Source organism: Solanum dulcamara, chromosome 11 (genome assembly GCF_947179165.1).
Source record: "Solanum dulcamara chromosome 11, daSolDulc1.2, whole genome shotgun sequence".
Lineage (NCBI taxonomy): Eukaryota > Viridiplantae > Streptophyta > Magnoliopsida > Solanales > Solanaceae > Solanum > Solanum dulcamara.
In genome coordinates, this window is record NC_077247.1 from 46,394,481 (window position 1) to 46,538,659 (window position 144,179).

Consider the following 144,179-nt stretch of genomic DNA (forward strand, 5'->3'; position numbering starts at 1 on the left):
CGGCCTTTTATCAACAGAAGAAATGAAAAAATAAAATATTCATCAAAACTGTACTCACAATCTCACATTCGTTGTAATTTGTATGGGCATTTTTTCGTATTGCTCTGTTACCTTTTTCTTATTACTATCTTCTTAAGAGAATGTTATATTTAAAAACAATTTAAATTTATTTTATTTTTAATTAAAAAAATTGTAACACAAATGTTACAGATATTTAAGGAAATAATTTTAGATTTTTTATAAAAAATAATAATTTATTCAATATAATTTTATAAGTGAAGTTTCAAGAGGATAGAGTGTACAGATACATTATCCCTATCTTTGTAAGATAGAAAAATTGTTTTTGATAGATCCTTGACACAAGAAAAGTATTTTCGAAACATGGTTGGAAAGAAATGCAAAAATAAAAACAATGATGAAAGAAAGAAAAGTACTTAAAGAGTGAAAATATCAGATATACCCAACTAGAAGAAACAACCATAGTAATAAAATCGAAGAACAAGACAATGCTAATATAATAACAATAATATGGGCAAGGGAATAGATAGGTGCTCCAAACTAGAAACCTATTCTACCAGTTGAAAGAGAAGTGGTCACCTACTTATTAACTGTCTATCCTAATTCTTGAACTCCATACTCTCCTATCTAGGATCTAGAGTCATGTCCTCGGTGAGTTGAAAATTTATCATGTTATGCATAATCAGCTCTCCTCAATTCTTCCTCTACCTATCCCCAAACCTATTACTATCAACCTCTCGCACCTCCTTATTAGGCCATATGTGTTCCTCCTCTTCACGTGCCCGAACCTGTGAAATGTGTATTCATTAGCTATCTGACATGACAAAATGCTTTGATCCCGTTACAAAGAAAGCCGAAAAGGTTTGAGGGAGGAGAATGAAACAACAACGTCATTTTTCAGAACTAGCATTGCAGTTGATTTAACAATCTGCAAGCACTATGGAATTTGCCACTATTCAGTATTTAACTAAGGCAAAAAGATCTCACTTCATTCATGAATGATAGTATCCGGGACTCATCCTTTTGGATGCCGTCCGGTCCACATATGCCACTACTGACATCCACTCCATTTGGTTTAAGAGCAGAAAGAGCTTTACAAACATTCTCCGGGTTAATTCCTCCAGCCAAAAGCCATCCATGTTTGCTTCTAATTGATGGCAGCTTAAACTGAGCCCAATTGAACCCTTTGCCACTGCAGAAGTATGTCAGTATTGTTAGTGGTTTGATTCCAATCTCATTAAATTCAGTTGCTCGGTCGTGCTGAAGTTACAAAAAACAAGTTTGTTTTTGTACGAATGAATCCAAAAAAGGAATTTAATCATACCAACCAAATGAAATTACATCTTTGTTAATTAGCTCCATAGGGGGTGGGATTAAGCTTTTAGTCTAAAAGAGAGTGCATGATTGCATACACAGCCATGCCAATGGCAGGTTTATACATGAGGAAGAACTGTACCTTCCACCTTTGGCACTATCCACTAGAATCCAATCAACCAGAGAAGACTCCTCATCTGAAACAGAGTTCAAAAGGCCTCCCTCTTCATTTGCATGAAGAACATATACTAAACATTTCTCCCTGACTAAAACTGGAAAAGCAGCTCGAGAACCATTTCCATGAAGCTGCTCAATTTGAACATGTTGTGAATTTGAGTATTGAAAACAAGAAATTCAAAATGGAGAAAGATGACAGTTCCTCACCTGCACCAATTCAAGGTCTGCAGCATCAGAGGCTCTTAGTATTGTGTCAGCATTATCATCTACAAACACTCCAACTGGCTGAGCTCCATATTCCCGTGCAACATTCGAGATTTCCTTAGCAGTAGAAAGTGAAACGGAACGTTTTGAGTTAGGCCATATGATCATACCGATAAAATTGGCTCCAGCTTCTGCTGCAAGAGCAGCATCTCTAGCTGATGTAATTCCACACATTTTGACTAAAGTCCTACTTTCTGTTTGCTCTGCTTTAGCCGAGACCCATGCCGACTGATTTAAGGAGCACATGAATCTGTTCATGGAGGAAGTCCTCAGTCGTGCTCTATTTGTAGAGTATACTTTTGCATCGAACGGACCTGTAAAAAGAAGCTTTGGCAAATGAATGCTGCATCATTTCTATCATAGTATACTTCAGCCAGAACTCTGTACCAATTTCAAAAGAATCTTAAGGAAAAACCATACTAAGTTACTTTCAAAACACCTATCAATTGCAAATTTGCACTTTCCACATATTGGTAATAAGAAATAGAATAAGAGAAGGTCAAAAAGGAAAACTTTTCTCTGTAAGATAAGAAAAAATCAAGAAAAATGAAATAGTGGAAAAGCAAGCAATCAAAAACCAAAGCTTAACTCGAGAATAAATGTTAGGTGTAAGCTTCCTATCCAAGTCCTGGTTGGTTTCTCTCTTTTGCTTGTGTGAAAAAAGTTAAAAGGACAAATAGAATAAGTAATAGTTTTTGATGAAAATAGAATAAGTAATAGTTATGGTGATTGCTCATTCAAATCACATGTTTTCTTAAGAGAATCCAAGGTCTCACAATTTCCAACTTATTATCTTCTGAAATTACAGATTATTTCTTAAAAAGGATTACTCTTTTTCTTCTTGTTTTCTTTTTCTATTTCCGGGGGGGGGTACTCTAAGTGCAAAGAATGCCCATATAATCCAAACTTTCACTTACCTTGATTTCTGGGAATGCCTATTACTCTTGGTTGAAGCTGAGTTCCCATGTTGAGCACTGCAAAACACAGAACTATGGCTAAGACTAAGTAAATAGAAACATTAACTGACACAATGTTATGTGCTCTTATGCCACTCAAACAAATTATTAAATAGGAACACCCTTGGAAATTGAAAAAAGTAGATTTTTGAGAACATTAAACAAATTTTAGCTGCTAAATAACAACAACACCATACCCAGTGTCATCCCGTAAGTGGGATCTGGGAAGATAGTGTGTACGCAAACCTTGCCCCTACCTTGGGAGGTAGAGAGGTTGTTTCCAATAGATCTTTGGCTCAAGTAAAAGTATTACAAAGCAGTTCGAAAAAAGAAAACAATGGGAGTGAAAAAACCAAGACAAAATATTAAGGAAAGCATGACAGAGCATACTAAAAAGGAACGGTAACTACGACAAAATAATACGATAATCGAAGTACAAGAAAAATTAAATAGTAGTAGCAGAAATGGAATAACAAGAAACTACAAGAGTAATACTACGATTACTAGTATAGAAGGATAGCGAGACAACACTCCAATACCTATCTAACCCTCTACCCTCCGTAACCTCCTATCTAAGATCATATTCTCGGTAAGTTGAAGTTGTGTCATGTACTATTCCACTGGGCTAACACTTGTTTCTTTGATGGTATATAAAAAAAATCGGAAGAACTTTCAGGGTGATAATATGCATTTTGATAGAGATCCAAAGCACTTCTGCAAACTGTTTCTATGGTGCAGAGTGCACTGAGGAACGCTCCACATCTCTTAAATTAAACATTGTATACTAATATGTAAATATCAAATTAAACATCATAATCCCAGTATTATGCAATCCTCGGATTACTACTCCCTAGTTTACTAATCTAGGCATAACTTGTTTCTAAACCAAAGAACGGTTTAAATGAATAGAATGGAAGATTAAATGTATGAGGCCATTAATAAGCCAAGATGCGTTTCCTCTCTTAGAGTAATTTAAAGGCAAATCAAGTGGACGAGTTTGGTCATATTTGGATGTTTGTAGAGTTCAGTCCCTCTAGAAGTAAACCTATCGACCTCGAGCAATAGTGGCGGGTCATAGTACTTGTGGAAGAAATGGATTCCAATTGTGGTAGGACTGGTTGATGGAGTGATACTACTACTTGCTTTAGAAGGGATTGGATACTATGTAATGCGAAAGAGAAGAAAGTTGTGCGCAGATACTGGTCACAACAATTGACATTGTATAGCTGAGAAATTTCTTTTCAAGATAACATATTCTTCATGGAGATACTAATTAAATTATGTTGCAGTTATGTCCCAAGCAGATGTAGCCATTGCCAAAACCTGCTGCAGGAGATAAATTATCTTTCAGATAAACAAAATACCAGAGTCTACAATATCAATCAAAAGGAAACAAGAAACAATCAGCAAGATACATTTTTGGGCTCAGAAACAATCTCAACTTCTCACAAATTAACAGAATACACATAAGCTAAAGAAAAAACACAAAAACCCAAGAAAACTTCAAATTAAATACCCCACTCACTTTTTGCCCTCGAGGAGTTGCCTTTAACCCAGTTTTTGGCTCTTTTTCAAAAAAAAAAAAAAAAATACACCCAGATGTTTCTTTAGCATAAAAAATTAAGCTACAATAGCGTGCACACCAGTTTTGCATGCTCAAAATCAAGACTTGAAATAAAAATTCAATCTTTCTCCACAAATTTTCAGCATAACATAAAAAGATGCAATTTTTATAGTAATACCTTTCAGTTATGGCTCAACCAAAATCAGCAAAAATTCTTGGCAAATTGATAGGGGAAAAGGGAAGAGAGACATAAATTTCAACGGTGGGAGGTGTAAGACCAGTGATAGTGCTTGGGCTTTTGGACAAAAAAAACCTAGTAATGAGATATTCCTTTTTTTTACTTTAATTATTTAATCTAAGAATAATTAACTAATTAAATTATATATTATTATCATTAGCTTTTGGGCTTATTTAGCTTTGTAATTGAGAGATGTAGATAACAGATTCGACTTAGGTAGCTTGGTAAAATTAGATGATTGTTGAATGGACTACTATTTTATTATGTCAAATTCTATAGTTTTTTTTTTATTAAGATACTTTTTCTCTTTTTCTTTGTGGAAAATATTACTCTATATGATATGTAAAGGGGGAAAGAACAATTAAGTTTTGTTTCTTAATTCATAATTGTGATGAGGATTAGTTAATCATGTGATATTTCATCGATATATTAATATCATATAGAATTGAGCTTTACAGTCTGTTTTGATAAGTTTTTTTAAAAGTTGTTTATAAGCTGAAAACTACTTATTTTAAGCTAATAAAAAAAATTGGGGTAACCCAACTTATTTTCTTGACTTATAAGTTGTTTGTTAAGTCAAACAAACCCAATTATTTTTTGGGACTTATTTTAAGCAAAAAATGACTTGAAGTTGGCTCTTAATCCTCTGTGATACTCTATTGGTAATACTAATACTCTATCAGTATCATATATGATTGAGCTATTTTCTTAAGAAATAGATACAATTAAGAAAAAATATGAAAGCTACAATCTTATTTAGTAAACTCTAAATTAGTAGAAAAAATATTTTTATAATTTTTTTCTCTTTTTGCAAATTTTTAAAAAATTATATCTAAATTGTGACTCTTTTTTTAACTGTTTTTAAATTATTTGAAGAATTGAAACATAAATCAATGATATCATGACAGTATGTAGATATACTATAATGGTATCATGGATGATTGAGTGATTTCATCGAAGGACTGAAGCAAACCTCAATGAAAACACTATTCAGTTACTCTTAGAAGCAGTTCTTCAATGAATACAATTCTCAATTACTATATGCATATACTGTAATATAATGTGATGGCATCGGAAAGAAAAAAATAATGGATGCTGACATCAGCATCATATCAGCGTGCAAATTTAAAATAAAAAAGAGGTACGAAAGTAATGGGACATTTAAGGAAAAATATTTGCCTATTTTTTGAACACATGTATTCTTTTCCTTATATTTAAACTTTTTTCAAATAGTTCAAATATATTTTTAACCTTTTCCCGTTAGTTTAGTGATTGAAATAAAAAAATTATTATTATTTTACCCCCCCCCCCCCTCCCCCAACCACCTTTTCTCCGCTGAAAGAATAAAATAGCCGTATATTTTTTGCCCATCTCGTCAGGATCTCTCACCTTTGCTTCCTTCGAAAAAAATAAAATAATAATTTAAATCAGATGTTCGAATTGTTTTTATAATAGAAAATTTCAATAATTGATTTTGTGATTCTATTGTGTTCAAAATTAATTAGAACTTGTGAATTATTATTTAAGTAAAAAATATATACTCAAATGTCTATAGATTTTGATTTGAACACGAAAAGATAATAGAATTTTTTCTAACCTAAAAAATATACAATATTTTTCAATAATATTTATCCATTGAAGCAGAACTTAGCTAAAAGAAGCTATCATCCCTACCCTCATATTCACATTCAGAACAAAAAACACATGATAAGGGAGTACTTAGTCGAGCGAAGGTATTGACAACATAGTTCAACTATAGAAATCATGGCATAAAATCACAAAATTAGAGTCCATTCTATTGAGAAATGTTTATTTATGCTTCAAAAAATATTAGTCGACTTATATTTTGAAATAGTAAGGTTATTTTTCAAGACTCTACGTCAATTCATAGAAAGAACGGGAAATGGTTAAAAATATTCTTAAACTATGTGAAATTGAATAAAAATGTCTTCAATTAATAGTTGATCCAAAAATGTTCTTGAAGTTGTAATCAACAGTTTGATGCAAAATGTTCTTATTGTTACGGTAAAAAATGTCATTTCCCTTATAAATAATTAATATATTTTTCTCTTTTTAACATATTTTATTTCTAATAAAAATATTACTATTATCGAACCATTTTTTTATTTTTTTCTTTTAAAATCACTTTAACTAATAAATAATTAGATTTTTTTTCTTCTATATCTCATTTCAACAATTAAAATAAAATAACTTAGTGTACTTTTTAAACTGTTAATATAAGTAATATATATATATATTAGATCATAGTAATCTCACCATTAATTTTATTTAGATAATAATACAAAAGTAATAAAATAAAAATTAGTTTTATTTTTTAATTTTTAACTAATTGAAGTAGAACAGTCATTTTTAATTAAATAAATCATCATTAGAAAGAAAATATTTAAAAAGAAAAAATACATTTTATTTGGAAAAAAGTATTTTAGACCTATTAAGTCGCCATTTTGGATCAATTCCTGATGACATGAACATTTTTAACCAAACAATTAATCGAAAATATTTTTATTTAATTTCATATAATTTAAAAATATTTTTATCCTTTCTCCGTAAAAATATAAAGGAGCAGAAATGCCTATAATTTACCATGCAGCGATCATCGTATAGTTTTCTAACACGATAGATATCCGTCTTACACTCATGAAGTCAAATTGTGTCACGATAGATATCCGTCTTAGACACGATAGTTTTCTTTGCTTTGAACACACTAACATATGTCATCACATGTTGACTTCTTGGAAGTAAAATGTCATAAAATTGTCTCCTATGTGAGAAACATTGTGAATTTATGCATAAACATTATCTCATTACTGCTTCTCATGACAATTAATTTAATTCTTTAGTGCAAGAAAACTAGAGTAACTTCATGTCATGAATTAAGGAGTTCAAGGAAGAAGAAGAGAATATCCTTTATTTTAGTCCAATACTGATATTGTTATTTCTTGATAACCACAATAGCTCACCCTCAATTAATTTTATAGGATATCTACTAATTTATCATTTTTATCAAAAAAGAAATTATTGTATAATTTTGACAAATTACAGCAACAACAACAAGCCCAGTATAATTCCACTATGTGGGGTCTGAGGAGGGTAGAGTGTACGTAGACCTAACCCTCACATTGAAAGGTAGGACGACTGTTTCAGAAAGACCCTCGGCTCAAGAGAGGAGAACAAGAAAGGAAAACAAGAAAAACAAGACAAAGGTCAGATAGCACAAAGCATATCAAAAACAATATGAAAATAAGGAATGATGAGAGCGAGAAAGTCATGGTAGGACAGTCCGGAAAGAAAGGAGCATTAACTACTATAGATAAATAAGCTAACCAAAGTATATCGGCCCAACAAATATAAACAGCAATCAAATGTAGAAATCAAATGGTAATAGACAAATGAGCAAAACTACGACTACTATGGTGAAAAGATAAGCCACCTAGCCTTCTATCTTAATCTGGGTCCTCCACAAACTCCTATCTAAGGTCATGTCCTCGGCGAGCTGCAACTGTGTCATATCCTGTCTAATCACCTCTCCCCAATACTTCTTCGGCCTCCCTTTGCCCCTCCTGAAATCGTCCATAACTAACCTCTCGCACCTCCGCACTGGAGCATCTGTGTCTCTCCTCTTTACATGCCCAAACCATCTCAGTCTCGCTTCCCGCATCTTGTCCTCTACTGATGCCACTCCCACCTTGTCTCGGATATCTTCATTCTTAATTCTATCCATCATAGTGTGCCCACATATCCACCGCAACATTCGCATTTCCGCGATTTTCATCTTATGAACATGAAATTTCTTGACTGGCCAACACTCCGCCCCGTACAATAAAGTCAATCTAACCACCACTTTGTAGAACTTGCCTTTGAGTTTTGGTGGCACTTTCTTATCACACAGCACTCCGGAGGTGAGCCTCCATGTCATCCACCCTGCACCAATACGATGTAAAACATTGTCGTCGATATCCCCATCTTTCTATATAATAGACCCAAGATACTTGAAGCTTTTTTTCTTTTGAATGTCCTAGGTACCAAGCCTCACTTCCCCGTCAGCCTCACGCGGCAGGCCACTGAACCTGCACTCCAAGTATTCTGTCTTGGTCCTACTCAATTTAAATCCTTTAGACTCCAACGTCTGTCTCCAGCCCTCCAGCTTATCGTTAACTCCGCTGCGAGTCTCGTCAATCAGGACTATGTCATTCGCGAACAACATACACCAAGGCACCCCACCTTGTATTTGTCTCGTCAATTCATCCATCACCAAGGCGAATAGAAACGGGCTAAGAGCTGATCCCTGGTGCAATCCCATCATAATAGGGAAGTGTTCCGAGTCTTCTCCTACCGTCCTTACCCTGGTCTTAGCTCCATCATACATGTCCTTAATCGCTCTAAGTACGCCACAGGTACACCTTTAATCTTCAAGCATCTCCATAGGACCTCTCTTGGCACTTTGTCGTAGGCCTTTTCTGGGTCAATAAATATCATGTGTAAGTCCCTCTTCCGCTCCTTATACTGCTCCACCAATCTCCTTACAATATGAATGGCTTCTATAGTCGAGCGCCCAGCATGAATCCAAACTGATTCTCTAAAATAGACACACCTCTCCTCACCCTCATTTCCACCACCCTTTCCCACACTTTCATAGTGTGACTTAGCAGCTTGATACCTCTATAATTATTGCAGCTTTGAATGTCTCCCATGTTCTTGTACACAGAAATCATAGTACTCTACCTTCATTCTTCCGGCATCTTTGCTGTCTTGAAAATGACATTAAATAACACAGTCAGCCACTCCAATTCTACCCTGTCTGCATTCTTCCAAAATTCTCTAGGAATCTCGTTAGGTTCGGTCGATCTTCCCCTGCGCATCCTACGAACAACACCCTTAACCTCTTAAACCTATATACTCCTACAATATCCAAAGTCGCGACGCCTATCTAAGTGCTCCAAGTCTCCCAACACAATGTCTATATCCCCTCCTTCGTTCAAGAGTTCATGAAAGTATGACTGCCATCTCTGTCTAATGCGGGATTCCTGTACTAACACTTGACCATCCTCGTCCTTGATGCACTTCACCTGATCCAAGTCACGTGTCTTCCTCTCTCTCGCCTTGGAGAGCTTAAATAACTTCTTTTCCCCACCTCTACCCTCTAGTTCTGCATAAAGGCATTCAAAGGTTGCCGTTTTAGCCGCCGAAACTGCCATCTTGGCCTCCTTTCTCGCCATCTTATATTTTTCCCTGTTCGTCCGCTTCTCTTCATCATCTTTGCTATTTACCAACTTTACATATGCCCGTTTCTTTGCTTTTACCTTTCCTTGGACTTTTCTATTCCACCACCAATCCCTTCGGTGCCCACCATTGCTGCCTTGTGAGACCCCCAATACCTCTCTAGTTGCTTCCCTAATGTAGCTGGCCGTTCTATCCCATATACTGCTCACATCCCCCTACTATCCCATGCCCCTATAGCCATCATCTTCTCCCCCATCTCTAGGGCACTAGACGGAGTCAAACTACCCCATCTAATCCTCGGTCGGTCATTCACGACCCTCTTCTTCTTCTTCCTTCTTATCTCCAAATCCATCACCAATAACTTATGTTGTGTTGTAAGATTCTTACTTGGTATGACCTTGCAGTTTTTACAGATGCCTTTATCATCTTTTCTAATGAGCAAAAAGTCTATTTGCGTTGCAACCCTCGAGCTACGGAAGGTTACCAAGTGTTCCTCCTTCTCTAGGAAACTCGAGTTGGCTACCATTAATCCAAAAGCTTTTGCGAAATCCAAGAGTGAGAATCCTCCACCATTCTCGTTCCCGAAGCTAAATCCTCCATGCACCTCGTCATAGCCCGTCGAAACAGACCCAATGTGCCCATTGAAATCTCCTCCTATGAATAACTTCTCAGTAGGCGGTATACTTACCACTATTTCGTCCAAGTCCACCCAAAAATGCCTTTTTATCTTCTCATCCAACCCCACTTGTGGCGCATAGGCACTAATAATGTTCAAGGTGAGCCCTCCAACGACTAACTTAATCGCCATCATCCTATCATTGATCCTCCTAACCTCTACCACCTGATCTCTAAGCTCACTATCTACAAAGATCCCTACCCTATTCCTATACCTTGACTTGCCCGAGAACCAAAGTTTGTACCCGTCCACCTCCTTAGCTTTAGGTCCTACCTATTTAGTCTCTTGGACACAAGCTATATTAATCCTCCTCTTCTTAAGAATCTTAACTCTATGGAGTTTCCCGATAAAGTCTCAATATTTCAAGACCCTACTCTCAATCTAGAAGCTCCCTCCGCCCCCTTAGCCCCCCAACCCTGGCCCCCGATTCCAACCGAGAACATAACCTTAGTCTACCATCTCTCACCAAAGCCATAAACGCAAATATACGCTAGTGAAAGGATAATCTAAGATAAACAAAGGATCAATAGTAAAACACAAGTTAGCAATAGTCTAGTAGCAGTGCAATAGGTATTAAATTAGGCGGAGCAAGCAAAATTTATAAGGCTAAGATATAGGAAATGGGCTATTGAAGGTACCAACTCCAAGTAAATAAAACTTGTTCACCAATGAGAAATCTTTGTTTGCCGTCGGAAACGCTGTTCTCTGTCGGAAAATATTGTTCACTGGCCGGAAAATACTGTTCACCGATCGGGAATACTGTTCACCGCCAGGAATTGCCAAAAATACCTGTACTGAAACTACCCGAAAACCTACTGGTGGGGGATTTTCAATCGCAGGTAAAGAGGAAAAAAACAAACAAAGAAAAAAAGAAAGAAGAGAGAGAACAGAGGGGAGAGAGAGATCTGACTAAAAATACTGTTCGCTGGAAATACTGGTCGTCAGTGACCGTCTGGGTGGGGGAGGGAAAAAACAAACAAGCAAAATTTTATAAAATATCTACTAATTTATTATTTTTATCAAGAATAAATTATCATGTAATTTTGTTTCTCAAAATTAGGATGGATGACGTTAGATGATATTTAACACCACTAATAAATTACTCCCTCCTTTCTATATTAAGTGAATTTGTAAGGCAATGCACACATATTAAGAAAAATATTCAAGGACATAATTTGAACTATACTTTTCACTATTGTCCTTTGTAAAATTATAGATATAACTTTGCAAGTAGTGCGGTTTATCTCTTAGAAAATATAAAACATCAATAAATGAAAGGGCACATATGGAAAAAGCTTCAAACATCTATTTTGAACTTTGAACAATTTAATTATTTTGAACAATGAAAAATTTCTCAAAAATTCACTTAATATGGAATGGAGGGAGTATGATGTAATTCTGTCCGTTCAAATTCGGAGAGATTGAAAGTAATACTGATATTCATTGTGTGGATAATAACTTATAGTCTAATACATCAATATTCAATAAAAGGTAGGAAGATCATTAAAAAGAAAACTAGCATGTAATTTCAGTTTTGTTCAAGTTCAAGGAAGAAACTTGAGTACTAGTATCCATATTTTCAGCAACCCAAGCTAAAGATCTAAGGTTCCATCTCATGATATTATCAGTCACCTCACACGTATCCTCTCTACAACTGACATCAGGAATATCCACAACATATGACTCAATAGCTATTGTTTTATTGCCAATCGTACCTTCTTCTTCTTCTTCTTGTTTATCGTCATGCAAAGTGATAATAGATTTGAAGTTCAAGAAACTATGGTCCGCATCAACAACACTAAACACACTTACATGCATGTCATCATCAAGAAAATCCAACCTTTCTATGCTTTTTTTACCAGGAAATCCAGAAACTAAATTGACTTCTCTTACACTACCAACACCACCTTCACCAGAGATTAGTGTGCAGCTGCTGATAAAATTCTTGTAACATTGTGGCTTGTCAAATTTTCTCACAAAAGACCATACTAAGGGAAGTGGTGCATCGATAATTTGGACTAAAAGTGAAGAACATTGATTTGGTGAAAGTTCATGTGTGTGGTGAAGTTTGGTCATTTCTTCTGAAACTTTGGAGTTTTTTGGTGGATTTGTGAATAACATGATTGGATCCATGCATGTGGATTACTTTGAGTAAATGTTTCTTTGCTTCATATGGTTCAAGTGCTTTTTATTATTTTTCTTATATAAAAAGAGTGTGAGTGCGTCTTGTGGGGGTGAGAGAAATTTTATTCAATGTGCATCATTGATTTTTAGAGGGTTCTAAAAAAGAAGTTTGTTGACTACCAACTTTTCAAAATCTTATTTTAGAAAAAGTAATGTAATTTATATTATTTTTCTTATATAGAGAGAGTGTGGGTGTCTGTGGTGGGGTGAAAGAAATTTTATTCGGTGTGCATTTAAAGAATAGCGATCATTGATTTTTAGAGGGTTCGAAAAAAAAGCATCTAAATGCGAATATTCTAGAAAGAGGCAATTTTAGTTCTGTGATCGATGAGCATCTAGGCCAACAAGAAAAAATAGGAGTAACATATTTTATGAATGTCTTAGGTCATATATAGTGTCGACTTGCTAGTTTCCAAGTTGCCTATTTTATTGCATAAATTCTGCTCAAAATTTACAACCATCGTTGGAAGCTTCTTAGAGATTACTTATTGCATTTTTTATCGATTAAAATACACTCTTATCGTTATCTTACTTATTTCTAGTAAGTATTTAATAAGAATATTTTTTTTATAATAAAATCGGGTATTTTATACGTGTACTCTTCAAGATCTACCACATACTCAACTGAAGTTTGTTGACTACCAACTTGTCAAAATCTTATTTCAAAAAAAGTATTGTAATTTATATTATTTTTCTTATATAGAAAGAGTGTGGATGTCTGTGGTGGGGGTGAGAGAAATTCATTCGGTGTGCATTCAAAGAATAACGATCGTTGATTTTAAAGGGTTATAAAAAAAAAAGCATCTAAATGTGAATGCTCGAGAAAGAGGCAGTTTTAATTCTGTGATGAGCATCTATGCCAACAAGAAAAAGTAGGCGTAACATATTTTATGAGTGTCTTAGATCACATATAGAGTTGATTTGCTAGTTTTCAAGTTGCCTATTTTATTGCATAAATTCTGGGCAAAATTTACAACCATCGTTGGAAGCTTCTTAGAGCTTACTTGTTGCAATTTTTATCGATTAAAATACACTCTTATCGTTATTTCACTTTTTTCTAGTAATTATTTAATAAGAATATTTTTTATAATAAAACTGGGTATTTTATATGTGTAATCTTCAAGATCTACCACGTACACAATTGAAGTTTGTTTACTACCAACTTTTCAAAATCTTATTTGAGAAAAAGTACTGTAATTTATATCATTTTTAACGGGATAATAATTGAGCTATATTTTTAAAATAGGGTCAAACTGGCACTGAATTGGAATCCAGATTTAAGAAAATAGATTGTGATGTCAATATCTTTTATTTACATATTTTGAAACTTTAATCATCGAGTAAGATAAAAAGAAAATGAAGACTTCAGTCCTTTAATTAAAGTAATTTTTTCAATTTTGATTTATGTATTATTAATTAAACTAAATATCTTTAACCTTAATTAAATTAAACATATGAAATTTGGTAAAATACTAATAGGGAAGTTAAATGATTATTATAAGTAAACTGAAAGGGAAAAGAATATCAAAGACAAAAGAGTGGAGCCAAGATTTTCCAAAATTCACAAATGGTTTTCTGAATCAAATGCAGCTGTTGTTTCTTCATAATAAAAACTAATAATTTCAAGAAAGAATTGGGTGTCCTTTAAGTAGATGACGCAGGAACAAATAGCTTATTACAAATGAATATCACTAATTTATTATTTTTTTAAAAAAAGTTAAGGACAGCAAAAAGAAAATTGCATGATCGACTAACTAAATTACTAAGATTATCTTCAAATTTATTTATATTGCTGCTAAGTTATACTTTTTGAAATAAAAAACGCTGCGCGACCACTTTGTAACCCCAGGCATTAGACTGCCTAATAAATATAGCAAGCTGCTAGACAAATTTGAAAGGAAAAACAAATAAAAATGGATATTAAATAGGTAGATTGAGTTGAATTTAAGTGGATTCAAATAATTTAAGCTAATAAATCTATTTAAAAATTATTTAAGTTGAAATGAATGAGCTAAAAAGTGACTTATAACTCAACTGTTTACTTCTTATTAAGTTCTAATTTTTTAATTTGTTTTTTTATACGTAATTGTTTTAGTATCAACTAAAAGTATTTTTTAAATATAATTATATATAATGTGACATGATTTTTTTAATAAAAAAAGCATGATTTGAGAAAACAATTCATGAATCAATCTCAACTGCGTGTAATGGCTCAATTATTAATGAACTAAATTAAATTAGCAAATAAAAAAAAATCAAAATTCAAGATAAATCAGATGAATTGTATTTTATGATCTAACATTCCTGTGTATAAATATGGGTAGGTTACGTACGTCATTTGAAAATTTTGAATTGTTATGCCTCTAATTTTTGAGACACATAAAGTTAAAACGATGCATTATTAAATTTTAAATACATCTTATTCTTTATAGGTAATGAATATATGGTTGGATTTAATAATATATGTCATTTATTTAGTGAATATGGTAATTTGGATCAAGACAAGCCGACAATTTTGTACAATTATTACCACCTTGATGTTCTTCCTAGAAACTTTTTATTTTGTTATTAGATTCAAATTTATTTGATCTGTAAATTCTTTTATGATGTTAGTTTTGCACATTTTAACGATTTCTATATTTATTTTGCTAATTGTTAGAGTTATATATATATATATATATATATATATATATATATATATATATATATATATATATATAGAATCAAATTTTGACATATCGAATGTGGTCAAAAGTTGCTGCTAGGAGAATAGTCAAAAAAGCAACTTTTGACAAAATCAAAGTTGCTGCTAGGAGGAAGAATTGTCAAAGTTGCCAAAAGCAACTTTTGACAGAAAAACTGGCAACACGTTTACAAAGCGCGTAAAAATTTCTTTTACGCGTTTTGTTCCTCTTATAAATAGAGGGCATTCTGCCCTCATTTAAATCATCCCAGAAAGAGAGAGTAAGAATACAAAGAGAGTTTTACACCAAGATAAATATTATAGTCTTGAGTGTCCTCTTTAGTAGTTGTTCCTTTTACAAGAGAGAAGTGTTAATTGTTGTTTTCTCCTTGTATTTGAGAGTTGTGTACTCCACAAAATATAGTGAGATCCTTCTACCCCGTGGTTTTTTTAGAGGGGTTTCCACGTAAAATTCTCGTGTCCAATTTATTTTCAATATTTTCATCATATCAAACTTTAGTTATAGTGCTTCCTCACCCCAACAGTGGTATCAGAGCCCTCGGTTATTCTGTCTATTTTATGCGAAGATACTACCTGTGAATAGTAACTTTTCATGAATAGTAAAATTCGGTGAATAGTACTATTCACGTGAATAGTAAATTTCGGTGACAGTACAGTTTGTCACGATTGTTCGCAAAAATATTTAGAAACGATCTAAAAGGGTGTGAAGCAAATAACAATGTCGAGTACAACAAAGTTTGATGTTGAAAAATTCAATGGGACTAATTTCTCATTGTGGAAAATGAAAATAAAAGCGATATTGCGAAAAGACAATTGCTTAGCTGCAATTGAAGGCAGGCCCGCAGACTTTGCTGATGACAGCAAGTGGAATGACATAGACAGCAATGCAGTTGCTGATCTACACTTGGCACTGGCTGATCAAGTGTTGTCTAGTGTAGCGGAAAAGCGGACGGCGAAGGAAATATGGGATACTCTTACAGGATTGTATGAGGCCAAGTCTTTGCATAATAAAATCTTCTTAAAAAGAAGATTGTATACTCTTCGAATGGCAGAGTCCATGTCAGTTACTGAACATATCAATACTTTGAATACTCTGTTTTCGCAACTTACAACAATGGGTTGCAAAATAGAGGGGACTGAACGTGCGGAGCTTCTACTTCAAAGTCTGCCTGACTCGTATGATCAACTTATCATCAACCTGACGAACAATACAGACAGTCTAGTTTTCGATGAAATTGCAGCTGCTGTCTTGGAAGAAGAAAATCGGCGCAAAAATAAGGAAGACACACAAGCAAGTTCGCAACAAGCTGAAGCTTTGATGATGGTGAGAGGAAGACCAACGGAACGTGGCCCCAGTGGGAGTCACAATCATGGCAGATCTCAATCAAGGAGTAAGAAGAATATCAAGTGCTACAACTATGGCAAGAAAGGGCATTTCAAGAAAGATTGTCGGTTCAAGAAGAAGAGTGAACACCCTGAGCCATCAAATGCTCAAGGGAATGTTGCATGTACCTCGGATGATGGCGATATTTTATGCAGTGAGGCAATATCAAATAATGAAGGCAGAAAACGTTTTGCTGATGTCTGGATCATGGACACAGAAGCAACATGGCACATGACTTACAGGAGAGAATGGTTCCATCAATATAATCCTATCTCAGGAGGATCTGTGTTCATGGGAAACGATCATGCTTTGGATGTTATTGGTATTGGGTCCATCAAAATAAAGATGTATGATGGCACGATTCGCACCATCCAGGAGGTACGACATGTAAAATACTTGAAGAAGAATCTATTGTCTTTAGGACAACTAGATGATAATGGATGTTCATATAAGACTCATAGTGGAGTCATGAGAATATCCAAAGGAGCGCTTGTAGTGATGAAAGCAGAAAAACTTGCTGCAAATCTATATGTGCTTAAAGGTGAAACACACCAAGAAGGAGAAGCATCAACCGCGTCAGCAAGTTCACTTGAAGAATCAACGATGATGTGGCATCGTAAACTTGGCCATATGTCGGAACGAGGTTTGAAGATTCTTGCTGAGCAAAAACTTCTTCCAGGGCTCAAAAAGGTTTCACTACCCTTTTGTGAGCATTGTGTTACCAGTAAGCAAAATAGACTGAAGTTTAGCAGTTCCTCTGCTAAAAGCAAGGAAATACTAGATCTGGTTCACTCTGATGTCTGGCAAGCACCGGTGGAGTCTCTAGGAGGAGCGAAATATTTTGTGTCATTTATCGACAATTACTCCAGGAGAAGTTGGGTGTATCCAATCAAGAGGAAGGCAGATGTTTTTTCAGTTTTCAAAGAATTCAAAGCGCGGGTGGAACTTGAATCTGAGAAAAAGATCAAGTGTTTGAGGACAGATAATGGAGGAGAATACACTGGTGATGAATTTAATAACTTCTGTAAACAAGAAGGTATTAAACGGCAGTTCACGGTGGCATATACTCCACAACAAAATGGAGTAGCAGAGCGGATGAACAGAACCTTGTTGGAACGGATAAGAGCTATGTTGGCAACTGCAGGGTTGGAAAAACCATTCTGGGCAGAAGCAGTCAAAACCGCCTGTTATGTGATCAATCGCTCACCATCAACCACAATTGATCTGAAAACGCCAATGGAGATGTGGACAGGAAAACCAGCTGATTATTCTCGCTTACATATATTCGGAAGTCCTGCTTATGTTATGTACAACACCCAAGAAAAATCAAAATTGGATCCAAAATCCAGGAAATGCATTTTCTTAGGGTATGCTGATGGAGTCAAGGGGTATCGTTTGTGGGATCCCACAGCCCGCAAGGTGGTAATCAGCAGGGATGTTGTATTTGTTGAAAACAAGATACAAGCAAAAGAAGGTAGCACTTCAAAAGAAAAATCAGAGACTACTACAGTTGAAGTTGAAGAAATAGAAGAAGTTTCAGTTTCTTCTGAAGCAGCACCAGAGCACGAAGAACAAGAGCAAGCTGAGATCGAAACTCCAGAAGTTCGACGGTCAACTAGGGAGAGAAGAGAACCAGCTTGGCACTCAGATTATTCTATGGAGAGTAATATTGCATACTGTCTATTAACAGAAGATGGAGAGCCTTCAACCTTTCAAGAAGCTATGAAAGGCCAAGAATCATCTCTGTGGGTGGCAGCAATGCAAGAAGAAATTGAAGCTCTTCATAAAAATAAAACATGGGATCTTGTTCAATTACCACAAGGAAGGAAGGCCATTGGAAACAAATGGGTCTACAAGATCAAACGCAATGGTAATGATCAAATGGAGAAATATCGTGCAAGATTGGTGGTAAAAGGATTCGCTCAGAAAGAAGGTATCGATTTCAATGAGATATTTTCTCCAGTGGTTCGACTCACAACAATTCGAGTGGTCCTAGCGATGTGTGCTACATTTGACTTGTACTTGGAGCAGTTAGATGTCAAAACTGCATTTCTTCATGGAGAACTTGAAGAAGAAATTTATATGCTCCAACCAGAAGGTTTTGAAGAACAGGGAAAAAAGAACTTGGTTTGCAGGTTGAACAAATCTCTATACGGTCTCAAACAGGCGCCGAGATGTTGGTATAAGAGATTTGATTCCTTCATTATAAGCCTTGGATACAACAGACATAGTTCAGATCCTTGTGTTTATTACAAGAGATTTGGTGATGAAGACTTTGTTATTTTGTTGTTGTATGTTGACGACATGTTGGTAGCAGGCCCCAACAAAGATCGTCTCACAAATTTAAAGGCACAGTTGGCTAGGGAGTTTGAAATGAAGGACTTGGGACCAGCAAACAAGATTCTAGGGATGCAAATTCACCGAGACAGAAATAATAGGAAGATTTGGCTTTCTCAAAAGAACTACTTGAAGAAAATCTTGAGACGCTTCAAGATGCAAGACTGTAAGTCAATTTCTACCCCACTTCCTATTAATTTCAAGTTATCCTCAAGTATGAGTCCTAGCAATGAAGCAGAGAGGATGGAGATGTCTCGAGTACCGTATGCATCAGCAGTGGGAAGTTTAATGTTCGCCATGGTATGTACAAGACCTAACATTGCACAAGCAGTGGGAGTGGTTAGTCGATACATGTCTAATCCTGGAAGAGAGCATTGGAATACTGTTAAGAGGATCCTAAGATACATCAAGGGTACCTCAGATGTTACAATGTGTTATGGAGGATCTGACTTTACTGTTAAAGGTTATGTTGATTCAGATTATGCAGGTGATCTTGATAAAAGCAAGTCCACCACAGGTTATGTGTTTACTCTTGCTGGAGGAGCTGTAAGCTGGGTTTCAAAACTGCAGTCTATCGTGGCTACATCTACGACGGAAGCAGAATATGTAGCAGCTACACAAGCTAACAAAGAGGCAATATGGATGCAGATGTTATTGGAGGAGCTCGGGCACAAACAAGAGAAGATTGCTCTATTTTGTGACAGTCAGAGCGCTTTGCATCTTGCAAAGAATCCGGCATTTCATTCAAGGACAAAGCACATACGAGTTCAGTATCACTTTGTTCGTGAGAAGGTGGAAGAAGGCAGTGTGGATATTCAGAAAATTCACACTAATGACAACCTAGCAGATATGTTTACGAAGCCGATCAACAGTAATAAGTTCATATGGTGTCGATCTTCTATTGGCCTAGCAGAAACGTAACATTGCAGTAATTGGGTAGAAAGGATGGTGTGAAGACTTAATTGATTCTCAATTAAATCTTGACATATCGAATGTGGTCAAAAGTTGTTGCTGGGAGAATAGTCAAAAAAGCAACTTTTGACAAAATCAAAAGTTGCTGCTAGGAGGAAGAATTGTCAAAGTTGCCAAAAGCAACTTTTGACAGAAAAACTGGCAACACGTTTACAAAGCGCGTAAAAATTTCTTTTACGCGTTTTGTTCCTCTTATAAATAGAGGGCATTCTGCCCTCATTTAAATCATCCCAGAAAGAGAGAGTAAGAATACAAAGAGAGTTTTACACCAAGATAAATATTGTAGTCTTGAGTGTCCTCTTTAGTAGTTGTTCCTTTTACAAGAGAGAAGTGTTAATTGTTGTTTTCTCCTTGTATTTGAGAGTTGTGTACTCCACAAAATATAGTGAGATCCTTCTACCCCGTGGTTTTTCCCTTCTATCATTTAGAGGGGTTTCCACGTAAAATTCTCGTGTCCAATTTATTTTCAATATTTTCATCATATCAAACTTTAGTTGTAGTGCTTCCTCACCCCAACATCGAATACATAGGTAAAGTATAAAATTTATGTTATAGAGAGTAAACTTAATTTTAGAACTTATTAAACTCTTCGTGTTTACAAAAATAAGTCATAATTAAAAATGCTTTGACCCATAATTTTTTATTAAATGAAAAGCGTACCAAAAGCATAAATAAAGTATAAAATTTATGTTATGGAGGGTAAACTTAATTTTAGAACTTACTAAACTCTTCGTATTTACAAAAATAAGTCATAATTAAGAATACTTTGACCCATAATTTTATATTAAATGAAAAATATATGCAAATATTGAAAAACAATAGAGACAATATGTGCAAAATTTTACTAAAATTTTGTTTCTTATATCATAGAATTAGGAATGGCAATTCGGGTAGGACGGGAAGGGGTGGGACAGAGAAGAGCTTTAACGGGGTAGGGTAGGGCGAAGCCTTAACGGGGCAGGACAGAGCGGGGCGGGATATAGCTCATTTTATGAAAATAATTAGCGGAGCAAAGCAAGGCATGTTGCAACTTGATTGAGAGTCGTGAGTTTAATTGAATTTTCATTATTGTCGGAATTTAAGATGCTAAGCTCCTAAATTATATTTCACTCATCTAATCATATCTAGAACTGGCTTTTTCCCTGTATGCAAAGGCTAGATTTATTGCATCTTAGCATTAATAAAGGTTGACGTTGAAGGCTCAAACATCTTCTACAACAACTTTTATATATATATATATATATATATATATATCATGGTTCACATCTATAACCAAATGTAAAACAATATCTCGCCAAATGATATATGTCTTTTAACACATTATCTATAGTTTTCTTTTACATTAATTATGATAATTACCTGGAAGAAAAATTTACATTCTCATATATATATTTGATTATGGATTTTTTAGTTAATTAATGATATATATATGTAAATGAGGGGGTTAGATAGGGCAAGACGGAGCTAAACGGGACAGAGTAGGGTGAAACTGAAATAGAACAGTGACTTGAACGAAGCAAGGTAGGGCGGGGCAAAAATTAAGTTAGGGAAGATTTAATGTCTGTTTGACTTAACTTATTTTAAGTAACTTATAAGCTGAAAATAACTTATAAGCTAAAAAAAATTGGGTTAGCCTAACTTATTTTTTTGGCTTATGAGTTGTTTTCAGCTTATAAGTTAATTTAGATAAGATAAGTCAAATAGACCAAATTATTTTTTAGACTTATTTTAAACACAATAATTTTAAGTTGATCAGGTAAACACTCAAAAAAACCAAAAACAATTTATAAGCAAGCCAATCCAAATAGGCTATTAACCCGCCCTACTGGCATCCCCCATAGAATATGACTTGCATATTTAAGTCTTAATCAATTAAAATATACTTTAATTAATCTGTTTAATATAGTAGAAAACAGGGACAATGCATTAATTAGAAATAATGAGATTGAATCGGTGACAGTTATAACGAGATCCGAAAAGGGGAAGAAGTGAAGTAGAAGAAGAAGAATGGCCGGAAATTGCCATATGCCATTGACAAACTAACCCTTTTATCAATCCCGACAAACCCCTTCTCTCAAACCACATATGCTATTTTATAATCATACAGATTCAGATTCAGAATCATAAATAAACGAAACGAATACAAAAGCAAAGTCAGCTCCACTTAGATTCAGATGGTATGATTTCAAGAACCATTCAACACTTTTCGTCCTTCAATAGTAGGTAATGAAAATCTTAGCAGTAGTTTCATATTTTGTACTTACCGTTCTTTACTATTGTTTAGATTTTATAGCTTTCGGATTGGTGAAATTGAGTATAATGCTATATGGGGTTTTTGGTTATGAGAGAGAAGTAATATGAATATTTTTCTTACTTGGGCCATTATCAAATTTGCAGCATTGGAATTTTATGTGATCAAGTTTCTACTTTTTGGTGAGATTACTGCAATCTAATCACTAACCCTTTTGTTGGGGTTATAGTCCTGTGTCAGAGGAGTATTTGCTTTTTTGTGATAGGATATATTGCATAAGTTATTCTATGTTGCCAATCTTTGGATGGAGTAATTTTGAGTATCTCGTATGACACCTCAACTTAGGATAAGAGTCCCTTGGCAAAACACATAAGAGATGTTGCGTATATAAGTAAGCAGGCGGTACACCCTGGTGACGCATTTTAAAATTGTGAGGGTCTAGGCCTAGAGCAGACAATATCACTAGTGGGCTGGGTGTTACACCTTGATGGGCATTCTGTTTGGGATAATTTTTCTAGTTAGGGAATGTTATATTAGAGTCAAAGATTTTACTATATTGCTCGAGTTATTCTTGCAGATAATTAATCTATGGCTGTTTTTGCTATAGTTAGTATTGGAATGAGATGAAGGACATGTTGTCTTAGCTCGAGACAGTTGCACCTTTAAAGTTCAGAGATTTACTGCATTAGGACGATGGAATCACTCATTAAAGGCAGTGGAATTGCTCAGGCTGATTTAGGGCTGAAAAGATTGGCAGATGTTTTATGGGGTTCTGCTGTGTTGTTACTATAAAAGGTGAAACTTAATGGTCAAATAAAATTAGAGGCGCGGTTAACATGGTGATATAAAAGTAAATTTTGATATTTCATATTGGGATACTGGAAGCCAGAATTTTGAGTAGTCAACTGATGGAAAGAATAAAGTAGGGGGACATAATTAATCTTTTTTCTCTCCTAAGTCCTATCCTTCTTGTTAGAATAGGAATAGGTGTACACAATCCTACTTAGAATTGGAATAGAAATAGGAATAATTTATAGTATCCTAATTGGAAAATGATTAGTTTATAGTGTCTATAAATAGGGTCTTTATGTAATATTGTTCTTACACAATTCAATAATATTTTTCTCCTATATTTCTCACACAGTATCAGAGCGTTGGTGAGAACCTTCAAGTCACCGTGTGTCAATTATTTTTCCGGCGACTTTTGGGGGCTGAATTTTGTCTGTTTTTTGTTCAGTGGGTGTTGTGAGAAAACCAACACCATTACAAAGCTCGGAAAGCTCAGGTGACCAAACCCCAGCCAGCACCACCGGAAAACAACACCTCACGCGCTGTCACGCGCCGTTCGAAGGTGAAATTATCCGGCGAGATTTAATTTACGTGCCGACGCGTGAGGCTTCTTCGATCAGTTATTTTGAGGTTTTTTTTTCTCGGTTGGGGTCGTCCAGTCATTCCGACCAAACCCCAGCAAGTTTTGTCCAAATCCGAGCCAGGGTTTCCAGACCAGATTTCGGCAATCAAATTTGTCTTTTCAGTTTCCGGCAACTGAAATTTCTCCTAATTTTTTTTCCAGATTCCTATATATATTTTTCATAATTTCTTTTGGGATTGATATTTTTGACTCCAAAAAAATATAGGAACTTCAAGCCCTATGATTACTTCGGAACCATTAATGGGAAGCTCAAACTATTTAGCTTGGGCTTCCTCGGTTGAGCTGTGGTGTAAGGGTCAAGGTGTCCAAAATCACTTAACCAATAATGTTTGTGTGGTAGATGAAAAGGCCAAGGCTAGTGAGGAAGATGCAAAAGTCAAAGCACAATAGGTGAAGGTTGATGCTCAATTATATAGTCTCTTATGACGATCTATCGATTCCAAGTTGATGCCCTTGTTTCGCCCATCCCAGACATGTTATTTAGTTTGGGAAAAGGCTCGTGCTTTATACACTAATGACATATCTCGATTCTATGATGTGATATCTCGAATGACCAACTTAAAGAAACAAGATTCCGATATGTCTACTTATTTGGGACAGGTACAAGCAGTCATTGAGGAATTTGAAATGTTGATGCCAGTTACTACGAATGTGGAAAAACAACAAGAGCACAAACAAACGTTATTTCTAGTTCTTACACTTGTTGGACTTCCTACTGACCATGATTCAGTGCGTGATTAGATTCCAGCTAGTCCTGTAGTTCCTAAAATTGATGAATTATTCTCTCGTCTACTTCATCTTGGCGGGCCTCCCAATCACAAAGTAGCCTCATCACCCACCATTGACTCTGTTCTTGCATCTCAAACCATAGAAAAACGGACATATCAATCTACGGAGAATCGACGAGGAGGAGGGCGTTTTGGAAAACCTCGATCCAAGTGTGATCATTGTCATAAACTTGGGCACACTCTTGACATATGTTATATTTTGCATGGTTCACCACCCAGTTATAATCCTATTGCTCTAAAGGAATATAATGAGTTCCTTCGAAATCGTGCAAGTAAGCAGACATCTCCACAAGTAGCATCTGTGGCTCAGCCTAATCAATCATCCAATAATGCTCATATTGCTCATACAGAATATGATGAGTTCCTCCAGTATCGAGCAAGTAAGCAAATGCCACCACAAATAGCTTCGGTTGCACAACTTGATGTTTCTGGTATGGGTAATTCTTTCGCTTGTGTTTCACAATCTAGTACTCTTGGTTCATGTCATGGACTCAAGAGCTTCCAATCATATCTCTGGTAATAAATCACTTTTATCTGATATTGTTTATTCACAATCTCTTCCAGCTATTACTTTAGGTAATGGGATCCAAACAAAACCAAAAGGGGTTGGCAAAGCCAAACCCTTTATCTTTTGTCACTCTAGACTCTGTTCTTTATGTCCCTGGCTCTCCTTTTAATCTGGCATCCGTTAGTCGTTTGACGCGTGCCTTACATTGTGGCATATTTTTTTTGATGATTTTTTTCTCATGCAGGACCGCAGTACGGGACAGACGATTGTCACAGGGCATGAATCACAAGGCTTTTACTATCTTACCTCTTCAAACTCCTTTACAGCATGCTCCGTTACAGATCCTCCAGACCTAATTCACAAACGTTTGGGACATCCGTCTATCCAAGCTGCAAAATATAGTGCCTAGTTTGTCTAGTTTAGACTGTGAGTCGTGTCAACTTGGGAAACACACTCGTGCTACATTTTCACGTAGTACTGAGGGTCATTCTGAGTCTATTTTTTTATTAGTTCATTCTTATATTTGGCGTCCTAGTAGAGTTAGCTCACCCTTAGAATTTCGTTATTTTGTTAGTTTCATTGATGATTATTCAAGATGCACTTGAGTTTTCTTAATGAAAGATTATTCTGAGTTATTTTCTATATTCAAAAGTTTCATTGCTGAAATACAAAATCAATTTGGAGTTTCTATTCGTACTTTTCGTAGTGATAATGCCTTAGAATATTTATCCTCCCAATTTCAGGAGTTTATGACTCACCATGGAATTATTCACCAAACATCTTATCCGTACACCCCTCAACAAAATGGTGTAGCGGAAAGGAAGAATAGGCATCTCATTGTGACCGCTCACACTCTTCTCATTGAATCTCATGTTCCGTTGCACTTTTAGGGAGATGCAGTCCTTGCGTCTTATTATTTAATTAATAGAATGCCCTCATCCTCTATTTAGAATCAGGTTCCACATTTCATACTGTTTCCTCAGTCACATCTTTACTCTATCCCCCCTCGTGTCTTTGGAAGCACATGCTTTGTTAATAACTTAGCCTTAGGGAAAGATAAATTAGCACCTTATGCCCTCAAATGTGTCTTCCTTGGTTACTCCCGAGTTCAAAAAGGGTATTGTTGTTATTCACTTGAACTTTATCGATACCTTATGTCCGCTGATGTCACATTCTTTGAGACTCAACCTTACTATACATCTTCTGATCATCCTGATGTATCTGAGGTCTTACCCATACCTCAGGTCTTACCTGTACCAACTTTTGAGGAATCTACGGCCTCTCCTACATCTCTAGTTGTAGTGCCACCACTCTTGACTTATTATCGTCGTCCGCGTCTAGTTGTAGTCCCAGATGATTCATGTCATGTGCCAGACCCTGCTCCTACTGCGGACTTGCCTCCTCCTAGACAACTGATTGTACTTCAAAAAGGTATACGATCCACTCGAAATGCTAACCCACATTATACTTTCTTGAGTTATCATCGTCTATCCTTAGGGCTGGGTATAAAATATCAAAAACTGAATTATTGAACCGAACCGGCTATTTTGGTATTTCGGTATTCGGTAATTCGATTCGGTATTCAGTACTGAAATATAAAATTCGGTATTTCGGTTTCGGTATTTGGAAAATACCGAATATCGATTTTTTTATTTTTTATTTTTTTTACAACAAAAAAACTGGGAAAAAAGAAGAAAAATTACCAAAAAGAGAAGAGTTTAGTAAGAGGAAACTATCTCATTTTTTCATTTTCCTTACCATTTTCATTTCAACTTTCCCACGTTTACAACATACTATATGCACACTTTCAAACACGTACATTATGGATAACTGCTAAAATTTAAATTCATGTACATGTAAAAATTATAAATTCTAATTTCAAATTTATGCAATTGGTTAAGAATTCTAATTTCACTTTGCATGATTCACCACATCAGTTATATACATAAACTGTTTGGTAGTTACATTGAAAACGAAAGATTCTAACTCTTTCATATCTTTGCAGGAATTAATTAATAATTAGTGCAGTGATGTAGAGTTTTTGGATAATTCAAAGAAAAACATATGTATAAAAATTATGTGTGATATATTAGAGATTTTTGTTTTCACTCTTTTTCATCATTTTTATTACATGGTAATATTTTTTTTATTCTGTATCTATTCATAAATTATTTTATCTTTGTTTACGATGTATCATTTCTCCTTCGTAGAATGTAGCTTCATAGCAATTTCGGTTTCGGTATTCGGTAAGTTAAAATGCATATATTACTTAATTATGGTGTAGTAATAAAAATATAAGTTAAGATATGTATCTTTTAGGTTAATGTAAATATTAAATGTGGATAAATTTTTATTGTACATTAACTATTAAAAAAATATGGTATTACCGAATACCGTACCGAACCGAAGTTTGATTTACCAATTACCGAACCGAAGTTTGAAAGTTCGATATTTGGTATATACTTTAAATTACCGATTACTAAATTACCGAACCCGAACTTTGAAAATACCGAACCGAATACCGAACGCTCAGCCCTATCTATCCTCACCACATTATGCCTTTGTATCATCTTTTGTCTTTTATTTCCATTCCTAAGACTACAGGTGAAACACTTTCTCATTCTGCATGGAGGCAGGCTATGATTGATGAGATGTCTGCTTTACGTACGAGTGGTACTTGGGAGCTTGTTTCCCTTCCTACAGGTAAATTAACTGTTGGTTGCCGTTGGGTTTATCCAGTCAAAATTGGCCCAGATGGTCAGGTGGATCGACTGAAGGCTCGCCTAGTTTCCAAAGGGTATACTCAGATTTTTAGGCTAGGTTATAGAGACACTTTCGCTCCCGTGATTAAGATAGCATCTGTCCGTCTTTTTCTATCTATGGCTGCTGTTCGTCATTGGCCTCTTCATCAGTTGGACATTAAGAATGCTTTTTTGCATGGTGATTTTTAGGAAGAAGTCTATATGGAGCAACCACCTAGTTTTGTTGCTCAGGGGGAGTCTAGTACCCTTGTATGTCGATTGCGTAGGTCACTCTATGGTCTGAAACAGTCTCTTCGAGCCTGGTTTGGGAAGTTCAGCACAGTAATTCAGCTGTTTGGCATTACTCGTAGTAGAGCTGATCACTCAGTCTTTTATCGACATTCTGCACCAAATCTGTGCATTTATTTAGTTGTTTACGTTGATGATATCGTTATCATCATCAATGATCAAGATTGTATCATTAATTTGAAGCAACATCTCTTTCAGCATTTTCAGACTAAAGACCTCAGCAGACTGAAGTATTTTCTAGGTATTGAGGTTGCTCAGTCTAGATCAAGTATTGTTATTTCTCAACGCAAGTATGCCTTAGACATTCTTGAGGAGACATGAATGACGGGATGTATACGTATTGACACTCCTATGGATCCGAATGTTAAACTCCTTGCAGGACAGGGGGAGCCACTCAGTAATCCTGAAAGGTATAGACGGCTGGTTGGAAAGTTGAATTATCTCACAGTGACTGTGAGTGTTGTAAGTTAGTTTATGACTCCTCCTTGTGATAGTTATTGAGATGCAGTTATTCATATTCTGCGATATATAAAGTTAGCTCCCGATAAAGGACTACTCTTTGAGGATCACGGGCTCCCGGTAAAGGACTACTCTTTGAGGATCACGACTATGAGCATATCACCGGATATACAGATGCTGATTGAGCAGGATCACCCTCTAATAGATGTTTTACATTCGGGTATTGTGTTTTAGTAGGAGGTAATTTGGTGTCGTGGAAGAGTAAGAAATAGAGTGTGATTGCTCGACCTAGTGCAGAAGCAGAATATCGAGTAATGGCTGTGGCAACTTGTGAGCTAGTTTGGATCAAACAGTTGTGATAAAACTAAAATTTGGAGAAACCGGTCATATGGAACTTGTTTATGATAATCAAGCAGCCCTTCATATTGCATCAAATCAGTGTTTCATGAGAGGACTAAGCACATTGAGATTGATTGTCAGTTTGTCAGTTTGTTAGAGAAAACATACTCTGAGGAGATATTGTTACAAAGTTTGTGAAGTTAAATGATCAACTTGCAGATATCTTCACCAAGTCCCTCACCGTTCTTTGTATTAATTATATTTGTAACAAGTTAGGTACATATGATTTGTATGCACCAGCTTGAGGGGGAGTGTTAGAATAAGAATAGGTGTACACAATCCTACTTAGAATAGGAATAGAAATAGGAATAGTTTATAGTATCCTACTTGGAAAAGAATTGGTTTATAGTGTCTATAAATAGGGTCTTTATGTAATATTGTTCTTACACAATTCAATAATATTTTTCTCCTATATTTCTCATACTTCTAAAAAAAAGAAGAAATGATTGAAGTAGCGGAACATTCTTTCTTTTGGATTGATAGAAACATGTGCCACTCAAGATGGTAGCATGAGTAGAAAGAGAAAGACAGTGGACTCTTAAGGACGTTGGTAGTGGCCTCGGTCATATAAATCAAAGTTTAGAGCGTTTGTGCCAGAATAAAGAAAATTAAACGGGCGGACCCTTTCAAATAAGTCACTGCACAACTTCTACTCGAGGCTGCAGCCGTTTAGCTCTTAAAAATAGCAATGTGAATTGTATCACTGGTATATTTCCTAGTTCAACTCAAGCACTTACCCGGAAAATTCACATATGTGGGGATGAGGATAATTGGGCTTAAATCAAAGGGAAGCTTGATAATCATTTTCATTTCTTGTTTTTAACAAATTCTTCGCTGCAGAAATGAGAGCAAATACTTTTTCCAAATCCATGAGCAGTCCTGAGAGATAATTACTAATCAGGGATTTTTGTTAACAAGTAAAAGTAGCTTTTGCTCAAAATATTCATTTTTCTTCATAATAATTTTAAAGAAGTTGAACTACCTCCCTTGTCTTGGACACACGTACTCACAGTCCATTTTTGTTTCCATGTGCTTTGTATCAGGACCTTCCCCTAGGAATGATCGCATCAACTGCTTCATTTTATTAGAATTCTAGGCAACATGAAGTTGTGGGGGCAGAAAGCCCACATTTTAAATAATCAGATCAGTTGCTGGAATGTATCTCCACATTTCAATGAACTTTCAGTCCAATATCTGGTTTTGGATGTTGATCTTATTGAAAAGAGGCTTGCAAGTTGCAAGAGCTATGCACAATTAGCCCGGAACGGAGGTTATCCGAATGTGTAAATACAAAATTCTGTAATAAGAACTCCAATACATTTTCTCTCCCTTTGTGTTTTTGACCGAAATTTCAGTGGAATATCTTCTTAGAGCGGGAGGCCTGATCCTCACATATCTTATTGAATAAGGGAACAAAAAATTAATGCACCTTTTTGCTGGAAAAATGAGGGGAATATTTGCTGTGCATTTAGACTTGCAATATTTTGTCCATAGAGAAAACTGTTATCTTATTTAAGCACAATGCTTCATTCTTAGCTAGTTAGTTTCTATCTTGTTTGAAATGTCTCTTTTTCTTAAAGCTAGAAGAGTACAATTGAGTGATTGACCCAACTGTTACCATTGTCAAAAAAGTACAATTGACCCAGACTCAGTTGTATGCTCGTTTCGTCGTTTTTGCGCAATATGGCTCAGTTTCTTACTATTTTGATTTCTACTGGTGTCTCATGTAGTCTGGAAAGCCAGGTTAACTTGAAACAGGAACCAAAAAACCTAGTCAACACAATCAGTTTGCAACTGCTTTTATTTGTGACTCTGGGCCACGTTTTCTATTATTTTATCTCTAGTATCTTGGAAGTTTCTATTTTATATTTTCCTCAGATTAAGTTTGCTTGCATAATTTGTCTGTTGAATTGGTATGAATGTTATTGGATATGAAAACTTGACTCTGAACTTCATCAAAATTGAATACTAGACTCTGGATCAAGTTCCATTCCTTTGATACTGATAAAAAAAATGGGTTAACAGCCTCCCGCATGGGTAGGATTGAATATTTGAAGCGTGAACAATATAATATGGAGAAACATATGGTAAACCAAGGGCTAAACCTGGGCTCGGATATCATGATAAAAAAATGGGACTTTAAGCCTAACTGAACTACAAATGCTAGCTCATGAGGTGAAGATTGCTTAATACCATACAAGGAGACCCATTTTTAATTGATAAGAAATCGACCTTGAGTCTAACTTGACCTTGAAAGTTTGCTCATGAGTTGAGGATTGCCCAACACCACAACATTCCTACTTATATGGCACTCAACACCCCTAAACGCCACTTTGGAGTGTGAGCAATATAATATGGGGCCCAACATTGGACAGATCAGTTGAGATGGTCCTGACTCTGATACCATAAGGCATAAGAACACATTGGGCATAACTCATCCCCAAAAGCTAGCTCATGAGGTGGGATTTCCCAAGACCATTGTTAGAATAACAATACGAACATGAACAATATATAGAATCCTACTTGGAAAATAATTGTAATATAATATCTATAAATAGGATCTCAGTGTAATAATGCAGATACACAATTCAATAATATTTTTTTCTTATATATCTCACATGGTACCCGTGCGAGGTTAAAAATGAGTGTTCACCTTGGCAGGTTTCGTACTAGCAACAACCTATTTGATGGTAATGAAGATTTTTGTTTGAGAAATTTTATCGGATTGTTACTCTGTGGGGAGACATTGATTTAATGGAGGAGATTTTGGAGATGGAGATCCAACCTGTTGAAGATCCGTGTAGAAGGTGGAACAAATTTAATTTGTCAGAAACTTAGGCCAAGAGGGAGAATTGTTGGGTGTTTGCCCTGATTTTCTTACCATAATTGAGTTTTCCTTTTCCTACAATGAAAAGTATTTAGCTAGTCCTTTATCTTGTAGGAAAAGATTTATGACTCTATAAGTAGAAGCTCATTTCTATTAACGTAGTAGCATCCACAATGTAGTCCTAAGAGCTTTGAGAGTTTTGTTTAGGGGAAGAATTTGTGAGAAATCGATCAGATGGAGCTTGTGTGTGATAATCAAGAGGCCCTTCATATCGCATCAAATCCATTATTTCATCACATTGAAACTAACTGTCATTTTGTTAGTGAAAAGATACTCTCAGGAGATATTGTTACAAAATTCGTGAAGTCGAGTGATCAACCGACATATATCTTCATCAAGTCCCTCACTAGTCCTCGTATCAATTACATTTGTAACAAGCTCGATACATATAACCTGTATGCAGCCGCTTGAGGGAGAGTGTTAGAATAGGAATAGGAACAAGAATAACATATAGAATCCTACTTGGAAAATGATTGTCATATAGTGTCTATAGATAGGGTCCTCGGTGTAATAATGTAGATACACAATTCAATAATATTTTTCTCTTATATGTCTCACAACCATATAAGAAGACCCATTCGTATATCCTCAATTGATGTGGGATCTAAAAGATTCAGCCTTTTCTCAGTGACTAGTAAGTCTTTTTAAAATGCGAGCGATACACCAAATCAAGTTCCAGTAATTTACTTCAGCATCTGGAAAACAAGGTGTGCACTTCATTAACTGTGAAATTAATTACATTTTGTTGTCGTGCTTTTACCAGGACATCTCATAGAGCTCGTCTGAAATCTTCTTGGAGATATATTGTCTTCGTGTACAGTTATCATTTACGGGTCACAATCTACTGAACATGGTATAGAATTTTGAATCCTTGAGGAGATGGAGAAGACAGGAAATGACACAGGGCCAGCAGAGGCTCTGCCTCCCGATTCTCCTTGGTGGCCAGCAGATATTTCCGACAAACTACAGTTGATCACTCTGGTTTCTTCAGAAGATAAAGCAAACTCTACTGTATTGAGCAGCAAACAGGAGCCAGAGGGTTTAGCATCAAAGAGGGCGTCTCAGATTCTGTGGGACACAGGGGAACTTGCAGAGCCTATTCCTGATGGTTTCTACTTTGTTATTCCAGTGAGTATAACATAGTTTTGTGTGGTCTTGTTTTCTTCTTCTTCTGCACTTGGATGATTACTCTCCAGGTGAGAGACCGTTATAGTAATATGGCAAGACGAGAAATTGAATCATATGTTTTTAATGTAGCACGCTAATTTTTTTCTTGGGTCAATTATGTTTCTAACATGACATTCTGAATGTGTACCTTTTGTTTGCTTTGGTTCTTTTCTGGATGGGATCTTGTCAACTCAATATTGTTCTAATTCTCGAATTTCTGCAGGAAAGAAGATTCAAGGAGCTATTCGATACTATTCCATCTTTGGATGACCTTTATGCTTTGGAGACAGAGGGTCTTCGACCTAATGTTATTCTTGTCAATCTGCATAATGATAAGAAGCTTTCCATGTTAAAACAGCTCACTCTAACTTTAGTGAAAGGATTGAGTTCGACTCCAGCTGTAGTGGTGAAGAAGATTGCAGGGTTGGTGCGTCATCTATTATTCTGTTGTCTATACTGGGGTTTAGTTCTGACTGGTTGTTAGTTTCCTTTTTATATTAGAAGGCATGGTAACTTTTCTTTTACATTTTTTCAGTAGTGTTGGAAAACGTAATGCATAAATAAGATTAAGCTGTTATCAGAATATTGCATAAATAAGATTAAGCTGTAATCTGAATATATGTATAATATTTATTATATTTTGCAGAGTTGAAAAGGAAACTGAAACTACATAACCATTTTCTCTCAAATACAAATTAAGGTTTCTCAAGTGTAAGAGTTCAACAAACTTAAAAGTTCTCAACAAAGTACTTCCAAGGAAGTGTGTAGTTTACATGAGTTCTTGAATTTTTTCCAAAAGTTTTTTTAATTTCTTGAACCAAGTATTCCTCTGTAAACAATAATTTCTATATGGAGGGTTTCTCAATTTTAATTTCCATATAATGTTGTGGAACTATGTGATACCGGTTTTACGTTATTGTTAGACAGAAAAGAAAAAAACGAGCCCAAGATCAAAATGATTTTTTCCGATTAATCATTTTTGGTTCAGTTTTTGTCATCTGTTTCACTTTCTAAATGCATCATGTGAAAAACTAGTCTTGATATAACCCATAATTCTGTATGACATTTTTATTGCGAAACTGTTACTTAAGTTTTCAAATTTTTTAAGATAACTTAACTGCAAGCTGCAGAAAAATCTGTTTTCCCGAGATTGTGCGGTTTTAGTCTGACAGCATATCACTGTGGTTAGGTTTGCGATTTCTATAAGCATCCTAAGTACAAGTCCACTCATGTGAGTGGTACACTTGAGGAGGTCTCACATGCTTTGGGTAGTCAAGGAATCCACATGCTGTGCCAAATAAAGGATGGTTCCTGCCATTCTCGAGCAATCTTATTCAAAGTTCTTGCTGATACTGTGGGCGTTGAGTGTAAGCTGATTGTGGTGAGCTTTTTATTTCTCTTCAAAATGTAGTCTTCTTTAAGTAATTGGAACAAAATATTCTTTTCCATCTTTTGTGTTTAAGTAATTGCATTCAGTTGGATTTTCAAGCTTCCGTTCAATGCACAATTTTTTCTTTCAATTCCCTCCATTTTATCTTCTAACTAATATTAGGGTTTCCCAAGAGGAGGAGCGCTGGAGTGTGCAGATTCGTCTAAGCACATCTGTGTCACAGTCATTCTGGATTCTGTAGAACTACTGGTTGACCTTATGCATTATCCTGGCAAGCTGTTTCCTTATTCAACGAAGCAGCTACATCGCTCACATTTCTTTGGTGAGAGTGATTCTGTAGAAACTGATTCATGTAACTCACCGATGGATCCCATTAGTCCTACCTGTTTCAGTTCCGACTACAGTGGCACTGGAAGGTAAGGATATAAAGCTTGGGGAGGCTAGTTGGCATGATATTTGTTTAGAATGCAAACTTGTTATCCCTTCCTTTCAAACTTATTGTTCTGGTTGACCTGGAATGATATTTATATATATATTTTTTGATGAGGACACACTAACCATTTTAAAGAAAATGACATTTATATTATCTAATGTTAGTTGGAAAGAATGTGTGCCAAAGTTAATATTCCTATGCTGGTGAAAATTAAATTAGTGTAACGTGGGCACCATTTAAAGTTTCTAGTTATTCGTCAATCCAGAAAGATAGTTCTAGGCCTATCTCAATTGTCCTTGTCCACTTCCGGTAAAAGTAAAATTTTGATGCTGCTTTTCTTTATTATATTCTCCACGAACTCTTACGAATTCATAAATATGCAAGGATATCTATATTGCAAGTATGGAAATGCTCCTGAAATAATTATGTAATTAGGAGCGTTATAGGATTGTAAACTAAATTATATGCATGAAGATAGACTTCTCAATTCGCCACTGCTGACTCATCTCCAAATCTCTCAGTCAAGGCGCCTTGTCACCAGAGAGATTACTGGCAGAGGCTCATCCTGGGAAAAGTGGGTGCCTGTACTTCCTAAACGCTACCTTGGTCTTTTCGTTACTGGTACACGCATGTGAGAGTGACAACTTTCTAGAAGAACAGCCATAAATCTGGCAGAATAGGCATGATTCTGCCAGAGCGTCATCGGAAAGATGGACGGAGACGTCGAGTCAGTCACCAAAAAGAGGCTCTGTACGGCTATAACAACCATTGAAAGAGGCCCAGTGCTGTCGAAATTATCATCTATAAGAAGCAAGAATAGTAAACAATGGGCATACATAAATTTTTGTCTCGGTAGATGGTGTTAGACGACCTACTGGTAAGCAAAAGCTACTTAATCCCGACCAAGAATGTAGAGGCACTGAAACTCGTACATGAGAAGAGAAGAGAAACTCTTGTTAAAATTAGTGGTTAACAACATATAAGAGAGCTTTTATATAGAAGTTTGAGCTACTGAAATAAGGAAAACAACAACAACATCATACCCAGTGTAATCCTACAAACATAACTAGTGTAAAATATGGAGAGTTTCCTAATTCTAGTGATTTCAAATTACTATGCCTTAGCCATTAAGAATTTGTAGACAATTCATTTTATGATTCTCTCAACTTTCGATAGGGAACACTCAAGATCTTGTGGTATTGTTTATAACCCATTCAGAATCAACTAACTGTTTTAGTCTGGTTTTCATGTTTTAAGTTTTTGACCAATCGACTTCTAAACAATTTCAGTCTTTGGCATCTAAAACTTATGTGATTTAACACATGCATAGCATTAGTTTTCAGCCATTGTAGTTTGGCAACTATGGATCAAGTATCAGTCTAAAGTTTGTCAATTTTTACCATCAAAGTCATATCACACATGAATTAGGACATAGGAAGTTAGGAAGTTGGGCATAACTGCTAACAATACAGATAGAACTTTTTCATTAAAAAAATAAAATAGAATTTTGATTCGTTTCACTTATGCATGTGAAAAGCCAGTCTTTGCATGGGCCTAAGATGGATGAACCCCAATGACTTCATTTGGCCCATCTGTGACAAGTATATAGCTGCAGTTCGACGATGAGGAAAGTTTGAGTAAATAATGCAGTTGCTTTCAAAACTCTGTATAGATAAACATCTGTCTATTCTGTTCAGTCTTCTTCATCTTCCTTAATTTTCCTATATTTTACAAGGAACAAATTACTCTCATTGTCCCTTTGAGTACTGCCTTGTGTTTGCTGATGTGTTATTCACTTTCTTCAGCTTATCACACAGTCAGCCCGATGTCAAAAGTTCACTTTGGTATGGAAGGAATAAAGTTGTATCTGAACAGAGGGCTTCAAGTTCAAGGTTCAATTTGTCTTGTAGCCTTCCAGGACTTAAGATACAGAGAATCCTAACTTTTCCAGATTAAGTAGTTGAAGTTAGCAATTCAACTCCCGATTGCTTTCTGATGTAATTGTTCTTGCATGCCCAATAATCATTATCTTCTTCTCTAGAAGATGATCTATTTCATGTCTTCTGAGAGATACACTAATGAATATGAGTTTTGTTTCGAATGCACACAATGAGGGTGTTACAACATTGGTTATGGAATTAATTAAAGGCACTATTTTCTATGAGATGCAGTCTCTGCAGCTGATTAATTTGATCCAATCTGTAAATACGAACAAGCACAAAAAAACCTATCCTGTGAAACCTTGTAATTAGTTCTAAATGAAAGAGAGTTAAAGTATTCTTATGAGAGATATTCAGTTGATTTGATTGATATTTATTTAATTTAGTTATTAGTAATGTTTTTACTTATAAAGGTTAGGAACTATACGTTTTTTGGTTTCTCCAGAAGGAGAAATTAAAGAGAGCTGGAACTCCATGCAGCTTTTGAGCTCCAGTTGGGATTTGGCCTTTTTCTTCTCTGCCCATTTCTAATGACTTCTTCCTTTTGTGATTGTTGGTCAGTTTACCAAATAAATAATAAATAATTAGAAGAAGACATTTGTTTATTCCGGCTTGGAATTTAAAATTTATAGGGCTGGACCAGGAGGAATAGACCACCAAAAGTTGCAACCTGCTGATACACTGCTAGATGATTACCTCTTATATACCTAGAGATAGGTCTATATAGTATGGGCCAATTACATAATTTTTTTTGTATTCTTTTTCTTTAGAGAAACAGAGTCATCATTACCTTCAATTGTTTTTTTTAATATTTACTATATCATAAAAGTAAAATATTTATATTTGGAGTCACCCTGCCTTGGTTCATCCTATATTTTAGTCTGAAAGCTGTGTGTATTTCTCTATGTTCGTACAGCAGGTTCAATAATCTGTGGGTGAAAGTGGATCTCCCCATTTATTGTAACTATGTATATCTATCATACAAACATAGCCCTATTTCATACTTCTGATTTGTTAGAATTGCTGTTAGTTATTTGCAAGTTTCAACATGCTCTCAAATTTATCGTAAGACTCTTGTGAGTTCGTAAAAACAGAGATGTTTATTTTATATCTCAGGATGTTTAAACTTTCCAAATTCTTTTATAAATCAATCTTTCTTACTTAGCAGTTACATGAGTTTATGTTGATTATTAGAGTTTCAGGTTTTCTGTTGATAAACTTGAAATCCTTTTTTTCAGTCCAGAGCATCCTTTCTTCAGAGGACCTGGGAGATCCATTCTTGGTGGTCGTGCACAGTCTTTCAAGGACTGCAACTATGATGTTACGTCTTCAAGGTTCTAACTCTACCATTTCTTATATCTCTAGATTAAAGATTTATCTGAAATTGTCATAGTTTGAAGGAACATACATTTCCTTTATCATTTAACGGCTTCAGTCTGCTAGTTGGTCTTAGAGATATTGTCCTGATGAAAGTATCTTGTTCCAGTTTTGTTCTACTCTAAATGGTTGGAATAATTAGTGAAGTAGCTCAAGAAACAATTACACAGAAAATAGCTTTTCGTTTTATATATCTTTCTGTTTTACTTAGATCTATAGCTACAGACAGTATTATGTTAATGTATCTTCCTAGCTAAAAATAGAGTTCTAGTTTCAAAAGTTCTGATTTGTTTAGAATTCTTGACAAAAAACTAGAACTCTTATGAACTTGTTTGCAGGTTTCAATTACGTTTTGCTAAATTGATTTGGCATTACGATTTTTCTCTCTATTATCCTCTTTTTCATGCTTGCTTCTCAGTTCTCCCTTCTTTCCTTCTCTCCTTTCTCTCAGTCTTTCTATTTCTCCTCTCAACCAATCTTTCTCCCTTTCTTCCTGTCACTCTTATTCTCCTCACTTTCACCCCTTTCTCATTTCCTCCTCTTGCCTTTTATCTCGTCCTTGTTGCTGGTACTTTGATTTTGTGTCAAAGCTGAGATTTGAAGTTTGATTCATCACACTACTGTACTCTTAGCATCTATCATTGATGAAGTTTGATTCATCACGCTACTGTACTTTTTAGCATCTATCGTTGCTAGAGTCCTGCCATTAGTTGATGGATCTGTTCGTCTTCTTCAGTTAGTATTTCAAGAAGGTCCTTTGGGAGCTGCACTAACAGTTTCACTCATCGGGATCGAGCTTAATTGAATTGGTGGAGAATTATGTAGCTTAACAAATGAAAGATTACACTATTTGTATCTTTGATTTTTATTTATCTAATCAAAATAATTTCTTTTGAAGTATTATAGAAATGTTCATCTTTTAGTTGGATAAAAGGTCTCTTTTTTCTAGTTAAATATAGAGGTTTAGTAATTTCAAGAGTTCTACTTAAACTCCTTATCCTACACCCTTATGTTTTTGTTTTGCTAAACTGATTTGGGTAAAACTTCTCTCTATCTTCTACTTCCTTCTCCCTTATTTTCTCTCTTTGTTTCTCTCAGTCAGTCTCTCTTTCATTCTTTGTCTCTCTCTCTTTCCTTTTCTCATTTCTCCCCCTTGCCTTTCTCTATGCTTCATTATAGGTGCTACATCAATTTAGTATCAGAGCCTTCCTTTCCTTTTTATTACCACATCTATTAGTCAGTAAAGTTAATAAATCTTGTCTGTCTATCTGTTGTTTATTCCTTTCATTATCCTTTTTCTGGTTTAAAGATCAAACATCTAATAATTATAAACTATCAAATTGCATCAAATATAGCATTTTGCTTTCTAAGTGTTACAATCAGACTGTAGAACAGTTTTTCTAATCTCTGATTCTCTATCAAGTCAAATTTATGATTATACTGCCTTGGTAGCATAATATTCTCAGCCATACAAATCATGCTTGAACCAAGAAGTGATATGTATGCATGATCTGTGAATTGTTGTGCATTGAGGGGCGTAGCTGTTTTACATTTTCCCCAGTGAAGTTGGAGGGTTCATATGTATAATATATTTGAAGTTTGTTATGGTTAATTGGCTGCGTTATGGATCTAAAAGGTTCCTTGAGTACTTCAGGATCCATAATAGAGGTTTGTATTTTAGTGATCAAAGAAAAAGACAGATTTTTATTTTCAGGCAGTAGCCTGGCCGCGTAATATATATTCAATCCGACATATCATGCTTGAAATGAGAACTGATAGTGGCATGATCCATTGACAGGTGGAGCTGTTTTATGTTTCCTTAGTGAACTAGGAGTTCAGATGTATTTGAGGTGTGTTGTAGTTAATTAATGTATACAAAAGGTGTACCTTATACACTTCGGCTTCTTACTCTTTGAACTGTCTCCAGAGCATGAAGATTTTGCTTCTTATCGATTATACCCGATCTCTGAAATGCATAATACTCTTCTCTATTATTTCATGGGGAAGTGCACAAACAATCTAATGTTTTTATTCAAAAAATTGATACAATGTTCTTATTCCGCTGAGGATAGTTTGTTATGCTTCTTTGCCATATGTTTTCTCCTGTCTCTTTCCGGGAGGAGTGGCAAAAGTTCTCTGGAAATGTTGTCCGCAACTCATGGCTTAGCATCATAACATGACACATGAATTGAACTGACTGCAGGTCTGCTGGTGCATCACCTATACACACTCGTAGAAGAAGACGGAGATCCATCAGCATGATTCCGGAGATTGGTGATGACATTGTAAGGTTGATCATGTCCCTTTGCCTCTAACTAAACCTCCTACTCCCTCTGTCCCAATTTATGTGACACACTTTCCTTTTTGGTCAGTCCCAATAAAAATTGCTCATTTCTATAGAAACAATTTAACTTTAAAATGCCCGTTTTCCCCTTAATGGGATGATTTATAGCCACACAAACATCTATAATTTGTTTTAGACCGCAAATTACAAAAATCTTTCTTTCTTTCTTAAACTCGTGCCAAGTTAAACAGCATCACATAAATTGAGACGGAGAGAGCATTACCTTTAGCTCTCAGTCATCTCCTTTCTTCTTTCTTTCTTTCTTTCTTTTATCCTCCATTTCCTTTTTTACCCTTGCAAAATAGTTTCACATTCTCTTAAAAAGAGAATTTTCAATACTTAGCTCCAAATGAGTATATAGTACTCCCTCTGTCTATTTTTACTTGTCTAGTATTGACTTGAAACACCCTTTAAGGAGCAATAAGTAGAATGACAATTTTACTATATTACCCTTTGAATATAATTAATTCAATGTTCTAAAAAATGCATAGGAAAATGATTATAGTTAATAATAAGGGTAAATTAGGAATCAAATGATAAATTATTACTTGATTTTTTAAAACTAAACAATTAAAAATGGACATCTATTTAGTATAGTGGACAAGTAAAAATGGAGGAAGTAGTTATTATATGTTGCTTACGCAACTTATGCGGAATAATAGTTATAGCAGAGGTTTATCATCATTTTTACGCATACAATGCTAAGATTTTTCCAAATGAGGATGTAACTAGATCGAATTGTTTTGACATCTTGTATTCCCACTGTGAGCTGTACAACTAGTTTTGACAACTCATGGAATGACACGACAAAAAAGAAGTCTCAATTTTGACAAGAATAGCTTGAGAGATGAAATGATTATAAATTGACAACTACCTTTAAAGAAAACGACAACCAGCTCAATCGCTTTAATAGTGTCTGTTTTGTCACCATAAATAAATGCACACAAGGTTGCAGAATCTTCTAGCAAAATTTATAAGTAGTACAGAGGCTCCCCCAGTTTACTCCATTTAGCTCAATGAGCCATCCAGATCTATTCTTGTGCAAGAGATATACATAAACAATACCTATTTCCTTCTAGGTTATACCAACTTTCTGCATATCTCGTAAGTATTTGTCTGACCTTGAATGTAGGGTTGTTCGGGAAATGAATGCAACTATGAAGAAAAATCATCTCTCAGCGGAACAAGCAACATTTGATTTGTCTACAAGGAAAGCGGAAGATAATTCTGGTCATCAAGTGAGTGTTTTTTCTCTTGAACTCCTTGTTTACAAAAGGATACACATGTATCTAGCTGTCTTTCTTAGAATTGTCAGCAAAAACTTGCTTCCAAGACTTTTTGAAAGGTAACTCAAAATGTCGGAAGTTATTATCCAGACGTATTTTAAATTTAAATTAGGTAAAATATGTTTTTGATTGACTACATCTGGAAAGGAGAGTAAATTCCAATTGGACTAATTCTTATTTGGATGGATCCGAGGCAGATGCTTATTACAGTAAATGGGATTAGCCTCAAGCTCTAATTTGTTGAAAAGATGAAATAAATAATATGACAACTAGTAAAATCAACCTACCCCTGGATGGAACCCAATCCACATTAAGCTTAAATTGGGTCTAATCTGGTGCAATGACTCCAGTTTACAAATCTTCCCAAATATTATCTCAGAATAAACAAAACTTCCTCCAACTAAATCCAAATTTACTGCAGCGGAAGTTACCGTTGGGAGGTATAATTTGTCATGAAGGACACAATGTGTCTATGCTTCTTATATGAGCTTAAACATGGTCGCCAGGGGTTGACTGAGAGGTTGAGGCATAGGAGTAACAATTTGGACATCCCAAGTTCGAATCGTGACAACAACATTCAGTGTGTGCCCATCTGCTCCAACCTTGATGGGTAGGATTACCCAGCACTTGTGCTTGTTGGTTGTAGCAAATTGCTTGGTAGATTAGTCAAGGTGCACAGAAGTTGATCCGGTCACCATTGTCATAAAAGGAAATATAATTTCTTAAACATGCTGAGGACATGTGCTTATAGATTTTTTTAGAAAAAAATTCGTACATTGTTCAAGAAATCCACTTCAATTTCCGGGAAGCAAAGCCGTGATTGTTATATATTTTTCCTAGTGTGTTTAATTTATGATATTGCTTTCAATAATTTGTGCTTAATACTTTTTGCATTATGCCTCTTATAGCTACTTCCAACCGGTTCTCTAACTTGGTAAGACCTTGTTTTCTAGGCTTGTTAACTTGTTTGTGAGTCAGTTGGGTTAACTGATAGAATCAAAGCCATGGAATTTGCTCAACTCAATAATGACACTAATCATATTTACCACTTTCCAGGCACTGAATTTCCGTTCAGATGACCTAAATACAGGGAATGGTGAAAAAGGTCAACCACAACATTTTCACAGAAAGTGCTTGACATCTGACAAAGCAATATCCCTGCCTTCATCTCCACGCTGGAGCTATGGTAGAGGCAAGGCAGCAGGAATTTTTGGCAGTCCTGATATGATGTCAAGATTGGACAAAGTGATAGAATCATCAAGGATCCTCAACAAACCATTGTTACCATTTGATGAATGGAACATTGATTTCTCTGAAATAACCATTGGAGCACGTGTTGGAATTGGTATTCATTCTTCTTATATACTACAATATGATAACTAATCAACCGACTTGTAGTTTGAAGCTCCACGTGCTTATTGAGTCGTGCATTCACTAGCAGTTAACTAAATGCTTTCCTATGGGTGGGAACACAGGTGGTTGGTCAGTGGACATTACTTGTTTCGCATGTTAGGGTCCATCTGCATTTATTTATCTTGCTATTTTCATTTCTTTGTACTCAAATACCTATACAACAACAACAACATACCCAGTTTAATCCCAAAGTTGGGGTTTGGGGAGGGTAGAGTGTATGCAAACCTTACTCATACCTCATGGAGGCAGAGAGACTCTTTCCGAAAGACCCTCGCTCAAGTGCAGCAAATCAAAGCAGTTGTGAAAAAAGAAAATACGGAAGTGAAGAAAACATGACAACTAATAAGGAATGCATCACAGAGCATTTAGAAAATTAACATAAAGAACTATGATTCGCCAATAGGTTGTGTACCTGTCACCTCCAAAGATCTGTAATATGTTCATTCTTCATGGAATGGCATAATTACATTTTTTAACCAGTGTGGGTCGTAGCAGACTGTTAACTTTTCATCCGATAGCAGGTTCCGAAAGTTAGTTTAAGTTGGCAGTAACGTCTCTGAGAAATAGAAAAATGCAATGAAGGTGATCTTAAATTCAGTAGGGAAATTAACCACATCCAATATGTGTGACAACACCTGTATTCCTTGCTTCCATCTACTCGATATGCTATAACTGCATGACGTACTGTTTGGTTAGGGTTGAAAACACATGCTAGTCACTGACAGTGATTGAACCATTTAAAGCCAAAAGAAAAGAAAAGAATGATTTCATACAGTTACTGGGTCATTTCTCTCTTGTACAGTTTGATGTATGTTCCCTTATCAAGAAGCCATTATTATGTGTGCTTATTTATCTTAGTGTGGTATCTTAATTGTTAATTCATTCTTGTGAATCTGTTCTTACTATTTTCTTTTGGCAGCATATTTTCCACCTACATGCCACTCACCCTTATTTGGTCATACTGTCAAAGTTTTCACATCATAGTCCTGAAAGTCGAGGATAATCTGTACAGAGTAACATATGTTGTGTGTTCTCTTTCCTTTTCTCATTTCCTTCTGATAGAATAAAACCCTAGTCCAGTAAGGTATAGAACAATAACGTCTCAGGCCCGAGCAAGTTGGGATGAGGATTCATCATAAATTGACTAGCTTTATGTTGGTTGTCACCAACCGCAATCCTCCACCATTATCCGGGCTTGAGACCAGTAGCGTGAGAAAACTCACCGTAGCAGATTTTTTTTAATAAGCTTACCCAGATGGACTTTGGGCAGTGTTTTATTAAGCATTGAGCAACAGGGGGGGGGGGCTAGGCATAGCCTCAGGGGTACAACTCTATTACAAAAAAATGGAAGAAAGTTTGATACAACTGCTTCTTTCTTCCATGATCAGCTATACAGTCTAGCTAACAAAAAAATTCACTTTGTCATATCTAATTCTTATGCTAGGGAGTTGCCATTTTTCTAGTTGGAAAGGGCCCTTATCATGTCTTGGCAGCCACTGGAAGGAATCGAATATAATGCCTTCATTGATGGATGCAGCAAATTTGGCCAGGTAGTCTGCCACCTGGTTTGCCTCTCTGTAACAATGGCTAACATATACTTCATCTTGGTTTAGGATTGCAATGATAGCTTCAATCTCCCTCCTCAACTTCTGGTTGTTAGTAGCCTTGTTCAAAATATCAGCAATAATCAGTCAAGCTCCAATATGAATCTGATAAATCCCTGTGTAACACCCCATTCAATTCCAAATCTAGCAACTTTAGCTCCTGCCATGTTCCAATTACACAACACTGGAGAGGAGAAGGCCATGATTATATCACCATGTTCATCCCTTCTCTAATGAAGATGCCATATGTCTTGACTGGGTGGGTTAGTCCACTGCACCTGCTTCCATATAGGAACTGGTTTCAGACTCTCAACCATCTCACAGATTGTTGGCCAATTCATGAGTGATATGTTTTCCTAGTGCAGCTTTAATGTTCCACTCACTTCCACATAATATGATACTGCATGCTAGGAGCAGAAGATTTTTTTGTCCCCATACTTACAAGCACGTCTACTTCTCCATATCTCCCTACAAATAGAAGTTGGCACAATCTGTAATAGGTATCTGTCGACTACATTCTGAGTCTTAATCTGCCGCCAACTACTCAAGACATTTCTAATTGGTCTAATATGATGCTGTATGCCCGTGACATTTGCAAAAATAAATTAAAATCCACAAGTGAACTGCAGCGTCACTTTCAACGAGTACATGGTGTAAAGTTTCACATTATGGTTCATTGCAACGTGAGCATTTAAACACAATCTGATTTCCAAACTTAGTAATAATCTCATCAAATGTAATTTTGTTTTAATCAGTCTCCATGTCAAGAAGGAGATTTTGAAAGGAATGGACCTCTGCCATTTCTGACCAGGTGCTTAGGTACCATTCCTTCCAGCTTATTCACATTCCAGCTACCATGCTCCATGAAATCCTTGACTCTTTGTTTAGCAGATCTTCTGGAACCTGTCCATTGGATAGTTAATGTTCCTTTGAAGTTTAATCTGCAAGTGGCGGTTTGATGCAGATTTATCTCCATGAGGAGTGTTGGCCAGTCAAGAACTCTTAGGTTCAAAAGATGCAAGTGGCGGAAATGAGGATGTTGAGATGGATGTGTGGGCATACTAGGAGCGATAGGATTAGGAATGAGGATATCCGGAACAAAGTGGGAGTGGCTTCCATAGTGGACAAGTTGAGGGAAGGGAGACTGAGATGGTTTGGGCATGTGAAAAGAGATGTGCAATGCCCCGGTGAGGAGGTGTGAGAGGTTGGATATAGTGGGGTCGAGGAGAGGCGGAGGTAGGCCGAAGAAGTATTTGAGGGAGGTAATTAGACACGATATGACGCATTTTCAGCTTACCGAATACATGACCTTAGATAGGGGGTATGGAGGTCGCGGATAAGGGTAGAAGGTAGTTAATAGTTGTCCTATTACTACCTTATTCATGTATTTGGTTTGGTGGTAGTATAGTGCACCATGTCAGTTGTAGTCTTTGGCTTTTGGTATTTGATATCATCTATGGTTTACTGTGTTTAGGTGATCACACTTGGTTGTTGTTGTTACAGTTCCTTGCATATATGCGCCGTACTACTTTGCTATTAGTTGTCATGTTTTTCCCCACTATCTTTTTTCGTTTTATTACTGCTGTGATTTGCTTGAGTCAAAGGTCTTTTGGAAACAACCTCTCTACCTCGGAGAGGTAGTGGTAAGGACTGCATGCACTCTACCCTTCCCACATCCCACTTTGTGGGATTTCACTAGGTATGTTGTTGAAGAGGTAAACTCATCATGCATTCTCAATTCTTTAGTTATGAATATTATTTGGTAGAAGCAGACATATAAGTCCATTAACTAAGTATGAGTTTCTAGTTATTTTATCTTTCATTAGTTCTGTTCTGTAACGGTGGAGATGGAAACATCATCAGTTTTTAATCAGTCCTGGAGATCATGTAACTGGTGTTCATGTAATAATTAATCATTCTATTACCCTCCAATTATATAACTAACCCATCATCATGCAATCCCAATGTTGGTAGCTAGAGGTAACTCAGCAATTGATGGACACCTAATCCGTAATCCACCTAGAATATTTTGTTAGTCGTGTACTCATAGAAAGATGATTAAGTAAAAGATCTCCAAAATTGAAAAATTCATCAAGGCATACCGTTGGTCATTTAGGGTCACAAACAGACTTGAGTATCATCAGATTAATCATGCCTATTTCCAAACTGAGGTTGATTCCCAATTGGACACCCACAGATATCCCTTTGGTAATTTTACTTTTGAACTATGTAATAGATTATGTTTATTAATTTTCTGTTGAGCTCATATCGAATAAATCTTGCTGACTGATTATTATGATTTCAAGGGTTCTTTGGAGAAGTCTTTCGCGGTACTTGGAATGGAACAGAGGTCGCAGTTAAAGTTTTCCTAGAACAAGAATTGACTGAAGAGAACATTGAAGATTTTGCCAATGAAATATCCATCCTGAGGTAATTTGTACTAAGCAAATCATTTCGTCCTTTTTACTCAGGAACATCCTATAAAGTGAAAACCAAATCAGACATACTTATTTAGCTAGCTTAACCTTGTATCTCTTTTCCCTTCATGCAGCCGCATTCGTCACCCAAATGGTAATTTTCTGCTCTTCCCTGAATCTATGTTTGTGGTGGCATACTTCTTGTACCCACTTCATTGAATATGCTATTAAAAGCTGTAGAATGCACTTGATCCTTGAGACTCTATGGGAAATATGAAAAACATTTCAGTTTTATGTTACCAAAATTCAAAGAATACACTTTTGGTGGAGGAACAGTTCTGTAGTTGTTTGCCAAACACACTTTTCCTTTCAGTTATCTTGTTCCTCGGTGCTTGCACAACTCCACCTCGTTTGTCCGTGGTTACTGAATTCATGGAGATGGGATCCCTATATCATCTGATCCATGTAAGTGGACAGAAGAATAACCTCAGCTGGCAAAGGAGATTGAAAATGATTTGTGATATATGCAGGTACTTCCAACATAAACTATGTACTCAGATTCCAATTCATAGTTCTTCATTTCCAACTGAATATTTTATTACAACTACTTTTTCAATAATTTTGTTTTGGGTGGTTTGCAAGATTTTGGCATTAAGCCTAGAAATGTTATACATTGTGTCTGATAAAGGCTACTGTCCATATGACTGAATAAATGCCATTGCACTTCAAAATTCCCTTAACTTTCTTCAGTCGGATACTCTTTGGAAATTTATGTGGCTCTTTGAAAAGTTGTAAATGAGTCCTGTTAAGATCCTTAGACAATAAAATAAAAATAGGAAGTCACTTTGGAGCTAAATATTCTTCTTAGAATTAGTAAAATCAAATTGTGTTAGATTGGGGAACGTATGCACCATTGTCAACCACTGCATGATTTTTGTTCATAGCTAATACAAGATCCCCTGGGTTACATGAGTAAATATTTCTACGAATGAATGTTTAGTGAATCTACCCATGCTGTTATCATTTGTCTTCCAATGAAAGAAATAATTTTATTTAATAAAATACTCCCTTTGAGTACAAGGTTGTAGTTCCAATTTGTAGCGCTGAATGAAGAAGGGAGCAACAGGACCTTCAATGGTGTCGGAGTCATCCCAGTTGTCGAGCCTGTTGTCTACTTTTGATTAAATCCAACTTCCATTGTCTTCTGTAAACTCCATGTTTTTGGACAAAATATTCTTAAAATCTGTCGAAACTTCATGAATCTAATAGTGGTTGTTAATTTTGAAGCAGTAAAGATAGTTATATGAGTTCATGACATATCTAATTTAACAAGAAAATGGAGTGGAAACTGATAAATAAAGCCATTATCAAAGATGGACTTTTTTAATGGGTTAAGGTACATTTGATAGATGTTTCATGACATACTTGTTATCTATGTTACATGGACTTGTTTACCAGTATGTCCCAAATACAAGTTAGAACTGTTTGATATGATTATGTGCAGCTTTTATGCCACATTCTAATGTTCTGTAGAATCAACTCCATACCCATATCACATCTATCAGACAGTGGTATGACAAGTCTAATGAAGGATTTGGTGAGATCAGAATTAGAGTTGGTCCTTACATAAGGTGAAATGTCTATATCGAATGGAAGAGATGGGATTATTCAACAGGCATTGAGCATAAGAAGAAAGAGATACACACATAGATTTGTAGACTCATGTCCTTTCAGTTTATTGTCATGTCTCATCGATCAAAAGGAGCATAGACAGTACATAATCGGGGGGAAAAAGAACACTTCGTTAATTGAATGTTGGAGTACATAACTTAAATTTACTCTTATATGTTCTTTGCATACTTAGCAGTAAAGAGAAAATCATCACTAGATTTTGTAGCTTGGAGGACAATTTTTTATTTATTTTTGTGCTATAGTTCTGCTAAATCTGCTCTCTGTTTTGTATGTATCTTTAACATCTGCTTCTCTGTGATTATTTAGGGGGCTTATGTGTATACATAGGATGAAAATTGTTCATCGTGATCTAAAGAGTGGAAACTGCCTCGTAAATAAACACTCCAAAGTCAAGATCTGTGATTTTGGGCTGTCCCGATCATTGACTCCAACCCCCATGCAAGATTCTTCCTCTGCAGGTACACCAGAATGGATGGCCCCAGAGCTTATCCGTAACGAACCTTTCACTGAAAAATGTGACATTTTTAGTCTTGGGGTCATAATGTGGGAACTATACACACTCAAAAGACCATGGGAAGGTGTTCCAGCCATCCAGGTAATCTCTACATGACCTTTCTTGTCAGCTTCACTGAAAGAAATAGAAGAGAACTACACTTCCTTTCATCTTCAAGTGCAATCTTCATATAGTGGAAATTCACAAATTCAGGTCGTATATGCTGTTGCTAATGACGGAAAACGACTAGAAATTCCTGAAGGTCCTCTAGGAAAGCTAATTGCAGGTAATTTTCATTAGAATATATTACTCTACATTGTGGACACGTTATATTTCATGGGATTTTTCCTATATACGTGATGCAATTAAGCAATATGTAATGGAAGTAGTTAATCTAGGCAATGAACACGAAGAAGATGATAGCCCAATCAGGGTTCTAGCCGAGAATTGAATGTAGAAGAGAGAATCAGATATTATTTCATGAATGATTCATCTTACATGTAGTTGCTACATTTATAGGACTGAATCTAATAACAGAAATCTGGAATTACAACTGCTACAGCTAACAGCTCCAACAAATTCTAACTAACTTCACACATCACCTAACAACTATTGCCACCTCAGCTCGTGTACACCTAACTTGTATCAATACGCTGAGAGTGTAAAGTAGTTTTTATCATCGTAATTTAACAGGTTACCTGATTCGTTTACATTATTAGTGTATAATAAGTACAACTCTATCATATTGTGATCTCCTCGTTATATAATTTATTTTTTTTCGTTTTGTGTTGTAGATTGCTGGGCAGAACCAGATGAACGGCCTAGTTGTGAGGAAATCTTGTCACGGCTAGGAGAATGTAGGTCTTCTGCTAATTGATTCTTCACTAGAGCGAGGATTAATTCTTCAATGAAAATTGTATATATTGCAGATTTCAACATCAATTCCTTTAAATTTTGAAGTCTATAAAAAATAATGTTACTTCTAAACTTCTTAGTTCTGGTTCTTATTCCCTTTGCCACAATCTTTTCTGCGGAATTGCCGTGTTACTTCGTTGAAAAGGTTTGTTTAAAGGATCAGTTATTACAACAGATTGGAACTTGAAATACTAGGTCTTTTAAGGGTGTAAATAATTTTCACTTCCCAACTTTGGTTTAATAATTAAACTCCACTAAATATTATGCGATATTGATTATAATGTGCGGATTTGATATGACTTGTAAAGCCTCTAGCAAGCGACCCCTTAGTGCCTAGTTGAAACGGAAGGCAAGTCGGTCAAATTGAGAGAATTGACGTTCTCCCATCCCTTAAATATCTGAGAAGAGTTCAATCGCCATCAAAGTCTTTCTCAACAAAAATATATCCTGGAGAACATTTCATTGGCACAAGGTTCTTCAAATATATTAAGTACTAATACTTGCTTCACACATTGTCGACAAATGCACGTACCCAACCTCTACCCTTGCTTCTTGATTTATAGGTAAGAATTAAGATGACATGATCGATAATTATTTAAGAATAGCAAAATTAACGAAATCAGATGATGTTTGAAGAAACAAAGCCAACGAGTGTTCGTTTTCTTTCATTCATAATCCGACTCCCACAACATAATTAGGGAAGCCAAAAGTATCATCCCCGAGAACACAAGTTGTAGGACTCTCTCAGTTGGAGAGTGTAGTTGCATAGTTGTGCGCCAATGGAAATTTTTTGCATTGGGTTATTTTTCCATTCTGATGCCTCTTGTAGAATTTACAACATTACAACTTCTTAACTCACTTGCTACCATTTTTAAGATCCCATTAAACAAGGGAGCTTTCACTTAGCATAACCATGGCTTTCTAGTGGACATGTAACATGATTTACCCATGTAAGGATTTTCTCAACAGTCCTTTTTTTTTTACAACAGAAAGGATTCTCTCAACTTTCCTTCTTTTGAGAAGATAAATGGATTCTCTCAACTTTCTTCAGATTTTTTTTTTCTAAAAGGTCAGCAATCAAATAAAACATCTACCTAAAGGCGTTATGGCCAACTTCTAAGAAAGTGATTGGAATCTCAGACCAGATAATAGTAATCTCAAGACCTAATATCATATGACAAATCTTGAAATCGACTCAGCAAATTTGACTTGTATTTCCCAACTTCAGCATCCTCAGCAGACTCGAGGGTGGACTTGATGATTGACATGGCTCCAGCTTGATGTAAGACCACAGCAGCCTCATCTGCAGTATAAGAATGAGCACTCAGCACTACATCCATTCAAACAGATATGCAAGCACAGATAGCAAGTACCTCGGCAGGGTATTCTAGTAACATCTGACACTAATGGAATATGTCAAGCTAACCTGTAGGCTAGAAAACATCAGCCCTATGCCCTAGCAACATTTAGGGCCCACTTGGACATGATTTCAAATCCTATCGGCAAATGCCTACTATCATCAGCCAATTGGTCTTATAGTCTGTTTGGCCTAACTTATTTTAAGCAGCTTATAAGCTAAAAATAAAATAAGTTGGGTTAGCCCAACTTATTTTTTTTGGCTTATAAGTTGTTTTTAGGTTATAAGATGTTTTAAATAAGCTAAGCCAAACAGACCCAATTATTTTTTGGGGCTTATTTTAGCACAAAATGGTTTTAAGTTCGCCAGTCAAACACTCAAAAAAACTGAAGATAGCTTATAAGTAACTTATAAGTGAATCCAAACGGGTTCTTAATCTTCCGATTAGTTTTATCAGCCGAAATAGGATAAGGTAGCAAGGCCATACAAATAAAATAAGACGTCTTTATGTTGTTGATCTGTATTACTAAAATACTTAGAACATCAACTTTGACAACCTTTGTAAGAAACAACAAAGTTTTCAGAATATTTCCAAAACCAGAAAATCAGGAAAAACCAGAGAATCTGGAAAAGAAAGAAACAATATCTAAAATATTTATAAAGAAGAAAATCGAGCCCACTAAATGGACAGTGTGTCCTTAAGGAAATTATTCTCCTCAAGTATTCAAGGTTAATGGAATATATCCTCCTAGGATAGAACGATCTTACTCATCGTTGTATTGGTATCTAAAACCACGGTGTCAACGAACCATTCAAAGGCAGTAAAGTACACTAGAATTTGTTTGTGCAGAATAAGAAGAAGTTCAGAAAATGTGTTGTGTCAAAAATAAGAGGAAACTCCTCTATTTATAGTCAACAAATGGTAGTGTGAAAAGTCACAACCTTATCGGAAAGGTCACAGCCCTTTGAAAAAGTCACAACTCTTCATAAAAGTCACAACCCTTCAGAAAAGTCACAACTCACTACTCTTCATTTTCCATTCACACCTTTTAAAACCCAACACTTCATACATCTAAAGTTAAACATTAAGCAAAACTGACTCAAGTTGTACAACATTCTTTTGCCTTAAGTAACAAGCCACAAGCACCAGAGAATTTCTTGTTTAAGCTGAGATTTCCTTTGCTTGGGTTGATTTCTTAAGCACTGGCACCGAGGTTGACGGGGCTCTATTAGCAAACCATGCTATTAAAGTGACTTTTTGGCGCAGAAGATAGAAATATTAATCACTATGCATCACAACAAAATACAGGATAGTCACAGACGTAACTAATCCTAGTATCCAGTGTTTTTCTGACAAAAGTAGTTCTTAATTTGTCTATCCTAACAGGTCCACTGATAAAGGAGGACCTGCCAAGTACACAAGATTACAGAAGACTTCTTGTCCAACTGCTTTTTGTCTATTTACATTGTGCTTCAACAGTTTGGCGGTATAATTAAAGGCATTTTATGGAGAATGTTTTCCAAGGAAACATCAAGCATAAAATTAGTTTATAGCACAGAAGCATGTATCATTGTGGAAATGCCCAGAGATTGTTCAATCACAGAATTCTTGGGTCTAGCCAATAGGTAGAAGAATTATCAAGAGGTTCAACCAGTAAGCAGACTCCAATCTGTAACATTTCTTTACAAGTGAAGTAAGGAAATATTCTCTGACAGCTAGATGATTTTTTTCTATTAAAGTTTTGTGTCATTCAGGAAAATAACATCAAACTGGTGGTATGATATAAAAACGAAGTCGTCCATGCATATTCTTCACTCATTATGTAGACAAATGCATCCACAGAGTAGTGATTCAGGGGCAAAAAATGAACCGCAGGCCTCCGATGGAGGGAGGAGGCTGGATTTGCAGAATCAAGGGGGAATCCTCAGATCTCATGTATTTAATTTGCAGATAAAATTTGAGTCCTGACCTGATTTTGATATTGCAAAAAGAGCCTTCAAGGCTTCCTTCCTCGTGCGATCATCTCTGGCACACTCTAACATGTTCAAAAGCTGTTGAGCCCCACCAATCTCAACAATTTTCATCCTTCTTTCATCTAGGAAGCAAAAAGGCACAGGGTAAAAGATTCACGGATAAGAATCTAAAAGTCTCATGATTAGTTCAAACAGCGGTCATGTTTTGACTACAAACTTCAAATATTGCACTTTGAGCAAAAACTGTAAACTGTGTCGCTAATCGATTGCAAGATATCATATGGAAATAAAGCAGTGTGCATCCCTCTTAAGTTGTATAATGTTTTAGATATTTAAAGACCAGAAAAAAAGCTATTTAAGAAATACAGTTATCTTGTTATAGTAGTACTGAGAAAAGGAACACCAATCAAATAGAGGTTGACTAGGATACTAAAATATAAGGTACTAGAGTAGTCTCATCTTATATTGGAACAATGAAAGAAATTTCCTTATTTTGTACAATTAATCAGTAGGGAGTTCCATTAGCTTTAAGTTTCAAAGGAAGGTTATACAGTAAATAAATCACGAAGAATGGGGAAAGCGTCCAGATGCAAGAGACTCGGCTCCACATAGTAATCGAGTGTGTAGATTATTATAATATAAAAGAGGATGCAATGGAGGTTAATGTTATCATTTAAATCCAAATGAGCTCCTAACAGCACAAAAGGTGATCAACCTAGGTTCACTAAATTCATAACACTCAGAATTGTTAATTTGACTTTCAGATACCAACAGTAGTTTTTCTTTGCTGAAAAATCTTTCCACCACCCTTAAAACATAAAGTGATAGGTCCTTACTTCTCTTAAATCAAAGACATATCTGCACACATTACTAATAACATCAAAATCATGATATTGTGCACCATAGTGCCAACATATACTTGAACCCTTTAAAGAATACTTAACTTCCCAATTTCCAAGTACTGTGACCCAAACTTACCATCTATAGCAAAACGAGCTAATCTGGACGCACCCATTCTTTTAAATAAGGGATCCTTGACTTGTAGAAGTGAGACAGATTGTTGGATCAGATTGTCTCCTATTTAAATCAGACATTAAGACGACGCCAACAAATCAGACAAGGCAGGAATTCGAGTATGGTGTAATTGATTCATGTCACCATATAAATGAGACCTTACCCATGTATGGGAAAGTTTGATACCCAATAACTGTAGCAGTCCCAGCAAAAATTAATTTTAACAGCCACCCTACTTTTCTTTCAGCTTCTTGTTCTATTGACTGTTCATCTAGAAAATCACACAAAATAAATCTCAAAGCGTTCCAGTAGTATGAACCCACAAGAGGGAAATAGCAAGTTTCCTCAAAAGACCATTGTACAAATTGCAATAAGCAAAAAAAAAAAAAAACTAATAACAGCTAGAGAAACACACAAGATTCCCAATTTAGGTAAGATATACTTGTTACCTCTCCCAAAGCTGGGAGTAGAAAAACGTCGGGGTTGTAAATTTATAGGCGTTCTCCTCCATAGATACTGCATTAACATTATTACACAAGTCCATCAACAAATGAAAACAACAGATATCGCTAGATGAAAATTGTGAATTGATGATGATCATGATCATTACAGGGCTGAATCGCGCTGCTATTGTACGCATTCTGCAAGGCCAAAGAATTGTGGGAGAACCTTGTCGCCAAGTTCCCCCTTGACGAAATTGAGAACAGCACGTTCGGGGACCCAAGACGGACTAATTATGGGCCTTTTGTAATATGGACTAATTGGGTTTTATCGATTGTTACTTGGTAGTCGGATTTGCACAAAAATAACCACTTTTGACATTTGTGCAGAAATGACTCTTTTTAAGTTCAATAAAAATATTTGAACCATAAATACCTTTAAGTTGTACAAGTCCTGAAATATAAAGGCTAACTTAGAGAAATTCCACTAATTTAGTACCTAAGTATCTCTCTTCCCTTCACTTTTCATCATTATGAAATTTACCAGAATTAGGAATTCATATTCATGTATCTGACATGTCCAGATACATGTATATTGGATACATGAGATCAAAATTAAGTGTATTTATGTAATTGGATTCGCATGTATCTGAATTTCTCGCTCACTTCTCTCCCTATATTTGATATTCCAAATACATGTATCTAGTGTGATTCATAAGTATCTAGGATACATAGACTATCGCTCGACTCTCTTCCTATTTTAGTGTAGCTAATAGCAAAAATACATGTATCTAGGTGTATCTGACTTGAAATCTGATATGAAATTATTAATTAGTGAGATAATATATAATTATTTCAAATTATAGAGAGAATTATTAAATATGGTAAGAATATTGTTGTCGAGTACAATGTCTTTGTTCTCCATTAACAAAACAATTTTAATAACCTCTATCAAAATCCCAAATATTTGAGTACAAGTATTGTTAGAATGAGTAAACCCGAAAAACTGACCAATTGTATCCCTAAAAGAAGGAAAATAATTTTAGTCTAACCCTCCCTTTTTTGGGGGGGGTGGGGTGGGGTGGGGGGTTAAAGATTACCACAAAGAGAATTCAATAGATAAGCCAAAGGAGCATGAATGGAGTGAAACATGAACTCCCTGATACAATACTAGGAGTGAGGGGCACATACTCATACTCTCTAACTTATCAAAATAAAAGGAAAGAAAAAAGAGGAGGGTTGCTTCTCGTATGATAAACTTACAAAATAATTTAAAATCCTTACAACCAAACAAAATTCAGCTATGGTTGAATATGAAAGCCCTTCTTCACTCGAATTCTAACGTTGGGCTTGTCAACTAATCATTTTAGATGATGGTTGATCAAATCTGTCAACAAAGTACACCAACTCTTCCATCTAATAATTTTAACCTTACTCTTTCGTTTTGGCTTTTCATGCTATGGTTCAAAATCGAATACGGGTGGGGTTTGAATTTTAAAAACAAAGTCGAGGGATTGTGATTTTACCCGTCTTTTAAATGTTTATTTCACATAGCTATGTGGGGGATATATACAGTTGTAAACAACTTTTTGCAACTCTCTTTATTTCAATACTATTGTATACACCTACTTTGAAGGATAATTGGAAGGAAATCAATTGATTCCCAAGTCAAATTACTTGCTCCTATAAGAAACTACTTGTGAATATTATAATCTTTAGCTTACTAATAGAATAATAATCAGATGTTTCAAGAAGTTGTTATGGACGGCCTCAATTTGATAAACACATGTATGTGCATCTAATTGTGTTATTGTTTCACGAATATGGTAGTAACACATATAGTTCAATGTGCAATTGAAGTTGTGGAGCACGAGGAAGATATATTGTATGGGGCGGAATCAGATAGGAATGAGGAGGTTTTGATGAATCTTTATCAGCAAAAAATTACATTGTTTATACATAATTTAAACATTTTTTTATGTATATAGTAGATGTTGAACTTTCTTTAATTTTTTCGTGTGTTTATTTCTTCATATTCTAAACTCTTTAAAAAATCTCTGCCTCCGCTACTAATATTGCATGCTTTATTTTTTAAAGTTATAATTCCTTTTGTTTTTTGGGGGTAGGAAAGCATAATTATATATATTAAACTGCTCAAAAAAGAGGGGGGCTAATGCCACCCTCAATAGTGTCATTGTTACAAATAGGGGTCATTGTAACAAATATAATAATCTGGTACGAAGATTTAGTTTTTCTCAAAATAATAGTTCTTATAATGTTTGTCCAGACATGTTTCGAAGCAGATATTGGTGGAACTATCAAAATGCTTGGGCTTCCAACAACGCTGTGCCTAGCTCCCTCCTTGCTCAGGCTGTCTGCTACCCTGTTCTGCTCCCTGAAGATGTGCTTCAATGGTGCTCTCCTCAAAGTCTGTATTAAATATCTGCACTCAAAAAGGATGTTAGTGTATAAGAGGTTATCATGTATGAGCATGTTAATGACCATAGAGTTTATATTGATCTCCAGTGGTGTAAGGTTATTTTTCTGGGCTAGTTGCAGCTATCTTTTAGATGATATGACAATGTAAAAAAAATACGTTGTTAATTAAGGGGTCATCTAGTTGTGAGATATATTTCATGAAATTATTTTATTTCACTTTCTATATGAAATAACTTATTCCATCTTTTATACTAAAATGATGGAACAAAATAATCTTAAAATTAAATAATATCTATTATATATCAAATACAAAATAAATTAATCCCATAAAATATTTCGAAAGTATCATCCTTATATTCCACCATCTAAACTACCCCTAGCGTATATAAAAGTTAAATTCAAACAAGGCTTTTTGGTATTCCCCACTAATGCATTTGAGGCTAAAATTCTCAAACTTATTCTCCTTAATCTTTCACCCATTAAATAAAGAGATGTTGATAGGTACAATACAGAGATATATTTTGATCAGTCCTCTTCATCAACAGCATCTAGAATTGTTGAAGTACCAATTCATTCTGATTATCAAATAGCATATATGTTTTTTCACATGGTATATGTACTTTTTTCTTGGCCGAGTAAAATTATTTCATCAAATGATTTTTTTAGATTGATACGTCTTGAGAGAAAATGTTCTAAAATATAAAAAAAAGTTCTAATATCAAAGCTTGTTTACTTGTGGCACGTCTTCTATGAATAAAGTTGTACTACGTTAAGAGCTGTTCAAGTACTATACCACAAGAATCATTTTTACGTACGGCATACTTAACTGATTATTACAGGTTATTATTATTATTATTTCAAATTATTATTTTAGAGTTGAAATAGAAATGTTTCAATCATTGTATGTAGACTTAATTTTATAGTACAAAATTATCTATATTATCGATGCACAGTATAATTCTTTCATTTATATATTTGGTAATTCTAGGAAGAGGGAGTCTCAAAATTCAAGAATGTGACGTCATGTTTAAATCTCAACGGAGGCAAAAGAAATACTAGATGATTCTATCTCATCTGCTCAAACTTTATTGATAGGAGGTAGCAAGTATTTCGATAATTAATCCAAGTATTAATTGAGGTGGGTACAAATTAACCCGAACAAGATGATTCAAAATGCGAGGTAGATGTATGTAGTCATGGGCTGGAATAATAGGAAACTGCATTATGGACAATATACAAAACAATTCTAAAATGGAGCCAAACCTTTGATATTCTGGATTGTGTATATTATATGATAATACTAAAAAAGGAAAAGGATGAAGAAATTAAAAGAGAGAGAGAGAGAATCCAACAGAAACAAAGGGAATTTTGTAAGAGATCAGAGATGGAAGAGAGGGTGCAGACCAAGTAATATGGAAAGTGAAGTTGATAAATATGTCAGAAGGTTAACAAAATTCCCTTTTTGTAACTTCTTCAAAGAAGATGATTGGCAAATTAGAATTATGGTAGAAAAGAGTTCCTATCACTACTAGTGTCCAATTATTGAAAGCTATCAGACAACCCATGATCCATCTCAAACTCAAATTCCCTTTTCTTCTTTTTTATTACTCCAAAATCACCTTTAATAATAGACTACTACGAGTTTAATTAATATATATAGGAGTATTATTATAATATATTTTACACCTTATATAAAATTTAACTATAAGTAAATTTTAAAAAAATCATGAATGAATAACCTACAAAACATGGGAAAACGATAGGTAAAATTACATTGATAGCCTAAAATTTCTTTACAAAGTTGAGGTAACAATAGGTTACCATTAGTCACTTAATCAACTACAAATCACATATCTAAGGATTCAATCCTAGATTTTATCATGAGGATTGAAGATTGATACATGTCTAAAAGTAAAACACCCCTTCTCTAACCCCCCACCCCCACCCACTCTTCCCTAGACCCACATATGGACCCTTCTCTCCATCCTCTCACATGTTGCCCACTAACATCCATATCTGAACCATTTAATGACTGGGCCATAACTTTGATGGGACAACCAAAATTAACCTAGCAAAAACTCAAATTGATTTATAAGGTGTAAGCTATCTATAATTTTAAAGTACCTTTTGAGATGTTTTTTTACCTTGTTGCTCTAAGCAAAGCTTCATTTCTTGGCCCCCTAAGTAAATCAATGTCATGGTCGATTATTATATGAAAATGTTTTGCACATCAAATCAATCATGTTACAACTTTTTCACTTTGGATATATAGATCAGATTGAACCACTTTCTTTTGTGTCATGATGTTGGATTTGAATATACTAACTACTATTGAAAAACATGAGTACTTGGGTTTGGAATCATGTAAATTCTTCAAGTTTAAAAAGGGATGAAATCTTGAAAGTCCAACTAGATTTGAGATTAGGATATATTGCGTGTATTTCTTTTCTTTTTTTTCCTCTCTTAATTGACTATTAATATTGGGTAATGATGGAAAAAATGCACATTGGTTTTGTGGCTGGAAGTTCATGTTTCTAGGGTAAATAGGACAAGCAACTTCACATTAGTCAAAGCACTATATATATATCCTAAAACATAAATCAACTCTGTACTTGAGATGAGTAAAAAGAGTCCATAAACACTTAACTTTCCCATGAAAACCACAAACCCACATGATTTGCTTGGGAATATTGAAAAAAAGAAGAAAAGAAACTCGTATCAAAAGAAGATCTTTTTATGCCCCATATCTCCTTATTAATTATTTTTCCACCCACTCCAACAAATAGCAAAAAAAAAAAAAACAATTTCCTTTTCACTCTTAATTAAACCTAATTAGCTAGGGACCAAATGAAACCTTCTCCATATTGTAAAACAGTATTCTTCTATCACAAGTATTTCTCTTTGGCCCTTTCTTGAATAAGGACCCTACACTAATTAGCTTCTTCACCTACTCTAAACCAGGAGAATTCAACGAAATGTCACTCGACAGGTGTCGAATTCTGATTCAGACACGTCATCATAGAGCAAATGTACTTGGCCCCCACCAGTGGTGACATGTCAATTCCAATCATGTACAAACGTGGGGTCATCCAAGTTTCATGCATAGATAAGGCAGCCAACTCCCATTATTAATTAAACTCAGCAAATTAAGGGCTACAGGAGAATGGAAATGAATGGCAAAGGGCCCTGAATGATCGATACAAAAGGCAAAGTACAAAATGAGGTGCAATTATTCATGCCATTCATTTCCAACCCCGAGCAAGGATTTCAATTTTAAAAAATTATGCAAAAGCTCAAAGAACAAAATTAAAGAAAAAGTAGAGCTGAGCCGAGAATTGAAATCTAGGAGTTTGAGATTTTAGTCCTTTTAAGTTATTAGCTTTAAATTAATATTAGTGCATATTCAATAGATTTCTTAAGATAAATATAAAATTTAGAATCAAAGACATACACAGTAGAGTATTAATATCGAGTTTGATTATCTGAATCCAATACATTCAATGCATAGTATAAATATATGTGTAAGCATCCTCTAAAAATATAAACATATATAGTAAATATATATGAACTCATAACTTTAAAAATATAATAAGTTCAATTCTAATTAAGAATCTTAAAGATTGAACTCATAGAGCTATAAATATTGAATCAACTTTTATTTAAATTAAAATTATTGCTGGCCGAACCTGTAACTCATATTCTACCCCCCAACCCACCCGGAAAAAAAGTATCCACAAAAAGAGAAGGAAAAAAGAAGAAGCTGGTAAGCCCCAAAGCATATAATAAAATCATCATTTGTAGTAACAAAAAACTATACCAAGTTGATTGATATTGATACCAGTACAATATCCCTCCCCTCTCTTCACTTCTTCTTTTGCTCTCATTATAAACACAAGAAAAGAGACTTTTCTTTCTCTTTCTCTTTCTCTTCTCCTTTTCCTCCTCCTCCTTTTGGAAAATAAAGATAAAAATAGCTAGCTAGCCATCATGAAGAACACAATAAGATGTTGCATATCTTGCATACTACCATGTGGGGCACTTGATGTAATTCGAATAGTTCATGCTAATGGCAAAGTTGAAGAGATTAGTGGGAGCATAAAAGCAGCAGAAATCATGAAGATTTACCCTAAACATGTTCTTAAAAAGCCATCATCATCTTATTATTCCTCAGAAGGAGGAGGAGTTTGTCCGAAAATCGTAGTAGTTCCTCCGGATGCTGAACTTAAACGTGGCAAGATTTATTTCCTCATGCCAATTCCTACTTCTTCAAGTGAAAAAAATCGTTCGAAATCATCATCATCATCAACAACAACAAGGAAGAAGAAAACAAGATCTTCATCTTCATCATCATCATCATCATCATCACAAGGTCATCATATTAATAATAATATAAATGGTAGTAGTAACAATTTGATGGTGTCTAATGATCAATATTTGAGTGAAATCTTGTCTGAAAAAGTCTCAACACAAAGAGAAAGAAGAAGAGGAAGAGTCGGAGTATGGAGGCCTCATTTAGAGAGCATTTCTGAGGCTGTAAATCATGAAGCATAACTAAATCTCAATTTGAGTTTGTTATTAATTTTTTTTTTGTCAAGAATTTTCTTCACTATGGTAAAGGTTCTCAAGGAAAACTTGAAATTTTTCTTCTATTTTTTTTTCGGTTTGTAAATATACATAGATTGAAGAAAACAATAATTAATATGCCCCAAAAAAGAAAGTTGTATTATTGTTTGAATTTTGGTACTTAAATGATTTGATTAATTACTACTTGTTTATGAGATTAAAGCCTATGGAATGGAAAAAAATTGAGATTCTTTCAAAGAAAGATCAACAGATATATCTTCAAGAAGTGATTGTAATTGATGATCAAATTTTCCATAATTTAATTTTGTTAATGTATTTCTAATTTATTGTGCCAGGTTCACTCACCGTAACTCATATTGTCGGCCCTAAACCGGTATAAAAGGGAAAAGATTATGATAAATTGACTAGAATTAACAATTAAAATGAATTAGTTTATGATGAATCCTTAACTTGTTGGGTTGGTTTCAACTCAGGGGGCAATTGGGCAAGTTAACTTTTTGATAGAATTCACTAACTTTAATTTAAATTTTATATTAATAAATTAAATATTAAATCTAATTACTATCTGATGTGACTATTTTAGAATTTAAAATTCATAAAATTCAAATTGTTACTCGATTTCAAGAAATAAGGTGATAGCAAATACGATCACTTAATGTAGGAGTAACTCTTTATTTGGAAACAATTTAACTAACACATTGGTATGATCTAATATCAATGTCAATCTGCTTGTTTCCTGGCGTTCTGGTTCCTCTAATGTGTCGGCACAAAAAAAAAGACGAACAGTTTCTGTTAGTACTTTTTTTTGGTTTGTTTGTTTTATTTTGCAAAGCAACTTATAGTACTCCATTGGAAAAGGAAAATTATTTTTTCCCATAAATAAGAATATTACCCACCTTAATCATACAAAATGCACAAGCCGCTTCATGACTAAATTATTCATCATGCAATAAAAAATTACGCTTTTTAAATTAAAGTAGGCCAGGTTATGAAATCTGAGGCTAAGTGAATCATTAGATCTAATTAAAGTAGTAAAAAGAAAAGAAAATCATGACTCATGTGGGATTAAAAATATAATAATTGTAATTTAAACTCCAGGAGAAAATGATTCTTGTTCTTCGGATCAATTGCTTGGTTGAAAAGGTTATTAACAACTAGATTATAGGCTAGACTATCATGAACTTTTTCCCCTCTAAAAAATACACTTTCTTTTCTTTATATATAAAATAAATGAAATATTATATGTTAAGATAATCAAAGAGTACTTTAAGCTAGCTATAATGTTGATGGAACAATTGTCCCCACTATACTTTTTCCTAAGCATAGAATAATGCAGTTCTAGCTTGCGTTATGATTTATTCCCAAGTGGAATGAAAGAGTTTTCCTTCAAAAGAAGTCCTTTTGTTCTTTGAAGATTAGAGAGGGGTGACTATCATTAGTATTCGTTTAAGAATTTTTCACTTTATCACGCCAATTTTATCTGTTGTTGCAATACGTACGTAGGTTATTCTATTATCAAAATTTTAAATTTCACATTTTAAGAAAACTGTAAATATCTTTTGAGTGATTAAAAAATTCTTAGATGGATATATATAACTTTATTCATTTGTTAATGTTAATAGCTATCATCCTTAAAAGGTTTTATAATTCGAAAAATTAAAGGACCTAAAATACCCTCAAACTATTGAAAATGGTACAAAAATGTCTCTCATTCATTTATTAGGCCTAAAATGCCCTTGGCAATACCTTTAGGTCCAAAAATGACCTTTTTTTTAACGGAAAAGATTATGAGGGGCATTTTTGTACCATTTCCAATAGTTCAAGCGCATTTTAGGCCCTTTTATGTAATTAAAATTTTGTTAAATAAATTTTGATTTATAATTAATTTAAAATAATTAAATTATAACCAATAGATAACCGCCACGTGTTTAAAAATTATTTAAATCATTTAATTGAAATTTTGTTAAATAAATTTTAATTTATAATTAATTTTAAATAATTAAATATTAACTAATAGATGACCGCCACGTGTTTAAAAATTTATTCAAATTATTTAATTAAAATTCTGTTAAATAAATTTTAATTTATAATTAATTTAAAATAATTAAATTGTAACCAATAGATGGCCACCACGTGTTTAAAAAAAATATTCAAATTATTTAATTAAAATTATGTTAAAGAAAAGGTCATTTTTGAAACTAAAGATCGATGACAAGAGCATTATTGGTTACAATTTAATAAATAAATCAACATTAATTTAACCAATAATGCTCTTGTCATCGATCTTTAGTTCCAAAAATGACTTTTTCTTTAACATAATTTTAATTAAATAATTTGAATAATTTTTTAAACACGTGACGGTCATCTATTGGTTACAATTTAATTATTTTAAATTAATTATAAATTAAAATTTATTTAACAGAATTTTAATTACATAAAAGGTCTTAAAATGCGCTCGAACTATTGAAAATTTTACAAAAATGCCCCTCATACCCTTTTCCGTTAAAGAAAATGTCATTTTTGGACCTAAAAATGAATGATCAATGACATTTTAGGTCCAATAAATAGATGAAAGACATTTTTATACCCATAGCCCTTTTCCATTCATAATTACCACTATTTCCGGTGTCTGTTACAGGTCATATTCATCTTCCCATAGTGAAAAATATGGTTCGTGATCCCATATATATTAAATTCCATATTCTGATTCATTTGAGTTTCTGAAACTCTCTCCACTAAATTGGGGGCCAGCAAAAAAGCTTGGCATAAAAATTGTTTGGAATTTTATCCATTTTGATCGATCATTGATTAGATTTCTTGTGAGTGAAGGAAGAATATCAGAATATTTTTTACATTTTTTTTTCTTCTATATGCATGTTTGGAAGCCGCACAGTGAAAAAATCAAGAGTTTTGGTCTCATATACGATAAAAAGAGTGAAATTATGTAAGAGGACTGAAAATCCGCGCATCGCCAATTCAAATTTGAGCAAGTTACTCATTTGATTGGTCGACAAAAAATAATTACATTCCCCAACTAAATATATATAAAAATATATATTTGTTTTTATGAACAACTTTTATATAAATTTAAAGTTGGATCCTACCACATAATTAATTTGTATGGGTGTCTAAGGTAATATATGGTTATTAATTTGTATGGGTGTCTAAGGTAATATATAGTTCGTGAAAAATAGTATAACTAATTATGATGAATCTTAAATAGATCTAATAGAATAAAATATAAATGATATCTTTTTATTTAGTAATAATTTAATTTAAAATACTTATTAATCACCTTTAATAAGATGATTTAATTTAGTCATATAAATATTTATAATTTAATTTAAATTATAAATTTCAAAATCTTTTTTTCTTATTTCTTAAAATTTGTACTCATGTCAAACATCATCATCAAGCCGTATAAATTATTGAAAGAATGAATTCCTAGCTCTAGAATCTATAAATATCTTTTCAACTCGCATTATAAATTGAGCCGGAAAAATAATAATTAATCGTGTAGTCCTCTAGCTATTTGAAGAGACCTTTTTTCCCCCTCAAAAACACATAAATTTCTCTATGTTCACGTACTGTTTATGATAACTCTTGTGTCAAAAAACATGAATATCATGTAATTAATGCTCTTCAATTAATCTTATATGGTCAAGTCTTTAAAGTAGAATACGACGAAATATAAGCGAAATTTCTTGATGAAACTCTTCTTTTTTTTCTTTTGGAATTAGTATAACGAAAATAACAACATATAAATCATGTATAGTTCCACTATATGCGACATGAATCATCGTGTTAGGGATTCATCCGAATTATTTTTGATAAAAAATTATATTATTTATATATAAAAATAATTTTTATGTATATATTAAATGTCGAACTCTTTTCGATAAAAAAATATACTATTTATACATAATTAAAATAATTTTTTAAATTTTAAATTTTTTTACTAAAAATTCTGATTCCGTCAAAAGTTACGAAAAAATCCATCAACTTGGCCATTTTTCCTTCTCTTTTTTTCGGCTAAACATAATAAGTCTTGGTCTATTTTATTCTATATTTTATATAGATTACAGAAGAGAAATACAAAATGAATAAGACAAGAAGATAAACTTAATAATATGAAATTAAATTAGAGCCTTTACCTGCTGGCTGCTGTATTGGTTGTATGGAAGTCGGTGTCTTTACCTTTTGCTAATAGGGTCGTTTCTTAATATTTTAAATTTATTTTCCAACATATATGTGGTCTTTTCTGCTCCATTTAATGTTTATCTAAAATTGTTCTATCCATTTTCTTTCAAACAATAATATCAAAATTCAAAGGGTGTATACAACTTGGAGAAACATATATAAAAAATTTCATGTTGTCATCATAGTTACAAAAAATGGCAGCTCATTAACGGGGTCGAGAAATTTTTAAGTTTATTCTAGTTTATGATAATGATTATACATAAACAAATTTTAAGTTTAATTTATTGGATTAAAATTTGGTCCAATCTTCCTTTTATTTTCTTCTTCTTTTTCCCCTTTCTTCCGTATTCAATTTTAAGACTCTTTCTGTTTGTTATGTGACTAATAGCTAACCCCTTAATCAAAGAAACGCACAAAGCCGATGTTTGGGTATTATTGAACTAAGTTTCCGAATAATTACAACAACAAAAAATCAAAGGATAGAGTACCAATGGATGGATTTTTGAGAATTCAATAACTTTTATGCGAATACTATATTTATATTTTTTTAAAAAAATTAAATATATAAAAAATAGTATACGTTGGAACTAGTAACAAATTAGTAGGCTCTAGATCTCTATATAAAAATGAAGTGCATGCCAAAGATGCATATCTAAAAAATGTGTATATATGTAAAATTTTACGAAAGGGGTTAATTAATTTGGTTTTTGAATTTAGAAAACTTCACCTACTCCACCATATATATATATATTCAACTCCTAATGACTAATTAACATATTATATAACTTGATATATTCCTTCCACAAGACAAAAAAAACTTTAGTTCCAACATATTGCAGTCACAGTACACAGGCGATGAACTTGGAGGAAAAAACGAAACATGATAATTGAGTTGCATTGATTTTTTTTTTTTTAACTAGTTAGTACTAAAATGACATTACTTTTCTTTTTCTATTTATTTATTTAGTTATATACGTTCTCTTTGTGGGATAGAAAGAGGACTCCACGTTCTCCCATGAAACTGACCAAATACTTCCCCTCATTTTCTTTTTTCTCTTTGTGATTATACTCCTACACATTTTTCTTTCACTAAAAAGGATGGGGAAAAGGAGTTTATTCGTTTATTTTGGCTTGACTTTTTGTTTGAGGTTGTACTTAAAATGGGGAAACTAAGGGAGAATTGATTACGGAGTTGTCTTGTGACAAATTGGCTAATGTTGCGAGAAAATATGGATGTGCTTTCTTTGATTTCCTTTTTTTCTACCTCCATCTTATCCCCTTTAGTAAATATTTGCATACTTTAAATTGGCAATAAATAGTCAACTAATTTGCAAATATAAATACACAGAAATCTCTTAATTCTCTTTCTTTCTCTTACTATCTATTCTTCTTATTAATTTGCTAAGTTCGTTTGTTTTATAACATGTTATCAGTACGAGCCTCCATCACTTTGAGATATTTTTAAAAGGTAACAAAAGGGTAAGAATTTTATTTATTTAAAATGTCTAATATCTCTAAACTTAAATTTGTTACTTTTGATATATCTCGAAAAGGCTACTCATCATGAACACTAGATGCCGAAATACACCTAGAATCGATGAGTCTGACAGACACCATCAAAGATGACAATATGACATCTAGTCAAGACCATGCCAAAGCCATGATATTTCTCCGCCACCATCTTGACTAGGGGTTAAAATTACAGTATTTCACATTAAAAGACCCTCTTAAACTGTGGAAGAATCTAAAAGAAATATATCACCACCTGAAGTTGGCCATCCTTCCACAGGCACGTCATGATTGACTCAATTTGAGATTAATGAATTTTAAAAATATAACTGAATATAATTTTGCCTTGTTAAAATTATAGTATAATTAAATTTATGCGGAGAAGAAATCACTGAGCAAGACAAACTTGAAAAAACATACTCCACATTTTCACCCACGAATATGCTTTTGCAGCAGCAATATCGCGAAAAGGGTTTTAAAAAATATTCAAAATTACTTTCTTACCTTCTTATTACTAAATGTCATAATGAACTGTTAATGAAAAATCACGATAGTCGGTCGTTGGTTCTTTGTCACTCCCTAAAATGAATCACGCAAACTATAACTAACGAGAAAGAGGTCATTGCCTCAGTCGTGATCGTAGTCGTGGTCGAATAAGAAATTATAATCATGATCCTCGCCTGACACCGAGAAATAATCAGCAATATAAAAAGAAGAGTGAGAGGCAAGAAGTTATACCAAAAAAAATAATTAGAAAATATATATCATAGATGTGGAGGTATGGGCACTGGTCACGGACCTATCGATCATCAAAATGTCTGATTCAGCTATATCAGGCATCTTTGAAGAGAGCCAAAAATAATCCAAAGACAAACTTTATCTCTGAAGATAATATTAAGCCTATGCATTTGTATATAGCTGATTTCTTCAATTTCCCAGAAGGAAATATAAATATTGATAAGCCTGATCATATTTAAATAAAAAAAAATCATTTGCTTGTACTAAATAATATGTTTATATTTTTCTAATTCATGTAAATAAATAAAATTTGTATAATGAGTCATGTTTTAATTATAACGTTTACCTTATTTCTTTTTGGAAAAAAAATATGGATATGCCTCAAATTTTATTTGAATCAATAATCATTCACGAGGATATTTGTGTAATTGATAGTGAAATGACTCATGCCATTTTTAAAGACGAGAAATATTTTCCTACTTGCTTAGAAAAAAAGCAAATGTTACTATAATTTTTGGTAATTAAAAAATTATTGAAGGCCCTGGAAGAGCTACTATATTTCTGCTTAAGGGGAACAAAGATTGTTATAGAAGATGCACTATTCTCTTCTAAATCTCCAAGAAACTTATTAAGTTTTAAAGATATCCGCAGAAATAGATATCATTTGAGATACTAAATGAACTGAATACTGAATACCTTGGTATAACCAAGAGTGTCTCAGGCTAGAAATATATTTTGAAAAAATTACCAACTTTGTCGTTTGGCCTATATTATGCAGAAATTAGTGTAATTGAATTACATTTGATCGTAAACCAGAAGTTTACTAATCTAAATATATTTGTGATATGGCATATTCGAATAGGTCATTTTGAATCAATAATAATGAGATGAATTCTTAAAAATTCAACTGGATATCCGTTAAAGAACCTAAAGATTTTTACGAATGATGAATTTTCATATGTTGCTTGTTATCAAGGCAAATTAATTGCCAGACCATCAATCCTAAAGATTGGCATCGAATCTCCTAGCTTTTTAGAGCGTATACATGGAGATATATATGGATCTAATCATCCACCTAGTGTATTATTTAGATATTTTATGGTTCTAATAGATGTATCATCAACATGGTCTTATGTGTGCCTCTTATCATCTCGCAACCTGTCATTTGCAAAGTTATTAGAACAAATAAATAAGATTGAGGGCGCAATTCTCAGATTATCCAATTAAAGTTATTCATCTTGATAATGCTGGAGAATTTACATCCAAGCTTTTGATGATTATTACTTATTAGTTGGGATAAAAATTGAACATCATGTTGCTCATGTTCATACCCAAAATGGCCTTGCAGAGTCATTTATTAAGTGCCTACAATTGATAGCAAGATCTCTACTTATGAAAACGAAATTGTTGATTACTGTTTGGGGACATGCTATATTACAAGCAATAGCACGTGTATGTCTCAGACCGATAAATTATAATAAATACTCGCCGTCATAATTAGTATTTGATCATAAGTCAAATATAGCCCATCTACGAAATTTTGGTTGTGCGGGGCCCTCAATGAAGATTGGACATACATGTTGGGTTTGATTCACCCTCTATAATTCGCTATCTCGAACCGTTGAAAAGAGACTTATTTACTACTGATTTGCAGATTGTCAGTTTGATGAAACAACTTTTCCGTAATTAGGGGGAGAGAAAAAGGAATCCAAAAGAGAAATTGCGTGAAAAGCTTTATCACTATCTCATTTTGATCCACATACACGCACATGTGAGCAGTTGGTCCAGAAGATCATCCACTTACAAAAATAGCAAATCAAATACTAGATACATTTAATAATTTGAAATTGATAACTAAGTCACATATCCCTGCAGTGAATATGTCTACCCGGATTGATGTCCCAAAAGGATTATCTACTTGTATCGTAGCTTCTGGATCTCAAACATGCCTGAAGAGTGGTAGACCATTGGGTTCAAAGGATAAAAATCCTAGAAAGAGAAGCGAGAGAAATAATAAAGATGATACTGCAAAAGAACCTCTTGAAGAAGGTCAAAATTTGAGTAATCTTGATATTCCCAAAGAAATCAGTGAACCCAAGACTCAAATGAATGAAGAACTTTCAATACGTTCTACCGGAGATGAGATAAAATTTATATCAATCAAAAATTGCGATGGATAATATTTTTGCATATAATATTGCACTTAAACTCATGCAAGATAGTGAAAGTATTGAGCCTTAATTCATCGAAGGATGCCAACGTATATGTGATTGACCAGAATGGCAAAAGGCAATTCAATCAGCATTAGACTCACTTGCTAAACGTGAGGTTTTTGGACCTGTAGTCCAAACTCCTAAAGGTGTAAAATCAGTTGGCTATAAATAAGTTTTTGTGCGAAAACGAAATGAGAGAAATGAAATTGTAAAATATAAGGCACGTCTGGTTGCACAAGGATTCTCTTAAAGACCCGAGGTCAACTATGAAGAAATATATTCACATGTTATGGATTGATAACTTTTCGATATCTCATTAGTTTAGTTGTACATAAAAATCTTGAAATACAACTAATGGATATAGTTACAGCTTACCTTTATGGTTCACTTAATAATGAAATTTACATGAAAATTCCAAAAAGATTAAAATTGTTTGAAGCATGTACTAAGTCTCGGGAGATATACTCAATCAAATTGCAAAGATCATTATATGGTCTGAAATAATCAGGGCGTATGTGGTATAATTGCCTTAGTAAGTACTTGATAAATGAAGGTTATATAAATAATGTCATTTGTCCGTATGTTTTTATTAAGAAAATGAAATCAGAGTTTGTTATACTCGTCATTTATATTGATGACATAAATCTCATTGGAACCCCTGAAGAGGTCCAAAAGACGATTGAACATCTAAAAAAAGAATTTGAGATGAAAGATCTTGAAAAAACAAAACTTTGTCTGAGTCTGCGAATTAAACATTTAGCAGACGGGGTGTTTGTCCATCAATCTGTCTGTACTGAAAAAATCTTAAAATAATTTTACATGGACAAAGCACATCCATTAAGTACTCCAATGGTTGTTCAATCACTTGAAGTGGACAAAGATCAATTTCGACCTCCAGAAGAGAATGAAGAACTTCTTGGTCCTGAAGAATACCATATCTCAGTGCTATTGGTGCACTTATGAATGTTGCTAATGCAATCAGACCTGATATAATATTTTTTGTTAATTTTTTGTCAAGGTATAGTTCATCTCCAACGCGAAGACATTGAAACGGTATCAAGCATATTTTGCGATACCTAAAGGATACCATTGATATGAGTTTATTTTATACTAATAAAGACTGTGCAAATGCAGATTTTTTATCAGACCCACATAAAGCTCGATCTCAAACATGCTATTTATTTACATACGGAGGAACTGCTATATCATAACGATCTACAAAGCAATATATTGTTGCTTCTTCTTTAAATCATATAGAAATAATAGAAATTCATGAAGCAAGTAGAGAATGTGTGTGGTTGAGATCGATGATACAGTTCATCAAAGAAAGATGCGGCCTGAAAAATGATATCAAAGCACCCATAGTTATATTCAACGACAATGTCGCGTGCATAGATCAATTGAAAGGTGGCTTCATAAAAAGAGACAGAACAAAATATATTTCACCAAAATTATTTTTCACACATGATCTCTAGAAGAATGGTGATATTGATGTACAACAAGTTCGTTCAAGTGATAATCTTGCAGATTTATTCACAAAGGCATTACCAATATTAACTTTTGAGAAATTAAGATATAAGATTGAAATGCGTCGTCTCAAAAATATCAAATGAAGTTTTCATCAAGGAAAGTAAAATAAGCGCTATATTCTTTTTTCCTTAACCAAGATTTTGTCCAATTTGATTTTCCTGGTAAAATTTTTAATGAGGCAGCATTCAAGGCATATTATTAAATTTATGTACTATTTTTCTTTTATTAAGCTTTTTTCCACTAGATTTTTTCAATAAGGTTTTTAACGAGACACATTATTTTTTGGTGGACTCCAATCAAGAAGACAACTTGCAAGTAACTCAAGCAAAGAGGATGGAATTATGATCTTCATCATGAAAGTAATGAGAAAGCAAATAATGTGTATTACAAATAATTATGTATATATTTTTCTTTTGTACATGGACATCCAAGGGAGAATGTTGCAAAATAATATGGATGTCCTTTCTTGATTTCCTTTTTCCCTACCTCCATCTTATCTCCTAACCCCTTAGTCAACATTTGCATACTTCAAATTGACTATAAATAGCCAACTAATTTGCAAAGATCAATACACAAAAATCTCTCAACTCTCTTTCTTTCTCTTACTATCTCTCCTTTTTATTAATTTCTTAAGTTAATTTATTTTATAACAGCTAACAATTAAAAGGGGTGAGTACGCCTCCAGTATCCGCTCAACTATAAGGCCACTAAGATAATTATTTGGGCTAAAAAAAAATTAGATCCCCATTTGTTTCTTTAGATGTAGTGTATATATATATTATTAAAGAACATCTCATTTTAGATCCCCATTTTTTCTAAAGATGTAGTGTATATATGCATATTGTTAAAAACATATCATGTACGATTAAATTTGAAAAGAAAAATGAAACACTTTTTAGGTAATTGTAGTATCCATTTTTGGTGGCTATCTATTTTGTTGCCTCATTTATATGCTGACACGTAACATGAACCCACATTATTATTGTTATATTTACCTCTTTCATTTGCCATTCTCCTTTCATCATCTTTTATTGTTGAATATTCCGAAGTCTCTCAAATGGTCAAACATTCTGCATTGTGTAAAATCTATTGTTGTTGTTGACACCCAATTTTGATCATTCACAACGCAAATTAACTATCGAGTTTTTTTGAATTTTGAACATTTTGAAATTATTGACTTTTATAAAAAAAACAGAGATATTTTCATGTTATTCTTAACTATTTTTATCTTTTTATAAATTTTAGTATAATATACATATTTCTATATAACTATATATTTGATTACTATTTATGTGATTATTCGAAAATTATCTCAAAAAATTTTATTTTTTACTAAATACAATGTTAGTTAGGTTAGTTTAATTATAATTTGTGTTTTTTGAAATTTTTAGTTTTTTCTATAAAAAAAAACTATTCTCCCACATCGAAAATTGATGAAGAATTTGGGGGTTTTGTAGCCTATATAAAGGCTTATATTCTTATTAAGAAGAAGGAAGAAGTGGGAGGATTTTTAGCCACCTAAAGTTAGAAATTTTCTTAACTTGGTTAGGATTTTGGACTCTTATCCCCAGCCTAAAAGTTGTGAAAATTTCTAGCTTTCAGTCTATATTTTTCTTCAAGGAAAATAGGAGATTGAAGTCGAAATTTAAGCTAAGAATAGTGTTCCTATAACATCGAACCTACGAAGGTTCCAATCTAAATTTTCAATTTTTTTTTTGTGGATTAGAGTTCCATCAAGCTCTTGGATGGTGGTGAAGTTGTCTTCCGCTCGTCGTCTTCAGTCTAGCTGGCCGGAAAGAGGTAAAAAGATTTATCAGCTTTATTTTATTTAATTATTTCATGTTTTATATTTCGTTGACTCATAGTCTTTTTTTAGTTAGCATGTATTAAGAATAATTAGATTAATGATAAAAATTTCTTATAGTTAGCATGTGTTAGGATTAATTAGCTATCATGTGTTAAAATTATTTCATAAAAACTCTTATTTTTGTTCATTATTTTTCCAAGTAATTTTCTTTGACAATATAGATTTTCATGTTTTCAATTTCTTCTTTTAACATGATTTAGATAACAAAAATATGCTTAAATTTGTTATTTAATTAGAACTTTAATAGCCTAATTGATTTAATTCTTTCAGTAAAATTTGAGCTAGTATAGCGTATATATTAAATCTGTGTTCTTTAGTTATTTGAATATATTTCTTCTTTTCTTTTATTTATTTTCATATATGCATGTTGTTAGTCACTTCTAGGATGCCCATCAATTTGATAACTTAAAATATCATAATATATTCATTGGTTTAGCTTAAAATGAGTAAATGCTTATGTAATTTTATTTTGGTGTATGTGATATCAATTCGAGTCCATCTTTGGACTCTATCCTTGCATATCATTAAGTTTTGAGTCTCCCAATCATCTTGACCGAATTGCTGAAAAGTTGATACATGGAAAGGAAGGTAACATTCATGATTTGAATATGGATATTGGATTGTATACATGGAATACAAGTGGAAAACAGTTATATAGTAACTATACAGTCTGATATGCAAGAAAATAATATTATATACACTGATATACAGTGAATATACAGTTTGTTATACATTGATATACATTAGATACAAGGAACAAACATGTGGTATATAGTGTGTATATAGTTTGATATACATAAATAATGACGTATACACTATATACAGTATATATACAGTTCGATATACAATATATATACAACTGCAATATACAGTTGAATTGTGCTTAAGGCTCAAAACGCATATGACCCTACAGCTTAGTCCATGCGTACAGAAACTAAGTGTCGGGCTATATTTTTTATGTGTTATTTATTGTTTATTTATATTGATTCGGATTGTAATAATTTATTTACTTATATTATTTATGCTTGCTTAGATATTAATTTTAATTTGTTTTAACTTAATTAGATCCCCCTAAAGATAAATCAATTCATGTTAATTTACTCTTTAAATGATTTTCTACCTTTACTTAGTCACTTGATAAATTTTCACTTTTTTTTTATATACATGTATATTATTTTCAATGTTTAAGTTTGATCATTTTAAAAAAATAATTTTAAAGTCTTTATTTCCTTTTAAATTAACATTTTCAAAAGTAGTCAAATAATTTTTTAAATTATCGGATAACCGTGCGTTAGCGGCCACCTGCGTGGGACCGATTATTTGTATCCCATTTTCCTATTATGTATCCCCATTTAGTTTATTCATAAAACTTGTATAGATATATTTTTTTTGGGGGGGGGGGGGGATGGAATGTTTCAAATGACGTTACACATCCTTCAAATCGTTAGGCCTATCCTTGGCGCAAAAATGTCACATATCTGTTTAGGATGCGCAATAACTGTTTATGTGCTATATGCTAAAACCGTTTTAATGAATATGTTGCTTCATTTGGAGACATGCTAGTCTACTCTTTTTCAAATTTTTTCTAAAGCCTCATTGGCATAAATATCGAGTCACTATCAAAAGTGCATTCAAATATTTCATGGTCTTTAGTTTTCCAACAAAATTTGAACTTTAAGATGCCTATAATATGTATCATACATTGATTTCAAAATGTATTATAATTATTGTTTATTTTTTCTCTTATTAATGGTTCTAAAATATATTATTGTATTAAAAATATTTTAGTTATATATTCACCATGTGCATTGAAACATGCCTATAATATATTGAATTCAAAATCTATTATGATTATTTTTTATTTTTTTCTCTTATTAACGAAATATATTATTATATTAAAAATATTTTAGTTATATATTCACCACTTGCATTGAAACATCTCTATAATATGTATAATATATTGAATTCAAAATGTATTACAATTAGAATTTAATATGTATTACAATTAGAATTCAATACTACACATTGTTATGAATTCAATTGTTGTTATTTCAATAAATATGATACATTTTTAACAACGCAAATTAATTTGAATAGTATTAGAATATTTAAAATTCACACATAATACTTATAGTACATTTGTATTAAAAATATTTTAGTTATATATTCATCACGTGCATTAAAACATGTCTATAATATGTATAATATATTGAATTCAAAATGTATTACACTTATTATTTATATTTATTTCTTTTATTGTGTTAGAAATGTATTACATATATATTTACATTAAAAAAAAATCATATAATTAAAAAAAATAGTAAAAGCATTATTTTTGTAATATCCAATTTAAAATTAAGTTTTAAATTAAAATAATTAATTATTATTTTTAAAAGAGGAAAAAAAGAAAGAGAAAGAGAAAGAGAGAGAAATTAACATCAAAAAAAAAGAAGAAAAAACGGAAGAGAGAGAGAGAGAGAGGGGGGGGGGGGGAAGGGAAAGAGATAAAGAAAGGAAAAAAACGGAAAGAAAAAAATAAGAACGAGAGAGAGAAAGAAAAAGAAAGGTACTTTTTTTTTACTATTTGGGATAAAAAAAATACTGTAATTTTTAGTAAAAATGAAACATGTACTAAAACTTTTAATTAATGTTATATAATATATTATTTAAGTAATTGACCTTTTTTTTTTTCCTTAGAGAAGGGTCATTTGCATAAAATCCAAGTTGTGCTTGGCAGGAATGTGATTCTCAAGTAGCCCAATGGAAGTGGGCCTTGGATGGGCTTAGCCCACAAAGTTTTGAGCCGTCTTTTGGGTTCGAGGGAATGAAAACAGCCTTACTAGTTTCAAAACTTTCAAAACTGATGGAAAGGTTAGCTAAATATCCGTTTGAAGAAGCCAATTAAGAATGCACACATTCAGAAGATGAAAGTAATGGATATGATAATACTTAGATGGATGTGTTGGCATATTAGGAGAGATTGAATTAGGAACGAAATATACAAGACATGATTAGATGACTTTCGTGATAAACAAGCTGAGAGAAATGATATTGAAATGGTTCAGACACGTAAAGAGGACGTGCGCTCAGATGCACTAGTAAAAAGATGTGAAACACCGACTATAACGGATTTAGGAGTGGTAGAGATAGATCGAAGAAGAATTGAAAGAGATAATTAGACGAAACATAACATATATTTAGCTTATTCAAAACATAACCGTGATTAAAAAAATATATATATGAAAATTGAGCACTAGAGTAGAAAGGTAACAGGCAACCCTCTCTTGCATACTTATCATGACTGCATTCGAGTTGCCGTCTAGCTCTAATTGACAAAAAAAATTATTTTTATTTTAAACCATAACAGGTGAATCTTTTATCTATCAATGTCATCTAGCGAATTTGATTAAAACTAATTGCCAAAATATACAGATGAGATACTTCTTCAGTTTTCATTTTCAAATTCAATTTGGTTGTCTTACTTTTCATTTTAGTTTATTCTCAAAAAGATACAAATTTATTTTACAATTTTATAATTATAATTTTTTACCTGACATATTAAAAGTGATAATATTATAGTTTTCTTTAGTACATTTCAATGAATATAGGGTTACAAAAGTTAAAAATCTTTTTTAATTTTTAAGAATTTCATATTGTATTTAATTAAAATCTGACAAAATAAATTGAAATGAAAGAAATATCTTAAATTATTATATCACTAAAAAGAATTGCTTTCAGAATAAGGGATAAAATAGCAAACATTAGCAAAAGAGAATAGTTCAGAACCTGAACTTTTCAGCATCGGCCCATCCCCGTTTCTCCGTTCCGTCCACATCATACCCGACAAATACACACACTTTTACCTGAAAAATGAAAAAAAAAACTAAAACAGAAAATTAACATACACTATAATCAAATTCCAATTCCAATTCCGACAACAACGTTGGGTAATTACGTAACGCAAAGCCACTCCTCAATTCCGTGCTGTTGCCGTCTCACGCGCCATTCCCGTCGACTTCACCTTTTCTTATGTCATCATCTCCGTACGCTCTCCTACTCATGCGGTTCACGCGCTTTTCCAATCGCCAACCGGCGATTATCCTTTATACCCTTTCCTCTTTCTCCCCTCATTCTCCGATCATCGTTTTCTCTTCTCTTCTTCATTCTTTCCATCCATGGGTGAAATTACCGATTACTCCACACAGGTAACGATGTCGTCAAGGCCATTGCCCTTCCGTGAGGATTGTTGGAGTGAACAAGCTACATGGACGCTTGTTGATGCTTGGGGACGCCGTTATATGGAATTGAACCGTGGAAATCTCCGTCAAAAGGATTGGCAACAAGTCTCCGATTCCGTAAATGCCCTTCATGGACATACCAAGAAAAGTCGACGAACCGATGTTCAATGTAAGAATCGGATAGATACCTTGAAAAAAAAGTACAAAGTTGAGAAGGCGAAAATTATTGACTCTAACGGAACCCTAACGTCATCCTGGCCCTTCTTTGAAAGGCTTGATGTCTTGATCGGAAACTCTGATAAAAAAGTTACGCCGGTGATGGTGTCTCCATTACCTTTACCGATGTCCTCTCCGCCTATGGGAGTGCCGCTGCCTTACCGGAGATCGGCGGTGGTGGCACCGGTTAGTTTGCCTCAGAAGCGGCAGTTGCCGGCTTTTGATGATTCGTATTTCAGGAGAAATTATTCGGCGGTAGCTGCTGCTGCTGCGGCAGGAGGGGAAGATGATTATGATGACGAGGAGGAGGAAGAGGATATGGAGATGACTGAGGAGAGTTGGGAAGAGGATGGGATGAGGAGGCTGGCGAAGGCTATAGAGAGGTTTGGAGAGATATATGAGAGAGTTGAAGGGATGAAACAGAGACAAATGGTGGAGCTGGAGAAGCAGAGGATGCAGTTTGCTAAGGATTTGGAGGTTCAAAGGATGCAGTTGTTTATGGATACACAAGTTCAGCTTGAAAAGATTAAGCATACTAAGCGGTCTGGCTCTGATGGTATAAAGTTTACACCTTTTTGATTTCTCATGAAGCTATTTGCTCTTTATTCCATTCATTGGTCTGAAAGTTCACAACTTGTTGGCTTAGCACGCTTATATGTATTAGTGATAAGAGTGTTCAATGATTTAGTTTCTAAATTCCTCATCTCATTATGATGCTGTTTCTAACATTAAGTTCCTTTTGATGATTTATGTTTTGTTAATTATACGGTAGTGAATGTTGTGCCTCCAAGACCTACATATATGTGTAATTGATTTTGAGGCTAAGATGGATGTATGGTTATGCATGATTGAACAAAATTAGAAATGTACCAATGGTGTTGAACCTCTATTTAAAATTTAAATGTGCATCTACACGTTGTTGTAGAGACTTTTTAGGGCATTTGGTGATTTGCATGTTTAACTTAGAGCCGGGGATATAACCCTCATTTTTTATATAGTTATTGTTTTTCAGTTGAGATGGCTACTCTTTTTACTCCCTGTCCCAATTTAAGTGCTTACTTTCTTTTCTGGTTTGTGCCAAAAAGAGTGTCTCTTTCTATATTTAGTAAGTTTTCAATTCCAATATTCTACATGGAAAGTTTTAAATCACAAGATTTAAGGAATTACACACATCTTTAATTTAATACCACAAGATTCAAAAGTCTTCTTTTATTTCTTAAACTCTGTGCCTAGTAAAACTAAGACACTTAAATTGGGACGGAGGGAGTACCTTCTAGCATAATTAGTTTTGGTCTCCAGTGTTGGGGTCTGAACCCCTAGGATTGCATCTTCATGTACTTAAGTAACAATATTTTGAACTTACATCTTAGGAACAGTGTTGTAAATAGCTTGCATGGTGGTGGAAAGCTTAAAGGCATTTTCTGCCAGTGTTTCATGGACCAACTTGTAATTGGAATCTTAGGACTACTGTTCCAAAATGATAAAATACCATCATTTGTCCAGATTATGGAAGTGTTATAATTTTACAAGAACATGGCAGCCTTTTACTTTTTGATTCAATACTTTCAACAGTAGTCCTTTGGTTATATTTACCTGTAGTAGCTGATCTTTTTGCAGTTTTCACATAAAGAGGAGACCAATTTTTCCTTTTGCAAGTTATTGTAAAGAATCTTTAACCCATTCAAAGTGTTTCAAGAAGAATCCATTTATTCCAGTTCAAAGTGTTTGATGTTCCTTTGTGTTCTGTCTCAACTTTAATCTTTATTTTTGCCTAAGGACCTATCTTAATCTCTTTGAAAGCGGTCTTTGCCTTCTGTAGCAAAAAGACCCAAATTAGGTTCGTGGGAGCTGATCTTATGCTCTTTGCTTTAATATCCATGCCAAGGAAAATCAAGAATCTTAGAACTTATCACTTAATTATACTAATAACTTATTAAAAGATTAAGACTATATTTGCCTTTTCCAAAGAAAAATAAAGATTAAGATGCTTAATATGGGTTAAGACAGTATTACATCATTACTAATAGTCGGATGATTGCTGACCTGATGATGATTGATGATTCTCAAAATATAATAGTTTCTTTTGAATGTCATCGCAGCTGCTTAGGTTTGACGTGGTATGGTTTTTCTCAGCTTACTTATTAAAAAAAGGGTGCTTTATTCATCTTAACTCTCTTCAGTTCCAGCAATTCTTGTTATATAGATTCATATAGACCATCTTGCCTTTTTCTTCTAGCGGAGGGAGGGTCACTGTATATACCATGTACTTGCTGATACTGTTGTAAATAAAATGCGTAAAAGAAAAACTTGAACAATGATGATCGATTTTGTGTTTCTTTTCTTTCAGTGAGATTTGGCATATTAGGCTCTCTTTATGAATTTTGAATAATGTATAAAAGATTGATCAAGTCCATAATATCAATTAGTGAAGTAATACAATTGAATTGTAATTGAAGGAACTACGAGAGAGGCTCAGTGTAATTACTTCCAAATTTTCCTGTTGAATTGAGCTGTAACAAGATGTTGTTCAATATCGTGTGCTTCTTTCGCATAGTGTAAGTGAATATAACTTATGATCATAGACTGATGGCATTGAACAGGATTTCAGACTTTTTATCCTCAGCTGAATTAAAGGCCCCAAATCATGGAATGGTACGAGAACCGTAGGCATGAGTTAGTTGTCTGGGTCTTTGAAAAGTAGATAAATCATTGGCTAGGTATTACTTTATGAAGAGTGTCAAGGAAGTTGCTTCAATCCTTCTGAAGGGTAAGATGTGCTTACCCAACCACTAATTATCTCTGCATTCGATGGCTTGGAGATGATAAACGCTGGAATAAATTCAATCTCCCACTCTAAAACTACATTATAGATTTTGTTGTTTCTCATATGGATGTGGGAAATGATTTTCTTCTATAGCCTCTAAGTGATAGGAGAGTCAATCTTGCATTCTATTGCTTGGGTAAGTTAGTCTTGCTCTCTCTTGGTATTGTTATTTTATGTTCAAGTAGTGTTTTTGAATTTGTAGTTTTGGTGGAGGGAGCTGCGATGAAGAAAGGTAAATAAAAATCTTAGCCAAAAGCATGGGCTCCAAGAAGCCCAAACGAGTTAGATATTTGTATCAATTATTTAGCACCATCGTTTGTTTTATAACTTTTTTATTTTCTTGATAACTGAGAAATCCCGAGGGCAATGACACAAGGTTCGACGCTCGGTGAATAATGGACGTACTTGTCTACTCTTTTTTGCTTAAATACAAGGCCTTCTAACTTTTCCCGATGGGTTTGCACTCAATGCTACATACATGTAACTGAAGGTTAGGCAAACCCTAATGAATGAAAAGGGAAACAGAAAAAATCACTTGGCTAACCTTGATCTTTTGACGCAAAAAGTTTGACCAGAGGCAGTCCAGTCCCCTTGGGCCTTCACCAACACTAACTCATCAGTCGTGCTTTGGACCAATAGAGGCCTAGAACCAGGTGTTTCACGCATAAGGATATAGAGAAATCTTTGCTCTTGCATCTAGACTCAAGTGCAGCCTATGCCTCTGACTAAATCAGTGTGAGTTCTAGAATACAATTAGGATTTGAGTAATGTCAAAGGGCTGCAATCAGAGCATCACATAAGGCTTCGATGCAGATTTTTTGTTTGATGACACTGGTGTGAGGGTCAGCTTGACATGCACTTCGACTATTCAACTGGGTATCTATTCTTGGTGCAGACTTCTGCAAATGGTTATTGGGTACCATGATCAGCTCTGATCGTTTTGGTTTTGCCATGAATATTGTGTGTTACATATAATTGATACTTAGAAATAATTGTATACAGACATTTCACTTCAGCATCTTGATGTTATATTTTGGAGCAGTGTTTAGCATGTTGATGTTTGTAGTTGCTTTTAGCTTAAACGTCTGCTTTCTTCTAATAGAGTCGGAGATGTTTTAGTCACCACATACGTTAGTGAAAGATGAATACGTATTGAGTATGAAAACATTTATTTCGTCATTCAGTAGTGGTTGACCATTGAATGATTGCCTGTTCTATGACTATATTTCACTGTCTAATTGTTTTTTTTTTAAAAATGTTGCAGATGTGTATAGCTAAGCTCTGTGGCGAAAGAGCAATTAAAAAGAACCAGGATTGCGAGATTATGGAGTATCATGGGGCAATCCAGTCAGTGACTCCTTAAGTTTATCTCCAAATTCATATCTAATGATGACCCTAGTTTAACTGATTATTACTTTTTTGAGCAGGAATAGTTGTTACTTGTAGTTAATTTAAATCAAGGGTTACCTTTTTAGCATTTTGTTTGCTGCTCCATGAATCTTACAACGGTGCATCAACAAGGTTATTGAGACATGCATTCTCTATGAACAGCCTATCACATTTTTCACATGGTAAACAATTCAAATAGGATCCTGAAGGGGGCATCGAAGGCTTTTGCCTATTTTTTCTGGAAGCTTTTTCTATGGATGCATAACTAGTAAATCACATTACAAAAGTTTGGTAGATAGATCAACCCCGGTACAAAATGCAGATTACAATTCTTATTTTGGCGACTGTGTGGATTGTGTATTTGGTTTCTAGTATTTTGTTTTCTCCTTTAATTCCTGTGACTTGGATTACATGCATACAAGGTTTGATGAGATGGTCACAATCTTACAAAAAATTGCCATCACCTCCTTTCCCGGGGGCATTTTGCTTGGCTAATCGTCAAGATCTTAACAGGATCGGTACTGTAAGACGCTTTTTCTTTTTAGAATCACCATATGGCACTTTCCACTGATTGTTTGGTTCTTCAGAAATGCTATTGGTTGTAGTCCTGTAGATAGTTTGAGGGTGAAGAAGTTTGAAGGTATTGGAAGAAGTTGAGCCCTCCCAGAGTGCCAGAAAGAAAATAAACTGATTTTGATTTCCTCCATTAATCAAATCATTTTTTCCGTTAGTATGGGACCAAAAGTGTGCCCATTTTGCGAAAAGAAAGCGGATTCAAAAGTTTGTTGTTCAAATGAGGGATTTGTTAGTTTATCGTTTTTCTGTTAGTTTGGGACCAATGATGGATTTGTTAACAACATGTCCAGGAGTCGAGAGACTTTCCAGTTTGTCAATGATGGATTTGTCAAATATCAATTGTCATCTAAAAGTTACTGAATTTTCTGTTAGTTTGGGACCAATGATGGATTTGTTAAAAACATACTGCATGATTCTACGGATAATAGGATGTAAGCAAATCCTTACTCCTACTTTTTGAGGGAGAGAGACTGTTTCCGGTTTGTCAATGATGGATTTGTTAAAGTCAACAAATGCTTGACAAATCTCTGCTTGTTATGTAAGATGTTCTTTACTATTTATACATATAGCAAGTCCACCTTAGTTTAGCAAGTCGAACTCGTTCTCATTCACAAAACCAAAACAATGTCTTCCTATTCTTCCGTCCTTGCAATCACACTTTGTTCCCTATTCATAGCAGCATTAGCCAATGTTCTCCTTTCTTTCTTTTTTAAAGTTTAAAAAATAAATTAAAAAAATCAACGTAACTTCTATTATTTTCTCGTGACGTTGAGCATGAAAGTAATATATTTTTTTTTCAAAAATAATAAAAATAAATTCAAGCACATAGACATAGTTTAAGCCAAAAATATTTCTTTGGACAATTTGTGAAGAAGGCGCGTGTGTGTATTTGGTAGGGTGGACCAAGGGGCTGTGCACATAGGGGAAGATCCAATGTTGGTTATAATAGTATTAAATTATGTTATTTTATTACAAATAGGTGACAAATTAAAGGGACTATTTCAATTGATTAAACTTTCTCAAATGATAAAAGAGAATGAATTTTGGATCAAACTTAATCTCACAAATCACCTCAACAAGGGTAACAATTTTCCATGACTATATAAGGAAACAAATTGTCATCGTACTTATTGATGTGGGACTATCAACACCCTTGTACGTCTAGAGTTAACAATTAGATAAGGTAATACGAGGACTCAATATCGGATGAAACAATAATTGAGTGCGCTTGATTTTGATGAGTTGACAATTAGAGCGAGGACAAGATAATATGAGGACTCAATATACAAGAGACAAATTATGATCTTACCTACCAATATGGAACTACTATCAAAATTAATATGAAAATATTTACTCTCTTCGATTCTAATTTTAGTGGCACTTTCTGGTTTCCAATATCAATTTAATTAATTTTTGAAGTTAAATTGATTAAATCAACTCAATATTTTAAAATTAAAATATTCATAAACTAAAACTAGTTTGCATGCAAAGATGGGAAATTTACAAATAATTGGGCTTTTTCCCATGAGCGGTTGCTGGTCTCTTAGGAAAACAACTTTAGTCAAGCCCTCCCATTTTGGCTGCATCAAAATCTCAAAAAGTTGATACAGTTTTTCTAATTTTGGCAGCTTTATGTATCACTCATTCTATATTTCTACTTTTAGTCAAGCGTTCCTTTCTTTCCTAAAGTTTGGTCATTTCTACGCATAAAACTGGACAATATATTGGATAAAAAAATTGTATACCTCAGTTGCATATATTTGGATTCAAAAGTTAAATTCAACCTCGTCACTTTTTTACAATAACGAGGATTTGTTTAACTTTACACCAAAAATTGAACTAATAATAACTAAATTAATAAAAAAAAATTAAGGAGAATCTAAGTATCAATAATTGACCTCAAGCAAATGTAGTGAATTCACAATGAATATTAGTGGGCCTTCACCACAATTTGCACAAAGAGACAATTGTTGAAGAGGGTAGGGCCCATTCACGTGAATTGGCAAGGGCCCTCATATATATATTTTTTGAAAACTAGACTTTAGCATTAGTAGTGTTATTAAAGGGGTGTGTCATTTCATATCTTTCTCTGAATATCCACTTATATTATTTTCTCTTTTCAATCCATTAATATTCCTCTATTAAGTGATTTGGCACTAGATTTGATGGTCCTTATAGGATAACAACCTTCGAGGGTGAGTACTAAAGCTTGTAATTAATTGAGAGGAACAAAACACGATACTATAAAATTTAAAAATTAAAATTAGTCGTTGAATAAAAAAAAAATCATATGTAAGAAAAATCAAATATACCTTGAACTTTGCTAGAAGGATTATATGCATGAATTTTTTTAAAATCATAAATCAAAAAAATAAATTTAAAATTAATGTTTTCACTTCTATTAGATAAAAAGTGTATATGTGATCACTTTTGTAATACTAAATCACAAAATTGAGGGATATATCATGCCTTTTTACCAATTAATAATATTCGGCTATTGATTGATAATACATTTAAATCTTGTTTAGCCGAATATATTAGATCATCGAAAATTCTAATATTTACTAATAACTTGATAAGACAACATTGACCATGTTTCCTGAAGTAATTTTTTTTGCCCCAATGTCTCTTAAATCATAATCGAAAGGTTTAAATCACGTTGGAGGATAAGTGGGAATACTGTTGATAGGATTGGGTGGGGTATGCAAAAGAAAAAAATCATAATTGAAAAATTAACAGTGTTGAACAACATGCTAATTTTTTGTTAAATTCGATTGACACAAGTGCATCACTTGACTTTCATAGTTGTATTAGAAGTAAAGTTTTTTGCTCTAGGTAAATGACTTAGTTCTTTGTAGTCGCTACATCCTTTAATTTGTTGATATATATATAAACTAGATACCACACACTTAATTTGATATATTGTAGCCATGAAATGAAAAAATAATAATTTTTGGTGGTAATTTTTGCTTAATGGTGAAGTTCTTGATGTTGTTCTCACAATCTTACCCACATTATAAAGATAGATAATAAGATACTATGCGTGAAATTTCAGCTAACAAACAATATAACAAAAAAAACATGCATGATTCATAACAGAAATTTTTGTCTGACAAATAAATTTTTGACGCGTTCTGGTGAAAGTTGATAATTAAAAGTTATTCCACTTATATCATTTCCAAATTAAATAAGCGAAGTTTTAAATTTATAATGTTCCTTGTGTGGCCTTTAATATAGACATAATCAACAAAAAAACCACAAAATATAGTACGGTTTTGTTTTCTATTTAAACAAAGAATAATTTTGGTGGGCCTATCTGAAAACCACTTGAAAGTCTTGATGCCAAGTGAAAAAATTATCCCAAGTGAAGAGGGGTCAGTGGACCTAATTAGCTAACTTTAGGGGAGGAAAGCTAGCTGTACCAATGTACTAGAGAGGAAGATTTTAACAAAAAAATGGAAAATGGAAAGAGACCATGCAACTAAAAGCCTAATTTAAAAATTCTTAATTACCTGAAATAATTTCGCTTGGAACCCCAATTAATTACCATTATAACTTGTGAATTTTTTGAGCTAAGTTTGAAGTCCTTTTAGCGGAGAAGAAGATATATAATGCTAGAAGATGAGCAAATATTCGAAAAATTAACCTAAATGTCGCCAACGCAATCGGCTTAAAAAAAAATTAAAGAAATTATAGGTACTAATTAGAAAGAGTAAGTAAACAGTAAATTTGACCGATTAGTTGCGTAAAAATAACAATTGGCAGACAAAAATTGAGGCATTGGTGATTTGATAGAACGTATACTTTTTTACTCGAACTTTATACCTATTGTGCTGAGTAGTTATAAAATGTATGGTGAAGAGAAGATGAATTAATTTTATTGGATCTTGGTTATGATATTCACTCGTGATCTTGAAGCATGATACAGTTCGTCATTCTTTGGTTACCTAAAATAAAAGCAAGAAAAAAAAAGAGGTAGGACAAGGCTTTTTTTTTTTGATCTTTTATTCACGTAATCGTGTTTGATACCCACAATAAAATGTAATTAGTCTAAATTCGAGTCTCATAGGACCTCATTCGGAGAAAGATGCCCTTTATCAAATATTTTTTAATACTCAAAACTCGAATAGAAAATATCTATTAAAAATAACAGTTTTATCACTACACCACGTATCAAACATGATAAAGAAGAAAAGGAAATAGTAGAAAAAGGAATACCAAAGGAGAAAAAATAGGGAAGGATTCTCTTCTTTTTATTGAAAAATGAAAAAACATCAGGTCCTACAACCCACGTGTGGTGATTGAAAAATACCTTCAAGCTTCAAGGACAATACTGAATACCCCACACATTACTCTTTAGATCTCCAAATATTTTGACAAACTTTGAATTTATTTTATATCATTTTAGTATTCATAGTACTATTATTATTATTATTATAATTATCTCCTTTTCAAATTTAATCTTACAATTCCACTTAATAAAGTGTCAATTAAGTCCGACATTTTGAATAAATATTTGCGGGAGAGAGTATTAATAAGGACATGCCAATAAATTGCAAAAGTGTCTATCAAAAATTATAATTTTGCCTTTTAAAATAGAAATAAAATCTACGTATAAATTATTTTTTTAGATCAAGTTGAACGTAGCAAATATGGACGTACTAAGCCAAGGGGAACCAAAATGCATGGTGGTTCGGGGGTGTCTAACACGTAGTCCATATTGAATGCATTGGTGGTGGGTGAGGACAATTTGAAATGACACGAGAAATGACTAAAAAAAAGAAATTGTTAATTTTTACGCCTCACGATTTTATTTAACAAGGTGTTTCTCAACAATAATTTTCATGACATATTGCTTGTATTTTTTTAATTTATTTTTATGTTTGAAAAAAGTTATGATCTCTGTCTCTTTGCGTTCTATCTCTAATTTTGGCAAGCTGGAGTTTAAAAGGACATGAAATAAGGATGAATAGATGAAAAAGTAGAATGAGACGTACAAGAGTGTGGTAGAAGAAGATGAATATATATATATATATATATATCAAGTGGTTATCATGATGGTGATTTACGTATGTGTTCCCTTTTAAGTTTGAATTTAGGCGGAATTCATCGGTCACCCTCTAATGTTGGCATTAACTTTTACTTAGACACCTCAACTAGGCTTTCTTCAGTTTTGACACCTCAAGTAAGGTCCCGATGTGTCATTTTGATATTTTGTGCTGACTTGACACATTGAGTGTGCTGCATCCATTTTGAGCGCGTGAAGAGTTGTTTCTTGTTCATCTTCTCCATTTTCTAGCTACCACTTTTCATCCATGGTGAAATAGATTTGACGATGCCAAATATAAAGTGAATTCGAATACCACGAGATTTCCTCAAGCTTAAACACCCTTTCTTGTTTTGTTGCCTTCTTCCTCCTCGAAATATTTTGAAAAGCATCGACAAAGATTTTTAAAATTTTCCAAATTATTTTAAAGTCATCTACATATAATCAATTTTTTTTTAGATTCAGTAACTTATAGATCCACCAATCATTCTTTACGTATTCTGATTCCTTTGCACATACGAGAATTGATTTTCCCCCCCACTATCTATTAATAACTAATTTTTAGAAGTAAAGAAGAAAAAAATGTGCTTTTATTCAATAAATTTTTCAAAATAGTTAAATTCTTCTTAAAGTGTTTCTGAAGATGATATGGGTGGACTTGGGGTGGGTGGGGGTGGAGATGAAGATCTGATGGGGTGGGTGGGGCTGGAGAGACGACTAGGAGGGGAGAGGGTTAATAGAAGTCGTTAATTTTTCTTTTCTTTTTTTAATTATTATTTGGATAAAACCTACCACATGTCATCAAGTTATTGACTATTTTTTCTACTCAAAAGTCATTGTTTGAGAATTATTTTTGATATATATATGCCAAGTGTCTTCGTTTAATTTGCTACTTTGATACTCGACGAGTGCATTACACACAATTTTTATATTTGGGTGATTGTCAAAAAAATGTCAAAATGACACATCAAAACCTTACTTAAGGTGTCTAAAATGAACAAAGTCTAGTTGAAATGTTTAAGTAAAAATATGTGCCAACTTTAGAAAGCCACCGATGAATTCAACCTTGAATTTAGATTTCATATTTCTAAAAGTTATGCAAATATAGTTATAAGGAAATTGCTTTTTAGGATGTTATACTCAATTCTAATATTTGTTCACATCAAGTGATTATCATGACGGTGATTTATGTATGTATTCCTTCTTTAGTTTAAATTTAGATTATTTCTGAAAGTTATACAAATATAGTTATAAGGAAATTGTTTTTCCGGATGTTAGACTCAATTTTAATATTTGTTCACATATTTTTTAAACTTTATTGACAAAATATTATATCATCATAGTAATATTTACAATAACTAATAAAATTTTAGATCATAATCTAATATTTTCTCATATGATTTTCAGTTCAATCAAAAAAATCTTTAGTTTGTGATCTAAAAGTTGCAAAGAGAAATAAAAAAAGAGTCATTTATTAAACAAGTTGCATATTGTCCCAAAATGATAGAAAAGTTTTGTTTCATGACAAAATGATATAAAAATCGCCTAATTCAAATTACTTCTGTTCCAAATCTGTAATAATTAGATTTACCAACAACGAATTTAATAAAGTTAATGTCTGTAAATATTCTTTTAAAATACTAAAAAATAGAAGTTAATACGTCAGGGTGTTTATTCAGTAATTACTCACGGAGCCTTGTGAAACATCATTGAAAAAAATGTTGTAGGATAGATGAATTGACCAATTAGCACCACCAAAAGATTGGGTGAGAATGATTTTTTCAGGATAAAAAATTTCAATTTTGAATTTTGGGTATAAAAAATTTAAATAAAAAATATTTTTAATTTTTTGAATGGACGTGGCCTAAATCTGAATGAATCGAACTTCACTATTAAAGATAAAAAATTAAAAAAGAATTAACCAATCAGCAAATAATCTGTGAGGAAACAGGTAGGATAATATTATTATTATTATTAAAACAAACTAGTGGAAACACAAAGTCAGGAGACAATATCTCATGACTGGATTTTTTTGCCACCAATTAACAAGCCTTTTTCCATCAAACATTATTTAAGTAATTAATGAATCTACTTCCACGGAATACATTTATTTTGGACAAGATTTTTTTAGCTTAGGTGGGAAACCTACCAAGTGTCTTAATCTAGAGACTTTTTGGTGCTAAAAGTAAAGTAAGAAAAAATTACTCATTCGATTCTTTTAATTGTCAAATTTTGATTTAATATATTTAGTAAAAAAATAATAATTAATATAATAAGTTTATCATTTTACTTATATTAATTAATAGAGTTTTAAATATATTTATTCACTATATTTTTTAAAGATATTAACTCAATATTAATAAATTGAAGACATAATAGGAAGAAAGAAATTGTTCTTTCTTGATTTGTCAAAATTGACAAGTAAAAATAAAAATCAAATTAGCAAATATTTGATAATACTCTACTAATTCATTCAAATTCAATATAGCAAATATTTGACAAGTAAATAAAAATAGAAGAATTAGTTTTTCTTTCGTCTTTCATATTTAATACTCTACTAATTCATTCAAATTCAATAATGTAAGTGTGACTTTCAAAAATGTACATTTCCTTGGGGGTGGAAGGACGTACAATATTTAAAGTAAGCCAGCTTGACTTCGAAATGATTTTTTGTTTTAACCATATAGTTCAAGTCCTATGATCCAATTAGTTCAGACTTGTGTTGATTAGAATTCCTTTAAGAGTTTAATAACAAGTACATATCAAAAAATTCTCAATTTTCAAACTTTTGAATTCAAGATATTTAATCTTGGCTCATCGATCCATCCTATTACATCGTTCACTAATTTCCAAATTACAAATGATTAATCGTTCTTGAAAAGAAAGCAAATGCAAGGGATTTATTATTAAATTGGCGCATAAGAGTAATATGTAGAAATTAAGAAGTTTCTTGAAGAATTTCCCTTTTTAGGATGACAGTGAATCTGTGTTACCCATAAAGATGCTGGCCAGTACACACACAGAAGCACCACATACAATAATGGTGAACCAGAAAACACTACCTGATCTGATGGTTGGACCCATCTCTCTTGAGAAAAATGGCTTCAAACCAATTTACATTATTTCACTTGAAAAGTGAATAGAAAGAATGTTAGGTCCAAAGGAAAGTTCCTTAATTTGGCTACTTAGTACTATATATTTTTCTAACCCTATATAAAAGATGTACTCAAGTACGCAAACGGCTAGTGAACGAAATTTCGTTATTATTCCACCAATATCTCTCACAACCATTGTGAGAAAACTGTATTGAAAGAAAAAAAAAGGTCGAAAGTGTAACAATAATTTTTGGGCAGAAACTGAAAATAAGAACAGTGTCTGAAAAATTATGTAAGAACAAAATTCGAGTCCACTGAATGCACTGTGTGTCCTTAAGGAAATTATTCCCCTCAATGTACCTAAGGTTTTGGAATCTTTCCTTCCAGGATAGAACGATTTACTCACTAAAATAGAGGTACAACAAATTATGGTGACTGCGAACCACTCGAAGGCTGTATATCATACGAGTCTTTAGGAAGTGCAGAAAAGAAGAAGAAGAAGAAGATGTTTTTCAGAAATTTTCATTGGGAACAATTCTGAGGATCAACAGAAATATATAGCCTTCTTGCAACTTTTTAGAAAAGCTGTCTGTTGGGAAAAGGTCGCAACTTTAAGATTTGCAACTTTTTCAGAAAAGGTTACAACCTTTTAGAAAAAATCTGTTGGAAAAAACGGTAGGAAATGTTTTAAATTAATCCGAGAAAGAAATAAACGGGTCGGGTCAAGGGTCAAAATTTTTTCAATTACTTAATTAATTAAATAATAATAATTAAAGGAAATTTAATTCAAAAAGATTATCAATCAATCAGATCATTTGACCAAATTCAAATCCAAATCCAAAGCTGAGCCGAGCGAGTGACGACGACGGCGCCACCCTCTTCTTGACCCTTTATCAACATGAAAGAGTGCTTCTACTTTTAAGTAGGAGACTTTTTCTTTCCACCACCTACGTGGGACAAATGCTTATTTCATAAAGTAAGAGGGAACAACTTATTTTTCCCTCCATTTCCCATTCAACCTATCAATTAAACCCAATAACCATAACTTGCTTTGATGTGAAATTAATTGATGGATGGAATGAATTCTACATCGGTAAAGGATGAGAATCCTAAGCTCTTTATATGACTTAGGCAATTTTCTTTTGGAGGGGGAAGGGGGGTGGGGTGGAGAGAGAAGGGTATACCCTGATCTATGAATCTGTATGCACTAGATTGAATAGTGGAACCCGAATATGTTGGGTTTTTTCGCCCTAATCTTTCTAGTATAATCGAATTTTCCTTTTTCTAAAAAAAAAACACAAAGTCTCAATATTTTGCTAGTCTTTTTTCTTATAGAAAATGTTTATGATTTTATAAATAGAGGTTCATTCCTTCTAACTTGGTAGCATTCGTAATGTAGTCCTACGAGCTATGAGAGTTTTGTGTAGGGGGAGAAACAGTGGAACACAAGTGTTATGTTAATGTTTGTGTGAACCTCTTTGAGTTTTTGTATTCCAAGTAATCTATATGAGGTTATTTCTTTCGATATTTTATATTCTCATATTTATAGTGGATTGTTCATCTCCTCTCGTGGATATATGTCAATTGATCGAACCACGTTAAATATTGTGTCTTTTTTGGTATATTTCTCATTTATCTTCTTACTTATAGTCTTTCGAGGTTTGCTTTGCTAGCTTCCGCCTGACATCTGATTATTTTTTGTCATAATAAGTGGTATCAGAGCGAGGTTAAAAATGGGTGTTTATCTTGACAGGTGTAGTTCTAGCCGCAACCTATTTGACAGTAATGAAGATTTTTGTTAGAGAACTTTTTTCAGAGAGGTTTTCAGTGTCGAGACATAAATTTTGCATAGGAGATTCAACTAGTTGAAAATTATGTGAAGAAGGTGGAACATTTATTTTGTCAGAAATTCAGACCATGGGAGAGAATTGTTGGTTTCTTACCCTGACTTTCCTAGCATAATTGAGTTTTCCTTTTCCTAAAAGGAAAACACAAAATCTCCATATTTGGCTAATCCTTTTTCTTATAGAAAAAGGTTTATAACTCTATAAATAGAGGTTTATTCCTTCTAACATGGTACCATTCACAATATAATCCTACGAGCTTTGAGAGTTTTGTGTAGAGGGTGAAACAGTGGGACACAAGAGTTACGTTAACACTTGTGTGTACTTCTTCGTATTCCTAGTGAATTGTATGAGGTTATTTCTCGTGATATTTTGTACACTCTTATTTATAGTGGATTGTTCATCTCCTCTTGTGGATATAAGTCAATTAATTGAACCACATTAAAATGTTGTGTCTCTTTTGGTATATTTCTCGTTCATCTTCTTACTCATGGTCTTTCGAGGTTTGCTGCTAGCTTCCACAGGACACCTAATTATTTTCGATCCTAACATAATAAAGAATGTTTGGATCTGGGCGTGAGGAGACGTGATGAATGGAATGAATCCTCCATCGGTGATGAACAAGAACTCTGGACTTCTTATATGCATGGCTTGGATAATCCTCCTTCTTTAGAGCTAACTTTTGAAGTGTGAATTTGTCCGAGACTTAATTTGACACTAATTGAGGTCGATAAAAATTATGATTTCACTTTCCTCTATTTGAAGAATGAAATAAAATTTAGGGATTCTACAACGCTATAGATTCTCTATAAATTTTGTTTATCATACAAATTTGAAGAAAAAGCAAAAAGACTCCACAAAGAAAATGTACCTACACTTAATTATCTTCAAATCAGATTAGTTAATTGATATCATTCTATTTAGATCCTTGATGATAGGCTAGAAATATGAGCTTTTAGCTATATTATATATTCTTTTAATTTATTACACTTTAATCGTGATTGAACTATAATGTTAGTACTTTGTACTTATTACGTGAATTTATTATGTAGGACTTGATTTCGAATTAAGGAGCATTTTTGAAGTTGAAACAAATACTTTGGTGCATCAAAATTTAAGTAGAAGTCAAAGAAATTCAATAAAGATAAAGTTTGGAGTTAGATGACCAAGTGTACATACCAAAAATGAAGAAAATATGAACGAACACAAATTTTGGCTTAGGGCAATGCAGGCCGCGCTGCACCAGCACTGTTGATTGCCCATGATAAGATTTCCAAGCCTCTGAAAAATTTTCCTAGCGTGTTGAGTCACATCAAGCTTATTTTTAACATAATTCTGTATTTCATCAAATTAAGGGTATTTTAATCTGAAATTATTGATACATGATATAAATACATTTAAAACATTATTTTGAAGGGGACTTTTGACAAACGGAAGATTGAGATAGCATCTAGGGGTTGAAGACACAAGGATTCACTACTTTCAATTATCAATAATTGATTCAACACGGAAATTTGAATTTATAGTTGGTTGTAATGATTTCTAGTTTTCATTGTACTTCAACAATGTGTTTTTCTATTATATTATGGAATATTTTTTCATAGGAATCGACAAAAAATGTTGTTTTGAGATTTAATTGTGGTCCGACTTTGTTGAAAAATAACAAAATTCAAGTGTCATATGTTTTGAGAGATTTTAGTTTAAGACGACTTGGTTCTTAGTGATATGATTATACATTGTCCTTTTGTAACACCTTCCGTCGATATGATGTTACATCCAAACAAAACTATAGTAAAGGCTTACCCAGGATACAAATAAACCACATCTTAAACGAGTTTTAATTAGAGTAATTTTATTCTATATGCGTGTATTTTCTGTATTTTTTGTTGTGTCATGTAATTATCTTCTATCATGTATAATATTATATCATCATCTATTATCTTAATTATACTTACCCTAAAAGAGACCAAGTCCCTCATTCCTTAGCTGATGGGAGAGACTCAACATGTAAGGGATCGTCCCATACCAATTTGTTTTAGTAATATAACTGAATTTGTATTTCTTAAAAATAATTGATTTCAATTTCTCTCCGGTTATGGTTCAGATATATCATTTTTAAAACATCAAACAAGAACAAGGGCTATAGGTAGCTAGGGTATTTATAGATCGGTTTGGGTCGATTATTGGTCAAAATCAAAATCAAATCAATTCAATCGATTTTAAAATTATTAAAATCAAATCAAACCAAATAAAATATACTAGAACTTTAATTATGTATAACTTCATGCTTATATTGTTAGCTAATCCAATGTACTAAACAACATAAACTTACTGAATAATGCATAAGATAATGATATGGTTGTACAAATAAAAGACGCATCATACCTTACTATTTTAAATTAGTGTGTTGCATTTTTTGTATAAAAAAAGTGTTCAGAAAAAATAACATATTATGTATATATAATTATTAAAAAATATGTATATAATTTATCGGTTCGGTTCGGTTATTTCATCGATTTTTTTGAACAAAACCAAAATCAAACCATATTATAGATTTTTAAAATATAAAACCAAACCAAACCAAACCAAACAAAAAATCGATTTATTTGATCGATTTAATTTGATTTTTTTATTTGGATCGATTTTTACCCAAATCGTCAACACCCCGATCGATAGGATTCTCATTCACGATAGTGCAAAACAACTTCAAATTAATATCTCATTTGTTATTATATATCAGAAGAAAGATACTCCTTATCCAAAGAAAGTCACCCAAGGAAATTAATTAGTAGTTGAATCTGCCTCCCAGATTATTATTAATTGATTAATGATCTTAATTAAAAGGCCACATCCATCTATGTAACATATATTTCTAGAGAAGTCAATAATGTGGCTGATATTATATCGAAATATGACTGTTAATAATGCTATACTATTGTCCTGTTTCTTCGCCTTTTATTTTAATTACAGTTCATATTAGGTATTGACGAGAAGGGTCACTTTTTATAATGGCTAATTAACATACATATTCTCTGTTTTAATTTATTCGGCTTGATTTAAAATACGATAGTTAAATTAATTAATATTTGATATGAATTCAAACATAGAATTTTTATTTTATTTTGAAATAAAAGTTTTATATTTAAAAATTACATCAAAAGTACTGAAAGCCACAATGTTAAGAATTCAAAATATTTAAAAATTATTATTTTTAACTGTTTAAATAGTAAGTAAGACACATTAAAACAATGGAAGAATATAAAATATATTATCTTCAGAAACCAAAAAAAATAAAAAGATTGTGCTCACTAATATATTACACAATATTTGGCAACCCTACGTTTTGTTACTCTTTTAATCATGATGCCTCAGACCACTAGTTTTTTACCCTCTGTATTTTAAATTATTTATCGTACCTTCTTTTTAATATTTTTTTAAAAAAATTAATTAAGAGGCAATGCAACTATTTTTATTATTATTTATATTTTAAGATATATTTTTTCTTCATTCAATTTTTATTTTATCAATGTAATATCTTTTCATAATTGAGGTTATGTAGTTTTTTAAAATAATTATTATTAAAATAAATAAAATAAAAATAATAAATAATTTGAGATATATAATTTTAAAAATTACGATAAATAATTTAGGAGGGAAGGAGTAATAAATGAAATCTTATTTTTGGCTTATAAGTGAAAAAAGCCGCCACAAAACGCGTTAAATTATACCTGATCACAATCAAATAATCATTGGGACCCCCCATTTCAGTCACAAATAGAGTAATTGCTTCATTTTATTTCGCCAAAGATATTGTAATGTTACAAAGTAATCAGAAGAGTAAGTGTGTATAGATCTTATTTTTAATTTAAAATTAAAGAGATTTTTTTTTTTATTGATAATCGACTAAAATAAAAAAAAGTCCAAAGAAGTCAAAAAAAGAAGTAATAGGAGTTCAACAAATATCAAATAGTACCAAGACAATAACTATTATAAAATAGAATAATAATCGAAATACAAAAAATAACAAGTAACAGTAATCAAAGGACAAATAATTATAGGAGCAATACTATAACTAGCCGTAAAGATGGGTAACAAGACAATATACTGCTACCTATATCAAAAATATATTTTCGTTTTATTTATTCATTTAGCAAATTAAGAAAAAAAAAATCCATATTATTCGTAATATTGAACAACCACGTACAATAATTATAGTAGTCAAATATAGAGTTTCAATACATCATTAATAAGCTTAATTTGATAAAATATACTTTTAATTAAAAAAATTTAAGAGTGTCACAGATCAACAAAACAAAGATCAAGTAATATAAAACAGATCAAGGAGTTAATAGAAAAAGTAATAACATCTCAAAATATTTCATGGAGAAGCTTTTAAAATTTATCGGATCAGGGGCTTGTTTGGTTCGAAGAGACGTGATGCTAGGATTCGTTACGTTGGAATTGCTTATTCTGTATTATTTTTATTATCTATTTGATTTACATTACATAATTTTTAAGAAGAAGTTATTTGTTTATGAAAGTACTCTCCAGTTTATTTAGTAGAAAAAAGATTTAAGGGACCTTAGGGGTATCTTTGTTATTTTTTTAAATTATAATTTATTCCTAGATAACTAATCCTGGTACTATTATTTCACGACTCTTGGCAGAAATAATTTATATCGATACTAGTTACTAATCCTGATATAACTTATCTAAAAAATAGTAACTACACAGGAAATAAAACAATGCTAAAACTATCCCACGACTACATATGATTGTCCAACATACCAAACTCAATCACAAAGAAATAAGAATTTTTTAACTTTTGTTTTGAAAGGCTTTTTCAAGATGGAGTTAAACAAAAGTGGGAACTGCATATAAAGGTGTGATCTAGTGTCGAATGAAATGAATTGGGAATCATCCATTTTCGAATTTAAATTTAAGCGTAGACAAAAATACTAATAGATGATTTTACTGTCTATCTGAGCCTCGTGGATAGATTTGTACATGTGATGGCAAAAAATAATAAGTCAACACCTCATGAAATTATTAAGATATGTGCAAATTGATTGACCCATATATCATCGATATTAAAAAAAAATTGGTATTACATCAAATTATTTCATCATTTTATAGTGAAAAATACGTATATTTGGAAACTATTACGCACCTAAGGTACTAGCATTATTTCATGATATTTTGGCAAAGGGCATATGCATGCATGTCATGTCTGCAATTATAATCATGCATGTTTGGCATTTCATGAATAAAATTATATCAACTCAAAAGAGGACTCTACCTCCTTGGGCTTAAATTCCCCAAAACAAGTCAACAAATATTTTTATGATCTATAATACTATTTAGCCTATTTAGGCAAAATTTTGGGGAAAAAAATGTAATGAGCAAAGACTGATACAACGAAATTACTAGCTGGAGTCATCATTGAACATAATGACCATACCAGTACAAATAGCGATGATGGGTGTGAAATTTTTTGTCTAAATATATCCGTAGATATTTAAAGTTAGCACGATTTTTAATTTTGATATCTTATGCATTGACATGATCAAGCAATCAACTTATTCCTAATTTTAAATTCAAAAAGTCACATGTAATCAACTGATTCGTTATTTTGTTACGTCATTAAGTACAAGTTATTTTTAATGATTGTCACAAAAGTATTTAATAGCTACAATTTTTGAATAAAATAATATTTTTAATTCTTAAATAAAATATCTAAATAAAAAATCATATTATCCTTAAATGTCTCCACATATATTCACCAAAAAATTTACTTGTATTCTAAAATCTTCTTTCATTCGAGAGAGCGCTTCACTAAGTTGACTAAATCTTCTGACCTAATTAGCTTATTAAGAGTCGTATTATTTTAAGGAGCTTGAAAGCTAAATTCACAGCTATTTTTGTCTCTATTTACACGTGAAAAGAAGCGGAAAATTTTGAAAGAAAAAGGGGTTATATATGACGACTTGTGACAACCTCACTTTCAACACACAGATAATACCCAAATTAAAGGCCAAAACACATCCAAAGCCCTATAACTTCTTTTATAAGTAGTTAGAATTTCAAATTTTAAATTTATTTTTTGTCCATAAGTAACTTTCAATCTTCAATGAGAAGACGAGAAGATTACACGCTTCAGTATTAAAGCAGGTAAAAATTATGGATTGGTGTTTTGCCATCACGAATTATCAAAAATAATTTTCTTGTGATTGACTATTAAATAAAAAAAATCAGATCCACATGTAATAGACTTGTTTACAATATAAGTAGATAAACAAAAATGTGATCTTTCGTCAGTAACTACTTTACACTCTGTTAGATGAGATAGTTATACAAATTTAATAAGTATATAAAAATGTCTCAGAAAAAAAACTAGCATAATTTTTATTCCACATAAACATAAAATCTCCTTTGGAAAAAGTGGTCTTTTTTCTTCTTCAAGCTAGTACAAGGTGAATTGCACCGACTAACAAGTCACGGGTACCATAACTTGTGGTATATGGTGTTAATTAAAAACTAGAACAATTTGAGAGGATTATCTTAATTACCCTTAATAAATGATTAACATTTCAATAGTACATGTTTAGTGCGTATAATATTGTGATTAAAAAAGGAAGAATGAAAATGAAAGAAAGCGAGAGATATAAATAATAAAAAAATAATAATAAAAGAAAGAACAAAAGCACCTCTACTAAGGGCCCCATGCATTGTCTCCTTAGTGGACTGAAAGATGTGATTTTCATCTTTTTTCTACAAACTGCACCCTTCCATTTTCTTTCTCCTACTCTTTTTTTTTCCTCTCCTAAATTTTCTTTCCAAAAATATATTTTTTTTTAAAAAAAATGAATCCTTCAGCTATAGTCATTACAAAGGAACTGTCCGCTGGATCGTCACGATCCGGCGGTGAACAGTTACAAAATAATCCCGCACCGTTGAGTCGGTACGAGTCACAAAAAAGGCGAGACTGGAACACTTTCGGACAGTACTTGAAGAATCAGAGACCATCCGTTCCGTTATCACAGTGTAATTGCAATCATGTACTAGAATTTCTTCGGTACCTCGACCAGTTCGGAAAGACTAAGGTTCACTTACACGGATGCGTGTTTTTTGGACAACCTGATCCACCAGCACCTTGTACTTGCCCGCTAAGGCAAGCTTGGGGCAGCCTTGATGCTTTGATAGGCAGACTTAGAGCTGCTTACGAAGAAAACGGAGGTTCCCCGGAGAATAATCCGTTTGGGAATGGCGCGATTCGCCTTTATTTGAGAGAGGTTAAGGAGTGTCAAGCTAAAGCAAGAGGGATTCCTTATAAGAAGAAGAAGAAAAGGAAGCTCAATAGTAATTCAATTAAGTCCATTGGTGCTGGTGCTGGTGCTGCTGCTGATCAACACAAGAATTTGATGCAAGCCAGCTAAATCATATGGGTAAGCAATTTTCGTCCTTTGATTAAATCATAAGGATGACTAGCTTCAATTTTGACTCTATTTTCTTACAGTATTCGTATAAAACTATACTTATAAGTTAAAAAGAATCGAACGATGATTTACTTATTTCTTTCAAGTTTCTAGTTGTAATATCAACATCTTTTCTTGAAAAGTAAAATTTATTAGTATAAGTCATATTTATGATTGCCAAAGTGTAACTAATTTTTTATTAGACCTTGGTGTCAAAGGTCATTTTCTAAATGAAAACCCCTAAAACCGTGACTAAAACCCTGATCTTTATGGTCATAGTGAAGCAATTGAATTTGAGGAACAGTAAATATAAGAAAATCTCATCTCTTTTATTAATATTTGGAGTATATATATATAGTAGGGTATGAATAGGGCATATTCTAGCTAAGTAGTCTTATAACAAATCTCTCTCTCATATCATGCAAAAAACAGTTTATAAATTTCATATTTGAACCTTTTTTTTCCTTGTAAAATATTTGATCTTTACAATACTTCTTGTCCCTTAAGAGATTTGGCAAGATTTTGTGTCTTAATGAGTAAACCATGTGATGGTTTCTATATATAGTTGGAGTATTTTTGAAGTGGAAACAAAACTTATATTGTCTTGGACCATTTTAAATAATATATATAATATAATTAATAGAATCTTCTGTACAATATTACCAACAAGCATATATGTATAATCATTACTTCAAAAAGTTCCAAACGAATATACAGATAATATATATAAGCAGACACATTATGCTTGCCTTTTGTACGTAGGTTCTAGCAGTCGAGCCTTTTTCGTATTATTTATCCGTAAATAGTCATATTTGTTGCTGTTGGTGAAGAATATATTTTCAAGGTATACCTAGCTAGCTAGTCCTTTTGTATCTTGTTATGTATCTTGTTATGTTCTCTTTTCTTCTTTGGGGACTTTTATGATTTACTACCCTCCCTCCTTACACCCACGCCTGAATATCTGGTGTGTGAGCAATTTAATATGGGGTGGAACATTACGAAATAAGAACTGAGATAGACCCTGCTCTATTACCATGTAAAGATAAAATGTATCTTGAGCCCAACTCAAACTCAAAAATTTGCTCATGAGATGAGAATTGTCCAAGTCATATTAAACAGATCACTCATTCCTTAACCACCAATTGATGTGGGACTATTCACATTCAAGATATATTTATGATCTTTTGTAAATTTTGTCCTGAGATCTCTAAGTAAATGGCCTAATCACACCATTCTTCCATAAATTATGAATTCCTAGTGAACTCACGTTAATCTATAATAATAACTAGATTAACAAGTCAAGTATCATGGTAACACTCTCTTCTTTGCGATTATGTGAACATATTTGATTAAGCACATAGGTTTAAAAAAAAGAAGCACTTTTGGTATTTGTAGTTTTAAATATGACATATCATTTGTGTTGTTATAAGAGCTTCTCATCAAGGGTTAAAAGATTTATTTAAATTGTTTTCATATTTTTAAAAAAATCTTTTTTAAATGAAGTAAAAAACAAATTGGTCCACACAGATTGAATCAAAAAAAATGGTAATTAGATCTTCTATTATTCTGTAAAATGACTCAGTTTCAGTATATAAAAGAGTCTATATATTCGAATAGAGTGGATAATGTTCCATGGAATTTATTTGAATTGGTCTATATATTTGAATTGGTTTGGTTGGAAAAATTGAAAATATCATTGTTGAGTTTGAGTAAGTTTTTAAGAAGACAAAATGAGTCTTAGTTTTTGAATGTTTCACTTGAATCTATGTACTAAAAATTGTTGAAATTGTTATTAGAAAGCTGTATATCAAAGTTAAAGTTATTTGGAGTTGGCTTGGAACAATTTTGAAGAAAAATTATGTTGGTGATCAATTTCATAACTTGTTGCTAAGGCGGTTAATTATGTCTTGAATTTTTTCTATATTTTAGGAAAATCATAATCCTTATTGGTTAAGGAAATCCTTGTCCTAATAGATTTGGGAAATGAATATATTGTCCTTCTAGGATTGGGAAACATTTTCCTTATAGGTTTGGGACTACTTGAGATCTATATACAGGAAATCTAGTTGAGAATTCTAAAAGTATGGTATAGGATACTCAATGTAGTCCTAAGGGATCCTAAAGTATTGTAAACTTGTTCTCTTTTTTTCATAGTGGAAAACTCTTTGGTTTTGCTGTGAGGGTTAGACATAGCCGAACCTCATTAATTCCTTATGTTATTTTTCTTCTTTATTTTCTTTGTTTGTGATTATGTGTTAGTTAATCCACGATATTTCTGCAACAAAGGCAAGTCTTAATCTATATCAAAATAAAAAAGTCCTGACAATTGCCAATATATGTTTTGCCTAGAAATTTTAACGAATCACCATAAGTCATCTTAGCTATCGTTAAGAACGTGCTTCTAGTTTTTTGACATGGAGGCCATTTTTTCAGGACTACTTTTCATGGTGACCCCAAATATTCTATTTGGGCAAATCGTACCCAAAATTCTTTGGTTGAAATTTATTCTCATTTTGCCCTTTAAGATACAAATAGCATTGATACCAAAGACTTTTAGAGTACTAATATAAAATCTAGATCTGTCTCCTAAAGCTTAAAGAATGTTAATTTCATATTGGGAGGGGAAATGACTTGTTGATAAAAATATGCGATCAAGAATATTATGCTTCAAACCTCATACGATTAGTAAGGGAAAGTCTAGCCCCCTTTGTTTGTACTTATATCTATTGATATCTTTTTATTTTTTTAAAAAAAATGCTAGACACTCTGTCTAGTGGTAAATTTACTCCAAAAAAGAAGAGGCAAATTTGCATTGAGCATGTCTAATCTCAACAATATATTTGTGAATTAGTTCAAATATTGCATTTATTTTGGGGTATGAGGACAAGATATTTTCTCTAAATTCCATATTAATTTAAATGATATTTAAAAATAGTTAAACGATTTATGAAAGTTAAAAAAAATACTTAAATGATTTATAAAGTTGTGGCTGCTAAACACACCTTCTCTATCACATTGAAATTTTTTAATCTTCATGTTAAAAATTTATTTTCTAGGAGCTTAATAAACTATCCTTTCAAAGCATCACTATGTATTTTCTTCAAAGATTCATTCTCCAATTTATTGATGCTTTGAAAGGATAGTTTATTAATTTTTCTCAATTGACAATTTGTACACACCGAAGAAATTTTACTATCAGAGCAAAAAGGTAAAGTTCTTGAACTAGGATATATAATGTCCTAATCTTTGATGTCAAATTGAATATATTGCTTTTAAATTTGTAAAATGTTAGAGATTTTACACAAGTATTCATTGTTATTCGAGCCCTTATTATTAGTAAAACATGTGAATTAAGCGCAGATGCGGAAAGAGAGAGATTTGAACCCTCGGTTAAAGTAATCTAAAGATATTTGGGTCATTGATAAGAAAATTCTTTGAAGTGATTGGTCCTAAACTTTTGACCGCTCTTGCTCTATGTACAAAAACTTTAAGTTCAACAAATTTGATTTTTGACTTTGAAGGTTTACTCATGAGCTGGCAAGCTGGTGTCAAAAGTTCAAGAACACTCATCCAAGGTTATTTGGATATAATTTCTTGAAGATACTCTTGACGTACTGTAATATTGTCCGCTTTGGATCAAGCCCGTATGTTTTTTTTCAAAAGTTCTCACACGTGGGACTTTGTTCTCATGCACACACCAACAATCTCTCCCTTGAACTAAGTTTCATACGACCCATTACCATTCATGAGTTAATTTGGAGATTAAATATGTGTCACCCTCATCAACCTAGTATTAATAGCGTCTAAAGTGCAACTGACTTCTTTTTTTGTATACGTGTCTTTAAAGTTATGGATAAAAGCAACAATTTAGCCCATAGACGGGCAAAATCACTAAGTTAGACCGCAGGCCCTTACTTTGACATTTTCATATCTGTCTCGCTGAATCATTAGCTCAGATACTAATTGTTGGAATAAAACAATGTAAAGATACTCTTAATATGGTGAGAGATTATCCTCTTTGAAACAAGCTCACATGATTATTTTTTTTAGCAAATCTCAAGCTATTAAGAATATCCAACAACTTGTAAATAGCTTTTTCTTTTTTTCTACTTTTGATATTGTAGAATTTCGTTAACACACATACAACACTTTTTTCATTGCTCTACATGTCACCTTTGTCATCTTCTAGCGTGGACACTGGTGGATCATTTGTCACTATATGAGGGATCATTTGTCACAATATGAGTGACCTTGATAAAGTCTTGCATAGGTTGATAAATATGTAGCTTCCAAACAAGAAAGTTGGAAGGCTTTAATTTGATTGGACAAATTGCAATCAATTGATGCAAAGACGAGGGAGAGACAGCTAAACTAATTGCATTTGTGGAACAGTGGAAGACATAAAAGAAATGAACAAAAGAAGTATATTTCTTTTCACTGCTTCAGCCGTTCACAACATTAAATTATACAACTAGAAGATGCCTCGTCTTTTTTTATTTATTTAACTCACACGTCTAAAATATAAAAGTAGCTAAAATAAAGGATTAGGAACAAAGATATTCAGGACAAGATTGGAGTGTTTTTCGTGATAAATAAGATGAAGGGGGTGAGACTGAGATTATTTGGGTATGTGAAGAGGTGAGACTTTGGTTGTGGTGAGTATGAAAAGAGGTAAAATAAGCCGAAGAAGTATTGGCATGAAGGGAGGTGATTTTTTTTTTAAACTGGAGAGAGGTAATTAAATTGGACATTGCACAAATATAGCCTAATGAGTACATGATTTTAAATAGGAGGATTTGAAAGTCGAGGATTAGGTAAAAGCGTAATAAGTAGTCGAGCGTCGTTTAGTTTCTCTATTGTTATTATTATTCTCATATTATTTTATTCTTCTATTTTATTTGCCTTGATTATCATATTATTTTGTTGTTGATATTGCTCTCGTCAATATTATTGTCAGCATAGCTTGCTTCATTGTTGTATTGGGAGAGGTGATTAGAAATGACATGACACAGTTTCATATTGCCGAAGACTTGATTTTAGATAGGAAGAAGTGGAGGTGGCGTATTAGGGTAGCAGACTAGTAGGGATAGAGTGTTGTCTTATCGTGAAGAGGTATAGTGTCTGTCATAGGACTAGTTGTGCCCTTATAGGTCTTGCCATATGTTGTTTATTGCATTTCGATTATCATATTATTTTTTGTTGTTGTTGTTTTTTCTCTTATGCTTTCATCATTATTATTTTTTCTGGGTTTAATATACTTGAGTCGAGGGTCTTTCGAAAACAATCGCTCTACCTCCACAAGGTAGTGTTAAGGTTTGCGTATACTCTACCCTCTTTAGACCCCGCTTTGTAAGATTTCTTACTCATAAAACACACTGAGTATGTTGTTGTTGTAAATACTCTACTCACCATTTGTACAGATATATCTTGTTTATTTTATATCTTGCCACTGCTATAATTGGTTTTATTATATTGGTAGTATAAAAATTCTTTATTGTTTGGGACGGATGGAGCAATGAACATCGAATGTCGAATTGTTTATTATCTTGCCACTACTCTTTCATCTATTACTAATACCTACGATCATTCAATGTCGAATTGTGTAATGTTTTTTCTTTAATTTCTTCTCTTTGTTTTTCTGGATAATTCTTATTTTATGCTTACTAAATTCATTGTACATATATAGGGTGGTCACATGAATTGGATGCATCTTAAGTAGATATATAGAAGATGATGATGCCTGCCAGAAGACAAATATCTACCTCAATACTAGCTATCTAGCTAGCTAAGTTTTCTTATTAAGTTATATTTTATATATATATACAAACTCAAGTCTTAGTATTTAATAATTTAGTTAGATAATCAGTTTCTTTTAATTAAATAACTGTCTTTTGGTAATTTGATAAGGATTTCTCCACTACTGTAAATTAAACTACTTCCCAGCTATTTTACTATATATATTTTGCATCAATTACAGCAGGAGTCATATATAATAGTTGTAGTATTGCAGTTTATTTTTTTCTCAGCAGCTCTTGGTTATAGAGTAAGGCATTATTTATTTGAAATTTAGCTCATGTTATACATTTACTGTCTATTAATTTTTTTTTTGCTTAAGAGTTGTTCTTTCTTTTCTTATATATAATCCTTTTGTGTATCTGTAGTATGTTTTGAGCCAGGACGGAGCCACCCTTCGAGTTATGGGTGCGGTAGTACTCAGTTATTTTGGCTCAAATTCTATATTTGTATGTAAAAATAATTGATCCAGAATTCAATAAGTAAAAGCAAATTGTGATTCAAAAATCATAAACTAAAAATTCTGGCTCTATCTCTATTTTGGGCGGAGTGATTTATTACAAATGGCCAACAAAGAAATGCAGTTTTTAATTATTTTTTTTTGTGGTCTTCTCTTTATTCTCTTTTCTGGATTAACAAATTCTGGTACATTTATGCATTTATTATTCATTATATTTTTTTTAGACAAAAGTTACATTAGTACTAAATTTTACAAATATAAAAAGCTTGCTTAATATAAATACAATTGGTAATAACTTCATCTACTTTGAGATCTTGATGTAGCCAACATGGGAGGAATTGTCTACTTTAACCAAAGCTCCAAGCTCAGGTACGACCAAGCACTTTGATGACTCCTCTCTATAGAAAAAACCCACACATTTGCAATCTTTGTTGCACCTATTTTTGCATTCACTTATTTTCATAGGCCCAATTCCTTCATTATAATCACTAGTGAAATGTTCAACCCCTTCCACCTTGTAATAGTCCACATTTGATCCTCCCCTGCATGCTGGCAACTTTGGTGGTGCACATCCCTTGCTCCACCCAATCAAGCCCCGAGGACTCGGACACGCCACACACTGGCTGTCCTCGCAGATGCCTAATGATCCACACCTCTTAGGGAGCTTGCATTCACTTTTTTCATAGTTGTCCCTATCGAAAAGTTGATACGTGATTTCCCATGACCCCCAATCGACATTTGGTTCATAAGTGTACATTCTTAAACTACCGTCCATATCAACTCTAAACATAGTGTATGTACTATTGTATTTGGGCCTAGCAAATATTGAAGTGCCAGAGCTAGGAGAATTGGTCATGTTGAACCCAAATCCTAGCTCAAAAGCATAATTTTCACCATACTCTGGCGCACAATAGAAATCAAAATAGGCTAAAGAGCCTTTCCCATTACCATAATCATCTGATTTGAAGTATGGCAAAGGCCTTTGTGAATTTACACTTGCATAATACATGGCCCATTGTCTCCCATCTAGGACAAAGCTATAAGGCCCATTAACAGGTTCTTTACTGGACTTTCTACTAACAAGCTTAGATGGGCCTTTAGCCCTTAAACCTTGGCCCACCAAAAGTGTATCGGTTGGGTGATCAAAACTTTGCCAAACAAATCTGTCATTTTTATCATGTAAAACCAAGTTGCCATTAGGCAAGAGTTTTAGCCCTGTTACACCCTTGTTGGCAGTATTGGTATGCCAAGCTACCGTGCCATCGACATCAGTTAGTACCAAATTCCCATCAGTACCAAATGTTAGAGTGGCGTTTTCTCGGACAGGCTTGCCACGATTAGCCTCCCAGACCCATCGCATAATGGACTCAGATCTACGATGACCCATTCGTAGCCCGAGTATGAAGGTGTTTGGTGTAGAATTAAAGAAACAAAGGGTGAAAGGGAAGTTGACAATATCCAAGGCACGATAATCTGCAAAGTATTCAACAGAGTATTCGCCGAATGAACCTTCATTTATGTACTTGAAGGTTTTCGAAGGAGGAACATTGGCTAATGCTGCTATGAATAGAGAACAAAGTGTGATTACAAGCAAAGAAGTATATGGAGACATTGTTTTGATTTTGTGAATGACAACAATTTTTGAGTTATGTATATTTATAGTAGTAAAAAACCAAGAGATCCATTTATTTATTTGTAATGTTTATGCTTAGCTATCTTATCCAGTGGATCAATATATCCCTGTATTTGACAAAGCAATTGTTGACTTTGACAAATTCATTATTGATCAAACTTAAACAACACACTTTTGAATCCACTTATTTAATTTCTTTTCACAAATTAATGGTTTTAGACCTTTTGGTCTCGTCAATGAAACCATGAACCATATATATAACTTTATCAGAAGCACTTATTGGAAGAACATTTATGGCTAAAGTTGGATCTAGCTAGAAGGAATTCAGGCATGGTGGACATTTAAATATATATTCTAGTGATGGCTAGCTATGTGCTTACGTTTTTACTGGGTAACTTATATAGTACTTAGTACTACCTACTTATTAGTTGGATGACACTAATGTTCAATTTAATGGAGTTCATGGTACGTTTTCTTGATAAAATATGTCGAATCATGCTGTTGAACTTTTAATTGCTCAACAATAAACATTCAGATTTCCTTAATCCTTTAACAGTGATATAGTTAGGCGGGCGGCGACAAAGTTGATGCAGTTTGATTCTAGAAATGTAAATGTCACAAGTAAAAAGAAAAGAATGATTAATTTCATAGAGAATTATCATAAACATAGCCAACCCTACAACAAGTACAAGTAGTTGTAGTTGGCCTCTAATTCTGTTGGTACACTTTCTCTGCCATCAAATGTTAGCTGTGAAAGCTTTTCAGTCAAATTTTGTGTATGTCGTTTGGTTGGTCAAGGGATGCTGTTGCATATAGAACAGACAACTTTGATGAGATAGTGTGGTCCTTTAGAGAGCTGCACATCTTTTATGAGATACTAAAATTTCTGTTTTTAATCCCGCATAATTTTTTGGGAAACTAAACAAAATAAATCAAGGAAGTAAATTATGGGAAAACTATGTGAATAGACAAATATATACTAGTTAATTAGCTAATATAGATATAATTTGAATTAATTACTGCTCGCGGCAAATATTTAGTGTAATTACAGTTTGAGTTATGTATAATTTGCGCGATTATACAAATGTTGTGCATGATTATACAAACGTTGTGCGTGAATACACGTTTGAGTTTTGTATAATTCGTGCGATTTATACAAACGATGTGTGATTATACAAACGTTGTGCGCGAATCAAATTGTAAGCACTATAAATTGTATAGTGAATTATACAAATGTTATACATGAATTGTATAGTGAAATATACAAACGCTATACAAAAACTGCTAATTGTTTAGAGAATTATACAAACGTATACAAATGCTGGGCGAATTATACAAACACTTCTATAATTATAGCTACGAATTGTAATTAGCAAACTATAGTTATGAAACATAATTAAGGTATTTTTGAGGTGACTATATGTGAAAATTCTTGTAAACTATTTACTTAAACTAGACCTACTCCAACTTATTTACCATGATTGGACCAAAGGCCCAAAGTAATTACAGCACTGCCCCGGCCCTTCTTCGAGTGACCAGGCCCATGGCTATTTTCGCGTGACCTTCATGATACTATCAGAGTATATATATACTTTAATGGTATCAAAAAATAATTGAGCAATGTTTTTATTGCAATGTTTTCTCTTCATGATACTATTAGAGTATATATACACTCATATATTCTCTGATGGTATCAAGAAATAATTGGATAGTTTATTCAGTGATTAGTCATTTTTTGCTCCTTGATAACAATACAGTATATATATACTCTGAAGGTAATAAGGACAATTAAGCATTTTCATTGCAGTGTTATTCAGATCTTGATATCGTCATGATAATGTCAGAGTATATATATACTCTGAATGTATCAAGGCAGTTAAGCATTTTTATTGCAGTGTTATTCAGATCTCGATACCGTCATGATACTGTCAGAGTATATATATACTATGATAGTATCAAGAAATAATTGAGCAGTGTTATTGCCTTCATGATACTATCAGAGTTACAGAGTATATATATTCACTCTAATTGTATCAAGAATACGCGCGAACTCCTTTTTGGGGCATGGAAGTAATGGGGTATCCCATGGTAAATAGTTTCTCTTTTGGGGGTATAACAATAATTATCCCTAATTTTTTTAACTTTTTTTTTGTTTTAACTAATTTTGATATTATAATAAAATTTGTAAAATTCGTTTTCATTTTTTCGCTAAATAATATATGCATACAATACATCAAACTCATTATTGACGGGTAGCATCAAATTCTCTTGGGAAAAAAATTAATGTATTGCACAATGTCTTATGGCATTTTGTTTCTTTTGCGCATGATATATGATACTATAAGATATCAATAATGGAGTTATTTGCAGTTCTCTTCAAATGGTAATATTCATCTCCAAGAAACATTATTAAAAAACAAAAAGGAGCAAACAAATGTGCTATTTAACTTTGAGAAATATATATGAGTAACTTTTGTATATTTGTTTATCACATGATTAGAAAAAGAAAGTTGCTCATCTTTTACTACACCAAAAATAATCTTCAGCCGTAATTAATAAAATGAGAATAACTTAATAGCTACTAAATATGTTTTTTAAGAGGCATTTAATATTTAAATGTCCCTAAAGTCTATAGTGATATTGGATTCAATGACAATTACCTAATGCACTTAAAGTCTTTAATACTCTTTATTACTGTGCACAATATTTATTGCCGCTAAAAATTATTTTTGTCGTAGTGTTTGAAATTAAATGTGTTATCTGACTTTGAGAGAGAACTTATATTTGCACTAATTAAAGTAACTAATTAAATTTAGGAATAAATAAGTAATTAAATAGGTGGACAAAACTAACTTAGGGAAGAAATATGATTGCTGGATTATTATTTTTTTAAAAAAAGAAGAAACCAAACAGAACAAATCAAACATCAAATTAGAACAAATCAAACATAAATGATTAAGTTTTTCTTCAAAAGTGTTAGTTCCGAACTGTGAAAGTAGGGAACTCACACAAAATTCTTCAAAAATAGTTTCAACCCACTCATTAAGTTCAATAAGTCTAACGAGTGTACAAAGTGAGAGGCCTATGCTTCCTTTACCGATCTCAAGTAAGCGCATCTTCCCACATAAGTTGAAATTTTATTGGACATGTAATTTTAAATTCTTTACGTTATATTTTTTCTAATAAATATGAAGACTCCACAATTTGTGAAAACTATCAAAAACTTTCCAACTCTTAAGGGTACATTTGGACATGATTTCAAATTAAAATTTTAATTGAACATGTAATTTGAATTTCTTTATTTTAGCTGCTTATTGTCTGTCTGCAAATATTTATACACACTTGGAGACATTGAATATGTAGGTATAAATTATATACATATATTAGTAAGTAAGGACCACACAAGAAATGGGAGTCATAATGTATCACACATTTTTTTTTGAAGAAATTACTTAATTATAGTTATCAGGTACGTCTTTAATTCTTCCCTTCTGTGTAAAAGGAAGCCATCATTTATGCTTTTCTCAATTATATGTCCACGTATTGTTAAAGGTTCTTGATAATCATATTGTTTAAAGCAATGTTCTTCTATAGCATTCTAGAAGAAAATATAGTTTTTAATGGCTCGAGTCTAGAGTGACCTTATTCTTTCACACTATCATATACACTAAATATAAACAGTGTGATCTGGTGAGGCTAAATTCTATTTGTTATATATGTAAATCGGTGAAATAATATGGTGCCATTAATCATAAGAAAACTTTTGCTTTCCTAAGTTGATAAGATTAGTTGAGTTCCTGAATTTTGAAGAATTTAAAAAAATAATAAAAAGGTGTTTTCACTCAAAATTACTCACAAAGAGCAATAACAATTCCAATTTATATTCATGACCAAATGCAATTTTTTCAAATTATTTTTGGCTTTGAGAATAAAAACTATATTTTTTCAAATTTCACCATGAAACATGGTCCCGCTTAATCTAGCTATTCCACATAAAGAAAAAACAGGGAAAATAAATAAAGTTAAGTTACCAAAGATCTTTTTTTTTTTTTTTACAATTTCAATAAGATAAATCAAAAGGGCCTATTTGTACCCTTGATCACTGTGTTGGGATTGCAATTTTTTGAAAAACCCTACAAAAAAAATTCTCAAAAAGTGTGTTTCCTATGAACGAAAAAAAATAATTATGAAATCTCTTTTGAGAATCGTTCTTTTACAAAAAAAATTCTTCTGAATTATATTCCCTTTCAGTTTGTAATACAAAAATTAAGAGAAACACAATCAGTACTATTGTATGGTTGTAAATGAAAGCGACCAGTCATAGAGGAGCTAAAGACAAGACCAGAAACTCTTACACAAATAAAGATAAGGAAACACAAAGCTATTTATTACTACTATGAAAGAAAAACGACTAATTCTACAAACAAAACTATCACGACTCACTTGGTACGACGGATAAAAGATAATTAATTAAATATTATGTTATTAAAATTATAAGATTATAAATTATAATTGAAAAATAAAATGAAGAAAATAAATTCACTTCTTGGATGAGGCGTGAATATCTCGCTCTTTTTAAGGAGATTCAAGCCCACTGCAGCAAATCTTTTCACTGGTCCAGCAGTAGTCCTCTTGACTTGTCCCCTCCATGATACAACAGTCTTATCACAAAATGTAACTCAATAAACTCTGAACAAGAGTTGAGTTTAAAGCTCCACAAAAAAAAACACTTCCCTTCAACTAATAAGAACTCTCTTTTTAAAAAAACTTAATTCACTCAATGTTTTCATTCATTTCAAAACAAAGAAAACCTCTATATATATATAGGAGAGGAAATCATTTAAAGATGAAAAAATAATGGAATGTCATCATTATCATTTAGTGCACCACTTATTAGTGATAATTAGGTTAAAAAATACATAATGAAATGAATAATCTTGCACTAACTAAAGATGATAGACATTTTTATACACTAGTGAAAAATAGAATAAAGATGACATTAAATGTCATCAATGGACAATTGCTAAAATTGTAATTTAATAAAATGTTAAAAGGCCACACTAACATATTAATTTTATGATGAGTTTATTTTATATTGGATTGGGATAATATCGTGAAATAATTTATTTCAAAATTAATTATCACATAATTATAATGTTATTTTTCATCACATAATTCTAAAATAAATGATCACGAGATAATTAACTTGATCCCCAATCAAACGATTCCTCAATTACATACTACTACCGAATTCATGGCTAGTTAGGCATCCAAATTCATTGTTAGGTTGTTGCTTGTACCCTAAACTATATATTAGTGACCGTTTAGTAGCTTAAACGCCGAATTATTATACATGAATAACTTAGCTTCATAGTGGATGTTCTATTAATAATAGGCCGCCCTCTCTAGGCTTTAGGTTTATGCAATTCCTATTTTTGGTATATAGAGAAAAACTGAGGTACTATGAAATTGTTTTGTATATTGTATTAACACTGTGAAAATAATGATAAATAAATTAAATGTACGTAAAGTACCTTTCATTATATTTTTCTCGGATCTCATCATGCAGACAGCTATCATCTTTCCGAAATTATGTATATTATTATTATTGGTAGAATTACTTTAAATGGTTAGTTAATTAATAAAACAAGTGTCTGAAACCTTATCTTTTAACCTATAAAAAACTTTAAAGAAATTGAATAGCATGTGCTACTACTCTTTTATATTTATTTCAGATTTGGATTATCTATCCCATATTTTTCTTCCTTTTTTTGGGGGAGGGGGGCTTTCACATATTTTCACTCAAAAATATCTTAATTATACTTCATAACTATAATTTGCTAATTATAACAGTTTTTATATAATCCGTGTAATATTTATATACGTTTGTATAATTCACTATACAATTCGCAGTTTTTGTATAATGTTTGTATATTTCACTATACAATTCATGCACAACGTTTGTATAATTCGCTATACAATTTGTAGTGTTTGTATACTTCGCTATACAATTTGATTTGCGCACATCGTTTTAAATTGCGCGAATTATACAAAACTCAAATATATAATTGCATGAATTATACAAAATTCAAACTGTAATTACAGCTAGATGTTTGCTGCGAGCCATAATTAATTTCAATTATAGCTATATTAGCTAATTAACTAGTATATGTTTGTTTATCTGCGTAATTTTATTTTTTTATCATAGCAGGGACCAATTTTTACCTCAGTATTAATTACCTAAACATATAATATATAGCAGCAATAAATAAATGTAGAATCTTGAAAATCTATTGTGAAAGAAATTATTTCTAACGTTTTGAGTCCAAACTCAAGAATGTGGTGCAGTAGCTAATGAAATGAATTTAAAATAAAAATACTAAATATATAATTTTCTTCGTATCTCTTCAGATATTTGTAAACAAAACAAAACTATCTAATATATGTGCTCCGTAAAACATCTACTAACAAGAAGGAAAAGGTAGAAAGAGTTGGGTCACCAATCTTTTCGTTTAAACTGAGTGGTTGTAGCCTGTAGGCTTTGGAATATTTTGGGGCCCTTCACCTTTATATAAATGGCCTGACGATAAAAGTTCAATAATTATTACTATTACAACTGCAATTTATTTAATTTTTTGGGGACAGATAAGATATTTATTTATTTGTAAAAATTAGTTGAAGTTTGCGCCAACTAAGATTCCGAACGGCTAAATAAAGTTAAACGACATCCAATGAATCATATATTAGTTGAATGAATATATAGATTTATTGATGATTAATTGAAGTCAACTACCTATACTGACATGAAGATGCTCTCTGTTTTTATTTTTTTTAAATCTTTTTTTAGTCAAGGAAATTATGTTGTTAGATCTACTAATTGTAAAATTTACTAGTAAATCTTGGAAAGGTTTAATTAGATGGGAGATATAAATATTTTTTCCGTTTTCTTTTTTTAGCGATTCTATAAATACAACTTTCGACATAACATATTTAAAAATTATGAAATTAGAGGATATTTTAATATATTTAATATATTTTTAATTTAATATCACGAGATTTAAATATCTTCTTACTTTCTTAAACTCCATGTAAAATCAAAATAAAGTGAGGAATTATATATATTATTTTTTGGGGAATTTTTAGACAAAATAAAGAGCACAAGATCTAACCAGAATTCACATGATGATTGACTGTAATTCTTGTTTCTTTCATTGATGAGAAAGTTGAAGACTATGATTTATTGTCTATATGGATAACTTTTTCGAAAAGTTTTTGACCGAATGATTTCTCAGTAATTATTTCAATTAGATAATTGTTGTTTTAAGTAATTTGGTTATGAGAAGTTTCATCGAAAAGGATTTTAAAAGAAAATGCTTTTAGCATATTGAAAATGATTCAAATTCGTCCTTCTTTCTGTTTGTTGGAGTGAAATTGCTTTTAATTAATTTTCGGATTAAAAAAATATTTTTAATCCAAGTATAAGATTTCAATTACCCTTTATGATTATTTATTTTTGTTAAATTTAGTGTAGCTGACTCTTAAAAGAGAAATAAAAGCCAGATACTTCGGAACCTAAAAGTGGTTTTGAAGAAACGGAATATTAAAATTTGTCTATCAAATATATGCCTCACCTGTATTTATCTTTTTTTTTTTTTTAGGAAACATAGGAAAAGCCGATAGTATATAACACTTTTGTCGTCTAAATGTCTTAATCTTAAGGGAGAAGTTCCTAATGTTGTGCTGTGATGTTATTTGCTTTTCATGAGCTAGTATAAGAGATATATTTTCCGTCATTCTTTTTTTCCTTTCTTATCAAATGATTTAGTTATCATGCAATTGCATATTTGAGAAAGTAAGAATATAATAAAACTTCACCAATAAATAAAAATCCAGATAATTAATCAACTGAATTATTAATATGTATTAATATGGTTTGATGTAAACATCATTAGACTTTGTTATAAACATCACAAACATTCCACTTTTGAATCAGTACTATTATAGCAGATAAGTTAGGAACAAATTTCGTTAAAACGACTAGTAAATATAATAATATCCCAGAGTTATAAACTAAAATGTAGTGTGTATATATATATATATATATATATATATATGACACTTATCCTAGTTTGTAATGACTGTTTTGGGGATTAATTAATATAATTATCACTGGTTATCAAAGAAAGAGAGTTGTGGGGTACGTATACTTCCTTCCTTTTTATTAGTGTGGTATATTAAAAACAAGGAAAAATTATCTAATTACATTTCTTTATTTATCATAATTTTCATTGCTTTCATTCATTTTTTAAAAAAAATCAAAAATTTCTTCTTTCCATCCGGATACATTAATTAATTCAGTAATTCGGATACATTAATTCTGATTCATAAATTATTTCTATGTTCAATGTATCATGATTTAAATGTTACCTGCTAATACATAAAATCCTAATTAGCTCTTTACGCCATGTGATTCCTAAAAAATCTACTAAAAATAAATATTTCTTTTTCTACTTATCTATTTTAATACTAATCAAGCGATATTTAATTTTTTGTCAATTCATTCTTATTGTTATGTAATAATTATTTTTTAAACTAATTGAAGTACTCATATAGGCAAGTTTATATTTTTGAAGCTTAATTAGTTAATAGAATGAACAATTTAATAAAACAAGTACTTAATAAATATTAATTTCTTAAGGAGAATGCAGAGTTAATATGGACTAGTAAAGTAAAACATAAAGAGAGTATTTATTAGCTCTAAAATCGTGCAGTTTCATTGTATTTCTTCGCCATACATATAGTATTTAGTTTGTTGTGTTGATACTATAGCTATAATACACCTCCTCTGTCCAGTTCTCCACTAACACAGAACACAATAAATAATCGGAATAATATTATTATATTTTTTTTTGAATATATTAAATTTAAAGATTTGAGAAATGTATTAGATATTGAATAATATCTAATAGCAAGGGTAAAATGGACACAAATAGATAAATAATTTATTGATTTTTCAAATTAGACAAATATTGTTGGACATCTATTTTTAGTTTAATGGACAAGTAAAAATTGACGGAGGGAGTAATAGATAACAACTTATGATTTTTTTGTTCTATATTAAATGAAATCAATTGAAATTTTTTAGATCAATAAGCTACAGCATATTATATATCAAAAAAGAAAATACTTATATCTTTTAATAATTTACTTCGAAAACATTGAACTTTTATGAATTTTAAAAAAAGAAGCAAAACTTGAGAACGTAATTATCAATACAAAATAATCACCAATGATAAAATTGTGATATATATCAAGGAGATTACTTCACACAATATGTGTTTGTTTGATGTTTATTGTCCTTCAATAAAATAGTGAATAAGAAAAAACCTTTTTCTTTTTTATTTAGTAGCACTTAAAAAAAAGAAAAGTATATTATATTCCTTTTTAATAATGGCGCCGTGCCGTGACCCACCCATACTCGGCGGAATAAACAAACGCTCATGGGAACCCCCAAATGTTTTCCCACTATTCAAATAAACAATAGATGAAGGGCAATATTGTCATACGCTCTGTTCTTCTCCCCCCAATTCCGTACACAAAATATATAAACGTAATGCAAAATTCCAATTTACCCCTTTAAATTAAAATTGAGGGTCGTAATTACCCCTAAATATGTTTTTCACTTTCAAAATTGGGAAAATAACACAAACTAGACTCATTAGGCAAAATATTTACTCAAATTAGACTTACCCTAATTTATTTACTTGATTTGGACCTTAGGGCCAAACTATTTATGTAAGTGCCCCATCCTTTTTGATACCTGCTTGATATCATCACAGTATTATATACTCTGATGGTATCAAACAGTTTCGCTGAAGAATCGTCTCTTTCTTCTTGATACCATCAGATTATATATATATATATACTCTTATGTTATCAAATGTATATTTATGCCAGTGTCCTTTCCCTTGTTCCTCTTTGATACCATTAGAATATATATCACTGCCTCTTTCTTCTTGATACTATCAGAATGTATATATATACTCTCATAGTATCAAACGCACGAGATAGATAAAAATAAGAGATATGAAAATAATGGGATATTCAATAATAAATAGTTTTCTTTTTTGGAGTATAAAAATAATTATCCCTTTAAAATTCACTCGAGGAAATAGTTCACTATCTCCCTTCAAAATAATTTGGCAAGTTATCCTAATAAAAAAATGAAAATTTAATGTTCAAAATTGTAGGTTCGATGAAGAAACATATGTAGTTGACGCTTTTATTTGTTCGATATTGTCAAAACGTTGTTAGAACTTTTTTTCTAAAGTGTTTCGATTTCAATAACCTTAATTTTTTTAAATACATTTTGATTGAGGTAAATATTTTGTAAAATAAATGACACTACTAATGAAAGAAAAAATGTTTGAAGCTCAAATTATGTTTAATTTATTACCCTCGGACTCGTACTTTTGCATAAATCTGCAAATTATAATTTTTATTTCCCATTTTTCCTTTCTAAATTATTCGTTGCTATTTTGCCAATCTTTTATCCACTCTAGCTTACATTTTTTGGAAAAGTATGCAATAAGGGAGAGGAATAAAATTACAAGGTGAAATACCAAATATAGCCAACCAATGCATCTCATTCGAAATTCAGTATCCGTTCGGATTGACTTTTTAAAATATTTTAAAATCAAAATAGGTTTTACTTTACTTATTTTTATAATATTTGAATAAAACAATAAGTATTTATAAGCCCCCAAAAATAAAAAATTAGAAGTTAAAAAAAACCGAGTACTTGAACTTAGGAGGGTAAATTGTAATTTCATTATTCATAAAGGGCAAGACAGTCTTTCCACTGTTGTTCAACCTGTAATGATACCACCCACCCAGGAAGCATGGCTTGTAGAGTTGGCAATGTCGTTTCTCTTTGGACAAATTCACCATTTTCACTCTCTCTAAGCTGAAAACTACATACCCATCGTTTTCTCTCTCTACATATACAAATTTTTCTCTCTCTATCTAACCAAGTAGTTAAGCTGCTCCACTCCTTCAACTACCCCTCTTTACTTTCGCTCTCATCATTCCTTCATTAATTTCTCCTGTAATAATACTTCTCTCACATTCAATTAAAAAATAATTTTAGGCAGAGTAGAGAGAGAGAGGTGTGAAACGGAACGATGCCGTTGGTGAGAACTGCGGTGAGGAATGTGTACGGATTGGGAACGCCGGAATTGTACCGAGACGCCGAGAAAGAGGATCCCAAGGCGGTGCTTGACGGAGTTGCAGTCGCTGGACTCGTCGGGATCTTGCGTCAGCTCGGCGATCTCGCTGAGTACGTTTTTCAATTTTTCAGAATTTTTTATGCACATTTTTTTCCCTTCATTTTGTGAGCTCTGAAGCATTCTCACTCTTTCTTACTCTATTTCTCAATCCTTTTTCATCTTTGATTTTTCATTTTGTGAGCTCTGAAGCATTCTCACTCTTTCTTACTATATTTCTCAATCCTTTTTCATCTTTGATTTTCTTTTAAGTTCTATTTTGTTATACTGTGGTGAAGTTGAAGTAATTTCTGAAAAAAATTGAACTTTTTTTGTGCTGACTAAACGCAAGTATTGCTGAAATTTCAAATTAGTTAATCTGAAATTTTGCTGAATCTCGAATTAATTTTATAGCTTAGCAAAGTTACATTGATTCGATGAGAAGGAATTATCTAAATTTTGATCAGCATCTTTCTTTTTTGTTGTTTTCCTTCTTCATAATTATTTCCTTAGTCATAGTGCATGTAAAATAAGTTGTTCCTCCGTCACACTTTCATGACACAAATATGTTAATTTGACTGGTAGAATTATATATAAGTAGTGGAAGAATTTTCCTTGGTATCAATGCACACTTAGCTAAAGATTCATATATGTCATGCTACTAGTTGAGAATAGGTTTTAGACTTGTTAGAGAGCTTTTAATATTATTGTTATTATTATTTATTATATATATTTAACTTATTTTTCTCTTTTATTTTATTTAGTATGATGATGATATGAAATGAGGAACTCGGGATTCATATAGTCCACCTCTAACTTGTTTGAAACTGAGGTGTAGTTGCTGTTGTTGTTTGATTTGGATTTTTGAAACTATACTAGTGATGTTAAACACTTCTGGATATTTCAAATAGAAAGATGTCATTTAAATTAGGAGAAAAAAGATGATGTCTTAAAAAAAAGAAAAAAAAAGGTAACTTCTTTCTCTGTTTCAATATTTTGGTTACTTCGGATCTACCAAAGTCAAATTGACTGAATTTTGGGGAAAAATGAGAAAAGGATTACCTTTTCATTTGAAGATAGCAAATAGAGATTAACAAAGGAAAAATGTGCTAAAACGTTTTATCATATTGACTCCACAGAATTATGAAGTGAAAAAATCTTTAGACGAAAGGGGTATCTATAAAAGTGCTTTCAAAAGAATCTTACTCTATGGCCATCATTCTGTAAGGAAAATAATGTTGTATTTGGAAAGTTCAATATGATTCTGCTTACATTTGCAACATTTATGATGAGGCACTTGGTAACCATGATCAGAGAAAGTATAGCTACTGCTAATCTTAACATGTGACTGCATTGCAATTGTTGTCTTGGTCACTTGAGTGGTGGTTCTTCACATGTACATTCGGCTGTCAACTTGACTAAGGCTTTCGGCAGTCAATCTTGTGCAATATGGTGGGGTTTATCAGGGAATACTGTGGTTCTAGCATTCAACATTAATATATTGGGTTTTATAGTATTTGACATCTTTAAATATGTTATTACTGAAGAATCTTTCTTTGTTTTTCTTTTCCTGTGAAGTGCATGCTAGTCTGCTAGAAACAAGCTTTTCTTAGGCTAATTGGAAGATATGGTTGATTTCAGTATGATAGTGATGGACTTGTCTGGTTGTTTCTGAGTTTTAGTTCTAGTATATCTTTTACTGCAGATAACTTAAGTACTCTGAATTAGTCATATGTTATTTGGAGCTAAGGTTGATATTGATATATAAGTTGCAGGGGTATTTCAAACAGCCAATAATACTATGTTTGACCAAGCTTCTGAGAAGACAAATACTATGTTTGACCAAGCTTCTGAGAAGACAAAAGTGCTTATTTTAGAGAATTTGGGTGTTTGGCCAAGGTTTTAGTAAAAAAATAAATGCTTCGAATAGTAGCAGAAGCTGGAAAAAATTAGCTTTTTCCCTGGAAACTCCTGCAGCCTTGGCCAAGCACAAATTACTGCTCTAATATTGGCAAAAGTGCTTTCCAAATTGATTAGCCAAACACAAACTGCTACTCTTCAAAATCACTTTTTCAAAAGACCACTTTTGACAGAAAAAAACGCTATTCAAAATAAGCAGATTTTGGCAGCTTGGCTAAACAGGCATAAGTCTCAAACGTGTTAACATTTTGCCTTATCCTTTAAGATCAACAGAAGTTCCTTAGGAAGATTGGGGGTACATACTATTACCTATTGCTCTATAGTAATTTTTGGTCTTCATTTGGTGGAATGAGATACGTGTAAGTTTACTCTCAGTTTGATGTCCAATTAAGGATTGGATTTGTAACTTTTGAATGCATAGAACGTAGTAATTAAGAGTAGTTTTGTACTTGTAGATTTGCAGCGGAAGTGTTTCATGGCTTACAAGAGCAAGTGATGGTTACATCCTCGAGAAGCAATAAGTTGGTTGCTCGGGTGCAAAATATTGAAGCTGCACTTCCTCCACTTGAGAAATCAGTATTGGCACAACGGAGTCATTTACACTTTGCTTATACAGCTGGTATGACTTTTTAATCTCAATTATTGGATTCCTTCAACCGATGAAAGAAGACAGTGAGAATGGGGGAAATTTGGTTTTATTTATCTCACTCAGATATACCTGTCTATGATAAAAATGATGTTCCAAATAGTTACACAAATGAAGTTTTGCTTGTAGGCAATGCTTCAATTTCGGTGTATTTGGAATATCCATTTCCGCAGCTTAAATGGCTTCTTTTTTCCTGTTCGATTTTTTTTTTTATGGAAGCAGTTGGTATGCAGGATCCAATTGGCATGCACGTATCCGGAGTGAACAAAATCATTTTATTTACAATGACTTGCCAAGATTTATCATGGATTCGTACGAAGAATGTCATGGTCCACCACACTTGCATTTGCTTGACAAGTATGTGAACTCACCTTTATAGCTATATTTGTATCTCCTGATTGCACTGTTACACTCGTGAAACTTTTACTTGTCTCTTCAGATTTGACCCTGGTGGACCTGGATCTTGCTTGAAAAGGTATTCAGATCCGACTTTCTTTAAGAGAGCATCAATTGGGTCAGACGAAGAATATATTGCCAAAGTCCTAAAAGAAAAGAAGGGTCGAAAGATTAAGGTATCTTATGAATACTTCTGAAATTACCTGCCACAGTTTAACTAGTGTAGATTGACTTGGGTTTTTTATGAGCAGTATCTTCGTATATATTCACAGGACATAAAGGATATTATAAAGTTGAGGAACTACATCTTAAATAGAAAAATACAAGTATCACACACATCAGTGAAGGCCTCTCCAAAATGTCCCTTGCATATAGATAGAGCCAGAAGTATGCTGTATGGGATATGTTAGCACCATATAATTAGCAGGGACAGCTAGAAATTCGATTCAGAGGAAGAAGATCATTTTATGTTAAATATATAGATTTAGGAGTATAATTTTGTATTATTTTATATACATAGACAAGAAGAAGTCTATAATGAGATAAAATTAATGAAAACTGAATGAAACGAAATGTACTTAGCTTTGATTGAAAACTCACACACAAATTTAGCAGATAAAAAAGAAAAAGAAGACCAGCATGTTAATTAATATCACATTGGAACTGTCTTTTCAACAAAGAAAAAAGTGGTCGTTCAAATTAAATTTTCTTTTGGACATAGCATTGTTATCTAAATAAACCAAATGAAACAAATATATAACTTACATTTGTCAATCGTTGGAACAACGAAATAGGGCAGTCCGGTGCAGTAAGCTCCCACTATGTGCAGGGTCTAGGTAGACGGACCACAACATTGCCCTTTCTTTCATCTTTTCTGTGTTGTCTGTTTAGTTTTTTGGTTTGCTGAACTTTCTTTCTGTGAAAGCTATATCTCATGTATTAATTACTCTATCCTCGATCGGGAGGGGGGGAGGGAGGGATAAATAGAAACCCAGAAGAGTCCAAAACTAGATAGTTGTATTAATTCATACCAAATGTTAGGTATCCACTGCCAAAATATCAATATATGGTTGTCCTTTTTCCTTTATTTTTCTTGTTTTGGGGTTGTTCATGGGGGAGTTGTTAAGGAATTTGGCATTAAAAAAATATTTGAGGAGGGGAGGGGGGAGGACACAGCCCCCTCTAACACTCCCCTTTTCCATCTGAGCATACCAGTGCTTGACATTGATGACATCTAATTTTGCACGGTGAACATCAAGGATTTACTAAAAGCACAAGTTCGTACTGTCTGTTTATAATTGCATTAATCTTAAATTTTTGCCATAACCACACTCCTAACAAAGAAACGGTAATGAAAGGTGATGCTATATATGCAGATTGAGCAAAAGAGGCAGGGGGGATGGACTTTTTAAGAGTCATCCTTCCATTAGTAAAAATCGAAAAGGATCAGAGCTTATTTGTACTCAGATTTTGTTCTATTCCCTGGTTTAAACAGTCTTTTGTTTAATGGGTTGTTACTATGGCCCTGAAATATTAGAATTTTCCTTCTGTAGTGCTGCTTATTATAAGCTCAAGAAATAATGTAGCTCCATTGGTGTTCTTCCAGCAAATGGTCATGAATGTTAAACAAAAATCTGAGCTATAGCAAGCTTGTTACATTTTGGTTGTAATTTCAATAAATTTCTAACGCAAATATGTGTCAACATTGAACAGAAGAAACGATCATGGAGGAGGAATGGAGAAGTCTCTCGTAGTACGTCTATGCCCAATTATGGTAGTAGGTATGTATTGCTCGTCTTCTCGTGGACAGAAAAGATTGAGAAAAAGTGGTGACATTAGAGAATTGATGTATGATTGGGGTAGTATATTTATAGCTTTTACAGATAGGACTTTTCTGAAAGATAACTTTGTGATTTTTGCAGAATGCAATTTTCTTCTAGAAATCTCGATAGGCGTCCTTCCTGGGTTCAGAGTTTCTCCACATATGATACAACCCTCAAATCTGACATCGATTTGAGACATGGGTCGGTCCTAAAGGAATGTGTTTCACAGCCAAGTTTCTCTATTCAACCTGAAGATGGAAAATCAGAGACTGTCTCGTCTCCAATAAAAATGCAGCATAATCAGTCGTTTGATTATTCTTTTCTTGAAGAAAAGAGTGATCATGCTTACAATGATATTGACAATGATTTTTCTCAAGAGCTAACTGATCTTGTTTCAACGTCTGTTGCTTGGAACTTGAAGATGCAACCTGACACACAAGAGTCTAAAGGATCCTTTGATTCGACTTCACAACTTCATCTTAACAATATGCTTGATCATACTTTTCCTGAGGAAAGATGTGAAGTTGTTTATGATGACATTGGTAATATTGTATCCAAAGAGCAAGCTAGTCATTGCACATCTTCTGTTACTTGGAATGATGAAACAGGACGTGAGAAACAAGAGTCTAGAGAATCCTTCTCTTCTCCATCCCAGATTCATCATGATGATTTGCCTGATTGTGCTTCCCCTGATCGAAAAGGCGATGATGAGTACAGTGACATAGGAAATAATTTAACAGAGGACCAAATTGGCCGCAACTTATTGTCTGTTGCTTTGAGTGGTAAGATGAGAACTGCAGAAGTAGAATCTAAAGAAATTTTCTACTCTCCATTGCAGATGAATCCAAGTGCTTCCATAGAAGATGCTTCTCCTGATGAAAAGCTTTGGGTCATATCTGATGAAGAGAGCAACAATTTTCCACAAGGGCAAGTGGTTCCTAGTTCACCTTTCTTAAGTAGCAGTGTTAAGAATGAACAGTTGGACCTGATTATTCAGAAGTATGATTTTGATGAGAGTTTGGAGACATGTCAAGAAAATCTACTCCTAGATACGCAGGTATTAGATTTAGCAACTTCTGAAAATATTGAACAGAAAAGTTCTGAGCCTGAGGCTGAAATTATACAAAGGTCAATATCTTATGAAAGCCAGTTTGATGACATTGAAAGTGAAACTGACAATTTTATGGATGCACTTAACACCATTGAGTCAGAGTCTGAAACTGATTTGGATTGCCATAGAAAACAAGCAATGGAGCTGGAGTCTAGTTTGAAGACTGAATCATCCTTGAATGGAACCCGTGGAAATAGAGCAGAACTTTCTGATCGGAATTTGTCTACTCCTACACCTGAGGCTGCAGCCAGAAATTCCCCTGAGAACTGTGGTTTTGGTGGTAAGACCAACTTGGCATCTGCTGACTCTGATCCTGGAGCTTTCTCTTTCTCTGACAAAGTAAAATGTGAGGAAATTCCAGAGAATATCTCTTCAGGGTTTGGTGAGTTTTTATCGTCTCCGCAGATAGCTAGAATTACTTTAAAACCAGACAGTTCTATTGGTGTCCCTTCAAGTAAAAGATCCAATAATCTGGAAGCATCACAGGAGGAACCACTTCTTAGCAATCGTATCAGCTCTAGCCCTAGGAATCCTGGTTCAGCATTACCAGTGGTCAACAAGATCCATTGTGGTCCTTCCGACTCTGAAAAACCTCCACCCCAACTTCTTGGCACTCCTAAAGTCAAATTCTGGACAAATGGTGGCTTGCTCGGGCTTGAGCCCTCAAAGCCACCAGATGGTGTAATAAATAGTGTTGGTCAAGTTTATGAAGCTAATCAAAATGAGGTACTCGTTACTTCAAGGCAAGATCCTGTTCCCAGCAGTGAAAAACATGCAGGAAAACAAGATGATGTACAGAATACGTCAAGAGAGAAAGCTGATTGCCAAAATTCTGGTCAAGCAGTTGCCTTTTCTATTAAGAACATATCTTCAAGATTTTCAGCCAAAGATTTAGATGTCAAACTTGGCAAGTCAAGTAATTTATACCAGCAAAATTTCACTGATAAGCCCCTACACAGTTCTTTAAATGGATCTGGTATGACATCTAGGACAATGGGACCAGTGAATCCAGAATCCCTAACTATTGCAGCTGGTCAAGAGAACGGAAAGAATTCATCACGTATTCTTGAACTAGGTAATAGATTGCTTACAAATGGGTTTCATGGGAAACTCTCACTAGGTTGGAATGATAACACTGATTCAGCCAGTTCCTTGAACACTGGAAGCAATGAGCTAATAAATGATTACCAACAATGTGTGGGTAGAACAATTAAAGACTTCCCAGGAAGAGGATCCCCCTTCACATCACCTTCTTCATCACCCCCACTTGGACATATGAAAATCTCATTCCAGCCAATAGACAGCATTGAGACTACGAAACTGAAACTCAGATTTCCTGATAGGAGTAATATCCATGAAAGCAATAGTGATACGTTTCCTTCATTTCAGCTGGTACCAGAACCTTCTATTCCTCTGCAAGAAGTTGGTTCAGACTCAGATGATGACACATATTCCAGATCATCTCCCGATCTGTCAGATGATTATCTTAGCCATCAGTCTGAGTCAAACTCTGAACAGTGGGAATCTGGTAACTCTCCTAATTTAAAGGATCAAGAATTATACAATGCTTTGCATAGAATGTCATTAACTGAATCAACTTCAACATCTTACGAGAATGGCCAAACAGCTCATCAGGATTTGCACGCCTGCAGTAGACGTCATAGTCCTTTTGCAGAATACTCTCTGGAGGATTGTCAGTCTGATAATTTATTTGATCTTCCAGTTCTGGATACCCAGCATTCCTCATTCAAGCATGGAGTAGGTAATGCTACGTCTGCAAGAGATTTTCTAGAGCCATTGTCTGGTACGGAGTCTACACCACCTCCTCCACCTCTCCCTCCAATGCAGTGGCAGAGTATGCAATCACATTTAGATGATGAACAAGATGATCTACATCTTTATTCTGAAAACCGTCATGTTTTTGATCACAAGGAGCCTGTATCTACTATTCCAAATCAACCTAAGCCTCCTCCATTTAAGCAAAACCAAGTTATTGAAGCTGCATTTACATTGAAAAGCAAGGTATTCTTCTTGACCACACTACAAAAGATCAAAAGGAAATGAAATTGAAAAAGCAACAGAAATTTTGTTTAGAAGGTTCACTTTTTTGCTTTCATATCACACTCGATTAAGTAGGTGGTGACAATAACACATTTACACATGCAGCAGCCACACTCGATGGACACAACTGGGCAGCAATTTGCTGATCATGCTGAAAATGGCAGAGGAATCAATGAAAAGGAAGACTTCCTGCACCAGATTAGAGCAAAAGTGAGTGGTCATTATTGTCGTGTTGGTGATTGAATATGTGCCTGCAACTGGTTTTGATATTGATTAGTGCAGATTTATTTACCATCTTTATCTGTTAATTTTCTTTAAGCCCGTGTGAATTTGCTGAATATTTCATGACTTTATATCTGATTTGGAGAATCAACTATCAGCTCTTTTTGAATTGGATATTGGATAGCTAAGCTAGTTGTAGCCTGCTCCCTCAATGGGTTCGCTAGCTTCTTTAAGACCCATGTTTCCTTGAACTACCCTCTAATTCTCTCTCATGAATGTGACCCACATACTGTAGGTAATTGTCTTTCACTGTTCTTTGAAACGTGAGTGGGGGTTGAAGTCACCTTGAAGTTATGATCTTCATACTTGAGGATGATGAAGCATTTAATAATTACCAATTTCATGCCATTTGACGAATTCTTATTACCTTCTTTTCCTTTTTGTTGTGTGATTCAGTCCTTCAATCTTAGACGAACTGCTCCAGCAAAACCAACTGGAAGTACAGGGCCTCCAGCAAACGTCAAGGTCACTGCAATTTTGGAGAAAGCCAATGCGATCCGTCAGGTATCAACATCCTACCCTGCATTCTTCTCTCCCTTGTACAACCCTTACTTCCCAAATCCCCACCCTCATGGTCATGAACAGAAAAAGGTGGAGTGAGGAGGTTCCAAATTACCAACACATTTAGGCTAAACTGTCAACTTGTTCCTTCCATTGACTTACTATTTTCAACTTATTGTATTCAGGCAGTTGGAAGTGATGATGGAGAAGATAACTGGAGTGACACTTGAAATAGCATGATGACATTAGTCTATCAAACCCAAGCTTGTATAATTTTGCCTCTGGAGTTGGGTCAGAGTGTCTGTAAATAATTAGTTGTTATCTGTAAGTATTTTTAGGTCCTGTTTTTTTGTAAGTTTTTACCTTAGGTAGCTTTCAACCTGTTTCTGTAAACATTGTGCTCTAGACTCTAGTACGACCCAGCAACATTGTCGAGGCATAAATTTATGCATAAAGCCTGTTTATATGAAGACACCTCTCTTATGATGCTTTCAACATTTATCTACGTAGTATTCTTGCGTTATTAAACATTATTTTTCTTCATTCATTTTTAAAATTTATTCTGTAACTTAGCCGGTTGTTCACGACTCAAAAATTTCTGAAAGCGTCCTTTCCTTCTAGGAAGGAATCATGGGGAAAAGGTGTATTTATTTATTAAAATATATACTATCTTGGGTTTTGACTAACTTCACTGAAAATTAGGGTCAAACTCCGAGATCCATGGCAACTTGGGTTATAAATATTAAGTACCTAATTTTGCAAGTTGCATTCTCTACTAGTTGCTCTACGACCATCCACCTATACACAAGTCACAACATAAGGAAGCTTGACGACCATTTTAGAGGTGTGATAGTTGAGATTTCAAAGATTGAGTAGTGAAAAGAAATTATTTTTTTGATAAAATTAATATAAATATTATGGTAAAATATTCATATCAACCATTATTTCTTAAGGAGCTAGCAAAATTCAAACTGAACAAGTAAACGAAGAGAAAAGTGATTAAAAGAATAATTATGAGTTTTTGGACCAATACAACCTTAAAAAGCAAGCTGTTCATAATCATTAATCAAGATATATAGCTGTGGTATAATTAATTACTAGGTAGAAAGCTTTGGCTTATTGACTTTGGAATTGACTTTTGGACAGGTCTTACCCAGAAATGAACTGAACTTGCTTAAGAAAAACACCTTAATTCAACTGGACTACCTTGTTTCTAAAATCTATTGAGGCGATCCTTGTTTTCTGCTACTTGATTAATTTGTTTTTTCTTTTGAATCTTTTACAACAAATAAAATGCAACCACCTTTTTGCCTAACTGGCCTTGAAGGAGACGCCACTAAATATTATTCTATTTAGCCTGAAACTTGCTCCTCTTTTTGCGCTTTCTTTTATATGCTCGGTGGACAACTTATAATAATATAAATAAAGCAAAAATAAATAAAGAATTTGATCCGTAACGTATCAATCAGTCATTATGTCGTAATACTTGATTTGAATTATGATTTTTATCTTTTATTTTTTTAAGAAAGTGATAAGTTTATTATTATTTAATAAAACAATATGACAAATTAATTTAAATAAACTAACCGAATACTGCCTGCTTTCAAAGCCAGTTTGAAAAGAATCTTATTAAATTAGATGAGCTACAAGCAAATTGCATAGGCACTGACCATTTGTCAATTAAAATTATACACTCATTCGGAGTTATGACCATCGAATTCCTCAAACCATTTATAATACTTCTTCCGTTTCATGTTGATCCGATATATACATATATATATATATATATATATCAAAATGGGAGGTGCACATGCACCGAAGAAAATGCGTATTTTATCCGTTTTAAAAGTTGTTGTCTCCATTAATAACTTTTGACAAGAAAACGCGTATTTTATACGAAAACAAGTATTTTAAGCGTTTTCAGTTTCCTATAAATAGAGGGCCTCTTGCTCTCATTTATATCATCCCACAAAAATACAATCCAAAAGAGTAAGAACACAAAAATACACCAAGATAAATATTTAATGAGTTATTCCTTTTACAAGAGAAAAATGTTTATTGTTGTTTTCTCCTGAGAGCAGTGTACTCTCATATTATCATAGTAAAAAATTTCTACCCCGTGGTTTTTCCCCTCTATCTGTTTGAGGGTTTCCACGTAAAATTCTAGTATCCAATTTATTTTCATTATTTATTATCATATCAAACTTTAGTTATGATCTTTTCTCCCCCTAACAATATATATATATATATATATATATATATATATATATATATATATATATTATATCAAAATTTTCAAGCATAATTAATAAGACTTATTAATTATGCTTGAAAATTTTAAAATTGACTATTACTATTTCATTCAGTTATTTAATACTAAACTTAGTATAAAAAAGATTAATAATAAGTCTGTGTTAATTTGTAAAAAAAAAATATATACTAAAGTGAATTATTTATTTTTGATACAGGGTTAAGATCGAAATACCAAACAAGAACAAAAGAAGTTTCCATAACAGGTAAGAGACCAAGCAACAGGACAAGAAATTTTAATGGTATAAAAGGACGTACCCCATTAAAACCTTATCTGTTTCTTTCCTAATAAAAAGCCATGTGTTAATAATCGTGATAATTAATTACATTCGCCAAGAATAATTAATTATGACCTAAAAACAAAACAATATCTTTTGAAAAAGATGCATGTATCGAGAGCAGAGATTACTTTTATCTTCTAGAGTATAATATCAACAGTTTATTACGTTAATTACACTTTGATTGTGATGATGTATTCCCAAGTCTTCAACTTGGTCTTAATTGGAGGAAAATAACATTAATTACAGAAGAAGATATGAGATTAAATTAAATAAAAGAAAGAAAGGTAAAGCTAAGACTTCTTTCTTTCCCTTGATTAGTTTAAGCAACTTGGTTATCATCTACAACAGCACCAACATGCAATTTAGCCTTTCCAACAAACCCCTAATATGCTTTTTGTTAGCTCAATAATAATATACTATATTTTTGTTTAAAGTTTGGACCAAAAACTTCATGAATTCAAGCTTATATTACAACAAGGAGGGCTAGAATCTACGAAACAAGCTACGACTGTAGATTTCTCCCATTAAACTTGAATTTGTTTTAGTTTTAAATCACTTTTAATTCAATTCTTTTTAGGTAACTTAATTACTACTAGTTATGGATCATATTGCTAGTATAATAGTGGTAACTGTAAGGGCAGCTAAGTGGGAAATGAGAAAAACTAATTACAATTACCATAAGATTGAATATTCTACATATATATTCAACAAACTTTATGAATTTTTTTTAAGAAGAAGTCATAAAAGCAAGCAAAAAGAAAAAGTGGATCCATCTTTTCCATGTAAAGGACTCGAATGGTTGTCATTTTAAATATATGGAATAAAAAGAAAAAGTTTTGTGTTGGAAATGAAGAAGGTCTAGTACTTTTGTAGTAATAGCCTGTTTTAATCAAATAAAAGGAAAAGATTATACAACTTTATTAAAGGTAACACCATAGTCTTGAAAATTAAAAAGGTATCCGGCCCCCTCTACTTTTTCATTTTATTTGTAATTTTATTTATGAACTGAAAGCTACTTACCCAGACGTTAACAACACATTTACAAGAAAAAGTCTGATTGATTTTTGAAAAAAAGAAATAGAAAATATTAGTAGATGCTTGAAAAGCAAAGACTTTGATTAAAGGAAAGAAAACCAAAAGGAATAGCATTTATTTACCATAACAAGCATCCACCTTTAAAGTTTAAAGTATCAAATTATCCCCTTTTTTGGTTTCTCCAAAAATATCAAATTATCCCCTTTTTTGGTTTCTCCAAACATATCTACTTCTTATCTCTTTTTATGCCTTCTCTGTTACTCTCATTTAAGTTAAGTCAATGATTTTCCCGTTAGTTTAGGGAAACACACACTTTTTCTTTCTTTTTTCTTTTTTTTGGATTACATAAATCTTTAAAAGCTAATTAAATCACATCCATACTCTTTTTCAAATTACAAAATCCCTTAAATTTGGTGGAATTCATATATATCCCAAAACGTCCTGATGCGTCGCGTAAAGTGATGTATCCGGTCGATACATCGCATAAAGTGATGTATCCGATGTCCTGATATATCGAAAACTGATGTATTCGACTGATACATCTCATAAAGTGATGTATCTGATCAATGCATCGCGTAAAGTGATGTATCCGAGAATAGGAGAGAGTAAAAATTTTTGTAATTTTTTCAAATGATAGCAAATTTTTAAAAATATGGTAAAATAAACGGTGTATTCAAGTAATTTTCCTTTTTTTTTGGGTGAGTGGCAAGAAAAACAAGTTTTTTAATTTCCATGTTTTACTATCCTTAATATTAACTACTCACCTCAAATTATTTCTCAAGTCCATTGAAGCTATACACTAATTAATATATATGAGTATTATAATAAAATATGTAGGTACTTAATTTATTGTTTCATAAAAGCGTCAAACTCAACTATGGATAAGTAAAAGTGAAGAGGTCAGGAAGTAGTTTATACTCGAACTTGTAACTAAATATTCCTAAATAATTTATTTATTTTAAGCAACAAATATTTTTTGAAGTGCGTCTAAGATACATTACTTTTGTATTTGTGATCAGTAAATATGGATATCATAACATGTGTCATTAACTTTAAAGGGGGACAATTCTTTTTTTTTTTTCCAGTTGGTTATATATGGAGGTTATTCCTTTTACTCAGTATTGAGGCATCCATAAGTGGGGGAGCCACCTTTATGCTGAGGAAATGGCATTCTTATGATGAAAAATTATACTATTTAATTAGATTAAAATTTTAATTTTATATAAATATGTTGCATGTTGGTTCTCCTTATTTTTTCCTTGTGTCTACTTTTATACTTTTTGACCTTTTAAAATAAAATTTCTGACTGAACATCATCGTTGTTAGATAAGATGAGTGTTGTGCATTACATTATATGCAATCATGTCTAATAACTTCTTTTCTTTCCTTGGTCTAAAGAAGAGAAGGCTAAATGATGAGGGACTTAAAAAGAACTGAAAGTACTCAAACATGTATGCATTGGGATTCATATTTGGTCAAACGACATGAAATATAACTCAAGTTATATTTAGTACTATTTACGTCGTTTCATTTTATGTGTTTTAATTTATCTGAATATAAGTAGAATATTCATAATAAGATTTTGTAATTTTAAACATCATTATAATATTTTTAATTTTACACATGTTATGTAGTAACTACTAACTGATGCTCTGATCTAGTTCACCAAAAATTCCTATCTTGGATATATATATATATGACTGATTAAGATTAGAGAAAAAGATAATTTTGATCTAATATATCGAGAAATATTGCACCAATTAAGGTAGGCTATTGTAAAGTTTAAGTATGGCTGATGAAAACATTTGTCTATTAAACAAAAAAACTTCAAATTTTGAAATAAAATAATAATAAAAATTGGCCAAAATCTTTTTAACGGATCTGCCTTTCAAATAAAATGCCACCTACATAAATATCCAACCTTGCTGACACCATATAACATTATCATCAATTTTGATCTTATTTAAGTATAGCCTTATTAGTAGATCATAATTTTAATGATATCCACAAGTTATCTGCCTAGAGAAACTTATATGTTTTTTTGTTTTTTTCTATTTGAAAATAAGCCTACTTAGGACTTAACTTAGGAGAGTGTAAGGGTTGGAATTTAGGACTAAGGTGCGTAATTATAGCTAATTAATGTATACTATTATTAAAAAAATTAAATTATTTAATTTGATGTAAATAGTGGGATCTGTCTTTGATCTATTGAGGGGGAGAAGAAGGGAAAAAAATATTGGAGCTTCACCCTTAAGGATTAAACCGCATGAACATGATGTGTCAGCATAATCTCAATCTTGATTAAATAAAAGAAAATACTTTAGGCAAAAGCTAATCCAGATTTGATATTAAACTAAGCATTGGAAAATACCTTTTCTTTTTAAAAGCTTTATCTCTTTTTTTTAATTCACGCCCTTTATGGCCTTATCTTTATACTCTCCCTTTTTAAAAAAAATATACCTGGTGTGGGTCCTACTTCATGGAGAGACTTTCAACACAACAAGATGACGTGGATTAATGATGTGGACAAAAAGTTCAGCATCAACTTTTTTAGACCTCCGTCCCCCTACCTCCCCCCCCTCTCTCTCTCTCTCTCTCTCTCTCTCTCTCTCTCTCTCTATATATATATATATATATATATATATATATATATATATATATATATATATATATCATAGAATAAAGAATAAAAAGGAAAAAAGAACCTTGTTTGTTGCTCATGGCGGCTCCCTTTTTCCTTTTATTCTTTTACTGTAAATTTACAACTTACTTTATTCTTTTTTTTTTTTGCACTTTTTGCTCCCCTAATTATATCTATCACACGTATATGGTTACTAACCTATTCATATACTTGAAAACCAATGATTTTACTTTTCCTTTTTTTTTTAAAGTCAAAAGTAAGTTATTTATTAAATACTATCACATCCATTTAATTTGATGTGTTTAATTTATTTAGATACGAAATTTAAAAATATATTTTTTTTATATATTAAGACTTCAAATTAAAGATGTATATTAGCATGTTAAAATACTTGTTTAGTCTTGTGGTTTTGAATGTATTATATTCATTTCTACAAAAGAATGTTATTAAAAATAGAGTTACGTATAAATATTTGAATAATTTTTTTAAATATATAAAAAATAGCATTTTTTTTAAAACATAAAATAAAAATACACATTTCAACTAAAAAGTAGCAGCTTTACATGTAGTGACTAGTGATCCTTTTTAGATAGAGAGTTTCATAAAGTCTTTGGAAAAAAATCACACACTAAGCTTGGTAATCATAATACACTGACCTCTAACAATTCCCATTTTATTTGCATACTTTTCCTTTTAATCAGTCTTATAATGACTGTTTTTGGTACTTTTTTTTATAAAAAAAGCTTTAACATTCTTCTAGACATGGGCTTAAATTTTAGAACAATAGTATATATATATATATATATACATATATATATATATATATATTTTAACTTTATCCAACAAGTAAATTTATAACTAGAGTAGTAACACTGGAGTAATATAAAGTTTCTCTAGTCATCACCCATGAACTTTTTCTTTCTTGACTTAACCTCTTTTTCCATTAGCAAAGAAAAAGACTTGCCCTTTTTTTCCTCTCTCTCTTTCATGTCCTTTTTCTTCTATACTTTTATATTTCTTCAAGTAGATCTCTTTCTTCCACTCCATCATCTATGAACTTTTTTATACTCCCCTATCTAGCCCCCCCCCCCCCCCCAACCCAACCTCTACAACTCACTCTACACTTTTTTTCCCTTTTTAAGTACACATCCATATACACATCTCTACCTATATATATATTAATCAACTCCTTAGCCCTTACAAGTTAATTCTTCTCTACATCAAACATATACATAATACATTCACTTGCCTCTAACCCCACAAAAGGCATCAAGAAAATATGGCTGAAATTCAAGAAAATCGCATCTCACAAGGCATCAAATTGTTTGGTGCAACAATACAAGTTCAAGAAAAACAAGCCAAAAATACTCATCAACCAACAAACAAAGTTGTTGATGATGATGATCATGATGATAATGATCAAGAAAAAAGGCCAGACAAGATCATCCCTTGCCCTAGATGCAAAAGCATGGAAACCAAATTTTGTTACTTCAACAACTACAATGTTAACCAACCAAGACACTTCTGCAAAGGTTGTCAGAGATACTGGACGGCTGGTGGGGCCCTACGGAACGTGCCCGTAGGAGCTGGCCGTCGCAAAGCCAAGCCACCATGCGGGCCGGGCCGCGATGGCGACTTGACCGGATTATCAGATGGTTGTAATTTCTTTGATGTGGCTAACCAGCTTGACTTTGATGGAGTGGTGGCGGCTCATGAAGATCAATGGCATCTTTTTCCGGCGGCCAAGAGGAGGAGGAGCACCTCCGATAGCCAATCTTGTTGATTCCCTCTTTGTCGTCTAGTGCTTATATAAATTATATTCTATGTACGTGGAATTAGTAAATGAAAAAAAAAAGTTGGAATGAGAAAAGATATTTACAAAAAAAAAAAAGAAAAAACATTTGCAGGCTGACTTTGCTTCCTTGATTGTATATACAAGCTGTCTTAATTAGTTAAACAAAGGGTCTTAATTAGTTGTTAATTAAGTAATACTTATTATTGAAAGTTGCACTGATTTATATCCTAATCAATCGTGTTGATCATGAGTTGAGGGACAAGATAGCATGCCACAACCCATCATAAAATGTCCGACATACACTTGTTATTATCATATTGGTCCAATAATTGCATGTCCCTTATTTTGGGTCACTTTATTATAGTAAGTTTCTTCATTTCATTTTATATAATTGTATTTGATTGCCACATACAAAATTTAGAAGTTATTAATTAACTGGGTTATTGGTAATAATCAGATTTTTTTTTATCATGGCTGGAAAAATCGTTGGATAAAAATACATTGATCACATCAAGAACGTTTACAATTTGAATTTTTCGAGTATTATATAGAAGAAAATAATGTCAAATATTTCGTAACGTGCTTTATAAATAGTGGTAAAATTGAGTATTTTATACAAATATATACTTCATGAAGATGAATAATAGTTGTAGCCTGTAGGATAAGATTGGAACAAAGGGGGCCGGATTAGCTAGGGAGTATGTCATATGCACCTATACGTGAAAAGATACCTCGAATGCATACCTTATCAATAAGAGAATACTCATATAGCTAGTTGCATTATTGTTAATTAATTGGGTATGCTAATTATATATATGTATATGTAAGTATATATACCTCTATATGAAGACTAATGTATAGGAAATGATAGGTAGATGAAAACAGATTCGGAGCCCTAAAACTGACTTATAAATGAGGTCTAGTGTCCAGATGTAGTCTAGAGATCAATAAAGTGGTTGAGAATCACAACTAATTATATTAGCTAGGTGATTTCTTTTTATTTATCAAACTTAAGTGGATAGTGTTATTAAGTACTACTTCGAGTGCTAGCTGGTGGGCGCTAGACACATCACCGGGGGTCTAGTAGTACACATTTGATCCCATAACTGTATATAAAGTAAAAATAGACGTGACACGTAGTCAGGTCAGATATTAACTTATAAAATGACAAAAACAAATAAATCAACACCGGGGTGATCCATGCACTAGCTACTTATGAGATTACACTTAATAACTAAATTAATTCAAAATTTGTATAAAACAAGCACGGGAAAATACACAATTTAGTGTTATTGTGGAAAAAGTTTCCATTTTTAAGATACCAAACAATTGTTCCAAAAACTTGCGGAGAACAATTTTAATATAATTCTCTTAAAATCAGAGGGAATATTTCTTCTTTCTTCTTCATGAGTTTTTTTAGAATAGTGGTGGAGTTGTTTCCAATCCAAAAGTGACATTGAGTTGAGGGAATTATTCCCAACTTCCAAAATATGCATTTAAAATTTCTCTTCTTCTTCTTTCTTGAAGAAGGTCTGAGGGGGGACCTCTAAGGTCGGTGAAATAGCGTTTATCGACCATTTTTTAATAATATATACCTTTGAAAATTAGTTATTATTACGAAGTTTCATGGAACTCTTGAAAAATCACCTACAAAATTTGAAATTCGGACTATCACTATTTATTATGTTTAGGAAATAAACTTCCAACGGAAAACAAAAAAGAGGATTTTTATTATTTAGGATTAAAACAAAACAACTGCACATGCACAGCTGTAGAATAAAGAAATATTGGAATTCTAATAAATCCCCCATACACCTTATTCTTGTTTTTTGGGCCTAATTAATGCCTCTAAAATGCTATAGAATATTTAGTTATTTCAACCATTTCTTTTGCGCGTGTATAGAATCAGAATTAGATGCCACTTGATGGTGAGTTTTATTCACATTTCACAACAAATACAATTTCCCCGCAAGAAAATAAAGAATTTTAGGGAAAGTGTGGAAAAGAAAAAAGGAAAAAGAAGGTACCCTTACAAAACTAAAAACATATAGTACTTATATACTATTTGTTGGTGAAATTACAAGATTACAAATTACAATTGAAAAAAATAAAAATGAAGAAAATAAAATCTTCAGGCTGAGGCATAGTCCTCTTGACTTGTCCCCTTCAGGATACAACAGCCTTAGCACAAAGTGTAACTCAATAAACTTTGGACAAGAGTTGAGTCTAAAGCTCCACAAAAAGAACACATCTCTTCAACTAATAAGAACTCTCTTTTTGACTAACTCTTATGAACTTTATATTTTCTTGTGTGTTAAAAAATAAAGGAAGACCATCTCTATTTATAGGTGAGGAAGTCTTCCTAACAATGAATAGGAAGATAATAGTAGAGTAAATATATAAGATAATTGGCCTAGAGGTTACATAAGTTACAATGTATAATTGAGGAATAAAGAGTGAAGTAATGTGGGCAACTAATGGCACCAACGTGCAAAGAAGCTGCCAAGAACTCCAACGTAACGTTAGTCACAAATGAAGAACGGAAAAGGGCCAAAATTACTCCTGAACTTTGAAAAATAGTTTATTTATACCCTTCGTTATACTTTAGGGCCAATTATACCCTTACCGTTTTACTTTGGACCAAATATGCCCTTGAGTATAATGGAGTGCCACGTGTCGGTCTCTCAGTGGCCAATTTATTTCCGTTTTTAAATCTTTTTTTTTTATCTATTTTTAAAATCTTTTTTAAATTTTTTTTTTTAATCTTTTTTTTAAAATCTGTTTTTTTTAAAAAAAATTATATGTTTTTTAAATCTTTTTTTAAAATTAAAGATTAAAAAAATAGATTTTAAAAATATATAATATTTTTTTTTAAAAAAAAAGATTTAAAAAAATATTTTTAAAGATTAAAAAAAATAGATTTAAAAAGCATATAATTTTTTAAAAAGAAAAACAGATTTTAAAAAAAAAAATTAAAAAATATTTTTAAAGATTAAACAAAATAGATTTAAAAAACATATAATTTTTTTTTAAAAAAAAACAGATTTAAAAAAAAAGATTATTTTTTTTTAAAAAAAAAAGATTTTAAAAACAGATAAAAAAAAAGATTTAAAAACGAAAATAAATTGGCCACTGAAAGACCGACATGTGGCACTTCATTATACTCAAGGGTATATTTGGCCCAAAGTAAAATGATAAGTATATAATTGACCTTAAAGTATAATGAAGGGCATAAATAAACTATTTTTCAAAGTTTAAGGGTAATTTTGACCCGAATGGCAATTAAGCCAAATCCAACGGACACTAGCAGTAATGCACTAAAGTGAGTAAATAGGCATAATGCCTAACCTCTGACAGAAATGAAACAAAGAAATTGGTATATGCACTTTAACAATATTTAATTAATATTAAAATGCTAATAAACCAACACTAATAATTGAATCAACCTCCAAACAACGTGAACATGCATTTTTAAATAAGAAAATCGACAATTCAACATGTAGGTGGAGGACTTATAAATTCAGATCTCACTTTAACCTATCTACAAAATATTTTCATGTGCTTAACATATTGAAAATGAATTAATCCTCTGTATATGTGAGATGGTTCTGAGATAGATAAAAACAATAATGAATATCCTATAGTTTAAATTTTCAAAAGAAGTCGCAAACTTCGACGTTCCACAACTAATTTAGTATATATATATATATATATATATATATCGTTTGACGTATGAAATTAATCAGAAGCATCATATTATAATTTGATTATTCTAAATTTTGTGAGATCAAGTACTAGCCTGACCAAAAAATCATACAAAATCCAATAATTTAAATATTTAATTATGGAATACATAGAATTATGTGAAAAGCACATTCATTTGTTATTTTTGTTTGTCCGCTATTTCTAAAATCGATTTTCACTTTTATTTATCACTTTTAACCTATCAAAAAAAGATATTTTTTTTCATGTATTACCCATAGCATTAATTGCTTATTCCCCAAATGATTTTTCAAGTCCTAATAGTAAACATCAATTAATAGGGATAGTATTGTAAAATAGTCAAGTCAATAAGTATGTCAAATTTAAATATGACAAGTAAAAATGAACTGATCGAGGAATTAATTTATACGCAATTTATTTTAAAATAAGTGATGTTTTAGATAACACAAGAAGACATTAATGATGATTTTCCAATTTTACCTTCTTTAAATAAAGAGAGGTTTACATAAACCAAGAAATTATCAAATAGTTACTCCCTTCGTTCACTTTTACTTATATATTTTAGATTTTGTACATCCCTTAATAAAAAATAATTGATATAAATATTTATCATAATATACATATTAATTAATGTTTAGTATTAAATCTTGAAAAATAAATTTGAAAATAAATAATTAAAACTAAGGGTAAAATATTAATAATCCCCCCCCCCTCCTTTTTGATAGGTTAAAAGTGACAGCAAATTAGTTTATTTGACTCTTTCTTTTTTGATCCTCCACAATGCAAATTAGCTATCAAGTTTCTTTAAATTTCGAACATTTTGAAATAATTGACTTTTATAAAAATAAAGATATTTTCATGTTATTCTTAACTATTTTTATCTTTTTATAAATTTTAGTATAATATACATATTTCTATATAACTATATATTTGATTACTATGTATGTGGTTATTCTAAAATCATCTCAAAAGATTTTATTTTTTTACTAAATACAATGTTAGTTAGGTTAGTTTAATTATAATTTGTATTTTTAAAATTTTTAGTTTTTTCTATAAAAAAAAATAAACTCATTCTCCAACATCGAAAATTGATGAAGAATTTGGGGTTTTTGGAGCCTATATAAAGGCTCATATGAAGTGAGAGGTTTTTTAGCCACCCCAAAGTTAGAATTTTTTTTAACTTGGTTAGAATTTTGGACTCTTGTCCCTAGCCTAAAAGTTGTGAAAATTTATAGCTTTCAATCTATATTTTACTTCAATAAAAATAGGAGATTGAAGTCGAAATTTAGGCTAAGAACAATGTTCTTATAACATCGAACCCACGAAGGTTCGAGTCTAGATTTTTAATTTTTCTTTTTGTGGATTGGAGTTCCATCAAGCTCTTGGGAGGTGGTGAAGTTGTTTTTCGCTCGTCTTCTTTAGTCTCGCTGCCCGAAAAGAGATAAAATCTTTTTTCTCAGCTTTATTTTATTTAATTATTTCATGTTTTATATTTAGCTGATTTGCAGTCTCTGTTTTTTTAGTTAGCATGTATTAAGAATAATTAGATTAATGATAGAACTTTCTTATAGTTAGCTTGTGTTAGGATTAATTAGCTATCATGTGTTGGGATTATTTCATGAAAGCTCTTAGTTTTGTTCATTATTTTTTCAAGTAGTTTTCTTTGACAATATAAATTTTTATGTTTTCAATTTCTTTTTTTAACATGATTTAGATAACAAAAATATGCTTAAAGCTGTTATTTAATTAGAATTTTCATGGCCTAATTGATTTATTTTTTTCTTTAAAATTTGAGCTAGTATAATGTATTAAATCCGTGTTATTTAATTACTTGAATATATTTCTTCTTTCCTTTCCTTTGTCAACATATATGCATGTTGTTAGTCATTTCTAGGATGCCCATCAATTTGATAACTTAAAATATCATGATATATTCCTTGGTTTAGCCTAAAATGAGTAAATACTTATGTATTTTTATTTTGATGCATGTGATATCAATTCGAGTCCATCTTTGGACTCTATCCTTGCATATCATTGAGTTTTGAGTCTCCCATCATCTTGCTCAAATTGCTGAAAAGTTGATACATAGAAAGAAAGCTAATATACATGGTTTGAATATTGATATTGGGTTGTATACATGGAATAGAGGTGGAAAATAGTATCGTATACACTAATATACAGTATCTATACAGTCCGATATATAAGAAAATAATGCTTTATACACTGATATATAGTGTATATACAGTATGATATATAGTGGTATACATCAAATACATGAAGCAAACAGGTGGTATACTATGTATATACAGTTTGATATACAGAAATAATATTGTATACACTGTACACAGCATATATACATTTCAATATACAGTGTATATACAGCTTCGATATATGGTGAAATTGTGTTAAGGTCCAAAACGCTGATAGCCCAACAACTTAGTCCAGGCGTACAGAAACTAAGTGTCAGGCTATATTTTCATATGTTATTTATTATTTATTTATAATGATTCGGGTGTAATAATTTATTTATTTATGTTATTTATGTTTGCTTAGATATTAATTTTAATTTATTTTAACTTAATTAGATTCTCCTAAAGATAAACCAATTCATGTTAATTTACTCTTTAAATGATTTTCTACCTTTACTTAGTCATTTGATAAACTTTTACTTTTTTTTATACACATGTATATTATTTTCAATGTTTAAGTTTGATCATTTTTTCTAAAAAAAATAATAATTTTAAAGTCTTTGTTTTCTTTTAAATTAATATTTTCAAAAGTTAGTCAAATAATTTTTCAAATCATCGGATAACCGCACGTTAGCGGCCACTTTGAATGCTTAACACCTTTCTCAAAGTGAAAATAAGAACCTCGTACCTTTTTTTTTGAATTTTTAAGACTTAAATCTGTTAGGATCTTTGAAATTAAGTTTTCTTAATTTCTTTTAAAAATTAAGTGACGACTCTTCTTTTCTAAAATTAATTTTTTTTTCTCTAAAAAATTAAAATTAATTTTAAACTGTGTTTTTGCAACATAACACATGTTTCCTTTTTCTATTTTCTTCATCGAAACACATAATACATACATTTGATCCTTAAAATAATAGAATATTGAATGATAATCATCTTCGATAGAAATAGGTGGGGTACTCATCTGATAACTTGTATACACTGGGTTGCATTTACTAGAGTTTCTAATCGACGGACGACGATGTTAAAAAGAAACACGTAATGATGTTCACGGCTGATTGATATGTTTAGGTTGATGATGAGGAATAAATTGCCGCATGTACACATTCCGGTGAGGGGTTAGTGTATATACTTCTTGTCTATCACTGATTTTTCTGTTGTTGAGATTAATTACTGCTATTGTGGGATAGTCAGGATGTACATTACAATCTTCTCTAGGACTGCTTACCAAATTGACCCCGCAACTCTCATTCTTATGTTGTCCTTCTACAATTATCCCGTATTTTCCCATGGAGTTGGTCATGGCTGATGAAATCAACCTTAGTTTTCATGAGGCGATGGCACCGCAACTCACCTACGTACATCCATTCGTTTTAGTAAAATAAAATTACCTTCATTTTGAATTGAATTGATCAATGTTAGATTTTGAATTCGTCTTTAAATAAATATGTATACCTGATAAAGGCTTATTA

General features: G+C 32.7%; 11 protein-coding genes across 22 annotated transcripts; 6 read left to right on the forward strand and 5 right to left on the reverse strand.

The window, feature by feature from the left end:
- Window positions 1-476: 476 nt before the first annotated feature.
- LOC129875014 (N-(5'-phosphoribosyl)anthranilate isomerase 1, chloroplastic-like) lies at window positions 477-4,615 on the reverse strand. Of its 5 annotated transcripts, none has more exons than XM_055950442.1 (7): window positions 4,472-4,610; window positions 3,269-4,052; window positions 2,691-2,747; window positions 1,717-2,087; window positions 1,475-1,638; window positions 1,006-1,210; window positions 477-806 (listed from the first exon to the last, which is right to left on the reverse strand). In XM_055950442.1, exons 3-7 carry the CDS (start codon window positions 2,737-2,739, stop codon window positions 723-725), a joined length of 873 nt encoding a protein of 290 aa, XP_055806417.1. In that variant the 5' UTR covers window positions 2,740-2,747; window positions 3,269-4,052; window positions 4,472-4,610; the 3' UTR covers window positions 477-722. The 5 variants fall into 5 exon arrangements, with proteins under 5 accessions (XP_055806417.1, XP_055806415.1, XP_055806416.1 ...); XM_055950440.1 differs by having other exon boundaries at window positions 3,930-4,055; XM_055950441.1 differs by lacking the exon at window positions 3,269-4,052 and having other exon boundaries at window positions 4,472-4,615.
- A 5,362-nt stretch (window positions 4,616-9,977) lies between these two features.
- LOC129872642 (uncharacterized) lies at window positions 9,978-10,580 on the reverse strand. The gene is made up of 2 exons (XM_055947574.1): window positions 10,461-10,580; window positions 9,978-10,376 (listed from the first exon to the last, which is right to left on the reverse strand). Exons 1-2 carry the CDS (start codon window positions 10,578-10,580, stop codon window positions 9,978-9,980), a joined length of 519 nt encoding a protein of 172 aa, XP_055803549.1.
- A 1,383-nt stretch (window positions 10,581-11,963) lies between these two features.
- On the reverse strand, window positions 11,964-12,524 carry LOC129872644 (abscisic acid receptor PYL12-like). Its single transcript, XM_055947575.1, has one exon. It carries the CDS (start codon window positions 12,522-12,524, stop codon window positions 11,964-11,966), a length of 561 nt encoding a protein of 186 aa, XP_055803550.1.
- Window positions 12,525-21,939: 9,415 nt separating this feature from the next.
- On the forward strand, window positions 21,940-50,346 carry LOC129872014 (uncharacterized). 6 transcript variants are annotated; one of them, XM_055946845.1, is made up of 16 exons: window positions 21,940-22,252; window positions 22,888-23,075; window positions 32,567-32,931; window positions 33,194-33,397; window positions 34,160-34,351; window positions 34,523-34,776; window positions 37,972-38,067; window positions 40,314-40,400; window positions 41,587-41,692; window positions 42,797-43,085; window positions 47,064-47,187; window positions 47,309-47,328; window positions 47,548-47,704; window positions 49,173-49,461; window positions 49,573-49,645; window positions 50,154-50,346. In XM_055946845.1, exons 3-16 carry the CDS (start codon window positions 32,683-32,685, stop codon window positions 50,234-50,236), a joined length of 2,223 nt encoding a protein of 740 aa, XP_055802820.1. In that variant the 5' UTR covers window positions 21,940-22,252; window positions 22,888-23,075; window positions 32,567-32,682; the 3' UTR covers window positions 50,237-50,346. The 6 variants fall into 6 exon arrangements, with proteins under 6 accessions (XP_055802820.1, XP_055802819.1, XP_055802821.1 ...); XM_055946844.1 differs by lacking the exon at window positions 22,888-23,075; XM_055946846.1 differs by lacking the exon at window positions 22,888-23,075 and having other exon boundaries at window positions 21,940-22,206.
- A 557-nt stretch (window positions 50,347-50,903) lies between these two features.
- On the reverse strand, window positions 50,904-55,355 carry LOC129874829 (uncharacterized). Its single transcript, XM_055950199.1, has 6 exons — window positions 55,230-55,355; window positions 55,069-55,135; window positions 54,783-54,890; window positions 54,584-54,682; window positions 53,602-53,727; window positions 50,904-51,577 (listed from the first exon to the last, which is right to left on the reverse strand). Exons 1-6 carry the CDS (start codon window positions 55,257-55,259, stop codon window positions 51,432-51,434), a joined length of 576 nt encoding a protein of 191 aa, XP_055806174.1. The 5' UTR covers window positions 55,260-55,355; the 3' UTR covers window positions 50,904-51,431.
- A 5,906-nt stretch (window positions 55,356-61,261) lies between these two features.
- LOC129873447 (uncharacterized) lies at window positions 61,262-62,147 on the forward strand. The gene has a single exon (XM_055948546.1). It carries the CDS (start codon window positions 61,486-61,488, stop codon window positions 62,047-62,049), a length of 564 nt encoding a protein of 187 aa, XP_055804521.1. The 5' UTR covers window positions 61,262-61,485; the 3' UTR covers window positions 62,050-62,147.
- Window positions 62,148-77,925: 15,778 nt separating this feature from the next.
- Window positions 77,926-83,003, forward strand: LOC129873747 (trihelix transcription factor ENAP2-like). The gene is made up of 2 exons (XM_055948912.1): window positions 77,926-79,149; window positions 82,682-83,003. The coding sequence occupies exons 1-2, from the start codon at window positions 78,315-78,317 to the stop codon at window positions 82,693-82,695; spliced, it is 849 nt and encodes a 282-aa protein (XP_055804887.1). The 5' UTR covers window positions 77,926-78,314; the 3' UTR covers window positions 82,696-83,003.
- A 17,133-nt stretch (window positions 83,004-100,136) lies between these two features.
- LOC129873916 (protein LIGHT-DEPENDENT SHORT HYPOCOTYLS 10-like) lies at window positions 100,137-106,817 on the forward strand. Its single transcript, XM_055949110.1, has 2 exons — window positions 100,137-100,813; window positions 106,530-106,817. The coding sequence occupies exon 1, from the start codon at window positions 100,232-100,234 to the stop codon at window positions 100,802-100,804; it is 573 nt and encodes a 190-aa protein (XP_055805085.1). The 5' UTR covers window positions 100,137-100,231; the 3' UTR covers window positions 100,805-100,813; window positions 106,530-106,817.
- A 435-nt stretch (window positions 106,818-107,252) lies between these two features.
- On the reverse strand, window positions 107,253-108,724 carry LOC129873915 (epidermis-specific secreted glycoprotein EP1-like). Its single transcript, XM_055949109.1, has one exon. It carries the CDS (start codon window positions 108,706-108,708, stop codon window positions 107,398-107,400), a length of 1,311 nt encoding a protein of 436 aa, XP_055805084.1. The 5' UTR covers window positions 108,709-108,724; the 3' UTR covers window positions 107,253-107,397.
- A 10,924-nt stretch (window positions 108,725-119,648) lies between these two features.
- On the forward strand, window positions 119,649-129,261 carry LOC129872316 (protein SCAR3). 3 transcript variants are annotated; one of them, XM_055947260.1, is made up of 9 exons: window positions 119,649-120,067; window positions 122,369-122,532; window positions 122,793-122,916; window positions 122,999-123,131; window positions 124,669-124,736; window positions 124,878-127,911; window positions 128,056-128,160; window positions 128,629-128,736; window positions 128,919-129,261. In XM_055947260.1, the coding sequence occupies exons 1-9, from the start codon at window positions 119,913-119,915 to the stop codon at window positions 128,961-128,963; spliced, it is 3,936 nt and encodes a 1,311-aa protein (XP_055803235.1). In that variant the 5' UTR covers window positions 119,649-119,912; the 3' UTR covers window positions 128,964-129,261. The 3 variants fall into 3 exon arrangements, with proteins under 3 accessions (XP_055803235.1, XP_055803236.1, XP_055803237.1); XM_055947261.1 differs by having other exon boundaries at window positions 119,655-120,067; window positions 128,059-128,160; XM_055947262.1 differs by lacking the exon at window positions 119,649-120,067 and having other exon boundaries at window positions 122,442-122,532; window positions 122,782-122,916.
- Window positions 129,262-136,134: 6,873 nt separating this feature from the next.
- LOC129873831 (cyclic dof factor 4-like) lies at window positions 136,135-137,111 on the forward strand. Its single transcript, XM_055949020.1, has one exon. The coding sequence runs from the start codon at window positions 136,280-136,282 to the stop codon at window positions 136,781-136,783; it is 504 nt and encodes a 167-aa protein (XP_055804995.1). The 5' UTR covers window positions 136,135-136,279; the 3' UTR covers window positions 136,784-137,111.
- The last annotated feature ends 7,068 nt before the right edge of the window (window positions 137,112-144,179 follow it).

Excerpts from the sequence above, each read along its gene's own strand:
- LOC129875014 (XM_055950440.1), bottom strand. Across the intron at positions 1,211-1,474 it reads GATAGTGCCAAAGGTGGAAG|TGGCAAAGGGTTCAATTGGG; the intron begins GTACAGTTCTTC and ends ATACTTCTGCAG. Across the intron at positions 807-1,005 it reads TACTATCATTCATGAATGAA|GTTCGGGCACGTGAAGAGGA; the intron begins GTGAGATCTTTT and ends CACATTTCACAG.
- LOC129873915 (XM_055949109.1), bottom strand. The coding sequence starts at position 108,708 with ATGTCTCCATATACTTCTTTGCTTGTAATCACACTTTGTTCTCTATTC.
- LOC129873447 (XM_055948546.1), top strand. The coding sequence starts at position 61,486 with ATGAAGAACACAATAAGATGTTGCATATCTTGCATACTACCATGTGGG.
- LOC129872642 (XM_055947574.1), bottom strand. The coding sequence starts at position 10,580 with ATGGCGATTAAGTTAGTCGTTGGAGGGCTCACCTTGAACATTATTAGT. Across the intron at positions 10,377-10,460 it reads TGGACTTGGACGAAATAGTG|GTGCATGGAGGATTTAGCTT; the intron begins GTAAGTATACCG and ends GGCTATGACGAG.
- LOC129873747 (XM_055948912.1), top strand. The coding sequence starts at position 78,315 with ATGGGTGAAATTACCGATTACTCCACACAGGTAACGATGTCGTCAAGG.
- LOC129873831 (XM_055949020.1), top strand. The coding sequence starts at position 136,280 with ATGGCTGAAATTCAAGAAAATCGCATCTCACAAGGCATCAAATTGTTT.
- LOC129872014 (XM_055946845.1), top strand. The coding sequence starts at position 32,683 with ATGGAGAAGACAGGAAATGACACAGGGCCAGCAGAGGCTCTGCCTCCC. Across the intron at positions 33,398-34,159 it reads TGAAGAAGATTGCAGGGTTG|GTTTGCGATTTCTATAAGCA; the intron begins GTGCGTCATCTA and ends CACTGTGGTTAG. Across the intron at positions 41,693-42,796 it reads AAGATAATTCTGGTCATCAA|GCACTGAATTTCCGTTCAGA; the intron begins GTGAGTGTTTTT and ends ACCACTTTCCAG.
- LOC129874829 (XM_055950199.1), bottom strand. The coding sequence starts at position 55,259 with ATGCGTACAATAGCAGCGCGATTCAGCCCT. Across the intron at positions 55,136-55,229 it reads TAGCAGCGCGATTCAGCCCT|TATCTATGGAGGAGAACGCC; the intron begins GTAATGATCATG and ends ATGTTAATGCAG. Across the intron at positions 54,683-54,782 it reads TCAAACTTTCCCATACATGG|GAGACAATCTGATCCAACAA; the intron begins GTAAGGTCTCAT and ends TGATTTAAATAG.
- LOC129872644 (XM_055947575.1), bottom strand. The coding sequence starts at position 12,524 with ATGACCAAACTTCACCACACACATGAACTTTCACCAAATCAATGTTCT.
- LOC129872316 (XM_055947260.1), top strand. The coding sequence starts at position 119,913 with ATGCCGTTGGTGAGAACTGCGGTGAGGAATGTGTACGGATTGGGAACG. Across the intron at positions 122,533-122,792 it reads ACACTTTGCTTATACAGCTG|GATCCAATTGGCATGCACGT; the intron begins GTATGACTTTTT and ends GTTGGTATGCAG. Across the intron at positions 124,737-124,877 it reads ATGCCCAATTATGGTAGTAG|AATGCAATTTTCTTCTAGAA; the intron begins GTATGTATTGCT and ends TGATTTTTGCAG.
- LOC129873916 (XM_055949110.1), top strand. The coding sequence starts at position 100,232 with ATGAATCCTTCAGCTATAGTCATTACAAAGGAACTGTCCGCTGGATCG.